Source organism: Taurulus bubalis, assembly GCF_910589615.1.
Source record: "Taurulus bubalis genome assembly, chromosome: 3".
In the NCBI taxonomy this organism is placed as follows: Eukaryota; Metazoa; Chordata; class Actinopteri; order Perciformes; family Cottidae; genus Taurulus; species Taurulus bubalis.
The window spans coordinates 30,191,942-30,336,120 of NC_136591.1; the positions used below are offsets into that span (position 1 = coordinate 30,191,942).

The 144,179-nt window shown below is 39.8% G+C and overlaps 11 protein-coding genes across 12 annotated transcripts; 6 read left to right on the plus strand and 5 right to left on the minus strand.

Moving 5' to 3' along the window:
- The first annotated feature begins 5,225 nt into the window (after positions 1-5,225).
- Positions 5,226-8,202, plus strand: cnr1 (cannabinoid receptor 1). The gene has a single exon (XM_079214933.1). The coding sequence runs from the start codon at positions 5,232-5,234 to the stop codon at positions 6,639-6,641; it is 1,410 nt and encodes a 469-aa protein (XP_079071059.1). The 5' UTR covers positions 5,226-5,231; the 3' UTR covers positions 6,642-8,202.
- A 1,900-nt stretch (positions 8,203-10,102) lies between these two features.
- Positions 10,103-12,936, plus strand: akirin2 (akirin 2; the record flags this gene model as incomplete). Its single annotated transcript, XM_079214677.1, has 5 exons — positions 10,103-10,274; positions 10,723-10,857; positions 11,173-11,322; positions 11,412-11,483; positions 12,336-12,936. 5 exons carry the CDS (start codon positions 10,103-10,105, stop codon positions 12,344-12,346), a joined length of 540 nt encoding a protein of 179 aa, XP_079070803.1. The 3' UTR covers positions 12,347-12,936.
- An 891-nt stretch (positions 12,937-13,827) lies between these two features.
- On the plus strand, positions 13,828-21,687 carry rars2 (arginyl-tRNA synthetase 2, mitochondrial; the record flags this gene model as incomplete). Its single annotated transcript, XM_079215981.1, has 20 exons — positions 13,828-13,863; positions 14,055-14,141; positions 14,280-14,378; positions 15,450-15,533; positions 15,624-15,724; positions 15,819-15,874; positions 16,050-16,133; positions 16,215-16,291; positions 16,420-16,578; positions 16,726-16,832; positions 17,844-17,939; positions 18,084-18,144; positions 18,742-18,818; positions 19,190-19,314; positions 19,599-19,666; positions 19,775-19,884; positions 20,368-20,463; positions 20,572-20,646; positions 20,806-20,869; positions 21,557-21,687. 20 exons carry the CDS (start codon positions 13,828-13,830, stop codon positions 21,641-21,643), a joined length of 1,749 nt encoding a protein of 582 aa, XP_079072107.1. The 3' UTR covers positions 21,644-21,687.
- A 328-nt stretch (positions 21,688-22,015) lies between these two features.
- Positions 22,016-26,233, minus strand: slc35a1 (solute carrier family 35 member A1; the record flags this gene model as incomplete). Its single annotated transcript, XM_079215769.1, has 8 exons — positions 22,016-22,771; positions 22,908-23,042; positions 23,132-23,308; positions 23,620-23,686; positions 23,856-24,008; positions 24,928-25,087; positions 25,841-26,018; positions 26,224-26,233. 8 exons carry the CDS (start codon positions 26,231-26,233, stop codon positions 22,638-22,640), a joined length of 1,014 nt encoding a protein of 337 aa, XP_079071895.1. The 3' UTR covers positions 22,016-22,637.
- Positions 26,234-27,089: 856 nt separating this feature from the next.
- LOC306734582 (protein yippee-like 5) lies at positions 27,090-29,724 on the minus strand. Its single transcript, XM_079215942.1, has 3 exons — positions 29,601-29,724; positions 28,488-28,633; positions 27,090-28,029 (listed from the first exon to the last, which is right to left on the minus strand). Exons 2-3 carry the CDS (start codon positions 28,626-28,628, stop codon positions 27,808-27,810), a joined length of 363 nt encoding a protein of 120 aa, XP_079072068.1. The 5' UTR covers positions 28,629-28,633; positions 29,601-29,724; the 3' UTR covers positions 27,090-27,807.
- Positions 29,725-33,927: 4,203 nt separating this feature from the next.
- LOC306734413 (phospholipase B1, membrane-associated-like) lies at positions 33,928-47,087 on the plus strand (the record flags this gene model as incomplete). The annotated part of the gene is made up of 42 exons (XM_079215770.1): positions 33,928-33,979; positions 34,501-34,554; positions 34,715-34,775; positions 34,877-34,911; positions 35,171-35,255; positions 35,338-35,389; positions 35,492-35,572; positions 35,971-36,030; positions 36,116-36,177; positions 36,326-36,401; positions 36,505-36,612; positions 37,134-37,208; positions 37,944-38,015; positions 38,170-38,244; positions 38,338-38,398; positions 38,951-39,009; positions 39,211-39,284; positions 39,447-39,490; positions 39,580-39,688; positions 40,003-40,054; positions 40,168-40,248; positions 40,333-40,398; positions 40,566-40,666; positions 40,772-40,853; positions 41,115-41,219; positions 41,654-41,749; positions 41,941-42,012; positions 42,209-42,286; positions 42,646-42,706; positions 43,246-43,304; positions 43,576-43,643; positions 43,732-43,775; positions 44,124-44,223; positions 44,329-44,380; positions 44,467-44,547; positions 44,657-44,722; positions 44,835-44,929; positions 45,689-45,770; positions 45,860-45,964; positions 46,057-46,152; positions 46,247-46,321; positions 46,827-47,087. The coding sequence occupies 42 exons, from the start codon at positions 33,928-33,930 to the stop codon at positions 47,085-47,087; spliced, it is 3,273 nt and encodes a 1,090-aa protein (XP_079071896.1).
- Positions 47,088-49,379: 2,292 nt separating this feature from the next.
- LOC306733621 (serine/threonine-protein phosphatase PP1-beta catalytic subunit-like) lies at positions 49,380-55,726 on the plus strand. The gene is made up of 8 exons (XM_079214895.1): positions 49,380-49,437; positions 50,747-50,878; positions 51,122-51,352; positions 51,543-51,647; positions 52,142-52,213; positions 52,374-52,525; positions 53,526-53,660; positions 53,749-55,726. The coding sequence occupies exons 1-8, from the start codon at positions 49,386-49,388 to the stop codon at positions 53,851-53,853; spliced, it is 984 nt and encodes a 327-aa protein (XP_079071021.1). The 5' UTR covers positions 49,380-49,385; the 3' UTR covers positions 53,854-55,726.
- A 33,858-nt stretch (positions 55,727-89,584) lies between these two features.
- bpnt1 (bisphosphate nucleotidase 1) lies at positions 89,585-101,005 on the minus strand (the record flags this gene model as incomplete). The annotated part of the gene is made up of 8 exons (XM_079216071.1): positions 89,585-90,413; positions 91,108-91,213; positions 92,306-92,503; positions 92,589-92,680; positions 98,764-98,812; positions 99,527-99,634; positions 99,756-99,860; positions 100,886-101,005. The coding sequence occupies 8 exons, from the start codon at positions 101,003-101,005 to the stop codon at positions 90,262-90,264; spliced, it is 930 nt and encodes a 309-aa protein (XP_079072197.1). The 3' UTR covers positions 89,585-90,261.
- Positions 101,006-103,072: 2,067 nt separating this feature from the next.
- LOC306734414 (SAYSvFN domain-containing protein 1-like) lies at positions 103,073-104,447 on the minus strand (the record flags this gene model as incomplete). Its single annotated transcript, XM_079215771.1, has 2 exons — positions 103,073-103,402; positions 104,235-104,447. 2 exons carry the CDS (start codon positions 104,445-104,447, stop codon positions 103,073-103,075), a joined length of 543 nt encoding a protein of 180 aa, XP_079071897.1.
- Positions 104,448-104,771: 324 nt separating this feature from the next.
- On the plus strand, positions 104,772-109,977 carry grcc10 (gene rich cluster, C10 gene). 2 transcript variants are annotated; one of them, XM_079216161.1, is made up of 4 exons: positions 104,772-104,815; positions 108,545-108,598; positions 108,913-109,089; positions 109,452-109,977. In XM_079216161.1, exons 2-4 carry the CDS (start codon positions 108,547-108,549, stop codon positions 109,589-109,591), a joined length of 369 nt encoding a protein of 122 aa, XP_079072287.1. In that variant the 5' UTR covers positions 104,772-104,815; positions 108,545-108,546; the 3' UTR covers positions 109,592-109,977. The 2 variants fall into 2 exon arrangements, with proteins under 2 accessions (XP_079072287.1, XP_079072286.1); XM_079216160.1 differs by lacking the exon at positions 104,772-104,815 and adding an exon at positions 107,663-107,720.
- LOC306734076 (SAYSvFN domain-containing protein 1-like) lies at positions 105,833-107,548 on the minus strand. The gene is made up of 2 exons (XM_079215406.1): positions 107,143-107,548; positions 105,833-106,539 (listed from the first exon to the last, which is right to left on the minus strand). Exons 1-2 carry the CDS (start codon positions 107,347-107,349, stop codon positions 106,216-106,218), a joined length of 531 nt encoding a protein of 176 aa, XP_079071532.1. The 5' UTR covers positions 107,350-107,548; the 3' UTR covers positions 105,833-106,215.
- Positions 109,978-144,179: the final 34,202 nt, after the last annotated feature.

Here is a 144,179-nt window from a genome sequence, read left to right on the forward strand (position 1 = left end):
TAACTTCCAATTTGTTTGACTTTGCTTTTATAAGTGTAAATGGAGAAATATTTCTGTTTCAAAAGGGAATTGGTTTGAGTTTGTTTTAGCCTATTCAAGCAGTTTGGAATGAGGAGGAAATATACAATTGCACTAACAACTGACCCACATAATTTGATCATTGCATCTGACAGTACTATGAGGTATATTTTGTTTTTGTTTTTTAACAAATGTAATTTATTCTCGGTTCACATCAAGTGTCAGTGTCACCTTATTCCCAACTAATGTGTCAATCTGTCGTTTCATACAGCAAGCTAATGCTCATTTGCCAATTAGCTACTTCAGTTAGCTATGCAGCTGTTACTACAATGCAGCAGGTAGTTACTGGAGGTAAATAATTAGTAACAAGTAACTTTTAAAACAAACTTTTAAAAACTTTTATAGTAGGCTGGGTTTGAGCTTACAAACAGCTGGCGTTAATGACATATTCAGCAATATATGGTTTGTTTATGGAGGTATTTTTCTCTCTATGCATAATAATATGCTCAAATGGCAATGAAGTGGACCAAACAGACCTAAACTAGGAGTCTGACATTTAGCACTGAATAGATAGTCAAATTACAACTGGAATAGAGACGTCCTTCCTCTGACTGAGTTTTTATTTCCCTCCCTCTGATTCACGGACTCAAAATGAGTAACTGGAGGACACAATGTTATGCACCACAACTACAACGCAGATGGCCGTGAGCTTTGCGTGAGCCATCGCTCATTGCTCACTCACAGGTTAGCATGCCAACAAAGTCAGAGAAAACTGTCACAGTACACCAGTCAGTTTGGCAAACCCTGCTGCCTAAAGTCTAACTGCTCCATGTGGTGGATATGACAAAGTCTCAGTAACTGGGATCAGAATAATAAGCTGATGAAATGCAAACGATGCTCAAACATTTTGGCTGCAACATTTTATGTTTGCTATAGCAGGTGTCGTCATGTTGTGTTTGGCGTAAGACTGCATCGTGCTTGATTCTACACCATTCTTGCGCTTGTTTTATGGCACACAATGTGAATATTTATGTGCTGCATGTCTAAACAGACATAAAAGGCAATCACTCACTTTCCACACGGGCGAGCGACAGTGAGGATTGTAGGTTGCAGGCCCCAGAGATAGTCTCACAGAGACACATTTAGCTGTTGCCGGTCGTCAATCAAATGGGTGCAAATACTTAATTGAGCATTCTGAAGAAATGACATGTAGATGTGAGAATAACCTGCACATTTCAGCATGCTGTCAAATAATACAAAACGAGCTTAATTAAGACAAGCTTAAGATGTATAAGTACTGTTGCTGTTGATGCTACTTTGGTCCAGACTGAAATATCTCACTTCTGGATGGATTGCCATTCATTGTTTCCCCCAGATATTCAAGTTCCCAAGATGATGATTCCCAATAGCTGCAGTGATCCCTGACTTTTCTTTTAGCGCCCCCAACAGGTCAAAATCTTCACCTGTTCAGCAGAATATATCAATGTCTACTTGATGAATTGGCAAACGAATGTCATCCAGACACTCATGTACCTCTCAGGAGGAATTGTGACATCTTTGGTGATCCCCTGTTCATCCAGGGCCATCATCAGGTCAACATTTCAGCATGTCCAATATTTTGATTCATGACCAAATACTTGCCAAACTAGTTGCATTCCTATTAGCCTAAGCTGCACTTTGTATTTAGTGCTAAATAGTTAATTTTAGCGTGCTAAAAAGCTAAACTTTGATATGGTGAACATCATACCTGCTGAACACCAACATTTTGCATTGTCACTGTGAGCATATTAGCATTGTGTTGAGGCAGAATGGTATGATATAATATTGTTATAACAAGCCAAATGTCATAGATAAATTACAACATAGTTTATTTTTCAGTGAACTATAACTGCCATGATAAACAACACATGTTTCAGTCATTGTATACCATTTTTGGTTTTGTTGTAATTCTACAGTTTTGCAAGGATACTGAAACATAATACACAAATAAATCAATCATGGAGGCGGCAGTAATATGGATTTCTTCATAAAAGATCCCCTCAATAAACGTAGCAATCACACGGTTATTTTGCTTACTGGTGAGACGACACGTACGTGCCTATGAAGTTAATTGCATGAAATGACTTCATCACCCTCCTGCTGACATTTCCAGAAATAGGAAACAGAAGTTCACACAAAACCTTCAAGGTACAAACGATGAAAAGGTGAACTACAACACATGATCAAAACATTTCTCCGAGAATGCACTGAAGCATCAGAGACGGGGGGCTCTCTAATAGTGAAAGGGCGTCCGAGGGTGATGTTTTCCCTCCAGGGCTGAGAAGGAAAACTGGAGACTGGAACGTCATTACTTCAGGCTTCTGTACAATCAGAGAAGCCATGAAGAGAGGAGGTGAACCAGTGTTTCTCTCTTCCCAGTCCTTTGATGCTTTCTTATTGGAACAAAGCATTTTTCTGCCTGTTACTCTGCTCGAGATAATCAGTCACCAGCGAGGAAGATGGCTTTTATTTTGGGCCGCTCTCAGGTTTGAATCAGTATTGGAGCTCGGCTTGTAGAGAGGCAGATCATGACTCTAAATGATGTGTTCTTTCTCAGTTTGCCTAAAGATTTATGAGAATCTGCTTGGGGGAGATTTACAAGTAGCCTAACTCAGCTGCTTACATTGTCAGCAGACAATTTTGCCAAAAATGGGAAATTAATTCACAGAACTATGGGTATAACTCCCCAAGATGTTTTTTTTTACATTTTTCTCATTTCCCGACCGCAAATGTCTTCTCATTTTGTGAAGTAGAACATTCTGTTCTTTTCAGACAGACATGGCAATCACAGCTGAGCAATATTAAAAATTACACCTGTGGTGGTGATGATGACGATGGTGGTGATGAAAAAGCCATAACCTCATTTCAGTCCTGACACAAGGTTTTCATGTTCTGTTCGGCCGAGGCAATCTGTGGCCGTGAAATGTCCCATTAATGCATCTATTCTGATTTCATCTACGACAATAAAACCACTCAACTCCTGCATGCCTCCTTGGCCTGGACCATTTATTCTGCCATTATGAGGAAATAATAAACATTGCTAACATTTTCACATGAATATTGCCAAATGAAAATGTAAATTGGACCATTCATAATCAGTGAATTGAAACTGTTTTGATAAAAACCAAGCAAAGGCCATCTCTTTGTTAATGTGATTCATAGCAGGATCTGACGTGTTCATTTGGTGGTGTGTAATCTGATTACAAATCCTGATAACAAACTGCAAAAGAATAAATAAATAATCATCTTGTGTTGTCACTGCTCAGCTCCCCTGCGTTTATTTTCTAAGTGTATAAATTACATATTGGGCTCCTAAAATCCCACTTTCCTTTAGCTTTGTCATCCAAACACAAACAGAGACTCACTTGTACTCCAAATAATTGGTTTGTGTCCGAAAATATCAAGAAAGTGAGCAACTCAATAGGTATGAAGTTAAAAAAGAAAGAAAGAAAAAGCTATTTAAGGGGGAAACAGACATGGAAGGATGATTTCTGTTCAGCAAACATCAAAATGGTGAAGTCTGCTTTCTGTTCTTTGAGATTCTAAATTTTAGTCAATTATTCACACAATAAACCGACATGCACTGACTAGCAATGAAGTCTGCAACCTACAACTGCCTTTTGAATGCAGGCACAGAGGAAATGGAAAGCCTATAACAAAGTTACCTTCATGTGGAGATTTTAAGGGACCAATGCAGCTTTTTGTTCCTGCAAAATGTAGAAATGGAGTTCACAAATATGAACGAGGAAGCTAAAACGACTATTTAAAGCTATTCGTAATCTAGTTTGTTGGTGCTTTGTGCTGTGGTGATGTCGGTTCTTTGTCCGAGGCGCACATCGTCTGATAGGAGGAGCTTTGGAAATTCAAATCAGATCCTTTTTTAAGCCTCCACCACCAGCACTGTCGTCTCCCTTGTTTCTATATGCACCGCACTTGACAGCTTCAGGGGTTGGGCAGATAAAGCTATATGGGAACACGTGACAGGGCTTATAGCAGCGACGCTTCATAAGTGTGAAGACACAGAGAAGAGGACTGGAGAGACGATGGAGCCCGCAGCAGCAGCAGCAGCAGCAGCAGCAGCAGCAACCTGTATCCACAAAGCAGGAGCGCACTCCAGCAGCGACAAGACATACTTAGACGTCTGATAAACTTATGTGAAAGATAGCTCTTGTTTTGTTGTTGAAGAAACTCCTAATTATGATCATTGTAGTGCTTTCACATTTAAACACAAGCACGCTGGTTGAAGCTCCTTTTATGTAAGATCTGTGTTGGTTTGAGGATGCGCGTCTGACTTGGATTAACGCGCGGCGGTTCAGGGCGATTCTGCCCACTTGGGAAATGATGTAAGGTAAATAATCACTTTTCCTCTTTAAAATGTTTAGTTTCGGCTTTTGATATTGTTTTCTTTCCTATGATTTTACTTTATGTGATTTGTGTTGTTTGTCCAAGCCCAAACGTATGTTTTCTTCTTTTTTTTGTAATATTCCTGAACTCATTTTTTGCTTTTGAAACCAACACAATAACAATAAATCTACTCTCTTATTGATAACTATATATATTTTAAAGCCTCATATTAAGATAACTTTTTAAAATCTAAATTATGTAATAGCAATTATCCCGCTGTTATATGCCTCTTATAGTAAATTAGACTGCCAAAATATTAGCATGCATATTGTGCATTGTTTTACACAGAGTCAATTAGCTTGTTTTCCAGTCAGGTACAAAGGATTGCTTCGTCTGATTCTGCACCTCAGAAAAATAATTCGACGTTTTTATCTTCAGCCTCATGTTTAGCTTTGAATGGTTTCTAGCCTTGAAAAGAAAGCACTCAGTGATTTATTATTTTATGTGTATTGATAGGTAGAGTGCATGATACAGTATTTATAACTACACCAGCTATGATTTATGCCCAATTCGGAAATTCTTTAAAATTATTAAAAACAAATATACAGTTGTACAAAAGTATATATAATACATATCCAAATACTTGCATAATGTGAAGATTATTTTTTCATCATTTTTATATCAAAGGTGTGCACTGCTGCAAATTTAATTTCCTGTCATAATATGCATGGGATTCTTTTTTAGCTTTTTCAAACATGTCTGAAATGTTTGTCATCAATTTGTAGGTTGTCCCGGCGTCTTAGACTGCAGTATTTCCCTCAGACACAGCCATGAAATCTGTGCTGGATGGTGTGGCGGACACCACCTTCCGGACTATTACATCTGGTTTACAGTATTTGGGCTCCAATGACGCTAACTATGAGGACCCCCTCAATGATGTAGACTTCAAGACGGGTTTCGCTCTGCAGAAGCCCTTGTCTGCTTTCCGCAGCAACTCCTTCCCGAACAAAGTACCTGCAGACGAGGAGCTCATCCTCAAGGGCATCCCTTTCTTCCCCACCAATGCCACAGACTTGTTTGGTAACCGGAGCACATTCAGAGATGAGACTAACACTATACAATGTGGGGAGAACTTCATGGACATGGAGTGTTTCATGATCCTGACCCCCAGCCAGCAGCTGGCTGTGGCAGTGATGTCTCTGACTCTGGGTACCTTCACGGTGCTGGAGAACCTGGTGGTGCTCTGCGTCATCTTCCAGTCCCGCACCCTCCGCTGCCGGCCCTCCTACCACTTCATCGGCAGTCTGGCTGTGGCTGATCTGCTGGGAAGTGTCATATTTGTCTACAGCTTTCTGGACTTCCATGTTTTCCACAGGAAGGACAGCCCCAATGTTTTTCTCTTCAAGCTGGGTGGAGTCACGGCGTCGTTCACTGCATCTGTGGGGAGCCTTTTCCTCACTGCGATTGACCGCTACATCTCTATACACCGGCCTCTCTCCTATAGGCGCATCGTGACACGGACCAAGGCTGTCATTGCCTTTTGTGTGATGTGGACCATCTCCATTGTCATTGCAGTGTTACCTCTACTGGGCTGGAACTGTAAACGCCTCAATTCGGTTTGCTCAGACATATTCCCTTTAATAGATGAGAACTACCTGTTGTTCTGGATCGGTGTGACCAGCGTGCTTGTTCTTTTCATCATCTACGCCTACATATACATCCTGTGGAAAGCACACCATCACGCTGTGCGCATGCTCAGCCGCACCTCCCAGAAGAGCCTTGTTGTTTACTCAGCAGATGGGACTAAAGTGCAGTCCACACGCCCTGAGCAGACACGCATGGACATCCGTCTGGCCAAGACCCTCGTGCTCATCCTGGCAGTGCTGGTCCTGTGCTGGGGCCCAGTGCTGGCCATCATGGTCTATGACCTCTTTTGGAGGATGGACGATGACATCAAGACAATATTTGCATTCTGCAGCATGCTCTGTCTCCTCAACTCCACTGTCAATCCAATCATCTACGCCTTGAGGAGCAAGGACATGCGGCACGCCTTCCTCATCTCCTGCCATGCCTGCAGGGGCAGTGGCCAGCAGTTGGACAATAGTCTCGAGTCAGACTGCCAGAACAGAAATGCCAACATTTCTGCCAACAGGGCTGCAGAGAGCTGCGTGAAGACCACTGTGAAAATAGCCAAAGTAACAATATCTGTGTCAACTGAAACGTCTGCAGAGGCTGTCTAATTGGCCGTCACACAGATGTAAATGTCATCCTCCCCAAACAATGCCATTCAACACAATAAAGCAGAGGTTAGATATCCCAGAGAAATACATCCTCGACTTACATCCTCACATAGACGCGCTAGTGGTTGCATTACTTTACGCTGGTCTGTGAGTACATGGTGTGCCAAAGTGCCAAACCGTATTGCAAGTTAAGAAGGACTCGCAATTTGAAAGGATTATCAAGGACAATAATTAGTCTGCTGTTCACCATAGACTTCATTATGTCCAGTTAGTTAAGGCATATTATATTTTTGTACTGTGAATTTAGGTTTTGAAAACAATATATCTTCATTTATGGGATAAGGGGCTACTGAGATTTTTAATTTGAGATGTTTTACTGTATTGTTTAGACTTGAAAATGTATCTTGCATCATAAATATAACAAATCTTCTTGTCTTGACTTTCTACGGGATTCATGTATATGTTGCATATAGACATTGTTTGAGGAAATGATAAAAAGAAATTTCAAATAACTTTGATCGTCTATTTCCAAAATTAACATTAAATGTTTCATTTTAGTATTTCTTCTGACAATACTCAGTGAGTGGCAAACTGCGTGAAGACATTTTGAGAAATGGCACATGAATTCATGCTCAAGAGAAGAACAAACAAGAAAAAACTAACTCTATCCAAATGAGATGGAGGTAAACGGATTCACATCTTTTAAGTATGTCAAATATGGAATGGCATTTTCTTTGGCAGAGTGACGATCGTCCCTGTTGTCCATTTCTTTAACCACTTGCTGTTAGACCTATAGAGTAACGTGTCTTTGTTCAAATGTGTACCTAACAACTGTACAGTCTTTTCTTGCAAAATAAAGTGTTCAAATCAACTCCTTCAGCTACACAGCCAACACAACGATAACAACAACAACAACAACAACAACAAGCTTTTGGCCAAAGCTTGAACCCATCAAAACTGAATTTGGATGCAGAGTGCTGGTCACTACTGTAACAAACTGGAATAGTTTCTGAGATGCTTTCATCAAATGTACGGTTTTATTGCCTTGTATGTGTGTGATACCTTGTGACTTGATGATATATTTCCAACCCTAAGCCGTTTGATCGTTGCAGTGAGTTGTTTTAGTGCTACTGTTGCAGGAGGCCATCATTTGGGAAAATAAAAGCAACCCGTACACAGGCCTAGTGAAGTACCTTTAGCGTAACACTTAATAAAAATATGTCTGCTGTTAATTTTACTTATCTAAACAAAGAAACAAGGGTCTGTTCATTAGCTGGTAACTTGGATGGAAGTCTGTGTGTATGCTCTGTGGGGAGACTCGACAACTGACCTTACAAAATAATCTGATACGATGTGATTTTTCTAATAGATGATGTAGATCTATCTCACAGCACAATTGTTCTGTAGACATTTATCTTGGTGTAAAGTTATTCAAACCGCTGTTTATCAGTATGCTTTGCTGCCTCTTGTATTATTCAGTATTGAAGATCAAAATGTCAACTGTCAAGTGGCTTCTGTACAGTGGTGGCATAATGAGGAACCTATGACTTAAAAACCACAATCAGCCATGTGTCTTTAGTATTGCTGTTTTCAAACGTTTGAATAAAGTTGCAGCTGGTTGTCATTTCGCCTGCAGTTATTTGATTGATTATTTGATGGTGGGAAATATGAGGTTGCAACACAAGTCGCTTAATTCATCCGACAGTAGCTGATTCAAGAGGAACTGAGACTGAAAGGAAGCCATGAACTGACAAAAAAGCTAGAGCCATCAGTAATGTTTCAGTGCCCCCTTGTGGAACATTTGTCATGCAGAGGCAGCCTTTCTGAGAAAAGCCAATCAAATTCCTGTTGTTACTTCTTGTATCCCCAGTAGTGACAAATTGCAGGAGAAGAGCTTCGACAGCATCCTCTGACACCAACATCTGCTCTGCCCTTTTCATCGCTTGGTTTAGAGGGACAGGGGAAATTACAACATATGTTCACACAGATGTCAACAGGATTTTGTTAATTTATTCACCAAATACTCCAATCTGCAAAAAGCTATGAGGCGGGTTTACTCTACCGTGTGAAAGTCTCAACAAGACATTTTCTTGACGCTTTATATGCCAAACAAATAACTGAGAGAACAAATGGCAGATTAATTGATAATGAAAGTGATCTTTTGTTGCAGTCCTATGGGACCACGCTTCAGGAATCTTCAAAGGCGTAGCACTTACAAACCAAATTATAACACAATTATTTAACTTATTTATATTGTTCATATTGTCTAACACATCTGGTCAACTTCACAGTCCTATATTATAATAGACATATATATATATGTGTTACACCACGCATCCTCCTCCATTTTGTACAGTTCAAATATGTTTGTGTATCAGGGTGTTTGAAGAAGTGGTAATGGTGGAAGGGAAATGTCTCAGACTTTTGGTTGAGTGTATAAAGGGTGGGGTGTTGTTTCAAATAAGTTATTTTGATCAATACTTATTCATCATACTAAATCCTACCCTGATAACCCACTGCAGAATAATTTGTTTTGTAAAACTGAATTAATTAATTCATGATCCACAGACAATTAGTTGGCTAGTTTTACAGGTGTACCTTCATTTTCATTTTGAATTTCAAATGTTTTCATTCTCAGGCAGCAATAGTATTATTTCTTCTGAATCAGAAGTTTGCTCTTAATTCACAACCATGGGTTCACATACAATGTTTGATCTGTACTATAAATCAACTAGAGGAATAACAATAAATATCTACACATAATTATTTTTTGTAGGTGAATTTGAGTCAAATCCTCATATGAAGGAATTTCGTGTACATTGTAATGCTCATTTAGTGTGTGAGATTTTTTTTTTAAACAAGTAACAGTAAGTATTAAATAAAGTTATAACGTTTAAAAAAAAGGCTTTTATTGCTTTCATTTAAACGTTTTACGTCAAACTGAAACTCTACCGTGGTTTGGGGGGGGGGTTGTGAGAAAACGACACATTTGAAAAGGAGAACCATTTCAACGTCTTTGGGAAATGTAGTACTTAAATTCATAAAACGATGAACGCGATAGGGAACAAAAACTACAAGTACCAGTGTCAGCCATTTCTCTGCGCATGCTCAGACGGAACAAGGTAAACTATTCTGAGCCGTTTATGGATGAAACTCGGAACAAGTCCTGCTACATCTGCAATCATCCGATTGTATAGAAAGTTTACTGTAGAATATTCTCTCCAGATCATCTCAGGATATATCTGGTAACGTAATATAGATGAGATTTATCAGCAGAAGGCAACAAGAGACAAAAGTCGTGTGAATTTGTCTGCTGAGCGGAATCGCCGCTGCCGTTTGACTGAGCTAACGCTAGCTGGAAGTAGCGACACAGATCGGGGCCCAGGTTCGTAACTTTCCCGCATAAAAGGGAATTTTAGCCTTTCTGTCTTCGTGTTTAAAAAAAAACACATTTTGTTGCGATGGCTTGCGGGGCTACACTGAAAAGGACCATGGATTTTGATCCACTGATGAGCCAGGCTTCACCTAAAAGGAGGAGGTGCGCCCCGTTCACGTCTCCGGTCTCTTCGCCACAGAAATATTTGAGAATGGAGCCCTCGCCGTTCGGCGAAGTGTCGACCAGACTGACTACAGGTAAACATTTACACCTGCATTTTAATGCTCTTTAAAGTCAGTGTGGTCCAACCACTATTCATTGTAAACCAGACAAAGTTAGCGTTGTAAGGTTTCTGATGTGGTTAAAACAAAACAAAAACTGAACGTTGCCTGTCGCTGGACGCACATTGTATACGACGTGACTCCTTGTCGCTCAGGTGTACATCCGGCATACATTTTGGAGCAGTTTTTAATAAATGAGTGTGTGAAGATTTTTAATAATTATTAGATTGTGATGATGACGTTATAATTGAAGCTCAATGATTTACATCGTCTCCTCAAATGACAATCGTCATGCTGTATCTCAATACATGTACATATACCACGTGACAGTGTCAAAATTGTGCATTCTGCAACGCCTTTTGTGTTCACACAATTGAAGCACCCCTCTTCTATAATGGAGCAAATATTTTTCTTCTTGTTTCAGAGGAAATTTTGCACAACATCAAACAGGAGTACAAACGGCTGCAGAAACGACGACACCTGGACAGTGCTTTCCAGCAGGCGGACAGCTGCTGTCCTCTGGATCTGCAGAATGTTCCCAGTGGGCCCGCCCTGCCAGGTAGCTACCAGCATGTTGAATAGTTTATTTCACAAATCCGTCAACTTAATACATCTATTGTACACCAATACTTTTACTGATCAACTCAAACATCAGTTTATCATGATCTGGTTGGTTTAGTTCCTGGTTATGACAACATGGAGGCCTTTAGCTGACCATAGTACATGCTTACAAGAAATTGGCATGCTTGGTATTAAAGCTGCACACTTTCTGTGTACTGTCTATTGTAACATTAGCCTGACCAGTTGCAGTGTTGTTACTGTGTTTAATGTCATGTGTCTAGTGTACATTGTATGATATTATCTCTTCTAACAGGAATGTCCTCCGGTGCCTCATCTCCCACTAGAAAAGAGCAGCCTTTATTTTCCCTGCGACAGGTTGGGATGATTTGTGAAAGGCTGCTTAAAGAACGAGAGGACAAAATCCGTGAGGAGTACGATGAGATATTGACTACAAAGCTTGCAGGTATGGTTGTTGTTCTAAAAAAAAAAGCTGTACAATTTGTAGAGATTAATCCATACCGTGTGCCAATGAATGTGTTATTCTTCCAACAGAGCAATATGATGCATTCGTCAAGTTTACGCATGATCAACTGATGCGACGGTTCGGAGAGCAACCTGCCAGCTGTGAGTATTTATTATTTGAATATCACACGTAGCTCATTAATGGGACTCTATAAAATTTGCCTCTGTGGTTTTGTATTTTCAGTCATCCCCAGTTCATGAAACATTGTTATTAATGATTTGTAAAATTTGAAGTTAACCACATTTTCATAGTATCTGCTGATTAGGAATACACTTGGAAACTGGATATCATCTTAGCTTTTGGATATCGTAATATGTCAGTAAATTAGTACAGTAAAGTGATTACATTTTTGGAATTCACCAGACTGTTTCCAGCTGTTCTTTTATTTGCCTTTACCCACATAGTCATTCTAGCTACATTACTGATGATTGTTAGTTAACAAATCTCATTGGGAAGATACTTTGTGACAAAGTATTGATTCCTGGAAAGCAAAGTTTGCTCCTGCTGTTCTTCTGTCTGCATTGGCTGTTACACAAGACTCGTGAGCCGGTCCCTGCATGTGTTAAATGTTTACGTTTTGCACAGCAGACGGTATCTTGCTTTCCAAGGCGTGGCTTAGCTTCACAATAAACAGTAGTGGTCCAGCCGACTGTAATAGTGCAGCGTAGAGGCGACTTGTCTGTCTTAATGAAACGGTCATTTTGGCTGTGTGCTGTAACGAATCCTGCGTTTTCAAGGTCTCCAGTTATTGTCATAATGCCTCACAATCAGCTGTAGTAAAGCCAAACAGTCTGGTCAGTTTGAATGAAAACCTTTGTTCTATGCTCAGCATTTCACTTTTTGTTTAAAGTTGGTCATAAGCAAGTATTTGTCCCTCTCGACTGTTGTGAATCTTGGTGGTCCAACTTTTACCTTTTTTATTTAAATCCCATTGTCCCATTTGTCCTCCACAGATGTGTCCTGAGTGTCAGCGTCTGGCATTGAGGAAGGTTCTCTGCTGCAGGCTACTCCAGGGACTCGGTCTGGTTGGACTTCTCTCCTAGCTGTGCCATATCGCCTCCATGTGGACTCAGTTTGTGGTATCCACATTTGCTGTGTCTGCCAGAGCTAGGAGGGCTTCCTGCTGCCAACTTGTTTAAGGACTCCCTGTGACTCCAGTGGCCTCTTAACAATATTTATTTGGCTTTGTTCTGATGCCTTCGTAAAAGGCTGACTGCCACCACACACACATGGCCTTTTGATTTTATTTCTTTTGTTAAATTTTGTTATTTCACAGAGAGGATGTTAGTTGTGAAACTTCTCTAAATGTACATTTTGAAAAAGGGATTGAACATTGACGAGTGGATAAACCAAGACCGCCTTTAGACTAGGCTCCAGGAACAGACATCTTGGCTTTTTCAGCATTGTTTTTAAACTGTACTGGCAATTACTGTTATTACATTTGTATACACTGTATTTTTTTGCGTGACTTTTGTTTATTGTACCAAATGTCATGATTTTATTCGCTGTAGGTATAAAGGGGCTCTGATTCAAGAAAAGCGGGAAAAAAATAAAGTGTTTACTCAAGTATTTGGGTTTGTTTTAGTGTTTCTCTTTATGACTAAGAAGGATCACACAAACCGTATAAGCTTTGCGGTTTCCTACATGCTTCCACCATACTGTTATGAATTGTGTTTGTCATTATCTTTAATTTCCAAACACAAAGGGATATGTTCCAGACACTCCTGTAAATTATCACCTGGACCAATAATTTAAAGTAACAGGTGGGCCTTTAGAGTACTGTATAAACTGATAGTAAACCAGTGTTACTTCAATAACGGGGCAGGATTGGTCGTTGTTGCAGTTTCAAGCATTTGGTTTTATTTGAAAATCAGGACCCACTGATCCAAGAGCTAAACTTTTGACAAACTTTCCTAAACAGGAGGTAGAACCGAATGAACAGGATACAATTTAATATTTATTTATAACAATAACTTTATATTTTCATTTTTATTAGTTTTTTTCTGCTAAGACATACTCCATAATCGCTCTGGAGGGTGTGATGTCCCTTTTACAGTAAAATTAATGTAACTAGGGTTTATTTGTTTACTGTTTTATATCCTCTAGTAACTATTACTACTAAAATCCTTAAACACTTTTGGGACTTTAACTTTGACGGTAACTTATTTAGTCATGAATTGTAACGTTAGGACAACATTTTAGGTATGAATCCGAAAGTAAGTGCCCGCGAGGCGATACACACCACCGGGAGCAACGGAGAACATAATCAAACGAACCCTTTCTGTTAGCGAACGAAGCCTGTGATTGGAAGAGCTTAAAGGAAGTAGCGTGGCTAAGGCGGAAGTACAGTAGCCATGTCTATGTGGATGGATTATACAGCAGTGATTGTTGTACATTTTGCCACAAGTTTCTGATTATTATATAATTGTTGCACGTTTAACAAACATGGCTTGTTTCTTCAGAAGAAAAATAGCAGCAAAGGTAACAAAGCCGGAAGTCTTTATGGATTGCACTGCATGCTAATGCTAACTTGACAGCATGCAATGACCCTGAAGCAAGTCAAAATAAGAGGGTTGCAGAACCATTGCACATCACCGTTAGCATTGGCTATACACACTTATCACATACTATTTAATACAATGTTATACCTCTTCGTGTGTCTCGATGTGTAGCTGGGTCGCACGTTGCAGCAGTCTGAGGATGCCTTCATACCAGCTCTGTCAGCAGTTCCAGTTTTTAAGAAACAGTTAAGTTCTCTGGTGTGCAAGAGTGAGACTGAAGTCAGATGTGTGTGTGTGTGTGTGTGTGTGTGTGTGTGTGTGTGTGTGTGTGTGTGTGTGTGTGTGTGTGTTTGTGTTTGTTTGTTAAAGCTCCCTGAACTTGTGCTTCTCAGGCAGGGTGCTGACTTCAAACTATCAATCAGCACATTACGGATCAATGGGATTTTACCATCCAGTGGTGACATCCAGCTGCAGACCGAAGGCTTGGCCGCTCGGGTAAGGTTCATGTTGGAGAAAGGATGAGTTTAGGATAACACTTGTTTTGACACCACACTGTTTTAAGCTCACCAATGGACTGAATTTCATTATGCTCCACACAAGTGGATGAGGATGAACGGTTTCTTGGTGCCAAAGCAAAGAAGCAACGAATTAAGTCTCATCTTTTGCAACATTTATTTGTTCGACAGCTTTTGTCTGAATCAATTAACATGTTTGCTTGTCAATGCATTGGTTACACTTTGGGGTTCAATGTTTATGTCTGTGACGCATTAACATGTAAACTGGAGGAGCTCAAGGTTTTAACCACCAACTTGCTCTACAACTTGAGTTGTAAGTCTACAACAGCCAGCCACCTTCATTCATTGTACCTCAAATTTAAAGATGTTAGAAATCTCTGAAACCTTTTGATCAGTTTCCACAAACATATCAATGTTGCTTAGCCTAACCTTTTTAAAATATCAGAAACGTATTTGGATATATACAAAAACAGACATAGAGAAACTTGTTCATGCTTTATTAAACTTATAAAATATACTTTTATGTTGGCCATCTTTCCGGTATTTCAATTACGGTTTTGTGGTTATTGCAGATCAGTCACAAAGCTGCAGCCAAACTTTTAACAGGAGATACGAAAGAGAGCTCCTCTCTGCACATCTATCCTCTAATTACTGCATTGGCTTCCATGTAAAGCTGCCTTTTTTCCTTTGCTTGAAAATAACCTTACTTGAGATATTATTTATGTGTGCACCTTCCTTTGTACTTGCTGTGAATGGGTATTATTCTTATTTTCTTACTTTATTTTGTTTGTTTGCAGAGTTTTCCTGTGTGTTTGAAATATGTAATATAAAGTTGTTCTTGCTCTTTCACCTGGTACCAAAATCAATGTTTTCGATTGAAATGGAGCTCTCAACCTGTATTAAAGTTAAAATCACCTGGAGCCAAAATCACAAAGTCAAGTGAATATTCTTCATGTTTGTAGATGCACTCTAAATCTTTTCTGCTTCATATAATCCTGAACAAAAAAATAACAAAAGGCCTTTTGTCTTCCCTAAAATCCATATTTTTCAGTTGAAGCAGGACAGTGTGGTGGAGGACATATCTGCTGGATGTGGAATGATCAACTTTAAAGTGAACCGCAAACTTCTTGTCCAGGTTTGTAAATGTTCTTTTCCACGGCGGTGAAAACAATCGTCTTGACTGCTTCTATTGTGATAATAATCTATTGGACGACCTCTGTTTTAGAAAATGTTGGAGCCATTTGGAAAGGAGGAGGATGATAAATTTGGGTTAAATAGTGAGCTTCTTAATACTCTTAAGAGAGGAACAACATTAGTCGAGTACAGGTACATTAGTGTTTGTATATGTTCTTTAAGTACATGCAATGTCTTCCACTTGTAGATTGTTGACAGTCAGAGTTAATGTGTTTTTCTGTTGCAGCTCTCCAAATATAGCCAAAAAATTCCATGCTGGACACTTACGATCTACAATTATTGGTGAGTTTTGGATAACATTTTGATTTGTTCAGTAACTGAAACCAGAATAGTGATAAAGATGAATATGAAAGTGAGTTGCACTGTCGTATTAGCTCATTGCAGGTATCTCTAGTATATGAATGTCAAGAAATCAAAGTAAAGAATGGCCAAAAATAAATAAAGTCTCGATCTCCAGGTAACTTTATTGCTAACTTAAAGCAGTGTCTTGGACACAAAGTTATTCGAATGAACTACCTTGGAGACTGGGGTATGCAGTTTGGTGAGTAAATACATATTCAACATGTTCCTCTGGTGTCATAAATGCTTCTCTTTGAGTGAATGTTATTGTCTTTGCTTTCAGGTTTGCTGGGAGCTGGGTTTGCTCAATTTGGATGTCAAGAGAAACTGAAAGAGAATCCCTTACAGCATTTGTTTGAGGTGACTTTGCATGTTCGGATAAAGACACACAGATTCATCAGAGACGTGTTAAAGGAGTGTATGTCTCATAACAAGTATTACACAGGAACCACACAGTCAAAAAGATGTTTGTTGTTTTTGTCTTGCAGGTTTATGTTCAAGTAAACAAGGAGGCCGAGCAGAATGAGGATATGAAGCAGGCTGCCAGAGACTTCTTTAGACAGCTGGAACAGCATGAGATCGAGGCTGTGTCGTTATGGCAACAGTTCAGGGAGATCACAGTGGACGAGTATCAACATGTTTACAAGGTACAAGCAGCTGGACTGAATAACAAGCGTGACCAAATGAAACCACAGTCAAATAACCTACATTTTGAAATATAAAAAAAAGAAAATATCAGAAAATGAATATAATCAACTGTAAAAGATTTGGCGTTCATTTTTTATTCTTTCCAGCGGTTAGGGGTCCATTTTGATATTTACTCCGGGGAGTCGTTTCACCAGCATCAAGCCCAGGAGGTGGTGCAGCAGCTTCAGAGTCGAGACCTGTTGAAAACCTCTGAGTATGTGATGGCATCTAGTCAGTAGCCGGCATGACGCACTAAGTAAAATAATCAAATGATTGGGTGACTCAGCCGGGTTCATTACAATCCCTACGACAGCCACAGACACCGGATTTTAGTTCTCTTCTTTTATCAGAGCATTTGTTTTATTGGTTGCTGGCAGAATGTAAAGAAAGTGTCAACACATATAATAAAGGTGTTTCTCAAATGCATTACCTATCCTAACTTTAATGAGTAATGTTTAGTTGGCTGTCACTGATTTTGTGTCGGGTGTTTTGGCAGACCGTCAATGTATTTATTATTTATTTATTTTGAAACTGGGACTAAAGATTGTTGCTGTTCCCGATGCTTTTAGATTGTGAAATTATATTTTTAGTTATCTCAGAAATATCCTTATTGAAATGTGTGTTGCAGGACAGAAAACCCAAAGATGTGTTAAGAAACATTCTTCATTATTCAGTCTGTCCACCAGAGAGCACTGACTGCTTCATTTCTATCCTGTAACTGCTCAGTACATATCTGTAGATGAGATTTAACTCTGTTGTCATTGCACATACTGAGACAACAAAATGCAGCATCTAACCAAGAGTGCAAAAACAGAAAAGTGCAGAGTAATCTTCATTTGTAGAGTATAAATAGTATTAAACAGTAAGGGCTGTATGAATATGCATGTATATGAACAGTTTGCAGTTTATCAAATGTATCGTCAATATATTATTACAATATATCTTTAAACACTCAAATCATCATGCTCTTATTAAGCTTGCTAGTTCTAAAGAATATGGATACATATTTGAAGAACTGGTAGTTTCCTGTTTGAAAATGCCTGTGTATTTCACTTCCTTTTGTGGAGATAGATTTCAGTATTGTTTTATATGTGTGATTTCCTTTGTATAATTTGACATGTGTAACAATAATTATATGAATGCTCTTTAATTGCTGTAGATACTGATGCATAATTAAATGAATGGCCGCAAACCCTGAGCTTACGAGGACTTGTTGTATTTACAGGAAAGGAACCGGTGTAGTGGATCTCTCCACTGCTGGAGACATGAGCAGCGTCTGTACGGTGCTCCGCAGTGACGGCACAACTCTCTACATCACCAGGTCAGCACTAGGATAAGGAGTCAGTCAAAATTAGCAGGAAAATCTTTAATTTTGTTAAAAATTACAGATCAAAGCTGAGTTAACAGATGAACAATGCATAAGAAATTGGCAATAATGGCTTATTTTCCACTTTCTGCATTTTAGAGATCTTGCTGCAGCGATTGACCGAAAAGAAAAGTACCATTTTAATGAGATGATTTATGTGGTAAGGAAACTGATGCACTGTCTCTCTCTACCTCTACTTTTTAAATTGTAACATTGCTGTATTTTAAAGACCTGATGGAACAGTTGGGGTTAACTTTACATATACAAGGCACATGTATCTCCAACATGAAGTACAGTAGTAAAATACATTTAATTGCAGTCATAAGTCATGTGCACACAATGAATATCTTTGGGTTTTTTGGACCGGAAAATACAACACGTATGAAGATGACACTGTGACGGTCATTTTTTTTTTTTTTTTTTACCATTTTCTGGTTCTTTTATAAGTAAAACAACTAATCGATTTTAATAAAATAATTGGCAAATTATTAGGTGATTGTTAGTTTCAGCCTTTTTCCCTAATATTATCATTCTTTGTTGGCAACAGAAAAACAAATATGAAAAACATGCCAAACACAACAATGCAAAATGGATGTGGATATTTGTTAACCCAAGGTCTGAAAATAATCCTGTACGCCTGGTTCACCATTTCATTCTGTGCTCTGTACTCCTCTTGTTTCCTTGATCTCTTTACTCGTGCTCTTTATGGATGCATATTTATCAGTTTGCTGCATCTGTGTTTGTTTTTATTTTTAAGACCGATAAAAGTCAAGCGAATCACTTCCACCAATTGTTCCACATCCTGCTCTCTATGGGACATTCTTGGGCTGACAGGTAGCAACAAAACGCCTGAACACAACTACACACAAACCATCAGCCGAGTGGTGGATGTTGTATAATGCTAGCTAATGCTATGTGTTAGTTAGCTCTGAGAGATCAAACAATGAATAAAGTTGAACATTTTCCCTCAGAATCTTCTTAAATTATATAATATGATAAATTGGGATATGCCCAAACACCCAGTAATTTGTCATAATGAAAAATGCCCATTCTGCATCATGACTACCTTTTACTTTTGATACTTTAAGTACAGTTTTGCTGATAAAACTTCTGCATTTTTAAAAGTTTTAATGCAGGCCTTTTTTTGAACTGCTTGCATATATTTAAGCAAAGGATATAAATGCATATTACACCACTGGTTGCAGGTGTCATCATGTGCCCTTTGGCCTGGTGCGGGGTATGAAGACCCGGCGGGGTGAGGTGGTGTTTCTGGAGGACGTGCTGGACGAAGCTCGGGCCCGGATGCTCCAGAACATGAGCCAGTCAAAAAGTAAGACCTGCCACACCTTATTTAGGCATTAGTTTATATGACGTATAGAGTTCGGTACAGCTCAATGTGGATGCTCCCAGTTGTCTCAACCAGTGTAATTTCAAGATATTTTTTTTCCATTATATTAGGAAATTTTTTATCCTTCAGCCAGACTATTGATTGACAAGACTAAACTTCTGCGGCTGTCATAAGCAAATGTGTCTCTCAATCTCTTTTTAAAATTGCAAAAACTAAGAAAACCTGCCAATGTGAGAATAATGAGCATGATATTGCTCTTTCCACAGCAACAAAGGAAATGGATAACCCAGAAGACACAGCAGAGAAAGTGGGAATCAGTGCACTAATAGTGCAGGCGAGTTGTTAGTTTTAAACCTTACATTCTACTATAAAGTGAAATATTTCCTGATTTGTCTGCACCATGCGAGTAGAGAGATTCTATTTTCCATTGACTTTGTTTCAGGACTTCAGAGGTCCGCTGCAGTCGGACTATACGTTTGACTGGGACAGGATGCTGCAGGCTCAGGGAGACACAGGAGTTTTCCTCCAGTACACACACGCTCGAATCCGCAGGTCTGTATTCACCACCGGCTGAAAATAACGAAACTCTGTTGAGGTATTCTATTAGTGCTGGAGTCATTCTGTCATTTTGGCGATTTCGTTTAGAGAATCTTGTAGTGTTATTTCATTACAGTAGGTTTGCAAAAAATCTATGTTTTTATGATTGATTTATCTATAGTCTTTAAATATCATAGATATTTACAAAAAAAGGCACTATAAACCAAAATAGAATAATATAAAATTAACTAACAAAGCAAACAAAACAATAGTGCAAAGATGTAGCCAAACAAAGAGTATGAGACAATAATTAATTAATTCATAATTTACAGTCGCTCTTGGGCTTTAGTCTGTTAAGGAATATTAAAGCATTAAAACAACATTGATATTCATTTGTATATTATTGGATACAAATACTCTTCAAATATACCCCAACAACATTAGCGCTGAGTTATAAAGTTGCTCATTCACATTTGTATCTTGGTGTCCTTACTGCAGTTTAATGCGGAGGATTGAAGGCATGGAGGCAGTTGCATTTGATCCATCCCTCCTCCTCGAGCCGACGAGTATCACCATCTTGCAGCACCTCCTCCGGTAAGCAAACTTTGTATCCCTTCTGCATATCCTCAAACAATGATAGTACGTCAGTGTTTTATCAATATTTGCTCCATTTGGGTAGATAACCCAATATACTCTCTCTAGCTATGATGAAGTGTTGTACCAGTCGGCCCAGGATCTGCAGCCCAAACACCTCGTCAACTTCCTGTTGAAGCTTTGGTAAGAAGGATGTTAGTCTTGCGGGTTGGCCCGGGCTTTTGGTGCTCGACGTTTAACCAGCTGCTCACTGTCCGTGTAACAACAATGTTTTTTTTAGTACATGGCGATAAAACGGTGTACTCGGGTGTATTGATGTTATTCCTCTCCAACCTTTTGCAGCCACCTGATCGCCTCGGCACACAGAGAGCTGCCGGTGAAAGGAAGCGCTCTGGATGTTGCACAGGTAGGAAGAGAATCACTCATGTACATAGTACTGGGGTTTTTCTTCTTAAATGTATCATGCCATATTATTTAGTCAGTAAATCCTTTTCACCTTAAAGACATAATGAATATTTAAAAAAACAAAACAAGCACATTGGTTGAATTAAACATGTCAAGTCACAGATTAGGATTGTTTTGACAAATTTTAGGATAATATAACACAAATATTTCCGATTATTATTGCGTTAAATAAACTAATTCTGTATTGATGGTCTGCGTAGTATTATAAAAACAAGACATAACTTTGAATAGTCAACTAAACTAATTTACTATGTTCATTTCTGCACCTGAATAAACTAGCTGGAAACGTTTCTATTTACAGATGGTCACAGGTTATGTTTTTACAGTATAAAACATTGCTAATATTGTTATTACAAGTGCTTGCCTTGCAATTTGAAAATTGCCTTTTTCAGATCCTGATAGAACTGTAAAATGATAATCATTCATTCAGCCCAACATCTGCATCAGGTCACAGAATAATCAGCCCCTAATGCGTAAGAAAAGGCCTGAACACAGATCCTGATTCAGCGAACATCAGTGATTGCATGTTCATGAACATAACAAATTAAAATGCTCTTAATTGCAAAAATGAAACCTATATATTTTTTTTAACTATAGCATTCTTTTCTCATTTTCTGAATATCAACAGGCAAGGTTACGACTGTTCAGTGCGGCCTGCTCAGTCCTGGCCACTGGGATGAGGATCTTGGGCATCACACCAGTTGATAAAATGTGAAACTCTCATGTATTGTTTTAACTGCTGTCGCTACCAACTGCTTTAGTTTATTTTTTTCTATAAATAAATTTCCAAAATAAAATACCATCTTTCTCAATTGAACTCACAGGAGCATTTGCTTTCCATTATATTGTCTCAGGTATTTTCCACTCCCAGATTGTGATCAAAACCAGTTTAGTTGTCAGGGAGTCACTTGGTTTTCAGATTGTCTGTTGACCGCTGGAGTCGTGGCAGGTGCAGGTACGTAACTTGATCAAGATAGCAAACTGGTTTGAATGGTTACACTAGTGACTAGTACAACTGGAATCTGAGTTGTTTATAGGGGGGAAGAATCATGAAACGTGTTAAAAAATAGTTGCCGTTGCTTTTACCATGTTTCCATTCGGTTTTAATGAAAGCTTTAAGTGACTTTTAAAAACAGAAAGTGACACAGACGTGATCCAAAAGATTCATGACACTGGAGAGATGATGTTATAAACTTATCACATTCATCCTTCTCAGTATGTTTAGCATACTATATGATATGAACATAGGACATTAACATTGCACAGTGTAAAACAGACTAATAACTGAAAAAACAAACTACATGATAAGAAGTTGTGATATTTATACGCCCCTTAGAGAAGATATATGGAGGCATCGAAATAAGAGAAACAAACTCCTGTTACTGCTTATTGCTCCAGCATGGCTGAAAATTAATTACAAGACTTTACTGATTGCGTCATAAGATTTACAAACTTTAAACAGCTAGCTATAAAGGTCAGTTTAAAATCAAATGTTTTTCTTCTTCTAATCAACCAAAAGATTGCTTGTAACTCCATTGAAGTGGATCAAAAGCTGTTGTCGATGTGGTGAACCGAACACAAAGACAACTCAGCTGAGTGTTCATTTGGCTCCTAAGGGCAGGAGCTCTTTTAGGTCGCTAGAAAAAGGGACCCACCCATAACGCAGACCAAGTCCACCAGCAAGAGAGACTTTGCTGCCGGTCGGCGTTTCACACAGTGATCAGCTTCTGTTTGGATTCCTTGTCTGCATCTTGCCGGCTCAGCTTTGACGTGTCTTGCTTTGGGAGTCCATACAGGTAGATGGAAACACACACCAGGAGTGCTCCAGAGGCAAATGAGATTGCTGCACAATAAAAGGGAAAGAAAAGCAAAATGAAACATTCCTGTAATTAAAATCATAAGCCATAACACCACGCCTCACCCGGTGAGCCAGAGGGACTCTGCATACCAACAATGTGGTCGTGTGAAAACTAACTTACTTATCTGTAGTCCAAACATGACGACAGACGCCACTGTTGAGAGAATGATGGCGGCTGCAGCAGAGAAGCCTTTCATGATGTTGTCTGTGTACTTCACGACCACCGACGTGTAAAGACCGCCCACGCTGGCCAAGACTGGAAGCACAGAGAGCAGTGTCAGTGAAAATACTGTGAAGAAAAGTGCAATTAAAAAGAAAAACATCCTCCGGTTTAGTCATACTCACGTACTACGAAGCACACCCAGGGCGTGTAACCGAAGAAGAAACCTTTCTCCAGGACCTTCTCGCCGTCGGTTATGTAAACGCCAATCAGTGTGACCACAATACCGGACAGGTACATCTGGATGTTTCTCACCCACAGAGACGTGTCTGAGCTCTTCAACACCTTCTCAAAGTACACACCTTAATCAGAAAGTAGACACAAAACTGTTAGTGCAAAGTAAATACTCTAAAATAGCGTACTATAATAAAATACAGATCCGCAATGCAAATAAAATAATCAATTCACTTTAAACAACTGCTAATGAGAAAAACCATCAGATGGTATCAGTTTCATGTTCGAGCAATCATCACGTGTTTACTTGTCTGGTAAATACAGTGTTGTTTGGCTCGTCAAATATTTGCATTGTGTAAGGAAGCTAAAATCAATATTGTCCGACAAGGTGAATCCACCATCCATCAGTGATTTTCATCGACTCCTTTGCCAAGTTTACCTGCAAACCCGGAACAAAGGACAGCAATAGCGATAGCGACGAACCCAAGGAAAGGATTTTGCTCAATCTGGAAAAAAAATTAAAAAAAATAAGACATAGCATGACCTACAAGAGACACGGTAAATACCACTTGCATGTTTTGATCCACGATAGTGTGAGTGACAGGACATATATTATAGTTGAGTGTCTAGCCAGGATGTTTATAACATTTAAGTTGTAATATATGCCACCCCCACCTGAAGCTTCGTGGCCTCTGCAGGCCTCCATTGGACGAGTGTGACGCCCCCACAGAGCATGAAGACAGAGAACCACTGCAGCCGGCCGAGAGAGCGGTTCAGCATGAGGACTGTACACAAGGCCGTGCACGGGATTTTCAGCTGATAGGTCACCTACACAAACGCACAAGTTGGGTCTAAAAACTATTGAGATTGAAAAACCTATTTATAAAAGTTAGGTGGACTGAGCATTGCTGTTCAGCAACACACTGATAAAGCTCTACACATGCTGTGGGTATTATGAGACCTGCTGAGAACAACGACTGCTACACTCCTTTCACCATGAACTTCACAGGGAGGATCAACATTTATATATTGGAGGTTTAGTTTATGTAAATGTTTTCTATATTGTTGCATTCTACCTTAAAAACAAAGTCTAAAGAGGGCTCTTCAACTTTTGTGCCCCAAGTAGTTTAGTCATACTGAAATAATTAGTGGAATGACAGTTAATTAACAGTAATTCTGCTAACTAATCAATTGGTGGAGCAAAAACGGCAAACGTTTATGGTTTCAGTTTTGCAAATGTCAGAATTTCCTTAGAATATCTTGAGTTTTGGACTATTGGTTGGACAAGTCAAGACATTTAAGTTACCATATGATCTGGGAATGTGTAATACACATTATTTTCTTCTTTTTTTACATTTGGGAAACCTAAAAGATTAAGCTATTAATAAAATAAATAATTAACAAATTAGTCAATAATGAATATATAATAAAATTGTATTTGATTAGACTAACTGCAAACCAAGCTACACTTTGTCAAATATGTATCCGCCCTCATCAATGTAGCCAGTTCTCAAAGAAGATAGCAATAAACCTTTATTACATATTTTCCTTCACCCATCTACATAAGCATGATAGTGAGTCACACAATTATTATTTCTACGTGTACTTGTGAATCACATTACATTCTACACTGGTTTGTTAACATTGTTAAGTTATTGGATGCAGCACAGGCACTTGATTAGGTTCACCAACCATCAACACATCAGCAATTCATTTGAACAACATAGAAATCAGATTCAGCTCATACCTGATAAACTGCTGCATCAAGGTTGCTCAAGGCCAGAAAGGCCATGTTATTCTGAACGGCATACACTACGGAGGGCACGCTCAGCTTCAGCAGTTCTTTTGGGCTGCATAATACATGTTCCACTAAAGCATTCTTCAGTCTGACGGGACTTCCTGTTTCTCTATGAGAAGAGACACAAAACAGACTCATGAAGATTGTAAATACTTTAGATGATTCATTTGAATACACATTAATTCCACTTGTGGGAGTCTTTTTTCCTTCAATAATCGCAGATGATTGACAAAAGTGTTTGACAAAACCAGGAAGGCAGCTAAGATCCTCCGACAATTTAGTTGTTGGTCCAAAGTTCATGATAAACACATGTAGTGAGGCTGTTTTTCATGTGCATTAAACTACAATTATCTTACTAATCATGTCAGCCACCTGTAAAGCACTTTAGAGTAGGCTGAATATGAATGAATTAATGAATGAATGAATGTGCATGAACGGCACTGCACGAACAAAGTTTGCTTGGTTTAAAAATTGGATTAAGTCTAAGCACATTTTTCCTTCAAGAGATTATGAACGGAAATCACCACAGACGCACACATGCAACATACGAAGAGCTGTTCTGAAACAAGTAATACAAAACCAGTAAGGTCTAAGAGTAGGGGAATCAATATGTTCTTATATGATCCTGGTCCCTGTCGTTACATCTCAACAATAATAATAAATAATATAATAATGCTCCAATTGAGAACAAATGTGAAAATACACAGATACTGCTGTGCTTCAAATCATCCTGCCATGTGGTTCCTCTCCAACGTGTTGATACATCTCGAGACATCTTATTCATCATTATTGTATCCACTTTTTATTATTATAAAAACAAGTCACCCCCCCGGGGTGAAAGGTTACAGCTACTACCACTTACTTTGTCAGCATCCCCAGACTCAGTATTAACTTCATGACCTCGGTGATGCACACTGCGGTCGTGGAGAAGTACAGCTCGGAGGAGATGGTCCTGGTGTAACGCAGGACCACCGTGTACGTCGCCGCCACCAGAGTCATCACCGTCAGGCAGTACAGCTTGAAGCCCACGCTCACGTGCTCTGTTGGGGTGAAACATGTCGCGGCAGTTAGTCCCAAAACAGCGAAGTCACGACGAGTGTCATCACTTTGCTCACTGGAAACAGAAGTATCCGCGGCACACAACTGACAGCATTTAGCTCGGCGTCTTTCTCCGTGACCGTTGCTCCACTAACGGCTAGCATGAGGAGGAGGACATGCTAGCTCGTATTATCTTGTTAAACTCACCGACAGCCATCGGTGCTCCGGTTCGCGTCCGTCCGAGAGGAACAATGAGTTGGTCTTCCTGCGCTCTTCACATTGCATCAACACGAACACATGTCCGGTCAGGATTGGAGATCGTTGTTCGACCGGCTACACATCAGTAGTGTTTATGTGCCTGCAAGGGTCGGGTTTTCCTACATAGTGGCCGGAGACTACATTACCCAGAAAGCAGCGCGAGCCGACTTTACGAAGAGTGCCTTCGTTTTCTGTACCCCGAGGTTTATGAAAGTAGATTTGTGTCCTGTGGTCACTCTGTAGCATTTACTTTACGTAAGTTACTTAAAAAGAAAAACAAACAATTAGGAAACATCCAACGTAATTAAGAGGAAACGCTATGCGACCCATTCACGTAGGAATGTACAAACATTTAATTAAGGTTGAACGTTGCACAGGTACGTCATGTGACGTTCTCCAGCATGTCAAACGTTAGCCATTTAATAAATGTCATGTCTGCCAAACATTCACGTGCTGTTTTTTTATTGGACGGTTTTTAATAATCAGTCCAGGGTTCATACATATTTCAGGGCTCTCAAGTTTTTAAGACAGGTAAGAGTGACATATCCTATATATCTACCTACCATATCTTATATTTTGAGCATCTTTCTTTTTAAAGCATATTCATTATTTCAAACTCAGCGTAAATGAACGCCATGAACATAACAAATTTTAAACAATGATTCTATTTTTTTTTCAAGGACTTCTCCAGGCCTGGAAATAACCATTTTAAAATGACCAAAAGTACTCTTTTGTTTTAGTTCAGGCAGGACACAATATTCAAGTCAGAATATTGACAGGCATGTAAATAAACAAAATGAATGAAGACATTTTTGACAATGAAAAAACAGTTTTATTCAAGCAATATGCCAATCGCTACCAGATATTTGAATGACATGCAATACATCACTAACATACAGTTTGCAGCAAGAGTGTATTGAAATGCAATTTTCCATCACTGTAAAAAAAACTGGTTTGACTTTATCACCATAACATAAAATAAAGTGGGGATGTCTGACCTCTACAGGTCATAAATGAAAACAATGATGGATTATTTTGAGGGAATACTCTAATACAGCTAATATTAAAAGAAAAGTTACTTAATATTCATATAAAATAAAGAATGCCTGACATTGTCACATTGAACACTTGTCGGTAAAGAACTATATTGCAGCATATTGCTTTGTGACAAAATCTTCTGTGAAGAACATAGTTCATGTTCAACATCACCATCTCTCTGACCTAGCAGGGCAGCGTGAGCGAATCATCTCCCTCTGACAGTAGCCAAAACTCCACAACATTGAACACATTGAAACAACAGGCAATTTTAAATGCTAGAGAAGGAATGGCTTTACCCATCATAGAAGATATTCCTAGATGTTAAAAGTGGGAAAATATACACCACTTTTTTTTAACGATTAAACACCCTGGGATATTGTTTCGGTGAAGCTATACAACCAAATGGCACAGTGTCCATCACATCCATGCACTGCTGCAGGAGGGAAAAGCTGGAACGTGCACAGCTTGAGCATTGCAACTGCAACAAAAGTGAACTCAGGAGTTGTCGGGGGCATTGCGTTCGAAGCCTTCGCTCTCCCTCACCAGCGTCCTCTCCAGAATGACGCGGCCCTCCTTGTAGCGCTGGCTTTCCTCGTTGGCGAACTCGTACACCCAGCCTAGCTTGCTGTTGCAGTTCTTGCAGCTGACGTCCCTCACCATGTGTCTTCCGGTCAGCATGACTCGGTCTTGCACCTCGCTGTGCTGCAGATTCACAACCTGGAGGGCAGCAGCCAAAAATCACAGATATGACAGTCAATTGCTATCCTGTGGCTGACCAACACCCAAACATAATCAATTTAGAATGATAAAACAGTTGAATCCTCACATTTGAGAAGCTGGAACCATCACGTTTGGCATTTTGCTTGGGATATTTCTTAAACAATCGACTATTGGACTAAATGTATCAGTTCCAATAATTTCCACAATCATACTATCTTACTCCTATCTGTTAATGAGGAACTGACATTATATGGATAACAGAATTTGTTAATATGACCCGAGCTATTAACTTGTATCACCGTCCTAACACACAAGTTAAACTACAGTAGAACTGACTATCTGACTCTGGGAGGTCCGTTATCATCCTGAGATAAATGTTATGCTATGTATTTTCATCATTAAGTGAAACACTACTGATATCCACGATCCAAGGGAAGGAGGTGACGTGCAGGTACCTTGTTGAACAGGAAAGCTCTTCCGGTGGCCCCAGTGAAGCGCGTGGAGATGAGTTCAGCTCGGTTGGTCAGAATGGTGTCACAGTTTGCACAAGCGAAGAGGCGAGTCCCGCCAATGTGATCCAAGAAAATCCGCCCCATTTTGTCTACCAACACAATGCATATACAAAAACATATAAAAGTTGTATGTATCATACTTTGTTTTCTGCATTATCTTAGGGGAAATTGGAAAATTAACAAGAGCACATTGTATTTTATTTTAATGTATTAGCAATATGATCATGTATACTTTGAGAAATCAGACATTTTGCTACATTGTTAACACCGTGGTAGGGCTTCCAGTAATATCTCTTGAATTAGGCCATTTAGGCCAATTACCAGTTTTTCCTCATGGTAAAGTACATATATGAGGTATTGTATTAGCAGGATTTGATAAAGAGATTCCAGTCTGATAATTTTTGCCATTAACAAAATCTCAATTGGGTTTCCAGCAAATGTATTACATCCCAATGGATGACATACATTGACATATACTGTGACAAAGGACTTTACACATTCCTTTGGCTAAGACACCCGTTGTAATAGACGTGACATATGAAGGGAGAGTCCTGATCTAAGAATGGGAGAGAACAGTTCCGCCTGTAGATTATATATTGCAAGTAATGTATTTTTTTTTATTGTGATTTTTTTAATAATTGCTAGTTAGGGTACCGTTTTATTTGCATTCATCGTTTCACTAATGATAGGCGTTTACATGCTCTGTTGAGGAATGTATGCATGATATGAATTATAACTTGTATCGTCTCTGCAACACAAGCTGACCATTAACTTTGGTTTATTAACTAACTAGATTAATGTTGTGGAATACAAATAGTACCATTGGGGGTTATGGGGTTCACTTGAAGGCAACATGGGGCCTGGTGTGTCCACAAGAACGGAAAAAAAGACAAGACTAACATTTCACCGTGCATTCAGTTCCTATCATAAATTATAAATGCTGTCAATTAGCTAAATAAAGTCACTATACGGTCTGTCAGAGGAAACACGCCCAAGGCCTCCAGATAACATGAATGGGCCTCACGAATGACGGTTAGTCGAAGACACAAGTCTCACCTCGCAACGGCAGCTAGCTGGAAAGCAGTTGGCAAGAAACGGAGATTATTGTCGTCGAGGTGTCTCTAAACCACCGCTAATCGCTGGTGTGTCTTCATTCTTATCCCGGTGCCCGGCTCCTCTGTTATTGTTGTCAATGCCGACGCAGAGAGAGCTGACGCAGCTGGCCGTGCGAATGGCGTTAATCACGTCAATGAGAACGACGTCTTCCGCCCAGGACTTTAGAAGTAAATCCTCCATAAAAACATGTATTGAGTCAAGGCCATTTTAAACTGTAGAAATTGAATAATAATGTTCACAATTGCCATTACGAACTTGTATGTCCTCTATACTAAATACTAGAGTCCGTAACGCCATACGTGTTAGAAGATTCTTTTTAAGCATATGCTTTTATTTTGAAAGCAGAGTCTTCCCAGTATTTCAGTGTTTCTCTGGTAGATTAATGCAGTTTCATTTAGTGACCACAAGAGGGCACTAGAAAACGCCTCTACCCAGGACTGTTGTTGACCCATAGGATGCGATGTTGCAGTATTTGTGCAACTTAAAACATTAATTAGTGGATTGTTAATTCTCAGGATCTCATACAATTTTATGTTGTTTCAAAGGTTGATATAGTTGCACTCTCCCAATACTGCAATACTGATACTGAGTATATGTTTTCCTGATAAAATAGTACATTGAATTGTGTTGAATTCCCCTGTTGACAGAGAGCTATGGAGCCAACATAAGAGAATGTTTTGGATCTTGGAAGAGTTTATACTCTTCAGTGGGTCATAATCACAAACATTAAAGCAGGTTAAAAGCCGATATTATATGTTTTTCTTATTGTCAACAAATACCATGAATAGATGAAAACCTAAGAATGCATTGATAATAAGAACAAGTATCATCTGTGTAGCTGAAGACTAATGAAGCGTATTCCACTGTGCTTCATTATTGTCCCAAACTTTTAAAGTTCAGTTTTCTGCTTTTTTCATAGAGTATTAAGAAACGGACTACCACATTTAAGATTTGTTGACAGGAAAATATAAAACCAAGTCTGCCTTATCTTTTAAGATCAGTCAATGGTCTCCTAGGTGTTGAAAATTAGTTTGTTTTCATTTAATTGTTCTTATACAAGTTAAAACACTGCAGTCGTGGTGACTCCAGAGTTATCCTGTTGGGAAAAAGAGACGGTAAGCAGGGGAAAGTGCACGTAGATATAAAATGTTATTGACCAATTTAGCATTGATCAAGGTTACCACAGGCCACACCCTCCAGTGTGCCACACAGGCATCAATATACAGCCAAATACTTATCGCTGTGTTCTATAAAAAAAATCCTGCAATTAAGTAACAGATTAACTTTACAGTTTAGATAAAGACAATCAGGATACATTGATTTAACTAATGATACATGGCATACATTCAAATCAAAAGATAGGTGTAATATAAACTCCAACAGGCTTAACTGTAAATCTTTTAAATTACATACTGTCTTCTTCACCTCTACCAGCTCAGTAGGCTTTTTGCTTCCATTCTCTCCGTGTGCTTTACCCTCCATCTCATATTCTGTATGTTCACCACATTGTTCAAGAACTCCAACGTCTCCCATCTGAAGTTACATGACAGTGAGTCAAAGCCATTAGCGATGTCCCAAAATACCACAGAGAGATCTCTCTCCTCCTGGACAAATCACTGCATCTGGTGACAAATCCTGTTTGAGCCAGAGACGCAGCAATCGATGAGATATGAAAGCAGAACTGTCTTCCTGCACCCTTTCTTGATGTTTCTATTCCCTACTTTTATGCTTGATTTTAATAAACTAAAAAATCTCACTGAGGAAAGCATAGTCAGTTGTCTCTGAAGTTGGATTCTCATCTCTGTTTTTGTGCTGTAGTTGTCGAGGACCAACTCAAGAAACATAATGCAGCTTTCTTCAATGTATGACCATTTTTAAGTTGTTAAAAATGTGATAAATTGCTTTGATTCTTAAGTTTAGGAGAAGACACAAAGGTGAAATATTTTTATCTTTCACTTAAATCCGGAAGAGTCATCTCTTTTTCCTCAGCTACAGCGCTAACGTCCAACATCTTTTTCTTTGTCTACCAGCCTTGTTTGTGATCAGATCTCTTTGATATAATCCTATCTGTTGCACCTTTTATTGAGACAAATGAGAAAGTTATTTTAGCTCAGGTCCAATTGGGCTAATGACTTTGTAGCTGTTAGCACAGACAGGACAAACTGTTCAGTCCATCTAAACCTGTTCAAAGATTAGTGTAGATCGGGGAGATAAAAGCCATGCTTCAGTAGGCGGTTCATGCATAGTAAATGTCCTTGAGGGAAGATAAAAGACTTTACAGTGCAACCTCTTATCTGTATTACAGTAATCGTGATTGGAGTCGACTCTTCGGTGAAAGACTGCATTCATATTTCCGCAGCAGGTAAGATGTGATGGAGCAACAAGGACATGAAGAAATCCTAACACATGTTTCAGTACAAACTGACCTTCAGCTTGTAAACCTGTACATTATGTGAATGTGTTCAGCTGTCCAACACATTTAATACAGTACTAATGCTGACAGGCCATATTAATGTCTGTACTTCAAGACACAAAACAGTAGTGGTTAAAACACGTGTTAGTTGTTTTCTTAACTTCGTTGGCCTTCTTTCTGGCCACCTCTCTAATCAGACAAGAGATAAGAAGAGTCGAACTTTCTGACACTAAAACATTGCTGTTATGTAAAAAAAAGTAGGATTTTTCTAACCCTGTCACTGGTCCCATCAACCTGTTTACTTTAATAATCTTAGTGTGTGTTGACTTTCTAGTCCATTTATTCCAAATGTATGTAACTCATTTTGACATGAAGCCAGCAAGGAGCATGTGTGGGGCGAAATATTTGGTTTTCTGCCACTGAATTCATAAAAAAGAGATAGTTACAACTATTTTTGCAAAGGATAATCTTTTTGCCCTGTCACAACATGAATCTGTTGTTACAGTCAGCCTACAAAGTACAGTAATTCCAGACCTTATATTATTGTAGTGAGGTCAAGTCAACATTCCAAGGACTCTAATATGAGGTGTTTAAGGAAAAGTACACAAAACCACATGGGCTTTGTTGTGGTGGGGATGAGTCCACCTACAGGTGGGAGATCGACCATCTGGTGACCTGGTGCAGACTGAACAACTTGGAGCTCACCGCTCTGAAGACAGTGGAGATGGTTGTGGATTTCCAGAAGAACGCAGCCCCACCCGCCACCATCACCCTGTGTGACTCCCCCATCAACGCTGTGGAGTCCTTCAGCTTCCTGGGCTCCACCCTCAAGCTTCATCACCAAGAAGGCTCAGCAGAGGATGTTCTTCCTGAGGCAGCTGAAGAAGTTCAACCTGCCAAAGACCATGATGGTGCACTTCTACACTGCCATCATTGAGTGCATCCTCTGATCCTCCATCAGCGGCTGGTACGCTGCAGCCACTGCCGAGGACAAGGGCAGGCTGCAGCGCATCATCCGCTCCGCTGAGACGGTGATTGCTGCTATCTGCCTTCCCTCCATGACTTGTTCGCCTCCAGGGCAATGAGGCGGGCAAGAAAGATTGTAGCCGACCGCTCTCACCGTTGACACAAACTGTTCGAGTCCCTTTCCTCTAGCAGGAGGCTGCGGTCCATCAGGACCAAGACCTAACGTCACAAAAACAGTTTCTTTCCAGCAGTATTTAGGCTCATCAATAAACACTTACTATTTCTTACTGTTACACACAACTCTTTTCTCCTTTAATATACATGTGACACTTAAATAACATGCTTGTTTTAATGTACTCTTATTTGTTTAACATATTTGATTGTACATTTTCATATTATTAATTAATAATGTATGTATTTATACTATTTCACTGTGCTTATTGTTATGCACCAATCACCTCGCCAACTTCCTTGTGTAACATACTCGTGGCTGCAGATTTACTACCAATGGCAAAGTAATTTAGTAACCTGTTATGATAACTAAGAGTCATGATTCAGTAATGTTGTTATGTTGTAAAGTATATCAATAGATTTAGCAAAAACCCTCAGATAGTCTAGACATAGAATGTCATTAACACCCTGAAGATCACTCACTCACATTATTACAATAAAGGTTTCACTATCAGTGACATTGTTTCACTGTACAACCTTATCACTGTGTTCTTTGGACAAGGAAGCAGTCCCTCCCCTCTGTGCATATTTATGATGCGTCAATATGCTGACCAGGTATAACCACATAGATACTAATAATGATCACATAGAAGGACGACTGACCAGAGAGAGAGCAGAGGAGAAGGAACAGCTGCAGCAGAAAAGATCAGAGAGATGATGCTTCCACAGCTGGTTGTGCTCACAGCCCTGGGGCTCACGTGGACGAAAGGTTTCTACTGTTCGCCTAATTAGTTTTTTCATGACAGCCTGCTGCAGTTTTAAAATCTGACCGGAGAAACGGATCATCACTATTTTAAACTACTATCCAGGATGTAAACATTATAATTCATATAGTAAACAAATTAAGGATAATTTGAGAAGTTGGCTGGATTTGATGGTTCTTTAGTTCATTACTTTTTTTGAAATGATAATAAATTCAAATTAAAAATAAAGAGTGATCGAAGTAATATTTGATCCGCTATTTTATCTTGGTGTAATATATTTAAGCATCTCTAAAGAGAAGTGGGTTTGAGCACTTTTGAGCTGAGCTCATGGAGACACGTTTTGATGTGTTTGACATGTTTGTGGTGCAAAAACATGCGACGGTCAAGTTGGAAGAAGAATATTTATTCAGAATATTAGTACGTGTACCTTGCTCAGCACGCACATTTAAATACTCGGCATGCTTTTCCGCTGTTAATTAATCTACCATATATAAATATATGTTTACAATGGTGTTTCTCATTGCAGTAAGTGGGCTGCCGTGCACTCAGATGTTTCACTCTCAGCCGCCCCCTTCAAATGGTAAATGAGATAATTAGAGCCTGGCTAATATTAATTGTAACTTAAATATATTAATTCTGGATTAAATACGCATTTGAACGACTTGTACTTTAATTGAATGTTTCCATTCCCATGGGCCTCAAAGCTGTGATTCAATTTAAAACAATGTATTTCTCTTAAGTTAACAGTGTTACGCCCTCAAATGTGGCCGTGCTTTCCTCCATTGGACTTCCCATGCAAAGGTGAGCACAGGTCCCCAGTCATTTTGAGTGGTATTTGCACCAGGATGTTTATTCAACAGTGTAGACACATAATTAGCCCGTGGTCTTTTCTTTTCCTGCAGTACTGAGCTGACTACGGTGGTATCAAGACTCAGAGGTATGATTCAAAGTTGTATTTTGTTGTTTGTCGTGTTCACAGCCAAATATGTATTGGATAGTTTCCTTACTATTTTAAAAAGTTAATTCATTCATTCATAATCTCCTTAGCATTTTTCACATTTTCGTGTTGGTTTCAGTTGGTTGCAATCTGCAAATTTACCACTAAATGCCAACAAATCCTATACTGTGGCTCTTTAAAATGATTGATACATTTTTCTGTCATTTTGACTACTTTTATGTTAATGTCTCTCCATCAGAGCTGATGACACTGTTCAATCCTGCACTCATCAGTCTTCTTCCAGATGAAACAAACTTGTATGCCCCTCAGTTTCTTCAACACAGGTACAGGCACACATGGAACATGAGAAATATCGTACCAATGACTGGCTGCATCCAATGATTTGTTGTTTTCTCCTTGTTGTAGCTCGCTGGTGGAGCAGGCAAAGGAAGTGTCCCTCTCCATCCAAAACAGTCAGGTAAGTGCCTCAGTGTCTGCACTCCCATTCTAAGGGGTAAAATAACAATTAGATAATAAAAAAGGAAAATAATTCCTGATGTTTTTTTTTTTACTCCTACAGGTCATTGATTTGGATAGAGATTGGAAGCTGGTCCTTCTCTTTGCTCAAGTAGATCCGCTCTGTGCCTGTGAGCAGCAGCAGGTAAACAGCAAAATACTTTAATTGATGTTACAAAACTCATATCACAGAAAGCTACAATAGAACAAATGGCATTTTAAGACTTACTTAACATCAGGACCCAGACACCTATGCAAATGAGTTTCAACCAGCCTTCATTTTATTATTTAAACCACTTTCTTGATGTGACATGTCAACATAAAGTTTGTGAAAAAGGCCTATTAAAAGGCTCAAATAAAAAACAGATGGCATCTTAGGAGTCTATGTGCAGTAAAGTTAAGGGCAGTCTGGAAGATGGTTATCACATCAGCACTTATAATATAGATTAGGTGTGATGCTGTGTGTGAATAATAATCAATGTGTGATAAATTGATATAAAGGTTACTGAAGTTGCAAACGGTTGTGTTTGTGTGACGTTTCAGTCTGTTTTCAAAGCCGTGGTTAAAGAGGTGGATGATGCTCTGCAGCTGCTGCACTCTCAGGTAAATTTCAGATTATATACAGTATTGCTCATTCAGTATAACTGCATTGCTTATATTTACACAATTGCCATTTTGTTTCATGCAGCTGACGCGAGCCATCGTCAGTGTTGCATTGTGGGATGGAGAGCATGACAATTTCCACAACAAGTGAGTTCATTTGTAAAATGACTAATTTCTGGCTTGAAATTAAATGAGTGTTTTGTCTGGAGACTTAATCAAACACTATAAAAGATACTTTTCTATAAACAGTAATATACATAGTGAGTTTTAACGAGCAAATCTGTTATACTGACAGGATGTGTCGATGCATGGAGACAAATAATGAAGGAGAGGCCAGACTTCAGAGGGCCATGCTGAGTCATGCTCTGCTGGTTTGTCGATTATTCATCAGAATATCCGAAAGCTTCATTCAGTCCTTTACTTTTTTTTCCGCTGCTGTGAAATGTTCTTTCTCAACTCCTTTTCCCTGAGCAGGAGTCTTTGGATGAGCTCATGATAAAGAGGCGTTGGTACGGTGTCAGAGAGGACTTCACTGTCATTGTGCAGAACACACCTTTCACCACATGGCTTTCTTCTGTCTCTGTGAGTTCACTTGCACCATTTTGCATCCCTTGTACTGTTCCTACTCGTTAATCACAGAAAACCTAGGTTAAGGGGAGCAAAACAACACTGCAATCAGGCTGTCTTAACATTATTTATTGTTTAGAAGCAGATGAGTGGGTTTCAAAAACGTCAATAAATAGATACAAATGACACAATTTAGAAAATTGCATCTGCATTGAAGTTATACATATAATCCAATTAACTTCCAATCAATGCAGGCTGACAGCCATGCCACAACTACCATGCTGACTGATCAAAACTAAGATGAAACAAAACCCACTAACTTTACCTGTTAAAACAGAAGGAAGTGACCACCTCTATAGTTAACGTGCTAGCAATTTACAGTTCCTTCATGTACTGGTGCTCTGTATGTTTGTAAAATGAAAATAATCGTAGAATCCTGCATGCAGTGTGTGACAGAGTCCTAGTTATCTTACTGAAAATGTCATTTCTGTATCTAATGCACAGCACAATGTTGTTGATTTTCTTGTTTTTACCAGAGTGGGAAACCTCTTTCTGAGCCACAAGCAGCACAACAAGCTGATAAACTGATGGTGCAGATGTGGACAAACCTGGTGAGGTCTTAAGCAATCTATTCAACCTCCCGTACGCTTTCTCATACAGACACACAAACACAAAAGAAGTGTTCAGATCCTTTAATCACGGAAAGGTACTGATACTACACTGAAAATACTCTACAACAAGCAAAAGTTCTGAAACCTTTGTATATTAAAAAATATGTGAGTACAACGACTTTTAATCAAAGTATCAAAAGTAAAAGTACTAATTCGCAGAAAGGTTTCCCCCGTCAGTGTTTAAAGTAATACATGTGATTTTTCTTTAAATAATATTACTGCTGCATTAATGTGTATGTTGCATTTTACTGATGCAGATATTTATGGATGGGTGAACTACTTTATATACTGTTAGGTAGTTTAATCTACAACAATGCACTATATTCTATACAATCATTATATATTTGTAGCACCACTTTCTGAATAGTTTAGTAAGCTAGAGAAGTAGGAGAATGTTCTCAAGCCATAAAGGCAGACTTAATCATTCAGGTTATCATGAAAAACGCGAATTCATAATCACCAATGTAGGAGATACATGGTTTTCACTGGGCAGCAAGTATGCAAAAAGTATTATATTTGTAGTATAAATTAGAAGTATGAAGTTGTATAAAATTAGAATACTCAAGTAACTCAGTATCTTAGTTACATTCCACCACTACACACACATACACAAACATTCAGAGTCCTTGTCCTCTCGGTTGTAAACAAGAAGACAATGAGTTTTCTGTCTTTCAGCTGCAACCCATAAGTGGACAACATAACACAGAAGACAATGGAAATATCATCGCATTGCCATGTCCAACTGAGGTGAGGAACTATGCCATAACCTCACACATTATATCAGCATTTTAAAATACGCCATTAGATGTACTTCCAAGCTACTCTTCTACCCTTTCTCAACCATTCCTTTGTTTCCTTTTATCCCTCCTCCTCTCTCCGGCTATCTTCCTCCCTCCCATAGGACAGACCCTTCCTGAGGACAGAGGGAAACTCTCCTTCACATCACCATAGTGTTGTCTCTCCTCTCCTTCACCCAGTGAGTATAGTATGGTATTCAGCCCAGATGGAGGTGGTGGCAGCGTTGTACGCTTTAGTTCTGACTGTGGATCTGCTTTTTGTGCGCGGTCAGATTACAGGCACAGTGATGCCCTGTGAAGACCTCGGGCCCTCACCCTCCACACCCACCTCAGGTACAGTAAGATGGCTCACACTGACATGTTAGGCTCTTATCAGGCACCAGGGTGACCCTCACTTTTTGTGGGTGGTTTATTCATAATGTGTATTCATGTGCCATTTTTCCTGGCTTTTCATGTGGCAAGACACACATATTGAAGTTGATTGATAAGATTTTGTCTTTCCTTTTTTACTTAAATATGTATGTACATGGCACATGAACAGATGAACATACAAAACAAAGGCATCACATTGACATCAAAAATATATAACACCCTATATTGTTTTCAATATTCTGTATATTTCTCTTTTTTTAATCATTCTGGTCTTTTGCCGATCTTCGTTTAAATGACCTTTTATGTCATTTTTATATTATGTGATATTGCTCCTGATAATATATAATATACTGTATTTGTGTCCTACTATAGTACTAGTGTAACTAGTGCTACTGCTATATTATTATATGCACATATTATATTAGTATTATATTACATTACAGTCTCTCTGAAAGTCGTGTGTTGTGTAACCTGTTAATCTTAGAGCCTGTACTGTCTACTTTATTTTCCCAGTCCATGAACTCAGGCCTGGAGATATTAAAGTGGTGGCTGCTGTGGGAGACTCTCTGACAGTGAGTCATTTCTGAAGTAGATAGAAAGATTTTACAGTCCAAAGATCTCAAGGTCTTGGTAGATATTTACAAGATAATCATACTAGAGAAATGGAAAGATTAATTTAGTACAATGGTAAAACAAGAACCTGATATACTGGTTTACTGTACACTATGGAGAACTTCTGTGTTATTTCATCACTGTCCTGTTCTATCCATCAGGCGGGTAACGGTATCGCATCCAGCCCCAATAACGTCCTGGATGTCCTGAGTCAGTACAGAGGTTTATCCTGGAGGTAACTTCAGACTCCCCAATTATCACACAGCATTGCAACATAATGCTTATGTTATATGTTTTTGCAGTGTTGGTATGCATGTGGTTCTACGGCCATCCATTGGTTTAGTTGTAAAGTCCTTTTAAGTCGTATTTTCAACATCATATTATATGTTTTTTGCAGTATTGGTGGAGATGAAAACCTCACAACTGTCACCACACTGCCTAGTGAGTCTTCTTAAAGATGTGTGTCAAATAACATAAAGTCAGGCTTTGTTGTTGTGGGATTTTTATTGTTATTTACTTTGTTATAACAGACATCTTAAAGCATTTTAGCCACAACCTGACGGGCTATTCTGTTGGCATGGGCAAGCAGCAAACTCCTCAGGCTTTCCTAAACCAGGCTGTAGCAGGAGCTAAGAGCGGGTGAGGATCAAAGCACAAGTCCATTTGATATATCATTTATTGTCAATTGAGGTTATTACAAGTAATAAATAAAGTTCATTCTTGAATTCAGAAAAAGCAGTTTGACTGTATAAATCCGGCCTTAAGGTCCTCTTACTGGCTTTTTCTAGACCTTGAATCAACATTATTTTATCAATATAAAATTGATTTTATAAAAAGTTGGAAGAAAGTAGAATTTATATGAATATACAGTATAATAGTTAAAATAACTTTTAACTGTCTGATGGAAATATTTGCCATTTCATTGTGATATTTTGTTTTGTTTGTGTTTTAAGGAGCATACCAACACAGGTGCGAGCCCTGGTGGCAAGGATGAAGAATGACTCTGTAAGTTTACAAGTTGATATTTATTCTTTACCATATTGTAAATTTGCCAACCTCACTATAAAAACTATACTACATACGACTCACATTCTCTCACACTCTTGTTTGTTGTACAGAGAATCAATTTTGAATCAGATTGGAAGGTGATCTCCCTTTTTATTGGTGGAAATGACGTCTGTGACCACTGCTTGAACTCTGTAAGTACTACAGTGATAATTCATCAGTCGTTTCATGGATGGGCCAAAAGACACAACGTGAAAATGTTTTCCTTTCATTTACAGCTTCTTTACTCTGAAGAGAATTTTATTAGTCATATTCGAGACAGCCTGGATTATCTACACAAAGAGGTAAAGATTAAAAGACATGCAGCTACATTCGATATATGTATAGATAAAGATATATATATATATATATATATATATATATATATATATATATATATATATATATGTATATATATATATATAGATATGTTGGTTGGTTCATCAGCATTAACTGAGCTTGTTTCTGTCAGGTGCCTCGAGCTCTGGTGAATTTAATTGAACCTCTTCATATAACCCCTCTGAGAGAAATGCACATTGACGCTTCACTTAAATGTCCTACTTGGCTGGTAAAGTAAGTATTGCTTTAATCTGCTTTTTCAAAATCTCATTGATATTGAACATCTAATAAATGATCATAAACAGTGGTATAAACGACTTGTTGTTCCTCCTTTGCCAGTATTCTGTGTTCTTGTGTTGTCTTGCCAATGCCTGGCTCTAAAGCTCTGCAAATTGTGGAGGACATCAATAGAAGCTATCAGGTAGGAAATTTACTGGCAGCTATTACATTCTTATTTTTATTTTTATTTGTATGGGTTGCTTTATCTATGTTTTAAATCGTTTTTATTTGTTTTTACTATTACTATATGTGTGGCACTTTGGGATTCTTTGAAGGAAGAGTGCGATAAAAATGAAATGCATTATTATTATTATTATTAAAAGCCCCCCTAAAAAACATACTAAGAATGTCACACAGTCCAGCTGGTCTTTAGCCATTGAGACCTTCTCTTTCTTTCTTTAAGCGTGTACTGCATGGACTTGTGGAGTCAAGCCGGTACGACACTCGCTCAGACTTCACAGTGGTCGTCCAGCCTTTCTTCAGAGAAATCATCGTTCCCAAACTGCCGGTGAGTAACAAAGCTCTGTCTTTCATATGTGGACTGCACAGACTTTATGGGAGTCTGGTCCCATCACTTTATCCAATAACCACAGGCTTAGCACCAGAATCATCTGCTATAGTATACAGTGTTTAGCAGTGTTTTAGCATACAAGCGTACAATTATTGTTAAAACTAACCAAAGGTGGAATTTGTTGGTTGGGATTTTTTCATTAGTCCAATCTAAGGTCAACAGTACAAAAACTATGCCGTCTGATTACAGACATTTTGGGAAATACACACTTTTTGGAGGTCAGCTATTATATCTATTATGAAGAACTGAATTTGAGGAATAAAGTTGCAGTCATAAAGGCTTCAGTCAACTACTTTTTTTTTCCTTTTACCACTTTGAAATAATATTCAGAAATCCTTAAGGCTCATACATGTAGTGTACCTTTTCCACAGGATGGCCGTGCTGATCGCTCCTTCTTCAGCGCTGACTGCTTCCATCTCAGCCAGAAGGCCCAGACGCTGATGGCTCGCTCCCTCTGGAACAACATGGTATGTATATATATATATATATATATATATATATATATATATATATATATATATATATATATATATATATATATATATATATATATATATCATAATCCCCATTCATTACATGCTTTAAATTGAAAGGAAAAGCGCATTTTGAAGAAATGCTGAATGATACTCAGCGGTCACTCTAACTCATGTTTTCCCAGCTGGAACCTCTGGGCAATAAGACTACCTTACAAGATTTTTCTGCAGACACTGTCCTGAAATGTCCAACCAAGGTGGGGAATTGTGATTAACTAAAAGACAGTGCTTTATATGATGGCAAATGTGTTTTTTGTAAAACCCTGTGAGGAAAATGCTATAAATGCATTTCCAACGCTTCTGTTATTACAAGTATAACATATTGCTGAATGTACTTCATTTCACTATATTTTGAGGCCATCATGTAATGCAAGTCCTCTCCTTTGTCTGCAGACTTCCCCATACATCCGAACCTATAACAACAGCGATTACATATATGCTGGTCCTTCTCCAACACCAGGACCTATCACAGTAAGCATTTCCACTCTATCTGAGGGGCTGAGAAAGAACTTCTAGTACAAATAGAATATAGATTGATTAACTAAAGGCCTGAATGAAGCTAACATCTAACAGAAACTCATATAGCATTGAAACTGTTTATTGATTAATAGAAAATAAATCAATAGCAAATTTTATAATCGATAAATCATTTTTATTTATTTTTTTCATCAAGAAAAAAGTCCAAACATTCTCCGGTTCCAGTTTCTTAAATGTCTTAAATGTATCATCTGTTGTATATGATTATAAATGTAATAGTTTAAAAAAAAAAAGTAGTATAAAACGTGGCTTTGTCTCTGGGGACTTCCAATGAGCATTTTTCTCTATTTTAGAACTGGGGGAGTGATTTCTCCTGTGTGGACATTGCTCCATCTGAAACTGTGCCAACTTCAGGTAAGACAGACTCTGAATTATCAGTAGACGGTCAATATGAGATTAAATGTCCTCTTTCAGCTGAAATATATCACCAGCACCAACTGTCACCTGGATAGTAAATAGACCCGTACCTGTATAGTATCAATGGCCCATTCCCAATGTCCCCCCGAAGGCCTTCAACCCTGAACTCTCTGCGACTTACTTCGGTCACGAGGTAAATGGTTGAGTGTGAGAGACAATAACAGCTTGAAATGGTGTAAATACGAATGGGACAGCACTTTGCTGTTGTTACCATTAACGTCAACGTTTGGACTTTGCCCAAAGGGCTTTTTATGAACCCTTAATAAAAGGGTTCATAAAGGGCTCAAAATGTCCAAAACCGTGAGTGTGGAGATTGGGACTGGGACAATGTCTCATCAAGATGATTTAACAGCTGCTCTATAATTTAAAATGTATACACATAATGTTCTTAATATGAGGGGGAACATGGATACTTTGATCTTTGTGGTTTATCGTTGTGTCAGTAAGCTGAAACTCTTCTGTGTCTTTAACTCTAGTTCACAATCTAAGACCAGCAGACATCAAGGTGGTGGCAGCACTGGGAGACTCTGCAACGGTGAGTGTAATTCATAAGTACAGTAGACTTAATGTAAGAAAATTGCATAATATAGAATATGTTTCTGTGTGTTTAACAACCACTGTCAACCTGTCAACCTAAATCAGCTATTCAGTGTCATTAAACTATGAACTTTCTAATCAATTTGTTATCAGCCACAAAGCTTGCCCCGGTGATGATCATCCCTTTTATGTGTTTAGCTTTTGATGTAAGACATGTCATCTGCAGCATGATATTTTTGTTAAATTTTCCCATTGTTTGGCTTTCACAGGCAGGCACTGGCGCTAAGGCAAAAAACCTGTTTGACCTCAATAAAGACTATAAAGGAGTATCATGGAGGTTCGACATGCATGTTGTGTGAATGAGGTTTACATTAACCATCATATTTATTACGAGCCATGCTGATGTTTGTTGGCTTTTCTTGCAGCATTGGAGGGGATAAAACTCTGGAGACGGTCACAACACTCCCAAGTGAGTTTACGCCATTTGTTTAGGGAAAAGATGATGTGTCTGTGAGACTCTATGTGGCAGGAATAACAATCTATCCAACATTATGTTGCAGAGGAGCATTTTTTTGTAATATTGGAAATGTATCACACATTTTTAACCTTAATAGTTTTAGTTTCTCAACACTTTTCTTTCAGGTCCAGATCAGTCCCATAAGTCATACAAAGATAGTCTTCTGTTCTTACATGAGGCCCAATGTCTGCTGTTTGGGAGCCACCATAACCACAAGCTTCACTTAAATAGAGCGACAGGAACCAGCTGTGTACTACCTCTCAGCTGGTACTCAATCCTTTTCCCTTGTCATCCTCTCAGACATCTTAAAGAAGTTCAACCCTTCCTTAAAGGGGTTCTCCAAAGGCCAAGGCTCGAGACAGAAGGCCTTCAATGTAGCTGTACCTGGAGCTAAGACCTCGTATGTGCATATTCTTTTATTTCCTCCACGTGGGTTAAATACTTTTGAACGACCCATCGCCACCTCTCCAACGCCTACTTACTTTTACTTTTTGTTGGGTTACAGAGAGATCCCAGTACAAGTCAAAGCTCTCATCAAGGCCATGAGAGAACATACGGTAAGACTTTCCCCAAATTAAATAATGATATCAGATTGCTTCAAAAGTTTCTGCCTCTTCTCATGTTCTATGCACATGATACACAGGAGGTGGATTTTGAAAAGGACTGGAAACTTGTGACAATATTTGTTGGAGTAAATGATCTTTGCAATTATTGCATAGACCAAGTAAGTGATCTTTAAAATATGTGTATTGTACATACATTACTAAACATACCACTCTTGTGTATGTTTTTAAGCTGCAGTACAAAACAATATTTCAATATTTTTTCTGCAGAATAATCTGTCGCCCATGAACTACAGCCACAATATTATGCTCAGTTTGGACATGTTTTACAAAGAGGTGAGATATTAAACACAATAAGTTATTGTCATATATTGTCCTCGTGAGTACAAGTGTCATGTTTGTTGTTCTTCTTCTCTCTCTTTCTCTCTCCCTCTCATTGTATCTTTAGGTACCGAGGCTGTTAGTTAATCTTGTGGCAATCTTGCAGATAGATCCATTGAAATCTGTTACGAGGAACACGCTAGGCTGTTCACTCCTGCAGAGGTTTGTTGAGCCCGTTTTCACTCTGTTTCAGCTCGACATTTGGCCATCTTGGTCCTAGTGGAGAGCAAAGCAGAGCTAAAGGAGAGTGAATGTTGGATATACATTTGTCGGTGGATCCACCACAACTCCAAATGAATGATACTGTTGCTTTGTGTCTGCTGGATGTGTGATGTTTGCAATATCAATGTAAAGGCGACATGTCATCGCTGTGTTTAAAGCATGTTTCTGTTGCCCCCAAGTGGTAACAAACAACAAATCCGGTTTAACCATCAAAAGATTGGTCCTTCCAGTGGTGTAGTTTCCACCAAATATATTTAAATCTCATCAAGATAGAGTTTATTCATTAAGCATCTTGTGAAAATCCAGAAGTTCTCAAGCAGATGTGAGAATTAAAAGACAGGCTTTCCAAATTGGAAAAGCAGGAGTTAGTTATGTGGATTAGATTATTCAACAATGTTTGTGTTGATCTTTTGATATTTTCACGTCTCTCACTCAATTGTTTTGGCATTTCAACTTGCGGACATGAAACCAATATTACGAGTAACATTTCAGTTGTTGCAAATACCTCTGGTTCAGTTGGTTTGCATAAACAGTCCTTACTGTTAACTTCTCGAACCACCTATTTCCAACTGATCAGTCAAGAATTTAAATTTGGATTTTAAGAATCATGCAAAGGTCTTTATTCTGATTCCTGGATTTGGGATCAGCTCTCTCCTCATATCAGCAAAAAAAGAATAAACATTAATATATTTTTCACAGGACCAGATGTCCCTGTGTTATCAACCCAGTTGAAAACTCTCCAGAGTTTCAAGAGATAAAACGAATAAATCGCGAGTATCAGGTAAAAACAGAGAGCTCTTTTAATTATTTACATTTATTTTCAAAATGTGGTTCTCTCAGTCATTCCACCAATTCTCTTTTTTCCCCCAGGCTGAGATCCAACATCTTATTTCTGGAAATCGCTATAATGGAAAAGAAGATTTTGCTGTTGTCCTGCAACCCTTTTTTCACAATTCCTTCATTCCTCATATTGGAGTGAGTTACAGAGACAAACAAATGTATCCAAACAAGCTTTCGGACATAAATAATGAAATATGCCTATTCTAAAAATCCACTCCTTTCACCAGGAGGGTGAGGTTGACTCAAGTTTCTTCTCTCTGGACTGTTTCCACATCAGTGAGCGAGCTCATGCTGAGATGGCCGTTGCCTTGTGGAATAACATGGTGAGCGTGCAGTAATGTACCAAACTGCAGCAGGATGACCAGTGTTTCCAAGTGTTTTGTGATGGTTTTAGCGAGTTGTTCTTATTGTCTTTAGTTGGAGCCCATCGGCAGAAAGCAGACGTACAACAACTTCACATACGACCGCTCTAAGATTCATTGTCCCTCTGAGGTATGTTTGGAGAATTACGAAGTCTGGAGAGAAATCCCACTGCTAACCACTCAAATTGTTATTGTATCACCAAACTATATTTACTTATTTATTCATTTGAGTTAAGTTTTAAGTATCGTTTAGTCTCACTTTTATGGAAACCAAGTGTGTTGAATATGAAATAAATGAGACTGTTTGTCTATCATATAGAATACAGAACATAGCAGTTAACTTAAGACAATACATTTTAAAAACACAGCTCAAATATAATGAAATATGTAAGAGGTAACAATTATGGAAATAACTTATTTGAATGATTTCCTCATGGTTCATCTATTTAATATAGAACACTTTGTGTCTCCATATTACTTAACTCATCAAGCTATAATCCTTGAACTGAAGTGTAGGTCTGTGGAGTTGACTTTTCAATATATTTGGACACAATTTCTAAAAGATTCTCCCATATATATTTTAAAGTTCTTAATTTCTGATATTTCTGCTCTGAACTCTGGTATGTTTCCTATAGAACAATCCCTTCATCTTCACTGAGATCAACAGCCTACCAAGTCCACCAGTAACTCCCACCACCACCACAGCAGCATCCACAGACACCACTATCATCCCTTTGTACAAGTGCCCTTCATCTTTGCCCGTGTGGGTGCCAGTGATTGTGGGAATTGTCAGTTTACTTGCTGGCATTGTTATTGCTTCGCTAATTCTCGCCAGCTGTAAGCCTCATAAAAGTAAAGTGGAAAAAGCAGTAGAAATGAAAGGAACTTTATTTTGATAGTTGTTGTTGTTTTTTTACCGCTAGTGGGCAGATAGTAGACTCCGACACTTGCCGTGAGTATTTCTTGACTAGAACCCGGAGGGAACCCACGCTGCCACCGGGGGGAAATGCAAACTCCTCACAGAAGGGCCGTCCAGACCGGTAACGAACCCTGACCCATCTTGCTAGGCGACAGTGCCACCAACCCAGCATTCAGCAGAAATTGTGAAATATCCCATATGTAATAGAGTGACCTTGTTAATTCCTAATGTTTTGTACATTTCTCTTCTCATTTTATTTATTGATATAATAAAATCTCTCCAATATTGGAGATATGGTTGATTGACTTTTTTTTTTTTTTAAACAGCATCGCACTGAAGTCTCCTGATTTATATTTTTTTTACGGGATATGAAAATTATTCAACAAGTGTTTAATGAAAGTTTGTCGGGACAGCCAGTTGTTTTGATGATCCAACCATAAGTTTGGCATCTGTTGTTTTGGGGTGAAATGTCTGGATTGGATAGATAGCCACTAACTTATCGGTTTGGACATTCATCATTCATCTCAGGATACATTTTCGAGTGTAAAGTATTACATTTATTAAATTCAGGGCCAACCAAAGGCCTTGATGCTCCAGGCAGGGTGGAAAGTGAGGAACAGACAAACATATTGTCGGCAACAAGAAAAATACAAATTGCATTTTCCCCACACTGAATGACTTAATGTGATGGAGCAGTAGTACTGTTGATCGCCAAGGTAAAGCTCTGAGGCTTCATCCGCTCTTTCAACGCCAAAATACTCATTCTGGGTCAATGAGAAGAAATACGTCACCTGCCACACCTGTCGCAAATAAAAACACGGAGACTTAATTAAAGCATGATCTAATGAAAACATAAAGGTTCAAAACATAGAGAGAAAGCGTTTAATCTACCATCAGAACGTTGTACTATACTTGTTGTACTTGTTGTACTATACTTACTTTCTTGGATTTCACATATTTTTGTTATGCTCTTCTTATTATATATTACTTAGAAACGCTCTTATTCCTTGGATTTAGTATTTTGTGTCTTAACTTTGTATATTGTTTGTTATCGTTGTTCGCTGCTGCTGGCTGGCTGAGGGCTACAAAACGGAATTTCGTTGCATCACTACAATGACAATAAAAACCTCTTTATCTTATCTTTACTTGAACTCACACACTGAGTCAGCATTCTCTCACTATACTTCCTGTCACCTATGTTGGGAACAAAGCTGCACAGATTTATGCTTTAAATTAATAGTTTATTCCTCTTGTTCAGGCATTTCTCTTTTTCAACCATTTCTTGTGGAAGCTGATCGCATTTGAATTGATTATTCTTTAAGAAATGCCTGTTCTTCACTTTCAGACTTGCCTAGAAGATAATTTCGATAAAAATTGTGCCTTGAAAAGAGACAATAAAAGAGAATAAACAATTTATTGGGAGCTTAAAAGTTTGCAGACCTTCTTTGTGCCCTGAAGTTAAGTATTTGTTTGTCTTGCACCTGAGTATCTTGTGTACACACAGGTTTCCCAGCTCTCCATTGATGTTAACAAATAAAAGCAAATATACTTGGAAAAACTATTGGAAAGATACATCTTCTATATATTAATACTACTATTACAAGTTCTTGTTTGTTGTGCATATCCATTCTCATGATCTTTGAGTGTACTTAAATAAAAAACTGACTATGATTCAATATTTCAACACAAAGTGGGGTCTGTTTATAAGCACTGTATATTGTAGTGTCGTTTTATTTGTTTGTTTTTATAAAAAGTACAAAATACTTCAAGATCGTACTTAAGTGCAGTCTCCCTGACCACCTAAGGGCAACTCAGACACTGAACTCTTTTAACACTGGCCTAAAAACCTTTTTATTCAGGAAGGCATTTTTTACATTGTGTTGATTCATGTCAGCTATTTTTATTTTATTTTATTTTATTATTATTATGGGTTGCTTAAACTATGTTTTAACTATTTTTATTTGTTTTACTATATATTGGCTCTGTGGTACTCTGAGTTTCTTTTGAAAGAAAAGTGCGTTTAAAAATTAAATGTATTATTATTATTATTATTATTATTATTATTATTATTATTAGTAGTAGTAGTAGTAGTAGTAGTAGCAGTAGTAGTAGTAGTAGTAGTAATAGTACTTGAGTAAGTCTACTTAGTTATCCCACCACAGTGGAAACGTGTGTGTCACTGTGCCTGCCTGGTTAGTCTGAAGCTCATTTGAGCCTACAAGTCAGCGTTCAGGGCTATTTTGCCTGTCGTCCTGCCTCTGTGAGTATCAGAAACATGGCGGAAAGCGAATTGAACATTGACAGTCTCATATCTCGACTACTGGAAGGTACTGTAGCAACGTGATAACCTTTCTTCCCACATCAAAAATGACTGAATTGTACATTTTTGTTTGTAACTACTAACTTCACGATACGTCAAAAACATGTTAGCATCTCCGCTGTCGTTCCGCAGCAACCCGTGAGCTAACGTTAACCGTGAAGCTCTCTGCTGAAGGAGAAACGCAAACGGTCGTGAACATGATGTCACAGTCCCGTGTTGCTAACCGTTGGCTAAGGTTGGATTGTTAATCAATGTTAGTCGTGGCGCTGTGCGTAATAAAGAAGGGAGTGTGAATAATGAAGGGAGAGTGGCGTAACTGATCCAGCTAGAGAGCTAACTAGCTAGCTAATTAGCTAGCTGTCTCTGTCGACCAGTGCCATAACTTCACGGTGTGAAGGCAAACCAACCGACTAACGTGAGCAGAGACCGGCAGGTTCACGTTTTATCGTCAAGGATGGGATATAGTGGGGAGAGAAATCACCGTGGAAGTATGTGGTCGCAAAGTAACATTACTACCTTTTCTCCTTGGCTAGGCTAGCACGTCGGCTAGCACCCAGGACACGCCCCCTTACGAAGGAATACCTGCATAACTAGCTACTGTTTTAGAGTCATCGTTTGTTTCAAAAGTTTTTTCCTAACCCACATTAAAACGACAAAACTTGTATTTGTGTCCCTCCTCAACATAATAGAGGCAAATGAAACAACGTATCATTCTGCATGTTCAAAATGGAAATAAAGGATGAATCAAAATTTGATGATTGACACAATTCTGATCATGGGAAATGTATAATGTATCAACCAAATTTAGGAAAACGCCTCTTTTTTTTCTCCCTGGCTTGGACCGCACTGCACTCACTTCCCGCTTCATTGTGTTGACTGGAATATGATATCACTCTCAAAGTAATTGGTAGTCATTTTAACACAAGGACTATCGGTAGATGAGAACTAAATCTGAGTCATTTTTTTTGTGTGTGTTTTTTTTTTTTAACATCAGTAATGTATGTGAAACAGGCAGGTCATTTATGATCAGTTCAGGCTGATTTAACGCCGTCTTAAATTACATAAAATACATCTACAATTTCCCCACTGCGGGACTAATAAGGGATTATCTTATCTCATATATTTTAATGCACTGACTTTTTTGTGGTGAGAATACTGATTTAGCCTACAAATGTAGTTACCTTTCCCGTTGTCATGATGCAGAGTGTGATGTATATTAGTTCTGATGGCTGTGACAGGTTACGTAATGCTTAATTTTTCTAATGTCTACTGTCAATTACTTGAGACTCAGCCGATATTGAACTCTTGTCTTTTAGTGCGAGGATGTCGTCCAGGGAAGGTTGTACAGATGACAGAGGCTGAGGTGAGGGGGCTCTGCATCAAGTCCAGAGAGATTTTCCTCAGTCAGCCGATCCTGCTGGAACTGGAGGCTCCACTCAAAATCTGTGGTGAGTACAGTGCCTATCACTTATATATATTTTTTTAAATGTACATATATCCCAGTACAGGGTGGTAAAACAATTTCGATAGTTAGAGGCAACCTTAGCAACTGCCACCAGGATATGTTAAAAACAAACACAGTCACTCAAAACTTTATCTATTCTGTTCATTAATTCCACATTATTAATTGAGATTGGAATGTTGCTTGTAATTAGACGCAATTGAACAATTTGATGGACATATCCTTCCAGGTGATATCCATGGACAGTACACAGACTTGCTGAGGCTTTTTGAGTATGGAGGTTTCCCACCTGAGGCCAACTATCTGTTCTTGGGAGATTACGTGGACAGGGGGAAGCAGTCGCTGGAGACCATCTGCCTACTGCTCGCCTACAAGATCAAATACCCAGAGAACTTTTTCTTGCTCAGGGGGAACCACGAGTGTGCCTCCATCAATCGCATCTATGGCTTCTATGATGAGTGTAAGTTGGGAAGCGCACCTGTTTGTTATGCTGCATGTGCATACTGTTCACAGTCCTAATTGTTAGTTGGACTATTGCAAAACCTCAGAAGAAGAAATATCAAATCTTAATGTGGTAGCTCATTAATATTAGTTAAAAGCCATTTTTTAAGTTGCTTGTTGTCTGTTTTTTGTGTTGTTTTTTTCCTCAGGCAAGCGCAGGTTCAACATAAAGCTCTGGAAGACCTTCACAGACTGTTTTAACTGTCTGCCCATTGCTGCGATTATTGATGAGAAGATCTTCTGCTGCCATGGAGGTTTGTGAAGCGTCTCTGTTAAGTACCAGCCCCTGAATAATGTGACTATACACTCCTCCCTGAAATTGAAGTTGACCTGTACAGTAGAGGATTATGTCATTATTTAATTAATGTGTTATCATTGTTCAGTATTCAATGAGGGGTGTATTGTTTTTTTGTAATAACAATATTAAATTGTATGTTATCATATTTTGGGGCATAATTTTTCTATATTTCTATTACATACTTTCTTACTATATATATATATATATATATATATATATATATATATATATATATATATATATATATATATATAACCACATGTTTTAAATTGTGATAAATCATGTATGACATTATGGTGCTATTGTGAATGCCATTCTTTTTTTTTAAATCCTGTTTTTGTCTCATTAGTACAATACCTGTAACTCATCATATTTCCATTTTGCTTAAGAATGAATACAAGGGATCCTTTCACTGATTCACATACATTTACAATTATCTGTTCTCCTCAGGACTCTCACCTGATCTACAGTCCATGGAACAAATTCGGCGCATTATGAGACCCACTGATGTCCCAGACACAGGTGTGTTTGTGTTGCTTAATATACAATAATTTGACAATATGAACATTCAATAGTATAGTGTGTCATACAAAAAAAGTGAATGTCCAGATATAGTTAATAAAATGAAATTGTAACATTATGTGAGTGATTGACTGCTTGACTTTACTGTTGTTTGTGTCAGGGTTGCTGTGTGACCTGCTGTGGTCGGATCCAGACAAAGACGTCCAGGGCTGGGGGGAGAACGATCGGGGAGTTTCCTTCACCTTTGGGGCCGATGTGGTCAGCAAGTTTCTCAACCGTCACGACCTGGACCTTATCTGCCGAGCACATCAAGTAACTATTGTGCCGTTTTGTGATTTAAGATTAAGAGAATTTTGCCAACCATTAATTGGCTGTGTATTGTTGCAATGTGGGTGGTATGCACAAATGAACGATGTGAGAATAGGGTGGGTGGACCATGGCCCCTCGGCTCTTATTTTAGCAGTATTGGAATGTAACTAAGTACATTTAGGCTACTTAAATACTGTACTTGTGTACCATTTTGAGGTACTTGTACTTTGATTTCATTTATTTAACTTTTTACTTCTCGTAATATCAATTACTAGCTACTTTGCAGCTTCAGATGTAGCATATAGCCTAATTATTAAGTAGTTTCAATTAGCTCCACCGTTACCAGCTGCAACATTAAAATCATCAACACATTAATGTTACCATGTAGAATGCAACTTTACTTTATTGACGGTATATTATGTAGTCATACTGTCGGTTTTTCATACTCGGCATTTAAAATCTGCTGCTCCTCTCCTAGAGAATGAATGAAGAGAGGGATGTGTATCAGTGAAAGCAAAGCTTTGAATTAGAATATGAAAATGTTGTTTTTGTATTGTTTCACAGTGGTTCTAAAGCAGAAAATGAGGACAGGGTCTCTGTAGATACATACACACTGCCACACACTTATGACGAGTGGTTCATAGGTGATGACTGATAGGGATACATGCAGCTTTACTTCCCTGTAGGTTGACTGTACTAACTAGACTTTCAGTGTGGTTTTTGGTAAATTAAAATAAACCACGAGAATTATAATGACTTATTACCCTGTTAAGGGCTGGTACTTATTTTTAAGTCCTTCGATTACGTGCTAATTATTTTCTTAATTTATCAGTTGAATTGTTTGCTTTGCACAATGTCAGAAAATATTGACGCCCAAGATTACATCATTTTGTTCTGAGCTAGAACCAGTGAATTTTTGGCCATTTTGCTGAAAACATATCTTCAGCGATGTATCATTTCCCTTTGATCAATTTGTTTATGCTTTAATCCTGCTATCTTCCAGGTTGTTGAAGACGGTTATGAGTTCTTTGCCAAGCGACAGCTGGTAACGCTGTTCTCTGCCCCCAACTACTGCGGGGAGTTTGACAATGCAGGTGGCATGATGAGTGTTGACGAGTCCCTTATGTGCTCCTTTCAGGTAGAGAACTCTCTGTTTGTTGTACCGTAACATTACGCTGATTTGTGGGCTTTAAATGTATTCATCAGGACCACATCCTCTCTTTCAGATCCTGAAGCCGTCAGAAAAAAAAGCAAAATACCAGTACGGCGGGGTGAATTCAGCGATCCCTGTCACCCCGCCTCGCACCGCTCAGGCACCAAAAAAGAGGTGAGCGGCTGAGCCCTGACTCTTCTGCTCCTCCCCGGTTGATCACTGGCCCACGTCCCTGCAGGCTGCCTCAAACACTCCAGCCTTCTCTCAGTCAGCTTGTTCATGTGGGGGAAAAAAAGAAGGAAAAAAAAAAAACTCCAGGAGTGTCTTTTGCTTGTTCTGTGGGTATTTTTATGAACATGTGTTTTTCAATTTCTTATTTGATGCCATGGTCTGCATTCACTTCCTGCTACTCACTTCATTCAGCAATATTTAAACCAAACTCTTGTGGAATTGGCAAGATGTTAAGAAAAGACGCTTCTCTTCCTTCACATTAACAATTTCCATAGTGATTTTGTGAATGCATGCACACTTGTGAGATTGATTTGGGTTCTTTGTTCTAGCCAATGTAAAGTCCATACATTCTCACAGACAACAGGGCTAATTGTTTCTCGTCCTACTGCCATTGCACACTTCTATGCTGGATGAAGTGCTACACTTCTTAATGGAATAGTTTTACATTTTGGGAAATATGCTTGTATGCTTTCTTATAAAGGAATAGATAAGGAAGTCTACACCACTCTCCTTTCTGTCCAAAATGAAACTGACATCAGCAGCTGGCTAACTTAGCACAAAGACTGGAAATGGTTATTCTGACTTCGTTAACTGCAACAACATCCACCTACCAGCAACACAGTGTTTGTTTAATCCATTTCTTTTGTATGGAGTAAACAAACTTGAAGAACAAATGTGAAGCATTGATCTTCTTATCCACATTAACTCTCGCCAAGAATGCAATTAAACATATTTTCCAAAGTGTACATTTTTCTTGAAGAATTGTAAGTTAGAATTTTCCTTCGACTTAAGAATGTTTTATCCATAGAGAGATATCAATAATATCCTGATATGTTGACGATGCAAGAAACATTTTTTGCAAACATCTTGCAATTTGCAAACATAATTGTGTAAAAGCCTTTAAAGCCTATTTTAACGTGTTTAAAAAGTTCACAGCCATCTACGCTGTACCTTTTACTAGGCCATTCAGTAGATGCTCTAAATTAGATCAGTTTTTGATGACTGACGTAAACTGATTGTATGTGGGAACCAAGAAAAGTAAAGACGGATGAAAATGATGGCAGAAACTGAGGTGAAGTATAGGATTTAAAAGGTGTCAGTACATTCATCTTAACAGCAGCAGATGTTGACCTCTCATACACTGAACATTGTTGCGCTTCCAGTCAGGCCTGTAACGATAACCACTTATGTTGGACGATTTATTTTTCCAGAAATAATTCAGATTGCTTATATCAATGTATTGTTTCAAGATTCTTTGATACCATTTATATAATAACTTTAATAGCATAATAATGTGAGCACACCCATTCGAAGAGCAATTAACTAAATTCACACAATGTACAAGTCTTGTAATGGGAAAACCCTGTGTTTATTATAGCACCATGTTGGCTAAAACATTCTTATGTAAACAAACATGCATGTAAACATAACAGGGAGTATTGAGATCAGAACAAATGATTGAGGTCATGTCAATTTATCATATGATAAGTTGACAATGTAAAACGTGTTGAGGTTATGTCCATATATTGTATAAGTCGTCAAAGTAATTATCGCAACAGGCCTACTTCATTGCATGACATTGTAAAGAGGTCAAGAATATTCAAGGCAAGACGATGTTTTTTGATTATTGTTGGCTAGTTATATTGGTTATATATTTCCAACTCCTTAATGAACACTGCACCAATGTATTTTTTATTTATTTAAATCTCGCCTTTTGCTTTGTAAATTTATTGGTCTTCAAGTTAGAAACAGTATGTTCAGACGTTTTGAGATTTGTACGAGTTTGTTTGAAATGAGTGAAATAAAAGGTGTTGAGCCTGCTCTGTTTCTCTTTAGTTAAGTTCTGAGTAAGAGAAATACATGATCGTTAACTATGTCCAATGAAGGCAGATGCATATCACAATAGTGTAGGATGTCACTGAATAAACCATTAACAATCAATAAAAAAATGTTTATTTACAAAGTGAAATCTGCTGCTTTTGCATTTAATTCCCCACAAATAAAAGATAGACAAGAATAGAGATTAAATACATAATTGTTGCATTTTTTAAACACATAATTAAAATAGCATCAACATTGAAACAGAATTGAAATAGCATTAACATTGAAACAGAATTACAATAGCATTAACATTGTAACACTTAAAATAACATTTACACACAAGCAAGGCAACTCCAAAGAGAAGCACTTATGAACTAAATAATCATCGGTGTCTCAGTTTGAGGTTATCTAAATGCGATTTCATTGAGATCTGTCTTAGTAGAGCATATGTTACTAGAGTTTTCAAATGAAATGCAGCTTACATACCCAGAAGATGCAAAGATCCGCAAAACTACCCCAACAAAAAGCACTTACTGCATTGAAAAACAAAGTTAGTGTTTTTGTAAGGGTAATCAAAATGACCGGCGCGGCCGGGATTACATTTCACCCAGATACAACAGATACGTTTTTCTGATTGGCTATTCGTGTAGTCCAGGCTAGCCTGGATTGTACTGGGGGTCACAGGCTAGAGTAATGTAGTGATGTCATGTAAAATAAAAAGAGACTGTGTGGGCATTAACTCATATGAAGCCAGTCAAACAAGGACAGTATAGGTTGGATGTGCGTTGCTGTTTTTTTTTACAATTTGTGATCTTGTGGTGACAGACAAATATAATGTCTTTTTTCACAAAACATCTATGTAATGCACTCTGTTTTAACAGGTGTTATAATACGGGTAGATCAAATCAAGCATTCTGATTGGTTGAGAGTGAGTCACGAAGTGTAGTTTATTCAGCCATAAAGTACTGTATAGAGCCTGTTTACATTTAGATCGTTCCATATCAGTGCGCACTTAAAATAACAGGTAGATTTAAATTGCGCAACCGTTAGTTGTCATTTCAACAGTGACAGTTACTGTCGTTGTCCTCTAACGACCAAACGTGCAGGAAAAGACCACTGGAAGTTGAACTTCAATCAGGTTTATTCAACAGAGTATCACACAAGCAGATAATACGTGCTCACGGGTCTGTAGGAAGGGCGGCTCGCTCTATTCCTCGACAGACTGACTCTTTAGGAGAGTTCAAAGTGTTATATAGTCTTTAAGAGCATTTGTGATTGGACAGAACTAAGATGGGAGAGTCTCCTGGTTTAGACTTTGAGATCTCCTTGGTGGAGCACAGGGTTGGATATGCCCCTCTTGGCTCACGAATCCTCCAAGGCCACAAGTATCAGTGTGTGTGCATGTTGTCAGCCAAGCGTGAATGTGTGTGCGTAAAATATAACGATGTCAAATAACCCGTCCTCCTAGCTTGACTGGGTACAATAGATGCTTCTAACAATGTTGTACAAAATGAATGCTTTAATAAGATGGATATCCTCAACACCCCCTTTTCACACCTTAATGGTGTGAATCAAATGTTTTTAACAATTATCATTATCTAATTACGGGAAAAAAACTCAGTTTCCCCCTTTTCACACTTACTAAAGTGTGAATCAATTCTATGGTCACACAAGATCAGATTGTAAAATCGTCGGGGATGTCTGGGTCGGCAGTGTATTCCAACAAAGGGAACTGCTGACTGTAAGGGGGCGGAATGGGGTCTTTCTTGGTCAGTGCAGTATTAATCAGACGTTCCATCAGGGACCTGAGACAGGGAATGCAACAACATCCGCAACTGACCAGAATGGCTAGAAATATACCTCTTGACATTAGCACTGAGAGGACAAGAGCTTTATACTTTCCGAAGATGTTTTCCATCCAACTGGTAAATGCATTGTCTTCCACGCCCGAATTTTCCGCCAATTCGTTAGCTAAACTGGTCAAACCTCCTAAGGCACGTGTTATACTTCCATCAGGGGCCGTGTTGTTGGGGATGTATGTACAGCAGGATTCCCTGAACATTTGACACACGCCCCCTTTTTCGGCCAACAACATGTCTAGAGCCATTCTATTTTGCCAAGCCGTTAGAGAAGTAGCCCTAAGTTGTTCAGAGATGCCTCTTACGGTGTCTCTGGTGTGGTTCAGGAATCTTTGCTGGTTGTAATAGAGGTAATTAATCCAATCTACATTTTTGTTGGGGGTAATCCATATGAAGATTGACTCCCATCCTGCACCTACTTGACATCTAGCCTTAAATTCATTGGGAACTCCCCTGGGAACAGATACACCAGAGAATCCATGCCTCCAAGAGGAGTGTCAGGGTCCCAGTTACCAAACCCTGCAGATAAGTCTCCTATGGCTCTTTTAGTCAACCAAGGCTTGGAAAGTTTGGGGCGCATTTTGGTCAAATCATCGATGTCTGCCTCAGATAGAGTGATCAAAGTTATGAGCATCAAAAGTCTAATCAAGGCGCAGGAGTCTGTCCAATTAGGGGGTAGGATTGGTCTTAATTTCTGTTTCGGTCCACACATCCACCAAACATCAGCCAAAGCTTCCGTCTGATTTTTAAACAACCTATCCGTGAGGCTTGAACAATTGGGACATGAGAGAGAGCCTTTGCCATTGCTTATCGTAAACACATTGTGACATTCAGTCAGGGGCAACTCACCCAGGGATTTGGCGTTGGATGAAGACACATTCCTTCGGATACAAGTGTAATTACCCCTATAGAACTGGACTCCAGCAGAAGCTCGAACCGGTGAGACTGCAAGGAAAAGTAAGCGCAGTGAGGTGCAGTTTTTTTTTATATTTGTTAGAGGGTGAGAACAGAGCCATCATGCATTCAAATCCTACCACATCGTTAATAGGATTTATGGGGAACGGTGAGGTTCCTAAACTAGGTCTGGGTGCGGCGCAGGCAACACAACTGGATAGGTTTTGGGTCTTAGCGGTGTACCTAAGCTGCTGTAGCCAAACATTAGCGCTTGCCAGGAATCCGGTTTCCATTTCTAATCTGGCATCCGCGGTGAAATTATTCAAGTCTACATATGCCACCGGGTTGTGTGGGGTTTCTACTGTTGCGGCGGAGGGGGTGGTCCCTATTGCTTCTGGAGAGGCAGCAGGTTTAGATCTATTTACAGCGTCAGCCCTTTTCTTTGCTTCTTCTTGCGTGATTACCTTGATTATTATTTGTCGTAAGGGGTCCTTACCACCCTCTATGGCCCCTACCACATATACTCCGGCATCTGTTAGTTTGGGGTCGGTAAGAGCAACTGCTCCTGGGGTGCATTGAAATTGTGAACAAATTTTTCCTGGGGTTATGTGTCGGTCGGGGGAGAAGATATGTATTCTCTGGGCTCTGTCTTTTCCACCTTCTATAGAGGGAATATAACCCCAGTCATGGACTCCCGTATTGCCCACCACTAATTCCCATTGGTCACACCACATGTGGTGGGTTTTGGTCAAACAGAGGTAATAGATTGGATGGGGAGGCATTCTATAAATCAGATTGAATTTTAGCTAATGTCCTTGTTGGACATGGGGCTGGGGCACAATGTGTCAGGTGATGGGCTCCTGATTTGCCCTTGACCTGGACCGAGTGTGAAGTAACCTCCTTCACTTCGTACGGACCAGTCCACCTGGGATCAGTCCACTTTCTTTTGTGAACTTTGACCCTGACCCAGTCACCGATGTTTACCTTCGGATGCTCTGCTGCCTCCGGATCATCGTCTGGGCCCGAACAACCTGGTTTGAGAGAGCTGCAGTGAGAGAAATTAATGCACGCAGATATTCAGTCATCTCAATATTACACACATCCAGAGGTGGCACGTGACCTCCATCTCTGTGGTGACAGATGCGTCTTACCTCCTGGTGATGACCTCATAGACATCAATGCCAGAGGAAGCGCATTCACCCACGTGAGCTTTGTGCCTTCGCACATCTTTGCAATTTTTCTCTTCAACGTTTGATTACATCTTTCTACCAAACCCTGAGATTGAGGATGATACACGGACCCAAACTTGTGGGTTATACCCAGTATTCCCTCTAAGCTGCGCGCGTGCGCGGCCGCGCAGGCCAGTCGAAGTGGCGGCGCAATAGATTTTTCAGACCGCGCACATTTTTCAGACCGCACAAACGTGGATACAATGCGCAGACAACCCTCTAGTGGTGAGATGGCGACACCTGCTGGCCGTTTTAGATATTACCCACATTACCGTATAAAATCAGTTACTTAACAATATGAGACAATCAAAGCATTGTGTAAGAGTGAGCATTGTGATGATTGTTTTAGAGTAAGTTAACATTCCCTCTGTTGTTGTGATGCATCACATCCATTGTGTTAATAGGCACCAAGAATTAGAGAAAGACTTGCAAATACTTAACAAGCAATGTTTCTGAAGAGCCGCATTATTTTGATGAAGAAATGCAAAAGAAATGTATATGGTCGTAGTCCTTCACTATTTACTGTTATCTTGGGAAAATAATAAAGAAGAAGAAGACAAACTCCTATTTTCCATTGTCATCAATTAATGTGTGAATCTATTACGGTAGGCATGAATTAAAATGAACATTGTGTTTTTCCGAATGTTTTATTCCAAAAGGCGTGGCATAACATGCAGATTAACTGTACTAAGGCCATCAGAGTAAAAGTACCTCGACATGTAGAGTAAATGTACAGTTACTTGAACTATTGATGAAGGGTCAACAGAGCAACCGTTAACCTTTAAAAGCTCTCACCAAACACCAACAGTGAAATCAACACGTGTTCATCGTTTTGAGTTTCTTCATCGTCCCTCCGAGGACACAGAGCAGGTGTTACCAGACTTTGATGAAGAGTAAACTACTACAACAGTAGCCTTTGTAAAGATTACCCGAGAATGTACTGCAGTCCAGCCTCCACTTCAAAAAACAGTCAAGCAGCCCATAAGGTTTTCTTTAGGTCCCCATATACAGGCATTACGGTAAGAGCGTAGAACTGACTTCTTCCCGTAATGCCGAGTACATACGGGTACTTGAAAAACACAAGCGCTGAGAGAAGCAGCGATATTACACTCCCTTTATTCTCTCACATGTACAGGCAGCGTGCAGCACTGCGCACATGCGCAGTCCTGGTTTAGGGCTCAGCACAATAACATAATCAAGTAAACAAACACTATTTATACCAAGAGGGAAACACTGTTCCCCGAGGGAACACACTTCCACATTACACAGGGGAGATGATTTGATTTGTAAAATGAGACAAAAGGAGAAAACATTTGACAACAATATCCTATTTCTGCTATTCAGTTGTGTCTTCTTTCCCCCAGGTATCCAGAAGAAGTCGGTCCTGCACAATAGAAAAAGATCCTGCCGTAAATATTGGATTACACAGTAATCATTTTATCTTCCCCTAACAGTTTAAAGAAGTTGAGAGGGGAAATGTATCTTAATCTGCAAAGTAACTATTTATCTGTCAAGTAAATATAGTTCAGTAAAAAGTGCAATAAATACTCAAAATAAACGTGCAATAACAATCCAATTTCCCCTCAAATTAAATACTCAGAGTGAACAGAGATATTATTCATAACAATAACTATATACTATATAATATAACTGTATTCATAGAAAATAGTTTGATATAAGCTACTAAAAAGGCTCATCACCAAGGTCATTGGTCATTTATTATTTGTATTATTAAAAAATTATGTTAGAATAACAAACATTAAATCATGTTCAGTTAGCTGTAGTCTGTCTGTTAATCTGGGCTGAAATAAAAATGGAAGAGTGGTCGTTATGAAAGTGTTTGAACTCAATAATCTTAATCATGTTGCTGTCTTTGTCACGTTGGAGACAAACAGGGCAACTGCAACATGCAACTTCAGTTACGTACGCACGCACACACGCACGCAAGCACGTTAGTAAATGCCATGGAAACCGGACCAAGGCTATATAAGGGCCGCGGCGGTTCTGATTCTTCCCTTTGCACTTTGGACTTGGACATGGACTGAAAACCTCCTGTGAACCCAAACCGTGTAAAGTTAACTCTTTGAGTTTTGAACTGCTTGAGATAATTTGCTGGAAAGAAACTTGTTGGCGAACAGAACTACTACACCTGAGCGACATAGACCCTGAAAGAGGACCAGAGACCCTGTTTGCTGCAGGATTGTAAAACCTTTATGTCTGGCAGGACTGATAAAGCACCAGACAGCCTTCCCTCGCGTCTGGCGCGGTTGGCAATAGGTAGCATCCTGCAGCAGAGGTTTTGGTGCGGATCATCCTGAAGGAGGAAGAAAAAGATGAAGATGACCCTCTCACCCAGCGGTTCCCAACTCTGAGTTTCTGACAGGACCTGCAGCATCCAAGTCCCTTTCCCCCTGGCTATCTTTTCACCCTCCCTTTTGGCATGGCGCCCCTAGCCCCACAGAGGTCAGAAGAGTCTGCACCCTCCAAGTCAGGCCTCAGATCCTCTACAACCAGAAGACACTGGCAGTGGGATGAGGACAGCGACCCGGATTGAGACCGACCGCCTGTTTGCTGCAGTATTGTAAAACCTTTATGTCTGGCAGGACTGATAAAGCGCCAGACAGCCTTCCCCCGCGTCTGGCGGGGAAGTTAACCTCCCTCGCGTCTGGCGGGGTTGGCAATAGGTAGCATCCTGCAGCAGAGGTTTGGTCCTCTTGGCGGAGGATCCGAGTCTGCCACTAGCCATGCAGCAGACAGCGACGGCCAGAGGAGCCGCTGAGGGAGCTCGCTAATGACATTGAGGGGCTTGTTCACCGCACCTACGCCCACATGCCCCCGTCCATCCAGAGCGAGCTAGCTAGGGACCATTTCTTCCAGGCCCTGCTGCCAGTTGACCTGCGCATTCAGACACTACTCGCTCACCCTGGGTCGCTTCAGGAGGCTTTGGAGTCAGCAACGGAAAGAGAGATGCTGTATGCTGGCGCCATGGGTAAAGTGGTTGAAAAAGCACCAAAGGGGAGCGCTGCTTGTGAGACGGAAAGGGAGTTGGCGCAGCCTGCCTGGGTGGGGGAGCTAACCCAGCTGGTGAGGGCTCCCACTTTGAGAGATGAGAGGCAAAACAAGCCACGACCAAGAGTCTGCTGTGGGTGTGGCCAGCCTGGCCATCTGGTCCGACACTGCCCCCGTTCCACCGCGAAAAAGGGAAACGAGCCGGGGACCGCATAATCGGGACGATGCGGACCCCTGGTACCCTGTCCCAGCCCCCTCTAATTAACGAAGCTACGCAACCGTCCGACCAAATAGGGGCAACCAGACCACCGGAGGATTTTGATGGTCAGCGACTAGTGGTGCTGGGTCAAACCTGGATTGGAGACTGTTGGTATGCACCGCTCACCATTGGAGGGACATGCTTCTCTGCACTGGTAGACACAGGTTCGTCAGCAACCCTGGTGAGGCCCGATGTGGTGAAAAATGGAACTGATATTTTTCTCACTGTAGTGAAACTGCAGTCAGTCACCGGGGAGCGAACTCCCATGGTTGGGGAAGCAATAGTGACTCTGGGGCTGGGGGAAAAGTCTATCTGCTGCCCGGTGTGGGTTGCTAACCTGGAGGACTGTATACTGGGACTGGATATTCTCGGGGCTTTGGACTGTGTCATCAACACAAAGAGAGGAACTCACACTGCCCTCCACCCTGCCAGCTGCTGAGTTGCATCCACCCCCAGCCTCTGTCCGGCCAGCTGCAAGTCCAGGTGACACAGGTAACAAACGTCTCTCCACCTGACGACCGTGAAAGAGTCTTGGCAGTGAGGGAGGTCTGGCAGAAAAACTGTGGTGGTCTGACTCCTAGCGAACAAGATCTGTTGTGGCAGCTGCTTCTTGAGTTCAAGGACTGTTTTTCAATGTTGGAGGACGATGTGGGCCGCACAGATCTCATCCAGCATTACATCGAAACAGGAGATGCACGGCCGCAGGAGATACTGACATACTGGTGCATGGTGACTCCTTCCAGGCGGCTCTCGAGGCCCTGAGGCGGGTGCTGGAGAGAGTGGCAGCAGCAGGTCTAAAGCTGCACCCACAGAAATGCTCCTTCATGCAACGGGAGGTCACATTTCTGGGGCACAAGCTTGGGGGCGGCGGTGTCGGCACCATGGATGATAAAGCGCAGACGGTGAAGGATTGGCCTACCCCCAGCACTGTGCAGGACCTGAAAAGCTTCCTGGGCCTGGCCTCCTACTATAGAAAGTTTGTAAGGGTTTTTTCCTGCATAGCTCTACCACTGTTCCGCCTGCTGCAAAAAGGGGTGGTGTTTGATTGGACAGAGGAGTGCCATGCAGCTTTCACTTCACTGCAGAGAGCCCTTGTGGAGGCCCCAGTTCTCTCGCCGCCTGACCCCACCCTGCTTTTTATCCTCGACACGGACGCCAGTAATGCAGGCGCAGGTGCTGTGCTGGCCCAAATGACTCCTGAAGGAGAGAGAGTGGTGGCGTATCACAGCAGACAGTTTAACAAGGCTGAACGCCGCTACTGTGTCACGAGACGGGAGCTGCTTGCTATGTTCTGTGCCATCCGACATTTTAGATATTACCTTGGGGGCCTCCACTTCACAGTCCGGACCGACCGCTCTGACTTACAGTGGCTCATATCTTTTAAGGAGCCAGAAGGCCAGCTGGAACACTTGTACCTTATTGCTTAATTAATTTCCAGACAAGGCCCAAATCAGACCAGTCACAACCACAAAAACATATATTGATGATAATGTCACCACCGCTCTGAGCAGTACAGATCAGCAACAGGGATTGTATATATCTTTCATCCCTGTTGCTTCTTTATATATTGATCTTGTATCTTGTGTGTTGTATCTTCACTTGTCAATTATAAGGCGCTAATAAAGGCGATTAATAAAGTATATATTCATTCATCTTGATGCAGACAGGGTAACTTATCTCAACATAACTACATACAAACTGAGACTCTAAACCAGAGGTATTAATCCGGCCCGCCGAGTATTATAATTATTATAACATTTAAAAAAAAAAAAGTTATAGTAAAGACCGCTGTAGCGCTTTTCCGTTCCCAAGTTCAGTTTCCCGAAGCACGATGACCACAACAGACCAGCGTTGATGTTTCTTCATGCTTATTTATTGCACAGCGCTCGTTTAGGCTTCTCGTGTGTGTGTTCTGCTGCAGCAGAAAGACCGCTGTAATGCCTTCTGCTGCGCACACGGCTCTGCTGCAGAAGAACACACATACGAAAAGCCTAAAAGAGCGCTGTGCATAAATAAGCATGAAGAAACATCAACGCTGGTCTGTTGTGGTCATCGTGCTTTGGGAAAATCAAGTCGGGAACAGAGAGGCGTTACAGCAGTTTGTACGCGCCGTGCGGACCGCTGCCTGCCGTGTTCTGCTGGACTAGAGCGACACGCAACACTTGCTGTGCTGCGCTGGTCAATTCCCCCCCCCTCCCCCACTGATCCCACAGACAAGGGCGACACTTTTTTATTTTTTTTATTACCGTATTATACTTCAAAACACTGAAAAGCTCCACTTCTTAGCGGTCAGAATCCTTTTTAATGATGTCGTAAAGCGTTAACTTTAGAAGAATTACGGTAATATGAATCACTTTCTGTCGCCGGAGACAGGGTTTGTACTACAACAGTTTTAGAGTTGTAAAATGAACTGAAAGCTGCATGCAGAGTATTTGTCCTCAGTATAACTAACATAACTAACCACACTCGACCCACGGAACTGCGCCACCCTGCGCGCTCATGTCACGTGACATATAGGGTTCTGTCTGCCAGCCTCCTGCCATCCTCCTGCAGTGATCCCTTCTGTCACAATGAGTGGACCCAAGAAAAGACAAGTCGACAGTGAGTGCAGAGTCTTTAATGAGTGGACTGCTAAGTATTTTTTCACGAAGTACGATCAAAGGCAGTATGTCTTATTTGCCAAGGAACCATTGCAGTATTCAAAGAATACAATATTAGCCGCCACTTTTCCGCCAAGCATGCTAACTATGCTAGCCAACAGTCACTGACAGAACGGGCGGCTACTGCTAAGAGGTTGGCAGCCAATTTAAAGAGTCAGCAAAATATTTTTCTCTGCCAAACTGCTATACAAGAATCAAGCACCAAGGCAAGTTTTTTGCTAGTATTCAAATTAACAAAAGCCAGCAAGCCTTTCTCTGAAGGAGAGTTTTTGAAAGAATGTATGGTAGAAACAGCAGGTCTCTTATGTCCAGAGAGCAAAAACAAATTTGAAAAATTGAGTTTATCACGCAGAACAGTGTAGAACAAATTGATGAAGATTTAACCAGCGAGTTGAACAAAAAAGCTGAGTCATTTACGTTATATTCTCACACCGCCCCCTCCCGGCCTCGCCGTCGTCAAGTGTAGAGCCACGGGTCTCACACCGCCCAGCACCCCCTGTGGCGGACCACAGGCTCCCCACCTTCCCTTTGGCTCCAATAATCTGTTTTACCAGATACTCATACTCTCATGTGGTCTGCATTTGGGGCCGCAACATTGTCCTCCCGTGACAGGTTCACACAAACACTCTCCATCCATCTGATACTGGCCCGGCCCGTCTGTCAATTTTTTTTTATTCAATGTGGCCCCTGAGCCAAAAATTTTGCCCACCCCTGCTCTAAACACTACCGAGTTCACTTGTCCTACAACGATTCTCCTCCCCTGAACTGCCAAGTAACAAAAGTTGTGCCACGCTGCATTATTTGTGCCACCTTTCCAGTGTAATGTCCAGCACCGCCCTATTTCTCACCCTATGCTGCAAACTACCCTTGTTTCACTAGATACTTCTTTGAAGGAACTCTGGTGGGGACCCTGAATGGGTTAATGCGACAACATCATACAGAATCAAATTGTAGCAGGGTTTGAGTCAATATTTCTCTGGTGGTGACAATAAATAGAAGGGTTGATTGGATAAATTATGTGGAATCGAATGGCATTTAGACATGTTGCTGGTTGTGGGGGGTCTGTCAAATGTTTGGCTCATCTTGTATTTATATGTGACGGAGTGATGACTGCAGTGCCTGTCTGCAGCTAATAAAGACAGTGGGCCTCATATCTGTGAAGGAACATTCTTTGTTTTCAGGAGGGTAAACTGAGATTTTGTCCTAAAATAAGGTTTTCATCCGAGTATAAACATATTTACCCGACTATGAGGTTTTATCCAGATATAGAACACTTTCTACCCTAAAATAAGGTTTTTATTTACCCCTAAATATAGGGTTCTTAGATGTGATGATTTGTTTTCAAACGTTTTTCTTTAAATCAATGTTGATACTTAGTATCAAGATGAGGGAAATGTTGGAAGAAAAAACGTATTTATTCTTAATCAATTACTGTTTCACGGTTATATTAATAATCATATGTTCTGTTTATTAATCATTTGAACTACTGTAAATGCCAGTGACTTCTCATTGACCTCTTTCTTGTTAAAACATACGCATGCTTTTCAAGTGACCTTCTGGTGGTCATGAGACTGGGGATGCCTACATGTCTATGTTTTGGGAATATACGGTTCCTTGGTATCATATGGCCATGCCAATGCAAGCCAATCTAAGGGCGTCATGAGAGCTTCTGTGATTGTGTGATTAATGTATTTAAGAGGTAACTCTTTGCTCGTTCAGAGAGCAGTGCAGGGTACGCAATTCACATATCATGTTGTGTAATTCTTATCTGCTCCTTCCTTGCAACGAATAAATGTCCTGATCAATGATTTTACCACCAGGTGTCGAGTTAATATTTTCGTAACACCCTGAAGTCAACAACCTGTCTTCATAGCCGTAATGTAGGTCTGGAGGTTATATAGTACGCGACCTAGTTTACTTTACTTTCACAAACATGTTTGACTCTAATGTGTGTTGGGGGGACACACTGTGCTCGAGTCCGAGTTGGCCACCACGATGAGGCTCCTCGAGCTGGAGGTGGCTCACACTCCCCTGATGAAAGTTCTCGAGCTCAGGATTTCCTGATAATATAAGTCAATATAAGTCAAAAACCTGGACTTCATAGCCGTAATGTAGGTGTAGTGTCTGAGGGGGGAGGGGGGGGGGGGGGGGGGGGGGTCCTGGAACTCTAACTAAAGACTCTGACTGATTTTCAGATGTTTTATTTTCCGACTTTTTTCTAAGTTTTTTTCTGTAGATCCTGGAACTCTAACTAAACACTCTGTTTGATTTTCAAATTCTTTTTGTTTGTCTCAGAAATTATTTCTATGTTTTCTTTTTGTCCGGGTACTTTTTTATTCATCCAATGGTCTGTCCGGAGAGGGCCTGTGGGTTCGTTTCATGCCCAGAATAGCTCACAAGATGTCCACAATTCTCAGCGGAGGCCTCCAATGCCATTTTCAAATGGTCCAAAAACACATAATAATGGGGAAAGCCTTTTCTAAAAGTGGATTTAATTGATCCCAGGGTCGATCTGGAGAGGGCCTAGTGCCTATTTTCATTCCCAGAATAGGGACCGGGAAATGCGCCTTGCGCAGCGGAGGCCAAAGCTGCTTCATTTAATGGTCATAAAACCCAAAATAATGGATTTAAAGTTTTCCATGGTCCATAATTCGGGGTCAGATTTTCGGATATTTTCTTTTCTGACAAAGTTTTTTCTGGAGATCCGGGTAACTAAACACTCTGTCTGATTTTCGGCTTCTTTTTTTGTCTCAGAAATTATTTCTATGTTTTATCTCGTGGTACTTGAACTCTAACTAAACACTCTGTTTGATTTTCATATACACTCATACACGGGTCATTTTGACCCCGAGGACAATGGGAGGGATGCCAAGAAAGGGCAGAGATAGTGCAAGCATGAGCGAAACACCCAAAGTACACAAGGTTTTAAGCAGCAGATGGTGGAAACGTTTTCTCCCCTCATGTAATGTTATTTACGTTTATAACTGTGCTTTTTAATGCATGGGTGTGCTGATAAGAAATTCAGATTCACGGACTGTTTTTCTTACATCTGACGTTACTGTTGAACTCCAGCACCTCCTACTGTCTGTATATCATATCTGCTCAAATCATCTGTCGTAAACACACCAAATCATAACTTTCTTATAATTCTTAATCAGATGGAAAACGTTGTTGTAAGTCAAACTTAAAGACAAAAGGGATTCGCTGGTTATTGGCAGTTTTATTGATTTCTTACAATACAAGATACTTATTTCATAATCAAAAGAAGAAAAAAAAGGGAAAAGATAGACTGATAAAGCACATAATGGGCTTTATTCCAAAAGACGGAATGGTTTGGTTAAAGCAGAAGCTTAAATCATTTAATGAACTATGGCTAAGCTCCATTTAGCTTCAGGGCCCTGGTTGTAGAGTCATCGTTGATTAGTCTTTGCTTTTCTTACGTCAAAATGTCTGCTGAAAAAAAAGGTGAATTATACTTCCTCCACCTGGCACAATAATAAATCAAATATAACATGAAAGAAAAATCTGACAGAAATTCAAGTATTAAAAATGTGAACGTTGTCTCTTCTTATCCGCCGCAGTGTTTGCTGTGGAGTCGGGGCTTTTTTTCTAGCATCTGCACCCAAATTTGACTTTGTAGTTACGGCACCTACGACGACCTTTCTGGTCCTTGTTGCGGCAAACAAATCCCTTCGATGGATCAGAGCTGAAAAAAGGATTACAAACAGTAAGTGAATCAGTATAATATTTAAAGCAAGGAAACCATATAGAAACAAAACAATAACTTATTTTTCGTGGTGCACAATGTTGAAGACGTAAATGATTGTTTGTCTATGATAAAAACATGTACAATGTCAAAGTATTTCCTGATGAGGCAACTTACATGTAGATGACATCCCCTGCGTACATGGCTGGGGTATTTGTGTCAGTGGTATCAGCCTTCACGAACAGAGGATTTTGACAGATTTGTCCAGGGTAATTTTTGCGAAGACTGGAGAGAGTTTCCCAGTCCCCTGATCCACTGGGATTGTCTCGGTCATACCACTTGGTCCAGCACACTGCAAGGAGACATTAAAGAGAGGATGACAGGGGGGAAACTGCAGAGGAAAAGCAACATTCTAAATGAACGCTTATGCACACAAACGATGAAGAGAAGAGGAAATAATCTTTTCAATGAACATGAATGTGCTCACACAGTACCTTTTCCTCCACAGAAAGAGGGAGGGCAGCTGAAACGAACGCGATAATCTTTACACATCTTCTTATTGCGTTGGTCTATGTTTCTGCAGATGAATCCAGTAGTTGCGTCACTTCTAAGAAAAAGAAACACCGAGTGGCACGTAATTAAAACATTCTTGGTCCCCAGAGGATGAACCCTCCCGACTTTGGTGATCCCCTCACCACCTTCCACCAGTGCAACCAGCAAGTAAACATGGCTTTGAGTGCAATGTTTATAGCTATTGAATGGATAATGATTACAGTTGGTAAACACATTAAACTAAGGATGTTCCTATCAGCCTCAGCTGTACCATGGTGCTCAATAATAATTAACCAATGTTAGCATGCGAACAAACATGCTAAACTAAGAGGATGAACGTTGTAAACATTATACCTGCTTAATATCAGCACGTTCTCTTTGTCATTGTGTTAGAATTCAGCTCAAACCACCACAGTTCCTACAACCTCACAGAGCCTAATGGTTCTTTTTATGAGTGTGTATTATAACACACAATGATTTAAAACATTTTTTATTACAATTATTTTAAAATATATTCAATATCATAATACAAACTTACTGTTCCATTGTGACTAATAAATGTCCCTATTTTAAGATAATACATTTTTATATTGTACTACCACACAAATAGTTTACTAGTTTTTCTACGTAAGCTGCTATTTCCTGATGCTCAGTGGTTAGCAAGTACAGGGCTGATCAATACAACAGAATAGAATGTGGAAATATGTTTAGTCTCACAAACAGATCGAGTAGCAACATTAATGCATCACATTCAGTATAATAAGACTCATTGAAATGATTTATACTCAGTCAGAACTTACTTATAAATCACATCCCCTGCTGCAGCCACACTTTCCCCAGTTCGAGTTTGGGCCTCAATAGCTGCTGGTTTTGGGCAGATTTTTCCTGGGTTCTCTCTGCGATGCCAAGAGAGAAGTTCCCAGTCCCCTGATCCACTGGGATTGTCTCGGTCAAACCACTTGGTCCAGCACGCTGCAAGATGCAATAAAAGAGAGAGGATGACAGGTTGGAAACTGCAGAGCAAAATCAGCATTCTAAATGAACGCTTATGCACATAAACGATGAAGAGAAGAGGAAATCATCTTTGCATTAGTAGCTTTGCACTGAACATGAATGTGCTCAAACAGTACCTTGTATATCACAGTAAGAGGGAGGGCAGCTGAAACGAATGCGATAATCTTTACAAGTCTTTTTATAGCGTTGGTCTTGGTTTCTGCAGACGAATCCAGTAGTTGTGTCACTTCTGATAAAAAGAAACACAGAGTGGCACGTAATTAAAATATTCTTGGTCCTCAGAGGATGACTTTGGTGATCCCCTCACCACCTTCCACCAGCGCAACCAGCAAGTAGACATTTGTGGCTTTGAGTGTAATGTTTATAGCTATTGAATGGATAATGATTACAATTGTTAAACACATTGATTAATTGAAATTACTTTGGTGATCACTGGACTTTTGATCCATCTTCAGGTCAAAATGTTAATTTAAATGCCAAAACTAATGACGTTCCTATCAGCCTCAGCTGTTCCTGGTGTCCAGTGATAATTATTCAATGTTAGCATGGGAACAAACATGCTAAACTAAGATGATGAATGTTGTTATCATTATACCAGCTTAATATCACCACGTTCTCTTTGTCATTGTGTTAGAATTCAGCTCAAACCACCACAGTTCCTACAACCTCACATAGCATAATGTTTTGTTTTATTAGTGTGTCGTATAACACACAATGAATATATAGTTTGGAATAAAAATTATTTTAAAACATATTCAATATCAAACTAAAACGTACTGTTCTGGACCGATCAATAGAACAGAATAGAATGTGGAAATATGTTTAGTCTCACAAACACATTGAGTAGTGTACTTGGGAACGCATCCCAGAGAAGGGGTTTTGAACGCAGCCTTAGGGCTGGCTCCTCCCCCAATCAGTGCCAATATAAAAGGCACCTGTTGGCCCGGCCTCATCAAACAAACTATATATTAGGGTTGTTAATCTTATATTTCTTGGGGTGCAAGTCCCTAGGTGGCGTTGTCGGTTTCCTTTTATTCCCCCTTCCCCTAAGACCCCATCACAGTAGTAACATTAATGCATCACATTCAGTAGGCTACATTAGGCTCGTTCGAGATGAGCCAGTTCTGCGCAGAATCGATCGGCGGCGATCGGTGCGCAATGCATGCCGGTTAGATTTGTGTCCGACTTGGTCCCGACTTGCTCTGACGTCATGCACACGTGGTCAACGATACTCTCACGAGACCAAGCCGGCTGTCGATTTCAGAGTCAGTCGCCGCAGTTTCTCTCAAACGACTGCTTGGCCCAGTGCATGATGGGAAACGCCTGGGTCTCGCCACATCAGAGAGCTGATTGGCTTTAGATCTGACAGCAAACACCACGTGTTGTAGAAAATCCTTATTTTATGTGTAGTTGTAATACTTAACCCTCGATTATTGACTATTCGTCTCATGTTTAATCTAAAAACACATCTTGTGTGGTTGATAATACAAAATCGTATTTCCATAACACATATCTAAACCAGTAGTAATGTATTTCACAGGCAGACTAAAGCCAAAGTATAAAAATACCAAAGGATGCAGCTACACAGTCATTTCTACATAAATATATATATATATTTATAAACACATATAATAAATCCAAACGTGATCTGCGCGATCTAACGAACGAGCCTTATCAGACTCATTGAAATGATTTATACTCTGTCAGAACTTACTTATAAATCACATCCCCTGCTGCAGCCACACTTTCCCCAGTTAGAGTTTGGGCCTCAATAGCTGATGGTCTTGGGCAGATTTGTCCTGGGTTCTCTCTGTGAAGCCAAGAGAGAATTTCCCAGTCCCCTGATCCACTGGGATTGTCTCGATCATACCACTGGGTCCAGCACCCTGCAAGAAGCAATACAAGAGGATGACGGGTGGGAAACGGTAGAACAAAAGCAACATTCTAAATGAACACTTATGCACACAAACGATGAAGAGAAGAGGAAATCATCTTTGCATTAGTAGCTTTGCGCTGAACATGAATGTGCTCACACAGTACCTTGTATTTCACAGTAAGAAGGAGGGCAGCTGAAACGAACGTGATAATCTTTACACATCAATAGCTGCTGGTTTTGGGCAGATTTGTCCTGGGTTCTCTCTACGAAAGCTACAGAGTTTCCCAGTCCCCAGGGGGGTATTCTTCGTACCTGGCTAAACAAAGTCAAGCAAATGTCCTAATCTGCACCTTAAATTAGCGAGATGATTGACATCAGGCTATCTGGGTTTCTTCACGGCTGATCCGCGCTGAAACATCTCGTTAATTCTAGCCAGACGTCAGTCATCTGGATAAATGCGCGCGCCCGCTCCTCTTCAGAAGGGATAATAATCGAGCACTGACACCACGATGTTCTAACAGTACAATGGCAAATAAACTCAGAGGAACCTCTTTTTATTTCTCTAATGAGAAGCAGGAGATGATCATGAAGGCATATGAGGAAGTCAATACCGTAGTCATTCACAGCAAACGCATTGCGAATATTACAACGTTTTTGCAACATTGTTGCCGTGAACGCAACTTTAACAGCGACCCCGCTGAGAGACATAAGCGTCGCAAATATATCAGACAAGTTAAATGCGTCAGTGTTGAGAAAATGTATCGGCTAATTTGAAGTGCTTCATCACCCAAATCAATCAGATTATATTTACGAATAAATATATACTTATGAGGATATATGTATTGTATGCACGTATGAATCATGTACTATATATGTGTATATGAGTTTGAATATGTGTATGGGCGGATCAGTATGTATGTATTATTCATAATCAGAAATTCAATCAATTGAAGCAGTGAAAATAAATTATGTGTGATTCTCTGTATTCTCATCACGATCACCTTAATCATGTTCTACAATAATGATATGTATGGTGTACTAATAGCACTGTCATATAATTATGAGTGCTTTCAACACATCCATAAGTTTCTTAAGAGCTAAATAAACTTAAGAACAGCGGCATGCAGCGGCTGATCGTCTGTGTCTGAGACGGGCGATCAGCTGCGCCTGTGGTGATCAATGTCCGCGGCTCGAGAAGCTCTAGTAAATAAATGATTTCTTGCCGGCAAAATCTATAGCGCCGCGTACAGGAAGTCATGATGATGTAAAGGATGGATCCTGGCGATCTGAAAGAACTCTCTCCCTATAAAACTAATATAACTAATATCGCTTCTTCATCAATGAGGAAGGGAGCTGCCTTTTTTGTCCGGTGGGAGTGGCCATCTTATCCAGTGAATTTCAGTAAACCTGCACAGGAGCAGGTTTAAATTTTTGGATGTGTTGCATTGGTGATTTATCTAAGCTTGCTTCGAGAAACCGAGAAAGCCTGACCTACGTCATCTTATCCTGACAATTAGCCCGCTAACTCAGTAAGCCAGGTACGAGAAACAGGGCCCTGATCTACTGTGATTGTCTGTCAAACCACTTGGTCCAGCATTCTCGAACAATGTTGTCTAATTTAGGCAAATTACCAATAAGACATTTGACATCTTTTAGTAATTGCACAGGTTGTTATTGGTCAAATGTGAAAAAGATACCAAGATAAATGTGGAGAGAAAAACACAACGTGGAATCTTATTTGATATTAGCAAGGCCATGCTGAAAGTAGTGAAGAAACAAAATCCAAACAAACAATGATCGGTTTGGTCTGTACTTTTATTATCAGGATTGCCATGAACATAATATCTTACCTTTGACCTCTAGACGGATGGTGGTGGGTTCACTGGTTGCTTGTGACGCTAATTTGGGAAAAAATAGTTAAAAATACAAACAATGATCGGTTTGGTCTGTAAATTTATTATCAGGATGCCCATAAACATATCTTACCTTCGACCTCTGGAAGGGTTGTGGTGGGTTCACTGGTTGTTTGTGAAGCTAGTTTTGGAAAAAAATAAAGTTAAAAAAAAAAAATCCTAACAATTATCTATTTGAAGAGGAAATCATCTTTGCATTAGTAGCTTTGCACTGCACATGAATGTGCTCAAACAGTACCTTGTGTATCACAGTAAGAGGGAGGGCAGCTGAAACGAACGCGATAATCTTTACACATCTTCTTATTGGGTTGGTCTTGGCTTCTGCAGACAAATCCTGTAGTTGTGTCACTTCTGATAAAAAGAAACACAGAGTGGCACGTAATTAAAATATTCTTGGTCCCCAGAGGATGAATACCCCCGACTTTGGTGATCCCCTCACCACCTTCCACCAGCGCAACTGTTGAGGATTGGGTTATGTAAAATACAGGTTATTTTCATTTTCTCTTTATTGAATATAACTACATATGTTTTGAGCGAAATTGTCTTCTATCATGCTGCATTATGCTAATTGTTTTTAGCTAAATTGTCTTCTATCACACATTTAGTACACTGTAGTACATTCATGAGAGATGGTATCATGTTTCTTTACAGCTGACCTTTTTGTGTCTTTCTCATCTGTATTCTTGTAGCTGTGGCCACAAACCCTGTTGGGTGTGTGTCCAGGGTCAGAGCATGTTGAACCACAGACACCGATTACTCACAATAATGTCTCAAGTACACGTAATCTGTCTGATACTTGTTCAGTTAAACATCACCCCATCACCCCCAGGCAGCATCGGCAGGTTTCACCTGCTAACTCTGCTTACAAGGCGCCAGATACTCCCACTAAATGTCTCAAGGATACATACATCTGTCTGACACTTGTTCAGCTGCCCTTTTGAAGTTTTTTGAAGCTGTAACTACAAACACGATATTGAGCGTGTGACCAAGGTCAAAGCATATTGTAATGGCAGGCACCTGCTACTCAGTTACTCCCACTATGTCTCGATAGGAGATCTTCCCACGCACTTGCCTATAAATAAAATAACTGTGCACTTCTTCAGTTCCTCTCGGACCCTGTCCCTGAGAAGGAACCACTCAGTTTGGGAAATCAAACAGCGACTTTCTTTCAATGTGATATGTGTAACTGTCTCTTAGTACTGAGGGGATAACCTTCAAGTAAAGAAAAGACACGGTTATCGTCTTACACTTGATACTTGCGACTGTTTCTTAGTACTGAGGGGAAAAACCCCAAGTAAAGAAAGACTCGGTTATGGTACTGTGTGTATAATAACTCTTGTTGAAATAAAATATATATATATACTCTAAAATAAGAGTGTAGAAAACTACTCAATGGGGACTCCCGTTTAATGGATGAAGACGACTTCCAGGTTGTCGAGACACCAAGGTAAACACCGGGCCGAGGCCATTGGCCAGGGAACACAATCCAGCAAAAATCCTGCCTCTTTTCCAGATCCAGACAAATGTAAGTAATCGTTTGGGTTGCACTGTGTGTAAAACGGTTCATCTTCCTTTCCTATTAGAGAACAGTTCGGTGGATCACGTGGCTCAATAGTACAGGTAGGCCACGGGGAAATACCGAACAAATGGGGTTTTTAACATCCGTTATTGTCTCTATAAACTGTAATCGAAAGCAAACAGAGGAATGACTTACGGTCCAAAAAGGGCCGTTCTTACACGGCTGGCGGAAGGAGTAGGCGCTCCCCCTAAGCCCTGTCCAGGTCAGGGCCGAGCCCGTTACACAACCAGCAAGTAGACATTTGTGGCTTTGTGTGTAATGTTTATAGCTTTTGAGTGGATAACGATTACAGTTGGGAAACACATTCATTAAATGAAATTACTTTTATGATCACTGGACTTTTGATCCATCTTCAGGTCAAAATGTTAATTTAAATGCGAAAACTAATGGCATTCCTATCAGCCTTAGCTGGTATTCAGTAATAATGATCCAATGTTACCATGCGAACAAACATGCTAAACTAAGAGGATGAACGTTTTAAACATTATACCAGCTTAATATCACCATGTTCTCTTTGTCATTGTGTTAGAATTCAGCTCAAACCACCACAGTTCCTACAACCTCACAGAGCCTAATGTTTTGTTTTATTAGTGTCGTATAAGACACAATGAATATATAGTTTTTAATTTAAATTAGTTTAAAACATATTCAATATCATAATACAAACTTACCGTTCCGTTGTGACTAATAAATGTTACTATTTTAAGAGAATACATCTTTATATTGTACTACCACACAAATAGTTTACTAGTTTTTCTACGTAAGCTGCTATTTCCTGATGCTCAGTGGTTAGCAAGTACAGGGCTGATCAATACAACAGAATAGAATGTGGAAATATGTTTAGTCTCACAAACACATCGAGTACCAACATTAACGAATCACATTCAGTATAATAAGACTCATTGAAATGATTTATACTCAGTCATAACTTACTTATAAATCACATCCCCTGCTGCAGCCACACTTTCCCCAGTTAGAGTTTGGGCCTCAATAGCTGCTGGTTTTGGGCAGATTGTTCCTGGGTTCTCTCTGCGAAGCCTAAAGAGAGTTTCCCAGTCCCCTGATCCACTGGGATTGTCTCTGTCAAACCACTTGGTCCAGCACTCTGCAAGAAGCAATACAAGAGAGAGGATGACAGGTTGGAAACTGCAGAACAAAAGCAATATTCTAAATGAACGCTTCTGCACACAAACGATGAAGAGAAGAGGAAATTTTCTTTGCATTAGTAGCTTTGCACTGAACATGAATGTGCTCAAACAGTACCTTGTATATCACAGTAAGAGGGAGGGCAGCTGAAACGAACGCGATAATCTTTACAAGTCTTTTTATAGCGTTGGTCTTGGTTTCTGCAGACGAATCCAGTAGTTGTGTCACTTCTGATAAAAAGAAACACAGAGTTGCACGTAATTAAAACATTATTGGTCCCCAGTGGATGAATCCTCCCGACTTTGGTGATCCCCTCACCACCTTCCACCAGTGCAACCAGCAAGTAGACATGTGTGGCTTTGAGTGTAATGTTTATAGCTATTGAATGGATAACGATTACAGTTGGTAAACACATTGATTAATTAAAATTACTTTGGTGATCACTGGACTTTTGATCCATCTTCAGGTCAAAATGTTAATTTAAATGCCAAAACTAATGACGTTCCTATCAGCCTCAGCTGTTCCTGGTGACCAGTGATAATTATTCAATATTAGCATGGGAACAAACATGCTAAACTAAGATGATGAATGTTGTTATCATTATACCAGCTTAATATCACCACGTTCTCTTTGTCATTGTGTTAGAATTCAGCTCAAACCACCACAGTTCCTACAACCTCACATAGCATAATGTTTCTTTTTATTAGTGTGTATTATAACACACAATGATTTTTTTATTTGTTTTTATTAAAATTATTTTAAAACATATTCAATATCATAATACAAACTTACTGTTCCATTGTGACTAATAAATGTCCCTATTTTAAGATAATACATTTTTATATTGTACTACCACACAAATAGTTTACTAGTTTTTCTACGTAAGCTGCTATTTCCTGATGCTCAGTGGTTAGCAAGTACAGGGCTGATTAATACAACAGAAAAGAATGTGGAAATATGTTTCGTCTCACAAACAGATTGAGTAGCAACATGAATGCGTCACATTCAGTATAATAAGACTCATTGAAATGATTTATACTCAGTCATAACTTACTTATAAATCACATCCCCTGCTGCAGCCACACTTTCCCCATTTAGAGTTTGGGCCTCAATAGCTGTTTGATTTGGGCAGATTTTTCCTGGGTTCTCTCTGCGAAGCCTAAAGAGAGTTTCCCAGTCCCCTGATCCACTGGGATTGTCTCTGTCAAACCACTTGGTCCAGCACTCTGCAAGAAGCAATACAAGAGAGAGGATGACGGGTTGGAAACTGCAGAGCAAAAGCAACATTCTAAATGAATGCTTATGCACACAAACGATGAAGAGAAGAGGAAATCATCTTTGCATTAGTAGCTTTGCAATGAACATGAATGAGCTCAAACAGTACCTTGTGTATCACAGTAAGAGGGAGGGCAGCTGAAATGAACGCGATAATCTTTACAAGTCTTTTTATAGTGTGAAGCTAGTTTTTGAAAAAATAAAGTTAAAGAAGCAAAAATCCAAACAAAAAATTATCTGTTTGGTCTGTTCTTTAAATATCAGGATTGCCATGAACATAATATCTTACCTTCAACCTCTGGAAGGGTGGTGGTGGGTTCACTGGTTGCTTGTGAAGCTAGTTTAGGAACAAATATAGTTAAAAAATAAATGAAAAAAACTAACAAACAATGATCGGTTTGGTCTGTACATTTATTATCAGGATTGCCATGAACATAATACCATACCTTCGACCTCTGGAAGGGTGGTGGTGGGTTCACTGGTTGCTTGTGAAGCTAGTTTGGGTAAAAATAGTTAAAAAAAACAAAAATCCAAACAAACAATGATTGGTTTGGTCTGTACATTTATTATCAGGATAGCCATGAACATAATATATTACCTTCCACCTCTGGAAGGACGGTGGTGGGTTCACTGGTTGCTTGTGAAGCTAGTTTTGGAAAAAATAAAGTTAAAGAAGCAAAAATCAAAACAAAAAATGATCTGTTTGGTCTGTTCTTTAAATATCAGGATTGCCATGAACATAATATCTTACCTTCGACCTCTGGAAGGGTGGTGGTGGGTTCACTGGTTGCTTGTGAAGCTAGTTTAGGAACAAATATAGTAAAAAAATAAATTAAAAAAAACTAACAAACAATGATCGGTTTGGTCTGTACATTTATTATCAGGATTGCCATGAACATAATATCTTACCTTCCACCTCTGGAAGGGTGGTAGTGGGTTCACTGGTTGCTTGTGAAGCTAGTTTGGGTAAACATATAGTTAAAAAAACAAAAATCCAAACAAACAATGATCGGTTTGGTCTGTACTTTAAATATCAGGATTGCCATAAACATAATATCTTACCTTCGACCTCTGGAAGGGTGGTAGTGGGTTCACTGGTTGCTTGTGAATCTAGTTTAGGGGAAAAAAATGTTAAAAAAACAAAAATCCAAACAAATAATGATCGGTTTGGTCCGTACATTTATTATCAGGATTGCCATGAACATAATATCTTACCTTCGACCTCTGGAAGGGTGGTGGTGGGTTCACTGGTTGCTTGTGAAGCTAGTTTAGGGGAAAGGGGAAAAAAATGTTAAAAAAACAAAAATCTAAACAAACAAGGATCGGTTTGGTCTGTACATTAAATTTTAGGATTGCCATGAACATAATACCATACCTTCGACCTTTGGAAGGGTGGTGGTGGGTTCACTGGTTGCTTGTGAAGCTAGTTTAGGAACAAATATAGTAAAAAAATAAATTACAAAAAACTAACAAACAATGATCGGTTTGGTCTGTACTTTAAATATCAGGATTGCCATGAACATAATATCTTACCTTCGACCTCTGGAAGGGTGGTAGTGGGTTCACTGGTTGCTTGTGAAGCTAGTTTAGGGGAAAGGGAAAAAAAAAGTAAAAAAAACAAAAATCAAAACAAACAAGGATCGGTTTGGTCTGTACATTAAATATCAGGATTGCCATGAACATAATACCATACCTTCGACTACTGGAAGGGTGGTAGTGGGTTCACCGGTTGCTTGTAAAGCTAATTTTGGAAAAAATAAAATTAAAAAAAACAGAAATCGAAATAAACAATGATCGGTTTGGTCTGTATATTTATTATCAGGATTGCCATGAACATAATATCTTACCTTCGACCTCTGGAAGGGTGGTAGTGGGTTCACTGGTTGCTTGTGAATCTAGTTTAGGGGAAAAAAATGTTAAAAAAACAAAAATCCAAACAAATAATGATCGGTTTGGTCCGTACATTTATTATCAGGATTGCCATGAACATAATATCTTACCTTCGACCTCTGGAAGGGTGGTGGTGGGTTCACTGGTTGCTTGTGAAGCTAGTTTAGGGGAAAGGGGAAAAAAATGTTAAAAAAACAAAAATCTAAACAAACAAGGATCGGTTTGGTCTGTACATTAAATTTTAGGATTGCCATGAACATAATACCATACCTTCGACCTTTGGAAGGGTGGTGGTGGGTTCACTGGTTGCTTGTGAAGCTAGTTTAGGAACAAATATAGTAAAAAAATAAATTACAAAAAACTAACAAACAATGATCGGTTTGGTCTGTACTTTAAATATCAGGATTGCCATGAACATAATATCTTACCTTCGACCTCTGGAAGGGTGGTAGTGGGTTCACTGGTTGCTTGTGAAGCTAGTTTAGGGGAAAGGGAAAAAAAAAGTAAAAAAAACAAAAATCAAAACAAACAAGGATCGGTTTGGTCTGTACATTAAATATCAGGATTGCCATGAACATAATACCATACCTTCGACTACTGGAAGGGTGGTAGTGGGTTCACCGGTTGCTTGTAAAGCTAATTTTGGAAAAAATAAAATTAAAAAAAACAGAAATCGAAATAAACAATGATCGGTTTGGTCTGTATATTTATTATCAGGATTGCCATGAACATAATATCTTACCTTCGACCTCTGGAAGGGTGGTGGTGGGTTCACTGGTTGCTTGTGAAGCTAGTTTAGGAATGTATATATATATATATATATATATATATATATATATATATTAAACAAAAATCAAAACAAACAATGATCGGTTTGGTCTGTACTTTAAATATCAGGATTGCCATGAACATAATATCTTACCTTCGACCTCTGGAAGGGTGGTAGTGGGTTCACTGGTTGCTTGTGAAGCTAGTTTAGGAACAAATATAGTTAAAAAAAAAACAAAAAAAACAACAAACAATGATCAGTTTGGTCCGTACATTTATTATCAGGATTGCCATGAACATAATATCTTACCTTTGACCTCTGGAAGGGTGGTGGTGGGTTCACTGGTTGCTTGTGAAGCTAGTTTAGGGGAAAGGGGAAAAAAATGTTAAAAAAACAAAAATCTAAACAAACAAGGATCGGTTTGGTCTGTAAATTAAATTTTAGGATTGCCATGAACATAATACCATACCTTCGACCTCTGGAAGGGTGGTGGTGGGTTCACTGGTTGCTTGTGAAGCTAGTTTAGGAACAAATATAGTTAAAAAAAAACTAAAAAAACAAACAAACAATGATCAGTTTGGTCCGTACATTTATTATCAGGATTGCCATGAACATAATATCTTACCTTTGACCTCTGGAAGGGTGGTGGTGGGTTCACTGGTTGCTTGTGAAGCTAGTTTAGGAACAAATATAGTAAAAAAATAAATTAAAAAAAACTAACAAACAATGATCGGTTTGGTCTGTACTTTAAATATCAGGATTGCCATGAACATAATATCTTACCTTCGACCTCTGGAAGGGTGGTAGTGGGTTCACTGGTTGCTTGTGAAGCTAGTTTAGGGGAAAGGGAAAAAAAAAGTAAAAAAAACAAAAATCAAAACAAACAAGGATCGGTTTGGTCTGTACATTAAATATCAGGATTGCCATGAACATAATACCATACCTTCGACTACTAGAAGGGTGGTAGTGTGTTCACCGGTTGCTTGTAAAGCTAATTTTGGAAAAAATTAAATTAAAAAAAACAGAAATCGAAACAAACAATGATCGGTTTGGTCTGTATATTTATTATCAGGATTGCCATGAACATAATATCTTACCTTCGACCTCTGGAAGGGTGGTGGTGGGTTCACTGGTTGCTTGTGAAGCTAGTTTGGGTAAACATATAGTTAAAAAAACAAAAATCCAAACAAACAATGATCGGTTTGGTCTGTATATTTATTATCAGAATTGCCATGAACATAATATCTTACCTTCGACCTCTGGAAGGGTGGTGGTGGGTTCACTGGTTGCTTGTGAAGCTAGTTTAGGAACAAATATAGTAAAAAAATAAATTACAAAAAACTAACAAACAATGATCGGTTTGGTCTGTACTTTAAATATCAGGATTGCCATGAACATAATATCTTACCTTCGACCTCTGGAAGGGTGGTAGTGGGTTCACTGGTTGCTTGTGAAGCTAGTTTAGGGGAAAGGGAAAAAAAAGTTAAAAAAACAAAAATCTAAACAAACAAGGATCGGTTTGGTCTGTACATTAAATATCAGGATTGCCATGAACATAATAGCATACCTTCGACTACTGGAAGGGTGGTAGTGGGTTCACCGGTTGCTTGTAAAGCTAATTTTGGAAAAAATAAAGTTAAAAAAAACAGAAATCGAAACAAACAATGATCGGTTTGGTCTGTATATTTATTATCAGGATTGCCATGAACATAATATCTTACCTTCCACCTCTGGAAGGGTGGTAGTGGGTTCACTGGTTGCTTGTGAAGCTAGTTTGGGTAAACATATAGTTAAAAAAACAAAAATCCAAACAAACAATGATCGGTTTGGTCTGTATATTTATTATCAGGATTGCCATGAACATAATATCTTACCTTCGACCTCTGGAAGGGTGGTGGTGGGTTCGCTGGTTGCTTGTGAAGCTAGTTTAGGAATATATATATATATATATATATATATATATATATATATATATATATATATATATATATATATATATTAAACAAAAATCCAAACAAACAATGATCGGTTTGGTCTGTACTTTAAATATCAGGATTGCCATGAACATAATGTCTTACCTTCGACCTCTGGAACGGTGGTAGTGGGTTCACTGGTTGCTTGTGAAGCTAGTTTAGGGGAAAGGGGAAAAATTAAAAAAAAAAAAAAAAATCTAAACAAACAAGGATCGGTTTGGTCTGTACATTAAATATCAGGATTGCCATGAACATAATACCATACCTTCGACCTCTGGAAGGGTGGTGGTGGGTTCACTGGTTGCTTGTGAAGCTAGTTTGGGTAAAAATATAGTTAAAAAAACAAAAATCCAAACAAACAATAATCGGTTTGGTCTGTACTTTAAATATCAGGATTGCCATGAACATAATATCTTACCTTCAACCTCTGGAAGGACGGTGGTGGGTTCACTGGTTGCTTGTGAAGCTAGTTTTGGAAAAAATACAGTTAAAAAAACAAAAAATCCAAACAATGATCGGTTTATTATCAGGATTGTGTTTATTTCTGATCATAGAGTCTTCAAAATGTGTTAATATAATCTTGACCATTTTAGTTATTGATGTGAACCTACCAAAGAACAATCCGGCAAAAATGGCACTTAACTATTAAAGAAAACAAAAGGGTTACAATCACAGAATATGGCATACTGCATACATAATGTGTAAATCTGCATTGATTACGTTTGTAATATATAATACATTACCAATTTGATCATGATTGTAGATACTGAACTCTTAAAAACTGTAATAAAAATTGTTTGCATTTAGGAATATAAATACAATTGTGCATTTTCAAAATAAGTGGATAAGAGGTGGAAGAAATAATATGAACATTCGTTGACATTTACAATGTTTCAAATTAGTACTGTATCTCAATACACTGTTTTTTTAATTTTTTTTTACAGTTGATAAAGACTGTTTATCACAAAGATCATTGTTTGTTTGGATAAAATAAGAGTATCTATGAAATTGTAAAATCTTAAATTCAGAAGAGACAATATGTTACCTTTCTCTGCAAAAACAAAAGAGTCTTCACCACAGGACCTCTCAGCTGAACAGCTTGGTTGTGAACCTCAGTGTGGCTAATCAAGCCTCTACACTTAGACATCGGTTTGGAAGCTATTTAAATACTGTGACTGGTAAATTATCAGGATTACTGGAAATACCAGCTGCAGACCACACCCACAGAAAGAAACAGACAATGTAACGTTCATAAAACTATGCGAGATATGTTGCAAAATAATTCTCAGGGTTGAGAAGCTGCATTTGTGTGTGTGTGTGTGTGTGTGTGTGTGTGTGTGTGTGTGTGTGTGTGTGTGGCCACGTTGTTTTTAGAAACTAATGTCAATAAAGTCACATTGAAGTGAAATTCATTGAATTGAAGTGATATTAATTGAATTGAGAGAGAGATGGATAGATTCATATCCTATTTCAAAATTATTCAAACGCAGCATTTCAGCGTTTGTTCTGTTTTTGTTGTGTTCATTTTCATGCAAAAACATATTGTGTTTATTTTTGTGTTTTGATGCAGTGGCCACAACTTTAAAGTCAATAAAGTCACATTGAATTGAAGTGAATTAAGAGTGAGATGGATAGATTAATATTCTCTAAAAATTCTCTGATTGCAGCATTTCAGTTTTGTTGTCGTTAAAAGAGCTGGGATGCTCAGTAGGACACAGAACCTGTGTTGGGAGGTCAACAGATCATATCCCCAAACTGGTAAAACATGTTGTGGAGGCACATGCTCACAAAAAAATGTTAGGTACCTGGATGTGTGTGTGTGTGTGTGTGTGTGTGTGTGTGTGTGTGTGTGTGTGTGTGTGTGTGTGTGTAATCTGTAATCCCAGATTTCAAAGAGTTTGAAAATCCCTCAAAATAAATGATTATATTACAGTCACAATGTTCTGTTTTTGTTGTGTTCCTTTTCATATATATATTTTTCAGCTTTTAAGTAGCTGTGTGTGTGTGTGTGTGTGTGTGTGTGTGTGTGTGTGTGTGTGTGTGTGTGTGTGTGTGTGTGTGTGTGTGTGCGTGTGTGTGTGTGTGTGTGTGTGTGTGTGTGTGTGCGTGTGACTGCGTGTATGTGCCTGCGTTTTTGTGTGTGTGAGAGAGAGATCATGAAATGTAAAACATTCAATGAAATAAAGAACATTTATTTTGACGAATTCAACTCTGTAATCCCAGATTTCAAAGAGTTTTGACCTCTCAAAAAATGTATTGTTGAGAGAGAGAGATGAATGGATATATTCATATCCTATTTAAAAATTCTCTGATTGCAGCATTTCAGCTTTGTTGTCGTTAAAAGAGCTGGGATACTCAATAGGACACAGAACCTGTGTTGGGAGGTCAACAGATCATATCCCCAAACTGGTAAAACATGTTGTGTAGGTCCACATGCTCACAAACAGCTTTTAAGTACCTTCGTGTGTGTGTGTGTGTGTGTGTGTGTGTGTGTGTGTGTGTGTGTGTGTGTGTGTGTGTGTGTGTGTGTGTGTGTGTGTGTATGTGTGTGTGTGTGTGTGTGTGTGTGTGTGTGTGTGTGTGTGTGTCTATGTGTGTGTGATAGAGATTCTAAAATGTAAAACATTCAATAAAATAAGGAACATTTATTTTGGCTATTCAACTCTGTAATCCCAGAGTTTAACGACCTCTCAAAATAAATGATTATGCTGTATTACAGTCAAATTGTTCTGTTTTTGTTGTGTACATTTTCATATTGATATGTTTTTGTACTTTTGCGTTTTTATGCATTATCCACATTATTTTTTTAGAAACTTTCATGTCAATAAAGTCACATTGAAGTGAAATTAACTGAAATTAACTTCTGACACCAAGTCATTAAAAAGTCATAGTATAGTATGTCAAAAGAGTCATAGTATAGTGTGTTGAAAAACAAAAGTTATTGTTTTGTAAGTCAAAAAAGTACAAAAATAAGTCATGGTATAGTAGGTAAGTATTAAAAAGTTAAAGTATGGTCTGTCAAAAAAAGTCATAATGAAGTCATAATAAAAAGTCATAGTATAGTACAGGGGTATTCAAATCGAATTCAGCGCGGTCCAGTTAGAGAGAATTTTCGAATGCAAAGGATTTAGTTCCATATTTAGAGTCAAAATTGCCAAAGTACTACAGGACTACATTCAAAATATTAGTGGAGCACGTAACTATTTATTAACAAATTAATTCAAACAACTTTATTTTACAAATTCCCATGACTGTGTTGCGGTAAATATGTAAACAAAACAAAATATATTGTTAATCAGTTCAGTTTAACACTTGTGATGTCATAAGAGGAAGGGTCATTAATGGGAGATACATCCCCTCCCAGTGGTTGCAGCAGGGACTACAATCCAGCATGACATCTCATGTATAAACTACAATTCCCAGTCAGCAGTGCAGCCAGGCCCAAGGCTGCTGCCCAGCTGAAAGGGATGAGGCTGATTACCCTGAGGGAGCTGGTGTGAGGCACAATCAAGATCAGGGCCCTATTTCTCGTACCTGGCTTACTGAGTTAGCGGGCTAATTGTCAGGATAAGATGACGTAGGTCAGGCTTTCTCGGTTTCTCGAAGCAAGCTTAGATAAATCACCATAGCAACACATCCAAAAATTTAAACCTGCTCCCGGGCAGGCTTACTGAAATTCACTGGATAAGGTGGACACTCCCACCGGACAAAAAAGGCAGCTCCCTTCCTCATTGATGAAGGAGCGATATTAGTTATATTAGTTTTATAGGGAGAGAGTTCTTCCAGATCGCCAGGAACCATCCTTTACATCATCATGACTTCCTGTACGCGGCGATATAGATTTTGTCGGCAAGAAATAATTTATTTACTAGAGCTTCTCGAGCCGCGGACATTGATCACCACAGGCGCAGCTGATCGCCCGTCTCAGACACAGACGATCAGCCGCTGCATGCCGCTGTTCTTAAGTTTATTTAGCTCTTAAGAAACTTATGGATGTGTTGAAAGCACTCATAATTATATGACAGTGCTATTAGTACACCATACATATCATTATTGTAGAACATGATTAAGGTGATCGTGATGAGAATACAGAGAATCACACATAATTTATTTTCACTGCTTCAATTGATTTAATTTCTGATTATGAATAATACATACATACTGATCCGCCCATACACATATTCAAACTCATATACACATATAGTACATGATTCATAGGTGCATACAGTACATATATCCTCATAAGTATATATTTATTCGTAAATATAATCTGATTGATTTGGGTGATGAAGCACTTCAAATTAGCCGATACATTTTCTCAACACTGACGCATTTAACTTGTCTGATATATTTGCGACGCTTATGTCTGGCAGCGGGGTCGCTGTTAAAGTTGCGTTCACGGCAACAAAAGATGGAGATTAGGACATTTGCTTGACTTTGTTTAGCTAGGTACGAGAAATAGGGCCCAGGAGTAGAGGAGATGGAGAGTTGGAGATCACGTAAAAGAAACAAGGAACCAGGGCCCTATTTCTCGTACCTGGCTAAACAAAGTCAAGCAAATGTCCTAATCTCCATCTTAAATTAGCGAGATGATTGACATCAGGCTATCTGGGTTTCTTCACGGCTGATCCGCGCTGAAACATCTCGTTCATTCTAACCAGACGTCAGTCATCTGGATAAATGCGCGCGCCCGCTCCTCTTCAGAAGGGATAATAATCGAGCACTGACACCACGATGTTCTAACAGTACAATGGCAAATAAATTCAGAGGAACCTCTTTTTATTTCTCTAATGAGAAGCAGGAGATGATCATGAAGGCATATGAGGAAGTCAATACCGTAGTCATTCACAGCAAACGCATTGCGAATATTCCAACGTTTTTGCAACGTTGTTGCCGTGAACGCAACTTTAACAGCGACCCCGCTGAGACATAAGCGTTGCAAATATATCAGACAAGTTAAATGCGTCAGTGTTGGGAAAATGTATCGGCAAATTTTAAGTGTTTCATCACCCAAATCAATCAAATTATATTTACGAATAAATATATACTTATGATGATAGACGTACTGTATGCACGTATGAATCATGTACTATATGTATATACATGTATGTGTAGATTACCATAGAACAAGGAGTTTGAATATGTGTATGGGCGAATCAGTATGTATGTATTATTCATAATCAGAAATTCAATCAATTGAAGCAGTGAAAATAAATTATGTGTGATTCTCTGTATTCTCATCACGATCACCTTAATCATGTTCTACAATAATGATATGTATGGTGTACTAATAGCACTGTCATATAATTATGAGTGCTTTCAACACATCCATAAGTTTCTTAAGAGCTAAATAAACTTAAGAACAGCGGCATGCAGCGGCTGATCCTGGCGATCTGGAAGAACTCTCTCCCTATAAAACTAATATAACTATATCGCTCCTTCATCAATGAGGAAGGGAGCTGCCTTTTTTGTCCGTGGGAGTGGCCAGTTTATCCAGTGAATTTCAGTAAGCCTGCCCGGGAGCAGGTTTAACTTTTTGGATGTGTTGCTATGGTGATTTATCTAAGCTTGCTTCGAGAAACCGAGAAAGCCTGACCTACGTCATCTTATCCTGACAATTAGCCCGCTAACTCAGTAAGCCAGGTACGAGAAATAGGGCCCAGGAGTAAACTGGAGTATTTATGTTTTGTTTTGTGCAAAGTTGACCTTTTTCTAAATACAGACTTTTGAGTTAAGAAACCCACTGCTTGTTGCCTCGATCTGTACACCCACACCTCACCTCACGATTCCGACCTCTCAAGACATCACACACTCCAAGAAATCATACCGATTACATATCAAGAAAGACTCAATTATGTACAGCTTCATCGTCCCTTCTCAACTTACTTGCCCTTTCTTGAACCACACCAATTTTAAACTCTTCATTTTGATCTGAACTACACATCTGTAAAGTTTCATGACTGCATCTTGCACGATTGTGACGCTATAAAAGTGACAGAACGTTTTCAAGACCGCCTCTGTTGTTTATACATGTTAAGGCAATTAAAGCCCATTAGAACTTTAAAAAAGGACACTGCAAATCTAGGCTGTACCTTTACTAGCATTCAAATGCTCTATATTAGATCAGTGTTTCTGAGCTCTGAAACTTGTTTTCATCTCTCACATCACAGGAGGAGTATTTTTGTTTATAAAAGTGCAGAGTTTCCATTGTTGGGAAACAAATAGGAAAAATAAAGCAATGCAATAGCATAAAAGTAATTTAATTCAGTGTATGTGGAAAATATGGGAACGAAACATCAATGGGCACTTTGAGTTTGTGCCCTTTAGTTTGGTGAGAGCAGTAGCGTGTAGAGATGTCAGTGCACATGAAAGAAATGAGAAGACCATGGCAGGTACAGTACAGGATTAGAGCATGGTTGTCAGTATAGTCATTCTCACAGCAGTACGTCGACCTCTCACACACTGAACATTGATGCAACTCCAGTCTTCACACAACAATGTAAAAAGAGTCAAATTAATCAAGACAATGGCATTTTGTTTGTTGTTGTCGTCTAGTCATATTACAGTGTTCCCACTTCAATCAATTAAATCATTTCAAAGTCCTTTAATGAACATTTAACTTCTGACCATATTTTTTACATATATTTAAATGTAGTCGTTTGCATTGTAATCTATTGGTCAACAAATTGGAAACAGTCTGTTAACACGTTTTAGGATTTACACAAGTTTGTTTGAAAGTCCAATTAAGTGTTACTGGTTAATTAAACGCTGCAATGACACAAAAACATGGTTGTTCATAATTCATTTGATGACATTTTCACATATAGAAGATGGTTCTTGCATGTGTGGATGGATTTTAAGTGTAACATCTTTGAATGATTGTGTCATATGTGGATATATTCTGCTATTAGTGCGATTTCTGACGAAGACATCATTCTGACTTGAGGGCCGTCAGCACTGACTGTGGCACTCTGCTGACGTAGTACTCGTGGTTTCGTAGTGTTGCAAGAACGCCGGCCGAATTCATGTGCTTGACGTTAGCATCATAGCGGTATGCATTGCCATGCATGTCAGTCAGTTTACCTGCACAAGGATAGAGAAGGACAAATAAACATGTTAGGCAGTAATTTGTAATAACAAAGACTAGTAAACTATGCATTTTGTAAAATGTAATTCTTGAATTGTGACCTAAAGGTGCATGCCTATAAACAGGGTTCATACACATTTTGACCAATGGTTTTCCGTGACTCTTCCATGACTTTAAAATAAATTTCCATGACCAAACATTTAGTGAAATCTCAGTATATACATGAAAAAGTGAGAACATGTAGTATTTAAACTAACAATGAGAATTCCAAAGCATAGAGTATACCTTGAATGACACAAATGAATGAGCGACAATAGTTTGATTAAAATAATACACATTTATATAGATGCCTGTATGTATGCCTGCTTATATTTTAAGCGTCTTTCTTTTAAAAGCATATTCATTATTTCAAACTCAGCGTAAATGAACGTCATGAACATATGAATATAACACATTTCCATGACTTTTCCAAAACTTTGGGGACCTTTTTTTTTTTTTTTCCAAGGACTTTTCCAATACTGGAAATAACCATTTTAAAATTCCATGACTTTTTCAGATTTTCCGTGACCGTAAGAACCCTGTATAAACCATACTTATAATTTGGACTAAAACCTTTTTCTTTCTAGTTTGTACAGACATTTTTTTATATTAAAACAATCTCTGCCGCTAAAGAATTTTTTATTTTTTTACCTCCAACAGCATGCAGAATGGCTTCAGGAGCGCAGGTGTCCCACTTCTTGCATCCTGGACTGGCGAAGACATAAGCAGAAGCCTTGCCTTCAACAAGCTGGATTATCTGCAGAGGGATGATTTGATAAACAAACACTCTTTACACATCAACAGGCTCTTTTAAATATGTAAGTATTAAAGTGTCCTTTCACACCATCAGCAGATCAATGTTGAGGCATAAAGACGCCACGGTTACTAAAAGAAGCCTCAGCTTGAAACGTGACTTGTAGCTTTGCTATGAAATTGCATTTATGGAAACTATAGTGTGCAGAGTCAGACTTTTATCTCTATTTTCATTGCTGTCACAATGATATTTTCATTGCTATCTAGTTTTGGACAAGCGCCTGCCTACGGTTTCACATACCGTCATACCGGTGGCGCATTGCCGTGGCGACTGTTGTCACTCTTCAGCAGGCAGAAACATTTAACATTCACAGATAAAGCTCAGGGCGCAGCGGATGGAGCTACTTATATGTTAGGGGTGCAAAGTTCAGTCATGGTTTCACATTCATAAAAGTACACAGCCAAACTGCATGCTGGGAAACTCCGTCACACAAGAGATGCTCTCTCCTGTGCGACGGAGTATCACGATAAGTGGGCGGGCTTTACCCAGCATGCAGTTCGCTGGTGTAATTTTACGTAAGTCGCGCCCGCTGCGCTCTCAGCTGTATTCTGTGAAGATTAAACGATGCTTCCTGTTGAGAGTGACAATGCACCATGTGTATGACAAATTCATACCTGCATTCCCCTTGGTCCTAAGTCCCTCCATGTTAGCTTCCTAACACACTACCAACGTCCAGTTGTGAGCTTGTCAGCCAGTGAGTGTTGAACAACTATGGCGGCCGTTCTTTTCGGCATAAATGGGTTTACTTGAAAATAAATACCGTGAAACTGCCCGAATCCTACTAAATACCGTGATTTTTTTTTTGTCATACCGCCCAGTCCTGCGCATCCACATTTTAGTTTCTGTGGGTCACATTTGGGATTAATTTTGCTGCACTGATTTATGTCACAAGAAGATGACGGTTAATGTCACAAAACACAGAACTTTTACTGCCACAGACTGATCCTAAAATTCTCACAAGATATTCCTGTAATGGCAGATGTAAGGAATAGTAAAGGCTCAAAACAATTTCAGATCAGGCTCAATCCCCCTCACCTTGTTCCCAGCACCACCAACTCTGACGACCTCATGAGGCTCCATGGCGTCCACACAGTCTGTTACCAGCTTGTTGCTGTGGGAACGTGTGGTGGTGACAATGCGTCTGTCACCTTGAACTTCCTGCAGCTGAAACCCAAAGGCACCCAGTCCCGGCATTCCCCACATGGTTCTTCCTAAAGGTGCTCCTCCTCCAAGCTGACAAGGAAACTTTGAATTAACCTTTAACTTTGAGTTACAACGGTTAGGACGCAGCTACACGGTCGTTTGGTTTGGTCTGTACCTCGTAGTTGTAGAAAGGCTGGTTGATGACACCTGCAATTGCTCGACCTCCATACGCAATACCAATAAGCACAGTCACATTATCCAGGAGCCCTTCAATCAGAAAGTAGCAGGATGTTAACAAGAAGCCACTTGAAGCCATCAATTATAATGTATTTTCAGACATAAGCATACATTTGTGATGTGGTCAGTTACACATAGCTGCCATTATGGAAAGTGCGTGCTAAACAGAAAGTAAAGGACAGTAAGTTACAGTAAAGCGTCCTTCTTTGTGCAGAACAATGTATATTAAACACTGCCACTTCTATCAGTTTTCCATACACAGAGCTGTGCTGTAAGGCTGAGAGGTGTCCGACCCTTTGTTTGGTATCTGGGCCTCAGTGTGGCGATGGAGACACCTTGACGCTGAGAGAAAGAGAGAGAGAGAAGAAGAGAGCGAGAGAGGAAGAAAGCGAGACGGGTAGACAGCAGAAGCAGGGATACACAAAGAATAGAAAGAACAAAGTAAAATGTGACAGTGACGCTGTGAGAGCCAAGAGCCAGAAAGCAACCCAACACATTGTGGTGCACGGAAAGCATTTTACAGAAAAATTAACAAATGTCTCAACTGAACACCATTAAGCAACAGTGGTTATGTTCACTGGAAGGTGGTGAACTAACGTGTCAATATTTAGAAAAAGAAAAACCTTGAAATGAGGACATTCTATACTGGCCACAGAAAATACTTGTTTCTGATTGTTCAGCAGTGGCCTGTGAAATTGTATTTCAGAAACAAACATTGTGAAAGTAAAACGTTTAACCACTGTTGTTATTGAGCGCTGATTATTGATATTTAGGCAGATATTTAGGGATGGACCAACTAGAATTCTTTCCGTCCAGATTCCAAAACCTCAACTCAGGTTACCTGCTGAAACAGACTGCTGGCAAAATACCAGTGATCTTTGTTTTCTTTATATTAATGTAAGGGATTATAGTGATTAGCTGCATTGACCTACCTAACCTTGATTTCATTCTGTAGGTGGATAAGTCCGAATCACGTGAACCATCACAGGACATAGTCATGTTGGTTTTGTTGTTAATTCAGATTGTGCCACCTTTGTATACGATTCTCTCCCTCACCATTTCTCTGCACAGGCAGCCAAATTGGTCGTTTTAGATTTCTCAAATCTGGTGGTAAACCTTGTCTCCCTAAATGTTTTTTCTCTCACTGTGCTGGGTTGTCGCATGGGTAGAATACCTTGCGACAAAGGGGTGGAATGGTTGTCTAATGGATAACAAATTGATTCACAAAAGATTTTCTCAACAGGTTCCACAGTTTGAACATATGCTGAAGGTAAAAGTACTGTTAAGTATAGCAGACATATGGTCTGAATGAGTTGAAGTTCCTCTTGCCTGTATCAAACAGCTACAGGTTGTCCGGTCAAGTAAGATAACTGAATGTAACACGGCAGCAGTGCGATGGTTTTTACTCTCAAACTTTACTGCTTAGATTTTCAGGAGACCTGCAAAGTAGCAATAGATGATTTAAGTCTTTTTAAGATTCTGTTTGCAACACCACCTCATGTGGGATGGACGCACCCAGGGCTCCTCTCCCATCCACCGCCTTATGAGAGAATTAAATGTTAACGTAGTGTGTGCAACTATCCTCTGCTTTGTCTAAACATAAGAAAGCAGGTGTCTGCAGCCCTTCTGAAGGAGGCCACAGGTCCCCTGCACAAGCTACAGCCTGGTGACTAGGTGGTCGTGAAGGATTTTAGGAGGAAAAAATCTGGAAGGCAAAACGGTGGCAAGGCCCATTCCAGATCCTACTCATCACCCACACCACACTCAAAGTTGCTGAGAGAGCCACCTGGATACCAGCATCCCACTGCAAAAAAGTGCCGACCCCACCAGACGACAACGACGACAACTACCAACGAGGAAGCGACTCACCGGACGCCACATACGGATGAGATAATCAGTGTTGGGGTAGTTACTCCGAAAAAGTAACTAGTTACAAGTTACTTCTGAAAATTGTAACTAGATTACTTTACTAGTTACTGCATTTGAAAAGTAACTACACTACTAGTTACTTTACTTTCCATTTTTTTAAGCAAATGTACACATGAACCGTAAAGATACATAGACAAACATCATGGCCCTTTCATCACTTTATTTTCAATGTTCAATAAAGGGCATCTCTTAGCCTTTCCACATAGTGTATTGTAAACATGTAAAACAAAATGGCATATAAAACTCAGCCATTAACTTGAACGAACATTAACCCTGTTCACACTGTCTGACCAAAGACATATGCCTCACTTCAAAATCCACAAACAACAGGATACAAGAGGCTGTGTATGGTGGGGACATTCAGGTCAAACAGCATAACACATTGAAAACAGGCTTTTGGAAACATGAGACCCCACTAAACCAAATGGGGGCCGACTCCTAAGAACAAAACCAACTTGTTATAGGAATCATTGTAGTGGTTTAAGAAAAATAGAAAAATAAATGGTACTTTTGGTGATTGGACGCTGCAGCTGAGCGGACTGATCGCTGGAGTTTCATACTAGAGTGAAGACGATCACAGATTAAACTCAAGTTATATATTAAATCTGTTAAAATATTCACCATCTGGTTAAAATATGTTCATTCTAGGTCTGAACCACAAAAGGACCATTACCAAGGATAATGATGTCACAATCAGACTCATTCCGCCAGTAGAAATGGATCCTGCGCGTATAAGCAGGACACATCACAGTATATAAATACTCAATGCAGATTATTAAACGGTAACAGACGACAGAGAAAACATCTCCACTCTGACACTCATGATAACTGTGTCTTTATTAATGTAAGTAGTAGTTTAACACCATTAAATCAACTATTTTAAGTGCATTTTTATTGGAATGTTCGCTAAAAACTCTCCGGACAAAACTCCGACAGCTGTTAAAGCGACTAACAGCTGATCAGATGTGATCCGCTGTCAGTCGGTTGCAGACATCAGAAACCTACGTCGCTTCACTTGACGCTTCAGAGGAAAGGACGTCTCATATCTATTAAAACATATTTCCTCGCGTCTTCTCTCGCGCTTGGTTGAGGGAAACGGGGATGCAATTTAGAGACTTGGGACGTACCTTGTGATAGGTTGTTCATGCAGGAAGTGTCGTGTGACTCCCGCGCCACTAAAAGAAAACTTTTCGGACTGGTAAAAATGTCCTGAGCAACGTAGGAACGCGCGTTACTGAGGTCTAGTAAAGTAGTGTAGTTACCAATATTTTGAGTGTAATGCGTTACTTTACTTCGTTACCTATAATAGTAATTACGTTACTGTAATCCGTTACTTTGTAACTCGTTACCCCAACACTGGAGATAATATAATCACACGCACACATCTTGAAAAGAAGAGTCGTGGACAGTGACTGTCAGCAGGTGCTAACACAAGCAACATCGTTCACACAAGATCAGTTGCTCAGTCGAGGAACTATGTCTTTATTGTTAAGCGTTGGAAAAAGAGGACACACCTCCACCTGATGTTCTCACCAGCCTATGGCTCACTTCGCGAAGCACTGTTATTTCAATCTTTCTTGTGTTAGTGGCTTTACTCATTTTTCATGACTTGCGTGATTCCCATGCTTAGAAAAATGGTAGCTAACATGATGACTAAACAGATGGTTCTGTATCAACCATTAACTGCCATGACTAGATAGATAGAAAGATGACTTGTATCCTGTACCCCAACACGACGAACATGAAGTTGATTTTGACACAAACACTGACGATACTCATGAATGGTATGAGTAAGAGTGATGCCAACATAAAACATATTTTTGTAATGATAAATGATTACTATATAATCAAAAGAGTGGAATGTGATGGGAAAATATGAATATGCTGTATTTTTAAGATACATTTCTTGATTGAACATGAGGTTTGGATCAATGTGTGCTCAGATCAATGATTAACGTGCAAGTAGGCGTGGAGAGACTGATAAACACGGGTATTCAGGTTCTTGGTTCATAAGGTGCGCTAATGACCTGAGAACAGAATGTTCAAAGTGCAAATCACGCAGAAGGAACTGAAATTATTTGTGTAGAAACCTAGACAGGCACTGATAATTCATGACTGTTGAGATTTCTTCCTGCTTGCGCAAGCATTATTATAATACGGGTAGATTAAATCAAGCATTCTGATTGGTTGAGAGTGAGTCACAGGGGGTATTTTATTCAGCCATAAAGTACTGTACAGCCTGTTAACATTTAGAGCGTTCCATATCAGTGCGCACTTAACCTTTTTGTCGAAAATTAGTTTTAAAACTGACTGAGCGATTATAACGTTTCACTATTTAACTAATTTAGTACCTCTAATGCCGTGTTCACACCGGACGCGGCGCGAATTTGCGGCGCGACCAGATTACATGTAAAGTCAATCCACAGACGTGCTGCGATGCGAATTGGCGATTTATTCGCGCCGCGGCGAGATAGACGCGTTTGAGGCGGCGCGAACAGAACGTTTGACCTGGGGCGAACAAAGCGAAGGACGCGGCGTGAATTCGCGTGAGTTGAATTCTCCCAACTCTGGCGGAGAAATCGCGTGACGCAAAGTTGCGGCAGCCAATCAGCGTTGAGAATCAGCGTTGACAAGCTCCGCCCGTCACCACCGCCGTCTCCCCGTTTCTGAATGAAACTGCTGCTGCTCCGCCTGAACCAGCGCTGGTAGCGGCTTCATTGAGACGCTGTTGTGGGACTACTGATAATATTATGAACCCAGACACCATGGAGTTTGATGTTCCGACATATGTGGAGTTTACACAAAAAGTATAAAGCAGAACTGGTGGTGATTTCCATGGTGGATGGCATAATCGGTATCGTTTTACGGAGATACGCGAGACGCAGTTCCTGGAGGAGTCGGTGAAATTCACCGAGCTGTGTGCGGCTACGGATGAGGTTATGAACCCAAATACGAGGGTGTTTCATGTTCCGACATGTTTGGGACTTCCACAACAAGTATAAAGCAGAACTAGTGGTTATTTATTCCATGGTCGATAGCGGAAATGAAAGCTTCGTCGCTTGTCTACAGAGACAAGCGACGAAGCTAAGCCACGCCCCCTTCGCGCCGCGATTTTTCGCGTTTGGTGCACCCTCGTTTCACTCACGCGAGTAAACTGCCGCGGTGGACGAGGCGCGATAATTCGCGCCGCGTCCGGTGTGAACACGGCATAAGAAGTACCACGTCTGTAACCGTAGAGACTGAACGAATATTCCAGTAGTAGGACTTTACTGTTTGTAAAGTATTGACGTCGCGAGCTGCGAAAAGGCGACGGGACCTTTTTTTTTTATTTTGGCATGTTTCGAGGTCCTGTAATCAGGAGAGCAGAGCAGATAACGCTCTGAGAGCAGACTAGTTAGCGGGGAGCGAGTGCATAAAACCGGAAACTAAGTGAGAGATAATTACGTCTGTAATTTCCCGACGCGAGGCAAGTTCTCTAAACATCATGGAGGAGAAAAATGACGGTGAAAAAACAGACAGAAGCAGCGAGAGCACTTCTTTACATCGGTGGCTGAGTGTCATCCTCCACCCTGCTTTCAACCGGCCTGGTCAGGCAGTCAGTTGTATAGTCCCGTATGTGCGTCCCGTATGTGTATGGCGGCAACCGGGACTATTTTCTCGCTGAAATGCGATACACAATGTTTGGTGGCTACAACTATTTTGTGCTGAAAGGGAGCTTACTATTACTATTTATAAAGTCGCAGGTACCCGTATTATAAAAGCAATAAGGTACTCGATGCAGTACTGTGTCTACAATGTACTGTTCAAGGGTTTGCCTGAAGGGTTTGCCTGAAGGGTTTAACAACACCCTTGAAAAGTACATTGTTGCACGACACAGTACTGCCTCTCGTACCTTTGCTTAAATAAACGAACGGAGGCATTTTGTCTTGTCCAGAGAAAATCTGCTTGCTTGTTATATTTGATTGACACCTTTGAACTCTCCTCCCGAACATAGACTTATTTCCTGCATGTGCCCTTAAGCTTTCAATACAAGCCAGTGCAGTCATTTTACTGCTAAATGTATTTGTTCAGTGAGCTTCTCGACCAAGAACCGAATAACTACAGAATGTCTCAGCCCACGATGTAGAATTTGCATTTCACACAGACACACACATCATTCAAAGAAACATATTTGACGAGCTTACCTTCAGTATATTCCTTTGTGCCATCAAGGGGATCAACCCACACAACCAGCTGAGATTAAGAAAGAAACACTCAGAAGAAGTTCATTTATGTATTGATACAACTGTACTCTGCACCTCTTTTGAACCATTATGATACATAGAAAATACAATTTTATTCTATTTCTTGACCTAATAACTTTCAGTGAAAATATTATTTGTATTACTGATTTAACCCTAGAACACTAACGTCGGGTGATTTTCACCTGAGCGATTGTCTTCCTGCTCCGGTTTTTTTCTACAGGCACGTGTTCGGGGGATTTTCACCTGAGGTTAGTGATAGTGAGACTATTTTTTCCGGATGGGTTTTACATTGACTTTTAACATATATTATCTTTTCCTTCACAGAACAAGACTCACATGTCACAGGAACCTGTGGACCAAATAACAAGTGCATAGCTCCTTTATTTATATTTTTAATCATGTTTTATTGACGATTCCCTAATTTTTCACTGGATTTTGAGTCTTTTTTCAGGGTCTCCCTGTTGTACCCGTTAATCGTTTTATGAGAAGTTCTATAGGGTAAAATAAAAGAAGAGTACTTCAACTTGCCTTGTATTGTTGTATTTGAATATATTTTGATGAGAAGTATATTTTATCAGGTACATTATATCGGGTGATATAATGATATAATATATGATATAATATAATAATAATAATTCACCCAACGTTAGTGACAGTGTAACTATTTTTAACGTTAGTGTTCGAGGGTTAATAAGACGGTTACCTCCTCCTCTTTGAGATTGCTATATTCTTCTGGACATGTCTTCTGAAGGATTTCCTCTGAGTGCCCACTCTCAATGAGATCTTCTTTTATCTCCTCATCTGGAAGCTCCTAATAAACAAGTCATACACGATAATCAGTCTTTCACTTTCCTATAGTGCTTAATACTAAAATATCCATACCTCATTTTACAAACACACTCAACAAAGAGTTTAATATGCGGCCTCCTTACCTCCTCTCCAATGATGGTGATTTTAGGGAAACATCTGGACAGTGATGCACAAATGCTCTGCTGTGCGAGTCTGTCTGCCAGTGTCTGCAGATCATTCACTCCCGTCTGTGCACGGATACAGAAATCAATACAATTCATCTCAGTCTGTACCCTGCATTATAAATGGCCCAAGACTTCCACAGCAAAATGTGTGCATCTAGGACAGGGGTCGGCAACCCGCGACTCCGAAGCCGCATGCGGCCTGAGGAGTTTTTATTTTATTCTTTTTTTTTTGCCCAATGGAAAATCTTTCAAAGGGAACTCCCCTTATCTTGGAGTTGTAGGTGATATTGGGTCACTGAAAATAAAAACAAAATGTTTAAATATTTCTTTAACTAAAATGTGCATCACATCCTGTTACGTTGCCGTCAAGACTCTTTCCCTGCAGGTGGCTACTGGTGATTCAGAGCCTCGCCCTCGCTAAATTATCAACGGATAAATAAATAAAAAGGAAAGTAGAGCGTTTAATTCTGCGTGGACGTATTCATTTGCTTTCACTGCCAACGATTGCTGACCTGTCTGCTTGATATGTGGCGAGAAACTAGCAAACAACAAAACATTTAATATTGAAAGACTCTCCCAGAACAAACACTGCTGAAAAGTATCAAGCTGCAGAAGAGCGATTCCTCAACTGCTGCAGCAAACTGAGCAAAGTAAATATACTTTCAGGAAGTGGATCACGTCTCCAAACTCCACTACTGCTGCTGGTTCTGTGGCAGCTCATGAGACACTGAGGCGTCCGCAAACGTGGCAAAAGATATGTGTTTAAAATGTAAAACTCACTCATGACTTCTTTGTTTGATAGTTATAAATAGAATAGCAATACAATGTCAAAATGTGTCTTTATTCCTGTTCTATAATTTTAGAAATACAACAAACTATAGTTCTTTGTATATATAATATGACTATATATAAAACTTCAGAAGCTGTGATATCAAATAGCTTTTGCAGCTCCAGACAAATTTTTTTGGGTGGAAAAAAGGGCAAAATGGCTCTTTGGATAGGAAAGGTTGCTGACCCCTAATCCAGGACAAGCATTATTAGAATTTTAACTGAATCTGATATAAATACCAAAAAAATATTGATCCCACCTTTTCCACAATGCCAAGTTCTCCACTGTGAAGGACCTTCCTCACAATGGCCCCAGCCTTTTCGGCTGCAGTGTAGGCAGAGGCCACCAGCCGCATGATCACAGCAGAACTTCGAGACATTGCTGATAGAAAGAGCAGACCGTGGACACATTCAAAATCATAACCAACAACACGTCCAAAAAGGACAGTCTAAAAAAAAAAGCCATCGTTAGCCCCTCTTGCAATTTGTCATAAAACGTAAAAATCTTCCTTTTCAGTGAATCTCTTGCAGAGAGTGAATAATTAACCGCAAATGGCAACGAGTGGATTCATCTGGTGACGCAACAACATGACATTTGTTATGAGCAAGTATGTTCTGCTTTTATTAGCAACGTCTGTGTTTGATTTATATATATTTAGCTAGCCAGTTAACTGAAATGAGCTCGTAAACCAGTCAGAATAAGCAGCAAACCTCTGCACTTCGGTCGATTTAGCGAACATGCTGCTGTTGATAGCTAGTATATGAATCCAACAATATTAGCACATATCCAGTAGAAAGGTGGTGGTGGTGGTAATGTTGGGTGAATACTTACTGATGAGAACACCGAGAAGGAGCCACTAACGAGTTTCCACTGTTTCGATAAGTTCAATTGTGGAGCTACAGGAAGAGCAAGACATTTGACTCAAAGAGCCATGAATTGTCAAGACAGTTACCAGACCACAACAGACAAATAGTGAGCTGTCGCAGCTATGAAGTTTGTCATGCTCTTCAGTAACACAACGCGCTAACTCAATATAATGAGAACATCAGATTAAGTTGAACTATATAACCTTACAAAAAACTGAATGTCTCGGTCTTTTTGGTGCTCGCTAAACAGAGAAACGATCAAATCTACTTTGGAATGGTATAACGGCTTGTAAGCAAATGCGGAAGTACATAGTAGCGAAGCCTCTCGCTTCATCGGTGAAAGTTGTTCTCTGTGTGCAAAAAGTAATATGCTGCGTTCCAAAACATCGGAACTCGAACACCTCCAACAACTAGAAATAAGAACAATACTTACATACCCTTAGATGTTTTTTTATGTAATGGTATTTTGGAAGGATGGATTTCCCCGAAGGAACTCAAGTTCCTTGAGTATATTCAAGGTCCTTGGGGCAAATCCATCTTCTCCGACTTCACACAATTGTTACATTGTTCCAACATTGTAAATTGTAAACACAGCCATTGTGGTAAACCATCAACTAAAGGGCAAGGGAAAGTAGAATTGCCAGCATTTAAATTAAAAATATTAGCTGCTATTAGTAAAACATGTTCTGCATGTAAATCAAATATTGACGCAATCCGCCATTTTATTAGTAGCTGGTCGTATGCAATAATAATAACAACACTTGTGCCGATAAGATAACATTCAGAGATCATTATTGTTATTATTTGTGAACATGCCACAAACGTGGATGCTGCACTGCTAATAGTTACATCTTTATTGTGTACAATAGCCAAAGAAAAATCTGTTTGTGATGAACAGCCATAGTTTTGTTTACGTTTTGCGTCATGCACACTCGTCTATGTGTGCACCAGATGTTTGGAATGGAAAATTCCAAGCCCCGAGTTGTCTGTAATGCAGCAATAACATGACTCAAGTGTCCACCAAGTTTGATTTAAAGGGACAAAGAGGACAGATATATTTGCTTTAGATTTTATATCGTCGGATTTCCATTTAAGGTCAACACTCAAACTTCATTGCAAGTTTTAAATGAACATTATTTGAATATTTTATCAAACATTACTTTTTTCTTAATCACAGATTTTGTTTAAAATAATAACACTGCCAAAACAGAATGTGCAATCGGTGTGTTTGTAATTTGTAATTTCAAGGCCTAGAGACAACATGGAATACTGCTTAATACATCAGAATTATTTATTAAAGTTGAAAAGCCATTCATTTGAAGTAAGGAACACCCTTTTAGCACACATGACACATGATGAGTCACTGTTTCTCCCCAGTTCACTCACTACCATTCCCACACAAGTGTAAGTTATTTGATGTGGCATAGCCCACTTTCACGACCTGATGTGAAAGGGGTCTACTTAATATTAAACTGTAAGTAGACCAATCTCCATTTAATTAGTAATACAAAAAATATTGAAATTCCCTATACATTCCTGAATAAAATTATCACTTTTGTAAGGACAAAAAATGTGATTATTTAATATAAATGTGCAATTGATCTGGTAGCCAAAGGTCTGTAACCCATCTCTCCTTCCAGCTGCTCTGGAGTGAGAGTACCCAGCAGAGGCTGACAGTCTGGATTGAAGACAGAATAAGCACTCAGTTCTCCAGGCTTGCGTTCAGCCGGGCTACGGAGTCCCTCATAGAGCCAGTAGAAGAGGGAGATGACGAAGAATGGCAGGCCAAACTCTATTTCAACAAACAGGCCGATCAGCACCAGCCACAGCAGCACTTTGAGTAAAGTAAGGTTTGAGAAGAAAAATTGTCTTGAAGTCAGCCATCTTCCAAGAGTGCCGTCTCTACATTCCTGTAGAGAAGAAGCAACAGGAGGTTCAATATGTTCAATGCATTTCAACATCACAGGTATACTGCTTACAGAGGGTCTGGGCACTAAACAGGCCTCTCTGCTGGGTGCCCACATGTTAGGAGACTGTAGGCATTTTCAGTTAAGAAGGGAGGACTAGGTACTTGCTGGTGTACTGTAGTTTGATAACCTTCAAACTTGTTCACCGCACTCATTATAGATAGATAAGGCATGACAAGACGGATGGTCGGGCCAGGAGTATTATGGAGTATTGATTATAATTTACCATAATAATATATTTAGTTGTACAATCTTTATAATTTAGCGTTTAAAAAGGTTATTGTGAAATCTTTTGTTACAAGTAGGGCTGAAACAGTTAATACCTAAATTGATTTTAAATTCACAGATTCTTAAATGTGAGGTTCATCTGATTTTCTATGTGTTTATATTACTTTTACGTTTGGGTTTTAGTGTGTTGGTCAGACAAAACAAGCACAATTTGGGTTTGAGCAATTGTAAGGGTAATTTTTCAAAATGTTCTTACATTTTAAAGAAAAAAATGATATATCACGTAAAATATATAGTAATGGACAGATTAATCAATGCTGTCATAATTGGTAAATTAGTTGTAGCCTTAAGTTCCATGTTTCGTGTCAGTGTTTAACATTGCAAGAATATGTTTCACTATAGTAGATCCACACATACAATATAGATTTCAATTTGTAAAACCCAGCTGCAGTAAATACTAGCACGTGGTGAAAAAGCATTTAAACAGAAAGCTAATGAGGTTGTGATCTGATTTCATCCGTCACATCGTAAACAAGTTATGTCTCACCTTTATTGGGGAGGTCTGACTCAAAGCTTTGATGTTTTCTGTCTCTTTAGTCTGTTGACTGTCAATTGTTATTGTTGTCGTTGTCGTTGTATCCGTCTGAGCAGCTGTGTCCGCTATAGTCTGTGCTATGCATTGCGGACGAGCACTGACGTCCTTTTCCCCAGTATGTTCCGCCTGTCGTCTGGCTCTGAACTCTGCCAACCTCTGCTCCATCGACTCTGACGTTAAGGTGTAGCGTTACGTGGCAAAAGAGAGGCGTGCGTCACTCACTCAAAACATGTTGATTTCCCCTTTTAACCAAGTTTAATGTCAAATACTATCACGTCCCCTGTCATTCGCTTTTACTTCGACTTTAACAAGATTTTGGTGAGATGTCATCATGCTTCTAGTTCAGCGAAGCATTTGTTTACAATTCTACTTCCGCGTCTACCTGAAAGAAGGACGTGATGTCGCAAAGAGCTGCCAATTGTCGTAAAAGGCTTCATTTTCTAGCTACTTTTCACAGGGCTACAACAAGCTAGTTTTTTTCTTCTTCATTTGTGCTGAGATCCCATAATCCTACACGTTATTGATCAGTTCAGGTATGTGTTTTAGCTTCCGGTAACCTTAGCTATGCTAACGTTATCTTGTATTACATTAAAATATATCGATATGGAGAAAGGAAACGGTCAAAGAGCCAATGTCCAGCTCATCACAACCAAACAGCTTCCTGTGCTCATTGTGTCAGTTAGCTCTCCTAACTTTAGTGCGACTGAAACTTTGTGAAGATATTCATCTTACAGCAGGTTCGCTTCTTGCATTGTCAGGTTTGTGACCGTGAAGCAAACACCTAACGTTGCTTCAGACAACACTGTCACAGCAGTGTTTATAGATCTGATTTTAGATGGAGTCAGCCTGCTAGATAATTAGTGGTACATGCTCAAATATTATTAAATCAGGATGATTTGTCTCATCTCGTTTATAAAACAACTAAGTAGAGCTGCTAACAGTCATTATCATTATTAATAGTTCATCAGCACATTGTGCAAAATGTGTATTAATAGTTATCACTGCCTGCACTACTCTGACTACTGTTGTCTTTTCGTCTCATGTATGTGTAAACGCACATGGCCAATAAAGCTGATTCTGTTTCTGATTATTATTCGTGAAACGTGAAAACGCCCAAAACGTGGATGCTGCACTGCTGAGTTACATATTGTGTACACTAGCCAAATAATAATCTGTTCATCTTGAAAAGCCATGGTTTTGTTTACGTTTTGCGTTGTGCATTTCAAATAGGAACATTCCGACCCCCGAGTTGTCTGTAATGCAGCAATAACATGACTCAAGTGTCCGCCCAGTTTGATTTAAAGGGGAAAAGAGGACAGAGATATTTGCTTTTATATTGTCGGATTTCCATTTAAGCTCAAAACTCATTACTTTCATTGCACATTTTAAATGAAGATTACTTGAATCTTTGATCAAACATTACTTTTTGTTCATAATCACAGATTTTGTTTAATATAGTAACACTGCCAAAACAGAATGTGCAACCGGTGTGTTTGCAATTTGTGATATCAAGGCCTAGAGACAACATGCAATACTGCTTGCTACGTCAGAATTCTTTATTAAAGTTGAAAAGCCATTTATTTGAAGTAAGGAACATTTGTTCTCATATAAATGCCATGCTGCTTGCCCTTTACCCTTTTAGCGCACAACTCGCGACGAGTCACTGTTTCTCCCCAGTTCACTCACTACCATTCCTACACCAGTGTAAGTTATTTGATGTGGCATAGCCCACTTTCACGTCCTGATGTGAAAGGGTCTACTTACTATTAAACTGTTTTTAGGAACAGAAACAGGAATACAACTGTAAGTAGACCAATCTCCATTTAATTAGTAATACAGGGAAAACATTTTTTAAATTCCCTGTATATTCCTGAATATAATTATCACCTTTTGTAAGGACAAAACATGTGATTATTTAATATAAATGTGCAATTCATCTGTTAGCCAGAGGTCTGTAACCCATCTCTCCTTCCAGCTGCTCTGCAGTGAGAGCTCCCAGCAGAGGCTGACAGTCTGGATTGAAGACAGAATAAGCACTCATTTCTCCAGGCTCGCGATCAGCTGGGCTACTGAGTCCCTCATAGAGCCAGTAGAAGAGGGAGATGACAAAGAATGGCAGGCCAAACTCTATTTCAGCAAACAGGCCGAGCAGCACCAGCCACAGCAGCACTTTGAGTAAAGTAATGTTTGAGAAGACCAATTGTCTTGAAGTCAGCCATCTTCCCAGAGCACTGTCCAGCAGCCAGTCACTACGGTCCTGTAGAGAAGAAGCAACAGGAGGTTCAATATGTTCAATGCATTTCAACATCACAGTTATACTGTTTACAGAGGGTCTGGGCACTAAACAGGCCTCTCTGCTGGGTGCCCACATTTTAGGAGACTGTAGGCATTTTCAGTTAAGAGGAGAGGACTAGTTGCTTGCTGGTGTACTGTAGTTAGATAACCTTCAAACTTGTCCACCACACTCATTATAGACAGATAAGACATGACGGATGGTCAGGCCAGGAGTATTATGGAGTATTGATTTTATTTTACAGAGTCCTGTTGGTCAGACAATACAAGCAATTTTCTTACACTTTAAAGAAATAAAAAGATATATCATATAACAAATATAGTAATGGACAGATTAATCAACGATGAAATTATTGGTAAATTAGTTGTAGTCTTACATTTCATGTTTCGTGTCAGTGTTTAACATTGTAGATCGACACATGCAATACATATTTCAATTTGTAAAACCCAGCTGCAGTAAACACTAGCAATACGTGATACGTACTAATTCAGAAAACATTTAATCAGAAAAGCTAATGCGGTTGTGATCTAATTTAATCCGTCACATCATAAACAAGTGATGTCTCACCTTTATTGGGGAGGTCTGACTCAAAGCTCTGATGTTTTCTGTCTTTTGAGCCTGTTGACTGTCAGTTGCTTTTGTTGTTGTAGTATCAGTCTGAGCAGCTGTGTCCGCTATAGTCTGTGCTATGCACTGCGGACGAGCACTGACGTCCTTTTTCCCAGTATGTTCCGCCTGTCGTCTGGCTCTGAACTCTGCCAACCTCTGCTCCATCGACTCTGACGTTAAGGTGTAGCGTTACGTGGCAAAAGAGAGGCGAGCGTCACTCACTCAAAACGCGTTGATTTCACCTTTCAACCAAATTTAATGTCAAATACTATCACGGCCACTGTCATTCACTTTTACTTCGACTTCAACAATATTTTGGTGAGACGTCATCATGCTACAAGCTCAGCGAGGCACTTGTTTACAATTCTACTTCCGCGTCTACCTGAAAGAAGGACGTGATGTCGCAAAGCGCTGGCAATTGTCGTAAAAGGCTTCATTTTCCAGCTACTTTTCACAGGGCTGTAACAAGCTAGTTTCCCCCCATTTGTGCTGATATCCGAGAATTCTACACTTTATTTATCAGTGGATCAGTTCAGGTATGTGTTTTAGCTTCTGGTAACCTTAGCTAACGTTGTATTTTATCACATTAAAATATATCGATATGGAGAAAGGAAACGGTCGAAGAGCCAATGTCCAGCTCATCACAGCCAAACTGCTTCATGTTGTCATTGTGTCAGTTAGCTCGTATCTCTTATAACTTTAGTGAGACTGAAACTGTGTGAAGATATTCATTTTACAGCAGGTTCGCGTCTTGCATTGTCAGGTTTGTGACCATGAAGCAAACACCTAACGTTGCTTCAGACAACACTGTCACAGCAGTGTTTATAGATCTGATTTTAGATGGAGTTAGCCTGCTAGATAATTAGTGGTACATACTCAAATATGATTATATCTGGATGACTTGTGTCATATCGTTTTCAATCTCGTTTGCAAAACAACTAAGTAGAGCTGCTAACAGTCATTTATTATTATTAATTGTTCATTAGAACACTGTGCACACTGTTTATTAATAGTTATCAGAGCCTATGAGGGGATCTTCAGGTGGCATATTTTGTATGTCCCAACCCTAAAATATATTCAGTTCACGATGTAGTAGAAAAAACAGTAGGAGAGCAGGTTTTACTTTATTATTTATTAACACTTTTTAATCCAATTCAACATAGTTCCAGATTATTTTTTCTGTTGATTCATTATTGAAGTACTCACTTAGTTTCTATGACTACGGTTATTTCATTTTCTTTAACCGACACAGGAGGTATTACTGTGTCTCAAGCAGTAAAGCTGTCCTCTTTTAGACCATCTACTGTCTTTCTTCCCTGTTCATACACATCTATCTTTCTCTCATCTCGTTTCTCTTCAGACATGGCCTCAGCTCCAGCCCAGCAGCCTACCCTCACTGTTGAGCAGACCAGAGGTGAGAACAACTGAATCTAGTCTTAAAGTTAACATTGGCTAGCTCTCATGGTCTTCCTTATGTACATCACGTCATTATCGCAGACACTTTCAGCGTTTCAAACTGCCTGACGACCCGAGATCTGTGTACTCTACATTCAAACAGAAGCTAAAATCTTTTCTCGGCCTTATCATTAGTTATTGTATGTGTGTCTGTGTGGTTCCCTCCTGTCTTTGGATGGGTGGGATGTTCGCACTTGTCATTTTTTTTAATGAAAAGCACATTCAGTATACATGTATTTCCAAGATCAGCAACTGTTTGTTTTTCTTCCACAGTGGTACTGAGTGAGGTGATCCAGGCCTTTTCTGCCCCAGAAAATACGGCGAGGATGGAGGAGGCTCGAGAAAGTGCCTGCAATGACATGGGCAAGATGTTGCAGCTTGTGCTCCCTGTGGCCACCCAGATTCAACAAGAGGTTATCAAAGCGTATGGCTTCAACAATGAGGGAGAGGGTAAGCATAAGGCAGCATTTTCCTTTCAGATACACAAACCATACAGATGTACTCCAAGCAACAGAGTAATATTTTAACACAAAGATAATTCAGAGCCAAAGCATCCTTCTGTAAAATTAAATATTGTACAACCGGATTGAATTTCTAGAAACTTTACAGAGCAGAATGTATTATGTGGCTTTATTTTAAACTTGATAATGTTGTGAGTTTGGTCATTAATAAATAGTAATTTACAAACTCCAGAATATTTTCTCATATGAATATATATGCAGATATTTCAGAACTGTACTCATAGACCTTATGTACCACAGGGTAGATGACACTTTCTCATTCATCTGCTTCATCATCTGCTCCACTTTCAGGTGTCCTAAAATTTGCCAGATTGGTGAAGATGTATGAAACGCAGGACCCTGAAATTGCAGCCATGTCAGTGAAACTTAAGTCTCTGCTCCTTCCACCACTGTCAACACCACCTATAGGAGGTGCCATTACAGCTTCATAGGACTTCTTTACGTTTATTGGTCAACTGCAAGGTTTCTTTCGTCTAATTCTTTGGTTCAACATACTGTAATTCCAAGATCCTGTCTATCATATACTTTTCCTGAGAAATAATGGAAACTTATAGTTTCAAACTCAATACACTAATACGTTCCAACAAAGATGAAACTTAGCTGCATTAAGGTCTAATTTAAAACATTCTTGAAAAAATTGTTAAATTATTGCCTTTTAAAATGTTTCAGTATTTATTTGTTACATTATGACAATTTTCATTGAACCTTTAACATTTCCTTCATTGCTAGCTTTTTATTTTATTTCTAATTATACCATTTTTATATGCGGTCAAATGTATCAAATGTCATTTTGTTATATTAAAAGGTTTTCTGTGAATCTCTGTGGTATTTATAGAGAGAATGTGTGGAGGCAACAACTTCCTTGTACATAACTTTATTACTGCAATAAGGCATTTGGCAACAACATAGTCATGATTACCATGTTTTGTTAAATACTGAAGCGCTTACAGACATTTACTGACAGATACTGTAGTGTTTGAGGTTAAAACATCATTCAAAAAAATAAAATCTCAGTTCATGTCTGCCCCCTTTCTTCGTTTTGGGGTATTTAGGTCTGGGTGCATGCAGACATGACACGGCATAACAGCAGGAGAGGTTCATGATAAAATTACTATTAGTTAAGAAATAAAACTTAAGTGCACCAGATTCTGAAATCATTCACAGAAAAATACAGTGCAAATTTACATTAACCATAAAGTGCTTATTAATTTTCAAAAGGCAAACCAGTGCACCCAGCAACTAACGTGTAATACGTGTTTATAATTTGACAATTCTTGTTAAGTGTCTTGTGCATCATCACCCAGCAGCTATTTGGATCTGAATAGATGGTATGTAGAAAAATATAAATACTCCAAGGTTTAGTTTCTGTGTGAAGGACGTTGTCTTGATACATAGAAACACGTCATGAAGCTTAATATTGCTGACACATTTAAAATCCTGCTTGCTAAGATTAGAGCTCCCTCTTATGGGGAACAGGGTTTCAGTCCTTGAGCCACAAGGATGAAGGAAAAGAACCGGGTGGAAGAGCAACATGAGAGAAAAGGACTTCACATCTCAAAGTGACGGAAAATGCTTTCGACATAACCCAGGACCTGCTGCCAGTCCGGTCCGCCTGCCTTCAGCATCTCCCCCGATGTCTGTCACACAGATAACATGTAAAGATAAGATTATAAAACCAGTGGACACAGCTGGTTTAAATTGCAAAATTTGTAATTTTACAAATGTCTTCAGTATTGACTAATACATCTCACCAGTGTAGCAATGATTCCCACTCTCTCTCCTGTCTTAAAAGCAAGGTCCAGATTTTCCTTCTGTAAAAAAATTGGAGTCAGAAGCAGCTTTTACATTATCATATTTTTCAGTCATGATTCTTTTAAAAGAACACCCTCCAAAAAACAACAACAACACTTGTATTCGTTTTGTTAATGATGTTCTGGTCCATAGAACTTTGTTGTCATTGATAGAGTGAGTACAAGTGATTTTTTTTTTTTTTCCACACCTGGAATGACTTTCTAGAGTACAATCATTTTGACTTGATCAATAATATCAATATGTCTGGTTTTATGAGTCGAGTCATCAGGGTTGGTTAGTGGATACTCAATATGTTTTTCTTTTTTTCCTGTCTCTGTAAAGACTTTTAAGACTTGTGCTCGAGTCAAAACGTTTTTGTAAATGAAATAACTAAAACATAATATGCTCTTTGTATGCATTTCTTTTGTTTTGAGAATCAACAGCAACAGTTTTACCTTGTCTGCTGGGTTGAGGTTGTCGTACGGGATGTGAGTTGGCAAATACGTGTGATAAACGGCGCAGAACGCCAAACCGTCATCCCAGCTGCTGCTGAAGTTTGTGATCTCAATATTCTGCCAAAAAACATACTTAATGAAACCATTATATAACTGGTAAAAAAATATTTTACAGATTGTGACGAATTTCAAAATAGTTCTATCCTCCTTTCTAACCTTATAACCTTGGGTACGACTCTGGCACCAGCGCAGCAGAGAGTTTCTTCTGGAGCCGCCATGACGCCTCAGCAGAGCACTGAAACCATCCTGAGGTCTGGGAGGAAAAAAAAAGCATTCAACAAAGTTTTAAGAATAACTTAATGTGTTACTTAAAAAGTTAATTCAACATAATGAAAGAAAACAAGCTTTTTCTGCAGATTAAAATGTGGAAAGGGTTAAAACGGCGATTGTATGTGACTTCATGTTTGATTTGACTCATTCATGCAAACATTTATCATACTTTACACGGAGTCACTCAAGGGCCCTAATTGTTAGTTACTTGATGTAATCGGAGCTTTGGTCCTCATCCTGTTTTCCTGCAAGACAAAAAGGCAGTCAGTCATACAACTGTACGCCGCCTAAAAGAGCATAAAGGCGGTTTGGTGGGTTGAAAGCTCACCTGTGTAAAAGCTAGACCAGCTGTCCTGCCGCTGTAAAATACGGTCCAACCGCCTCTGTTTTGGTGGCTCTTCTTTCTGGAAAGTTTAGAAACATTATTTATATACCTAGTGTGCTGCAACAGCATTATAAGTGTTTCCCATCTCCCTAAAATCCCTCAGATATCCATCCATATAATTACGATAGGTTAAAGAACATTTAATATCAGTTCAACGAGTGTGGTACCTTGCATAGCGGCAGTGTCGTGCTTGTGTTTTTTGAGGTCCCATTTTCACTGGAAGAGTCGGTTGGGAGCGGGAGACGAGAGAGACTCCTAAAAGACAGTTTTTGCATGTTTTAGAGCACCGTCTTCTGTTAACAGATGTGAATGTGTTGTGAGAGTTCATGTAGACTCACCAAGATCGTTCAGATAACATCACAATCCTCCTTGGATCTCTCCCATCTTTTTTCTTCTCCAGTATAGCCAAACTACGAATGTATCCCTCTGCCACGCCTTTCCCTCTCAGCTGCATGCTCCCTGATCCATTTGCCTCCTCAGGATCATGAGCATCCACCTCTTGATTGGCTTCATTCTCCTTCTTTTCGCCATTTTTAACTTCCGTGTCGGTTTCAACTTGCCCAGATTTTTCCTCCACAACTCCCTGTACTTCCTCCCCATGCCCGTCCTCAGAGTCTCGTCGCTCTGCCTGTTCGTCACATTCTGTTGTATCTTTTACCTTGCAAGAATCCCTCAGAGCGTCCAGCTCGGCTCGCTCCAGCTGGCGCTGCAGGGTGAGTTCAGAAAGTTTGCAGCAGACGTCTCTTTGCTCGGCCCTAAGACTCTCCAGCTCTCCCTCCTTCTCCTTCTCTCTGCTGAGAGCGTGAACCAGCCGTTCCTCCGCGGCCCTGTGGCTCTCCTGGAACAAACCCAGAGCCTGTTCCGACTCGACCCGCAGCCGGTCGGCCACAGACACCGCGACCTGCAGGTCACACTGGAATTGATGCCACTCCAACCTCTCAGTCTGTCATGTAGGACAAAAGAAAGAAAAACAAATGGAAAAGAAACCATGTAATCTGAAATTTAAACGCTACTTGTTCTTGTTGTTAAGTGTCCTGCTAGAGAATAAAACTAGTGAGTTTTAGGGCCTACGGTTGTCATGGGACTTGCAGCTCCAACTCACCCTCAGTGTCTCCCTAAGTGTGTCCACCTCCTCAACCAGCTCATCTCTCTCTGTTATCAAGCGCCTGAGCAGCTCTGAAAAACAAGTTAGACAAAGAGAAGAGCATCAAGAGCATCACAGGACAGGACTAAATTATAAGTTCGAAATGAATAGGCTTTTTTAAAATTGCTTTAAAAAAGGGCACTCCATCGATTTTGCACAGGGAGTTTAGTTTACTTCTCATGGCGAGTACTACTCTCACCTTGTAAAATCAGTGGCATGCTTTCTTCGGTAGCTCTGGAAGAGCTTTCGAAAGTAAGCCTGATGATGTCATTGGATGTCATCAGGGTTAGCTTGGTTTGGACTAAAACATTTTTTACAAAATCTTGGATTTCCAAAGGAGGCATAGGGTTGAAAAGACGGTAATGCAAAAGATGCTATTGTTGAGTTGCATTATGGGAAATGTAAGATACAGTGTTTTTGGAGCTTGACCCTCACTAGTGACTAAAAGTCAGGATATCTCGACATTAGCCATTTCCAAGTTGAAATTTTCTCTTGCAAACAAATTCTACGTCGCAGAAAAACCTCTTTATATTTTCTCCTCCTACCATTTCTGTTAACTTAATGCATATGTCGAGTTAATCCAGTAATGCAAAACTACCTGATAAAGCATCCTTTTTGCATTACTAAATCACAATCAGATGCATTTGAATAAAGCAAAAGAAGCACTAAAAGGTTTTTCTAGGGCCACCTACACATATTCTACCTGTGTACTCATTGCTCGTCAACAGAGTTTGCCACAAGCTCCCAGCTTGACAGCTGTGAGTTCGAACAATGGGCATGTTTGTTGTTTACATTCATTATGATCATTTTGGGGGCAGTGGCTTTGAAGAAAGACCTGAAGGGACGGCCTGTCAGTGTTGCTGACTTGGCAACTTTCTTGCTAGATTTAGCAACATTTGGAGCTAGTGCTGCTCACTAATATTATTAGAAAAGACAACACTGAGCTGGGTTCATCAGTTTGATACTTTTTTTAAAATCTAGCTTACTCTAGTTCCTCAACATTATCAACCATAGCTTTAAAGTATCTTTAAGAAAAAGAAGCTGGAGGACCTACCTACTGCGCCGGTGGTGACATCAGTGCTGGGGGTCAGGCCTAGCGAGGTCCTGTAGTGCTCCATCAGACTGAATAAAACCAGGGTCATCTCCTCTCCGACTCGCTCTGCGGCAGCCTGCGGCTCCAGTCCACTATCCCTCTCTTGCCAGCTCTGCTCTGACGGTGATCCACTGGATGGAGGCAGGGACATTAGGCTGACCGGGCTGCCCGCTGCCTTTCCATGCCTCACTGCTGCGTCGCTCACATTTGTCTCTGAGGTGACACTGTCTACGCTTATCACAGCCCATTCTGAGGGAGCAGGCAGCTTCTGTGTCCAGTCTGCAGGTGGAGAGGTGATGGAGAGGGTGCTGGCGCCGGTTGGTGATGGCGTCTGTGCCTTACTGGAGGAAGCTGCAGAGGATAAGGCCATGGCAGTCAGCTCTGCCTCTGAGGGCGTGGTGGGAGGCGTGTGGTAGAAATCTAAAGGAGAACCTAAGAGGGGGAAATGTAAAACTGATGGGGAGCTAAAAATAAAGAGGAAAAACAGCATCGGAGAGATAAAAGAGGATAATATGATGTCCTGAGCCTTAAAATCATCTAATAGAAGAATAATGTGCTGAATGCAAAGCCCCCTCTTCTTTGACTCGATGAAGATGTAAGCACTGCTCCCTTATTTACTGTCCTGGGCTGACTGATGCAGCAAAAAGCCTCTGCTGCCAATGTCTTGGCAGGCAAACACTCACACACTGTTCCCCCATGTGGCAAGATCCAGGAAGAGAGCAGATTTTACCCTGCTCTACAATCTAACACTGCAGCTGCTCTCACTGCCACCACAAGGTGATTACATCCATCATCAGTGCTGCCAGTATTCTGCATAAACACTGAACAACATTTTTCAAGGGGAGCAGTGCAGCTTTTTTGGGGTCATTAAACATCTAAAGTGTCACCTGTCACTGAAAAATAATGTTGTTCTCCATGATGTCGATAGCATGCCGTTAATGGTGTGCATTGCTTTCAAAGGATTACGGCAGGCTACAGGGATCTCTTGTAACCTGCAAATATGGGCATGCAAATATCTTTGACTCAGATATTTGCATGCCCTCCTTGCCCTTCTGTTATGCTGCAGAATTCTGCACGCTCATCATTTTCTTGGCAGCAGCATGATGTAGTCTGCACAGCTACAGCAGGGGAGCTATTCTCATCCTAGCCTGAGCCTACTTCCTGCATACCGACAGCCAAGAGAGGGAAACAAGGAGCAGCATTTTAAACAGCTGTAAGTGAGAATTAAAGCGAGCTGCAGACTCAATGTCTTCAGGTAGTAAACAGTGCAGGACAATTGCAAATGAAAGCTGGTCTGTGGTGCTTTGACATGAGGCTTAAAAAGGTCTGATATCACTAGATCCAACTTTCACTGAATCCTTTGGGACACAGTTTGTATTTCACTGCATTGTTCTTATTCATTACGTCTTGCCATCTCTGCCAAAATGTATTTCTGCATTTCTTGCAGTACTCAAAATTTAATTTAGACATATAGGGCACATCTCCAGTGTTAATCAGTTGAATTGTGATGCACATCTCCACGTTGTAATTTAGCCTTAAAAACATTTACTCAAAGATTTTACATTTTGGCTTTCTCATATCATATTGTGCTATTAGTTCAGGTTCAATGCGTGAGTGTGCTTTGGGTACACACACATAAGGATATGATGCTCTTGTAATGAAACATCACCATGCTGCTCACCCTTGCTTACTAAACCAGTAAGATGTACTGTTCCAACTAAAATAAACTGTTTCATGCAATAGTGTTTTGAACTTTTCATTAGTACGAAACAGCAGTATTTTCAAGCCCCCATAATCTGAAAAGATTTTTTTTTTTTTAGTAAACAATTAAAAATCAGCCACGGTTTGTGTTGATTGCCTCCGTCCAAGTACCTGTAGTGTCATGGCTGTCTCTGCCAGTCTGGTTACCCATGATCAAGCAGAGGTGGTAACTGGACAGTCTCAGTGTCCTTCACTGCGTCCTTTGCTTTGTGAGGCCCACCGCTGTCTGGACAGGAGAGAAAAAAAATGTAAATATTTCATGATTTACGTACGGTAGAACGAAATGAGAGCAACCTGTCAAGAAAAGAGCCTTACAAGGACTTTGCTATAGGGAAATGGTTAGTGCAGAATCTGCTTGACCATCTCCCAATAGCTAAGAATTAAAACCTGCAAGTTATACAAATGTTACATACATTTGGCACAAAAGCAATTAGAATGCGTGTTGCTGTTCAACAGAGCCACAGATGTGTTAAAAATAATAAACACCACATCTAACAACCAACGTACACACAGGCTCCTCTGCAGTGTTGTGGAGTTCACCTGGTCAATACATTACGAAAAATGTATCAAACTCCATTTGATAATCTAGCAATTTCAGGTTACTGGTAATTGATAAAAGAAGGCTAACTAACCTCAGACTGATGTTGTTGTTGTTGTTATCCCCGGGAGAGTTTGGCATGCACATGATTTACTGTGAGGCACAAACGAGTCACTCTGCTAACTGGAGTATGAAGCTAGAACTCTAAAACCAGGGAGTTTGTTCTCGAATCAAGGTGTTGCCAAATTAATTGCATGCCGAATTAACGAGTAATTTCTATCAATTTGTAAAATGTCTTTAAAATGTGCTGTGGTACATACGCCCGCTGCTGAGGAGCCACGCAGCATTAAACTGCCCGGTTGGTGAATGAAGTTTGGAGGGACGCTTCTTCCCCGCCAAAGCAAACACAATAAAAAATAAAAAAAAGCAGTAACAAAATCCGTATCTGGCAGATGATTTCATTTAATTATCTTTTTGCTGAGACACACGTTGCATCCAGCCAGGGACACTACACACCCCGTTACCCTGCAGGTTCATCCATACCTGCTCAGCCTGCCAGCTGGACGACGTCCAGATCGGGTCCCCGGCCGTCCGGCGGGTTTCTTCTTCTCCTCGGGGAGTCTCGGCGTTTTCTGCGTCCCGTTTCCTAAAATCTACCGGAGGACACGTTTCGAGTTACTTACAATCATGTTTTCCCGATATCCCATGACCACCACCACACAGCTACAGAAAGGCAGCCACCATCTATAACTTGGGGCCAAATCCCAATAATATCCAACTCCGCTTCGCCTTTAAATCCAATGCGACAAAAAGAGAAGGAGGCAGAAACAAACTGGTTGCGCAGCAGCTGCACGTTGGATCGACGACATGAAGGCAGTCGATGGGGTCATTTAAAGCGACGTTTGAAGATGTGTTAACACGAAGTAGCGATTCAAAATACGAAACAATGTGAAGTAGACCGAGCCTATATTTAATACAATTTTGTGCTGCTGTGAAAACAAGCGGCGGGGAAGCAGTTACACCTGCTGGCGGCTAATTACCTTTTTGCGCAGGTGTGCTGGCACAGGTAACAGGCTACAGCTTCGCCTGTGTGTTCTGCCTCATAGCGGCGTGCATAGCTCACAAGATGTGACAGGAAAACAGCTTAAGCAATATTCATGCATTATAGAAATACAGAAATATATAAACACATATATACAATTTAAATAAAAAGAACATAAACAATATAATACAATATATTACTAATTGAAATGATGCATGAAATGAATGATGGGAAAACTTTGTCAAAGACTATAATGTGATTGCTTGAAGAAACAAGGAGAGAGCTAAAGCTAGTCCTGCACATTTCAGCACAACGGAGAGGCTCTCGACTATTTGTGTATTTTATCATTATAATGTGGATTACGTTTGAAAGTTTAAGGACCATGGACAGAGCACAGTGAAGAGGGTTGTCTCTGGCGCCCTCCAGCGACGGAACTCAGTACTGACAGGAATAATGAATAAAGCACTAACATCTGGATTTATTATTAAATCTGCCTGTTTCATAAAAAATATATACAAGAAACGATAAGTAATTAACAAAATCATAATTTTATGTTCAATTTCAATTGTTTAGCAAACCGTTGGTTTAATACATACCATTTAGTGCAGTAACTTGTTTGAATGAAGTTACTTTGTTTAGTTAAGTACGCATTGTGAGGTTTCAAAATGTTTTGTTTTTCCTAACTCTTTGGCAGTATTCCCTATGGGTCTATGGGAGCAGTGTCACATGGGTTTGTGTGGATAAGAAATAAAACTTGTTCAGAGTTTTTTTTCATCATGTATAATAACAGTGCTTTTCTAAATATGTACCATAATTATTGCCGTTTTTAGCTGTAGTGTCTCAGACTTTTGATTTTGTTTATATTGCATTCCAGACATCAATCATTTTCTTTCAATATCATTCACTTGCAGAGATTTTTGACTGAGCAGTGATTTTATATGTGGTGTCTTGTTGCCAATGTATTACTTGTATTACTTAATGTGCAACTTGATTTGCACTGTGCACAATGTATTTGTCTCAGCTGTGTGACCAAAGGTTAAGAGATGCAGGCAGTTTTTTGTGTTGCTTGTGGCTGTTTTCTGGACTTTTCACAATATTTATCAGGGACCTCTTGCTCATGTACACCACACTGCAGTTTCTTAGCATCAGAAATCAATCTCACACTCATCCCACTCACTTGAATTACCATAAACATGGTATCTAAGCTTAAGGCACTTTGACACAAAATGATCATGCAAAGTCTGTTGACTTATTATTCCTTGTTTTGCTGAAAATGTCTAACTTTCTAAAAAGTACAACGGAAATAAAGTTGGTATGTAATAAAGAACAATAATAGGGACATTTATTTGCCTGTTTATTAAGTTTAGCTCATATGCAGGTCTGAAAAACTAATAGGCTATACGTGCAATCATGTAATATTTACTAAATTTGAGCAGTCACAAAGTAGATAGAAAGATACTGGTTGTACTCCCATTCACCAGCAATTTAACCACTTTTTACCTTTAATTACATCATGGTTAACCTGTCTACTGTAAACCTGCATCTAATAAATGGAATATTTTTTACATTATACTTTTTTTCTGTTCAATTGTTAAATGTTAAATTGCTGAAAAATAGCGTGTTACATTATGTGTATTATATTAACAATGCATCATATTAAAAACAATAATAACATCCCTATTCATTATTATGAATATAATAATAATGACCATCATCATATTGTCAATACAAGTAGGAGCACCGTATGAGCAGACTTTGTAAAAATGGCGTCTGGTATCGGCTGCCTTCACAATCGGAGCTGTGCTTTCAGTGACCACAATAACCTCAGAGCATTATAATTCATCTCCAGAGAATGAAGTCTGCAGCTGCATCAGGACTCGCGTCGGACCAGAAAACACACACCAGCCGCCGTCATCATGGGAAACTACGGCCGCTCTGTCGCAGATGTTTCTAACGAACAAGACGATGAACATGTTCACGGATACCAGGAGACATGACCGTCTCTCACTTATTTACCGCCCGTTTACTATCGAAGAAGAAGTGACCTTCTCAGAGGAGGAAGATGTCAGCGCTGAAAAAGGTAGGAAGGCAAGATGCACCGTGTTTTGTGCATGAAGCGAACCTGTTGTTGTTATTGACGGTTTTCTAAGAAGCGCACCTACATTAAGGTCTGATGGAGGTTTTTGGGTGCTTTGGATTAGGTGAAGCCAGCGTGTCGCACTTTGTCACATTGAAAGTGTAAATGTCAGAAAGTTGAATGAGTCACTCACTGAATGATTCTTTGCACTTTGTAAGGGTTTTTTCTGAACTGATTAATCAATACCACTGACTGATGCATGCTGTGTGGGTGAAGTGTCATGGGAATTAGAGTCGGGCCTACATGTGTTTGGAGGTGGAGGCGGGGTGTTTAGGTGCCATTGAAGCCATTGTGAATGGAGGGGACCCACAGCTTCTCCCTCAAGTTTCTTCTGTCTGTAAATGCCCACACATTCCCATTGTGCTGCTCCCCTCCATTCAGTCAATGTGTGTGTACGTGTGTTTTGTGTGTGTGTGTGTGTGTGTGTGTGTGTGTGTGTGTGTGTGTGTGTGTGTGTGTGTGTGTGTGTGTGTGTGTGTCTAGAGTGACTCAGCTGTATTGTACTATATCTGTCATCCATCTTTTCATCTGTCACAGGTGTTACCATGGCTACTACAGACTCACTGCTGTCTTTTCTTTGAGAAGGACTCAGGTAAGAGGTGGGAGGGGCGATTAAGTCAAACACAATGAGGAGACGCCATTCACTTTAATAAGAAGCTACATTTCTACATGTTGCATAATGGCTTTGTTGGAGCAGGGATCTGAAGGAATAAGTGTCATGATGTCTTTGCGATGAGTTTTCACGATCAGAATGAGCATAACCATTGTTATAGTTGGTGTTTGGTAGCAGTAAATTAATCCCACAAAAAAGACCAAATTGATCATGCTAAGTTTTGCCTGATATATCTCATTGCTAAGGGGTATAGACCACCAAAGAGCCACACTGTTGCACTGAATGAAATGTTCCTTTAATACAATAAACTCAGGCTCTGTAATAGTAGACGCTGTTCCATATTTCAGGTTCTAAACGCACTTAATCTGCTGGATAAACCAGTGTACTCATAAGCGAGAGAATGCTGAATGAGGATTTGTTCATCACAACATCAGTGCAGGTGAATCCATCCAAACATGTAGTTGTATCTTAATCTGGTCCTTGACATTTTATTGTTTATTACAAGTTATTAAAGCGAAATGCAGACTTCTCTACATCCTATGTCTTTCCGATATTGTCCAGAAGTCAGAGAGTATAAAGAAACAGACTGACACATTTTTGGCTTTGGCCCCTTCTTCATTTCACGTCACAAAATGATACATCAGGGGTTTAAAACTGACACTCAAACATGCATTTAGTATTTTTGGGAGGCTGCTTGTGGGTAGTACATTTAACTGTCAACACAAAATGTACAAAATATTATCAAGCTATAAAGTTGATAAGGCAAACATGTTCGTAGACAGTTGCCTATTTTCATGGAGAAACGTCAGCATTCCTTTGGAGTTGTGCTTGAGTCCACCTGATGAATGTCATATTTACTCTACTTTTAGTTCTCCCCACCAGCTACTGAGAGTTTTCTTCACTTTAAACAGCAGCCGATTAAAGGCTGTGTAAACTACGCTGATAAGAAGCAGCAGGTCGGAACCAAAACAGTAAAGTTGCGGGCTGTAAACAATGAGGTGCAAGATGTTAAAATGCTCCACTCATAGATTTGAGGAAAACTGCAAAGTCGGATGATTGGGTTCGTCACTATGAGCCAACAACGTTCACATAAACATAGTCATTCCATTGATATAAACATTAAGATTGGTACAGCTTTATACTACAATGCAATCCAACAATCCTTTGGGTGAGCCTGATTTTCATCACCGCGCTTTAAAAATGACAAAGATCAATTCCTGCTTTCCTTTTTGTGTGCTGCGTCAGTTACATGTGATCTGACAAAGGAGATGTTTCTCTACCATCCAGCCTGGTGCATGATGGGAAAGGCTAGAACCTATACAGACAGCTTAAGGTAGGCAATCAATCAACTGTACATGGTGAGGTTTGAGGTGTTGGCTGTTGTGATGTGTGGAGAATTTGGGCATCAAGCATAAAGGAGATATTGGTTAATTAGGTAAATTCTGCACGACTTCTTTTCTCAGCAGAGGTCAGAGCTCTGAGAACCATCCAAGGAAAAAGCACTGCAGGGGTCCGCCGCCTTTCTCTTGGCATTTTTTGGGCATCGTAGATGATCAAATGCTGGCTCACATCAGTACAAACATCAAATACTATCACTTTCACTGTGATGCTTTTGAAGCCAAAGGCCAAGACGAAATCATGAAAGAGTAATCTTACATTTTGTAATTTTTTTATTTACTTGGTTATAAAACCACAAACGGACACAAAATATTCTCAAGATTCTCGGGATGAGTGAATATAACTTGGTTGTTGTTTGGAGCATGTTGGTGTGTATAATTCACCAAAGAATAAACATTTTGAGGTCACGTTTGGCTATTTTTACACCAAAGTTTTACCTTTTTGTTCTGCTCATTAATATCTCGGGGACATTTTGCACATTTAGCTCCGACACTAATCGTTGTCTTGTGCCTTTAGTGCAGCAGTGTCATCCTAAATCAATAACACCAACTTGACAGCATTTGCTCAAACAATGATCACACAGTATATGTGTTAATTACATTCTGAAAATGTCTTTTTAAGCATTACAAATAGGCTGACGTTGGAGTTTCAGCACACATCAGAGATTATCTGCGAGTTAATCGTGTGTAGGGTCCTTCTCCGCTTTTACAGGCTTTGTCAGCACAAAGTTTCCAGATGAAGTGAACGTGGATGAGGGAACATCTCTGCTTGTTTGATGTGCGTAACCTAAAGAATTGTTCTGAGTTTTTTCTTTTTCTTTATCAGCCAGCCGGAGAACTTGCTCTTGATCATACCTTGCTCATCATTTTCTCAAGGTTGAGGCAGAATGTTAATGAGTGGGTGGACTGGAGGATTTTAAGGGATATAAAGCAAGCAGGAGCACTGATGCTGTTGAGGACTTTTTGTGCATTAGTTTTAAAAATGAGCACGATGAGCATTTATAATTTGTGTTGTTTGATTGTTTTTTTATTCTAGAACTGGATTATAGCACAAATGTGTACATCTTTTAAATTTCCGAAAGCACTTCAAGTGAGTTTTACACCACTAGGTGGGACTATTTACTTGATAACATTTCAAAACGCCGCTATGACATGCCTACTGGTAAACTGACCATTTCAGAATCCATGACAGACTGTGCGCTGTGTTATCTTGGAAACATATATTTACTTAATGGGTTCTCTTATGCTGCTCAATAGGTTGTGTCAGCAGTAGTGCAAAGGTAAATGTGTTGGGACTAAAAGCAAAAGAATCACCAGAGCACAAATACTGCATTTTAAATGTCCTCATTCAAATTAATAGCTTGAAATATCAAATCTTTTTATAGTCATAAGCAAAATACTGTAATCATTTTAGTACCGTAGCAGCTCTTGGGTTGTCATATGTAATTACACACATATATATTTTTATATATATATATATCGTTTTGGATATAATTTAGACTGTGCTGTTTAGAGAATGCGAGCAGAGGTCTATTTTAAAATTTAGCATGGTACCCATTAAGATCTGGAGAGGGTCGACAAAATAACAATGGGACATCTAACAATACATACTGTAATAATTTACCTAATGAAGACCACTATCTGTTGCATAGCCCACTGCATGTAGAATGATAGAAAAACACCAGTTCTTCAAGCTGTAGATCTGCTGGTTGGCGAGACTATGGTGGTGACCTGCCATACCAACTGTTAAAACATTTGTCAAGAGACGGTTGAAAACCTTTGTCTCTTTCCAAACATTCACCGGCACAGAAGAAGTGTAGAAAACAGTTCAAGAAAACGTCAAGGCATCTTGGTTTGAGCTCTGACATAGATGTGGTTTTTCATTGTTCTGTGTTAGCTTTGTGTCTTAGTCCCCTTCTTTTCCATCTGCATCAGCTATTGCTGAAGAGACTTTTCCATCTAGTGAAGGAGCGCTAATATTTCTCTTGAGTAGCACCTCTACTCCTTCAGAATACCAATAAGTCTTACATTGGGCCTAAAATCAATATGATCCTTTCCAAATCTGTATTTATTCCTGTCTCAGATTGTCTCTCAACCTTAGAAGCTCCACTTTGCTGTAGGACAGAGAAGAAGCTGGGAAAGGCGGGAGAACGTGAGGGGAATGTGAGGCCAAGTGTTGCTCTAGTTGTTCGGGAAATGTTCAGTTCTAGTTTGAATGAGAGGTTGTCTCAGGACTTTGAAAGACAGGAAAGTGTTCAAGTCTCGTACTGTAATTTGCTCGTATCTGGTGCGGATGAAGTGGAACCATTAGTTTGGGCTTGTCTACTGTTGTTCAGTTTTGTGTAACTTTCTGCATGGATTGTATGCCATTTAAACACCTGCACATGGCCTGAAAAACGTGTCTGATCTCGGTGACGTCAACAGAGTCCCGACAAGACCAGGAAACGACTGCCTCCCTTTCACTCAGGAGTGATGTCATCGCAGGGAGAGTGTGAGGTTGGCGGAGGCTTTATTGAGCTTGACGTTTTATCACCAAGAGCACCAGCCGTATGACCACATGCACCAGTCGGTACGAGGACACAGAGCAGCAAAAGTGAGAGCCGAATAAGATGGCAACACATTTGTGACTCGTTATAAATCCCCTTGAGAGGGAAAAGGAGTGTGAGGCAAAGGCACGTAGAGAGAGAGACGCTTAAAGCCAGAGGGGAAGAAGGACAGCATGAGTATGCATGCTGATGGGGATAGGAGCGTGTTGAGCTACAGATCTGCAGAATCCTGAATCCAGCAGATGGAGACTCCGTGTCCTTGTTTTGCGGTGATCTTGGGGAGCAACATGCAGCTCGCGCCGCTGCCTCGCACTGCTGCAGTGGAGGAGTAAATGCGGAGCCCAACACTGCTCCAGGTGATCCACAGAAACCCAGCCTGGCAGACTGCTCCCTCCTTAGCCTTCCCTCTCCTCCTCCTCCTCTTCCTCCTCCTCCTCCTCCTCCTCCTCCTCCTCCACCTCCTCTTCCTCCTCCTCTTCCTCCTCTGTCAGTGCTCTATTCTTTTGAGGGCTTTGAAAAAAAATAAGAAGAAAGGAACAGAAAAACAGAGGAAAATCCTGCTTTGCCCCTCCGTTCTCAGATGTGAAACACCTCTACATGACTGTCCGCCGCTTCCCTCTCATCGTGTGAAGACGCACCGCATATGTGCTCCAATGTCTCCGGAACATAGACTTGCTGCAAGGTAAGAAGACTTAGACTTATACAAAAACCTGCATCTAGTCTTTGCGCTTTTATTTTTACATTTGCTTTTCTCTTGAGACATTTTCGACAGAACTGTTACAGGCTTGTGTGTGTGTTAGAATTTAACAGGTAGATGAGAAGAGAAGTTGGCACAGCAGATAAGGTAATTGGTATTCCACGCAACGGATATAAATAAGCTCCCGGAGATAGATCTTTGTCAGATATGGCAAAATACATGTCTTCGGTTTTAGAGAAAAGGCACCTCTTCTCCCCTTCAATCACAGCGATCTGTGCAAGTGTGTGTTCATATGTATGTGTGCAGAATCCAGCAGGGTGGGAGGGATTGCTCCTCAAACAGGCTTCTCGATGGGCAACAAGGGGATTTTCATCTTGACAATGTGGCCAAACTGCTTTCCATCGATCTTCTTACGGCCACTAACGTCGGCACAATCTCTGGCTTTAACATGAATGACAAGACTGCCTTCTTTCATGGTACCAGTAGTGTTTCATTATATAATCATTTTTAGTGGTTCTGTTTGGTTGTAAAGTGAGGAGAAATGCTCTTCCTGTCTATTTGTTTCCATGCCTTTTTAGTCATAGATAGAGAGAATTGAAAGAAACGAAGATACAGAGAGAGATAAGGAACAGCAGCAGGTAGATGAGGACAGAGGTATGTGGGGTGTTTGAGGAGAACTTACTCCATCCCTGTGATTCCTGAAACCTGCTAGCCATCAGCTGAACAGTGTGATCTCTCCCAAATCCCTAAATCTCTTAATCACACGTTGGGTGTGAAGCCTCAAAGCCTGAACCTGTAAGTGACCTAATGAAGGTGTACCGCCTTCACCTTACACACGCAGACCCTTCCTAACGCCATAATAAGAAATGGAGACGAGCTGGTGCTGCAACGATATTCAAATAATGCATTCTGCTGTTTGAAAAGGCTTCTGGCTTTTTCTATGGGCTTTTGTCTGTGGGCTGAAACCTTTGACAGTGGCATGTACTCCGTTTAGCTGCTGGATGTGTTGCCCCCATCCCAAAAAAAGAAATGTGCTGGTTACATATGACCTTAAAAATAGGTGAAAAAACATCACAACCCTGTTTTTGCTGAAAATGTTATGTACATTCCCACTCATTCATGTCGGCATACATATCAGATAGCATGCCAAGCTATTTTATAACTGTACTGTGATATGCAGCAGAGGACCGACAGATGCTCTTTATCACTGCAAGCATCAATCCTTTGGTCTGACACATGCAGGCTTACATACAAACTGTACATATAGCATTTACCCTTGCAACATGCTCCATTTCCCAATATACAGTACAACAGTGAGCCAAAGGCACACCTATTTACATGCATACAGGCACACTCAGACAGCTGTGTGGACTGAATCAAGCTGCTTTCATGTGTAAGGTGTCTGAGGTGGTCATTTGTCATGTGTAACATTAGGATGCAGAGGAGGATCTCAGAGGTGCAGAGTCTCAGCTCCCAGGCGGCTTCTTCCTGCTCGGATTTTCCAGCAGATACACTGGCTTCCTGAAACGCCTCATTTAGTCAGTTCCCAGCAAAAAAGCTTGCAGCTCCCATCAAGAATAAAGTGGGGAAAGCCACTCCAGCAGCCCTTAGAGGCTGTAATGTGTATGACACAATGTTGGCCAATGAAATGTTGGTTGAAATGGACAACATACTGGTGAAATGAATAGCAAAAAATATCATGAAATACGCTCATTTGCTTTCTTGCGGAGAGTTAGATGAGAAGATACAAATATGTAGCTAGAACTGGCAGCTAGTTAGCTTAGCTTAGCATAAAGGCTAGAACCGAAATGTAGAAACGACAACGTGAGGTTTTACCGGGGTTTTGTGTCAGACTATTTCTTGGCTTGCCAGTAACTTCCAGGAGTGTTTGCTGTCTGGTGATAAAACAAACAATATAACGTGTGAATCAGTGAGCTTTAGAGGTGCTGATTGGCCAGCCTGGCTCTAGGATAAATGTAACAACTACTGTCCATTTTTAGATACTTTGCACTGCCTTATAACATTTTGAGTGAGTTGTCCTCTGAGGACCATGAATATCCAAACCAAACTTGGATATCTGGTCAGCAATTGTTGATATCTGGACCAAGTAGCTGACGGGGAGAAAAAAGGTGGTTGGACCAACAGAATAGACAGATTGAATCTTGTTAGAGCTCCTTTTTACAACCTCCTTCAATGGTTTTGATGATGGCTCACTTTGGTTAGCAAGAGCGATGAAACATTCTCTGCATGTCGGAGATTATTTTAACGGTCACAATCTCGGTTTGACACCACAGTTGACGTTTTGTGTCCTATTTTTGGGAGTGGGAGTTTAGTCATTTGACACAGATTACAAAATGAATAATTTGTTTATGTAGGCTGTGCGTTATGCTCACAGAGTGTGTGTTTGTTTTTAGGATTAAAGCTGCAGTACATCTGGCTGTTGATGGCATCTCTTCTCTCTGTTTTGCTGCAGGGGTTTTGAGGTCAGGATGGAATGATTAACCAGCTATTAACGGACAAGCTGATTCATTGCTGGTTGCAAAGCAGGACGATAAAAACTTGAAAGTCCTGAGAAATCTTAAGTGAAAAACCACATTTTCAGAATAAAAATCAAGCTTTTATGTCGTCTTATCGTGCTTAACATGATCAAACCATCACCTGGAAGTTAAACTGACACTGCTGTAATGACTTAATTTTCTATTGGTGATGGTGTTGATGACTGTGAATGTTAACCACAGAACCTAGTATTATTTCAAACTGAAAACATAAAACATTTCAAATTTGGCAGTATATTATGTCAGTCTGTCTACTGAGCTGCACAGCACTACTCCTTTTCCCTCAGAATTTACTTGATTTCAACAATGGAAATAAATGAAGGTAAAGTGTTGATGACAGCCACTTCAGGGAGTGACACTTTCCTGAGATCTAGCAATTAACTTACATTTTAATGATTCATGATTAGGTTTCTTTTAGCAGTTTAGCTATTTAGATCTCAAGCTGTTACAACTTCACAGGTGACACTCTGGTGTCTCTCCTGCCTCATGTCAATGCCTACAAATACTGTGGCTATTGTAACCAGATTGTTTAAAATACATATCTTCCCAGCTGTCTTCCTAGTTAGTGGTTCCAGTGTTTAAAAGCAGTACATTGCAATGCACACTTACACATGGTATCTATGTAGCCACACACACACACATTTCCCTCACTGTTAACTGCTGTATTAAATTAGTTTAGATTAGATATGTATGGGTTGAGTGGGGCAACAACTGATTATTGATGCTTATTTTCATTAGTTTTTCATTTTTCATTATGTTTGCCACTTAATTTTTCTCGATCCTTGACTAATCATTGGTTCCATAAAATGTCAGTATATTGTGAAAAATGTCTTCATGTCTAGTTTAGTCCAGCCGATGGTCCAAACCCCAAGAATATTCTATTTACAGAGCTACAAAGCAGATACAAGCAGCAGATTCACAGATTTGAGAAGCTGGAACCAAAGGAATATTTGGCATTTTTGCTTAAAGAGTGACTTCCTATATCCTATATCTTAACTCAGCAATATGCTCCTTCTGCTGTATTCATCTACAATTGTATTATTCCTTTGCTGCTGCAGTGACCCATCTTCATGTTTATTTGGCACCTGATGCTCAGTTTTTTGTCAAAAACCAAGAGAAGCTGGATGGAAATAACCAGAAGACTGGTTTCCAGTTTAATCCCTCCAAGAGGTGCTTGGTACAACACCATGTTAGGTAGTAAGAGAGGCTGTGTGGGTGTATGAGTGAGTGGATGAGTGAATATAAGTTTGAATATAGAGAGCATTCAGAGAAGATAGCTGGATATTGGCAGCAGAAAGCACGATTGATATTGTATTGTTTCGTACTAAGAACAGTGGAAACAGGTACTCTCCTCACATTTGAACCGAGTAGATAACTGTGAATTACATAAATGTCAGAAGATGTGGTTGAATATTTTGGAAGATTTAAGTAAATATGTGTATTGATCACATGAAGTTGGTAGTCAGAGAAGCAGTGATCGCATGAATGCCTCAAACCACAGACTGCTGGTGAGTGTCAACCCAGAATTTCTTTCTGCAACAATTATTTCATGGAAAATGCAAGTTAACTCACTTTGACTTAAACACCAGTTTGAGTAAAATGTTATTGTGTATGCTTCTCTGCACTACGAGGTAAAATGGTAACTGTAGGGCGTTTGAAGACAAATCGATGACGAGCAAAGATGTGACTGACTGAAATAATATAATTTGCATAGATAAGCCTCAGAAGAGAATCTCTCGTCAAAGTCCAATAATCTACTTTGAGCATGAGGAAACCCCTCATCCAGGTGTGTGTGTGTGTTGTTTTTTTTTAATTTGGGGGGAAAAAAAGCTGTTGCAATACATAATGGAATCAATCGCATGGTGTGTGGTGTGGTTTGGCTTTTCCTAATGAGGACTGGATTCATCCTCAGTCTCCGACAGTAGTGGGATATGCTGCTCTCCAGCCTGTTTCCATGGAGATACTCTGCTGAAGCGTTCACCCCCCCTCTTCTGTACATTTCTACCAAACAGTGCTTCTTTATGAGAGGGATCTGGGCCAGAGTATGCATGTGTGTGTGTGTGTGTGTGTGTGTATGTGTGTGTGTGTGTGTGTGTGTGTGTGTGTGTGTGTGTGTGTGTGTGTGTGTGTGTGTGTGTGTGTGTGTGTGTGTGTGTGTGTGATATACAATGGTGTGAAAAACAGGCACACAAACATTTATGGTGCCATTGACGGATATGCTTTTGCTATTGTGGTTGTATTAAGCTCTACTGCAGTTCATGTGTGTGTGTGTGTGTGTGTGTGTGTGTGTGTGTGTGTGTGTGTGTGTGTGTGTGTGTGTGTGTGTGTGTTGCAGCTCAGTAGATAGTGTGATTATAATATGTGTTAGTGTGTGTTGTACTCCTTCTCTCCTGGTGTGCCATGCTCGTAGTGGCTGCTAATCATGGAGTTTTGCTGTCCAAGTGTGACCATCCGTGTGTGTGTCGTGGTGTGTTACGACAGGACTGAATGACTAGTCGTCATGTGAGAGTGTGCATGTTGGGTACGTGAGATAGTGAGTCAGAGCGACAGAAAGACTGAGCTTATGAAAGTGTGAGGTTGAGAAGAGAAGGACGAGAAACAGAAGGTGAAAAGATAAGATGATCTAACGATGGTTGACTGTAAACCGTGAATGATGTTATCTCACTGAAAGAAAGTCTGCTGTATTATGTGAATCACATGTGTGACATTGCATGTGTGTAGTTTACTGTACATGTATCCCTCAGGGGATACATGTACAGTAACTGCTTACAATGTGACAAAGGTGACAAGTGATTCCTGGCCAGATATAGAGGCCACCACGGGGACGGAGCGTGTCGAAAATAGCTGCAAAAAGGATCTTTCTGTCTCGGTAGAATGATGCAGTGCAGACCTGAACCGAGAGTCCCTGCTGTATGAAGGCCAGGGAAATCCCTGTAGCAACACAATTTCTAATCCTGAAGCTCTGCCTTGTCAATATGCAGCCTGTGTCCGTTTGAAGGGTAGATCCTCCCTTTGATATCTGGTAGTTTTTTTGGGGTGTTGCTGCCTGTTTTTTTTTTTCAGACGCCCGTGGCAATTAGGTCTCTGGTCTCTGTGTAAACTTTTCACATACAAAGTTTACACAGAGACCTTAGCCCCTTTACCCCTTAAATGTATTCAAATAGTTGCGAAGAGCCAAATATATTAAGTTTACTATTACAGAGGAGTAAGAAAACCTCAAATATTCACACAGTGGAAACTGCAGCCAGTGAAGTTTGGGCATTTTTGCAAAAAAAAGAAAGAAAAAAAAAATCAAAATTGTTGCTGATTAATTTTCTGTCGCTTGACTAACTGATTCATGGACAGATTATTTCAGCTCTGCATCTGAGCAAACAGTTGCTTATTGACACATCCAGAAGTTAATTGAGCAACATTAGCATTCATGTGGAGTCGTGTTTGTGGACACCTGATGAATGTGAGTCCAATATTCACTCTTTTAGTTCCGTTGTTTGGTCTCCACCAGCTCCTGAGGGAAATATATGTCTCTTTAGCTGGTAATGTTCCACTATGTTCACCAGCTAGTCTTTAACTGTTCCTGTCGGCTGTTTGATGTGTGTTGAGAGCATTTCTTCTCAAAACAGCTTCCTGCTGTTAAAATAATGCGATGACATTAGTAAGAGTGAATCAAAACAGTAAAGTTGCGGGCCGGACAACAAAACAATGAGATGAAAGATGCTATGCATCTCTGTAAAACCTAGGGGAGCAGCAGATTCAAGTGAAAGTATTCTGTAAGTTTATCACGAAGAACGACACCTTTGACATTGTTATTTAAGACATTTTCCTTTTAAAATGATTGATTATAGCATTTTAAATGGATTTTAAATATGTTTTCTATTTAAATACTATCAAATCTAACTTAAAACAAGTTTTAGGTTACTGGGTATCTGTGTGAATTTATTTAAAATCCTGGCTACGGCCCTGCCTACACTACACAAACACCCCCAACCAAATAGTAAAGCAGATATTAAATAGAAACAGATAATGGCTACATAAAGCAAATCTGTTTTTTCAATCTGGTCTTTGATTTTACATTTGAAATTCATACCAGAAAAAAAAGAGATCAGAATCAGCTTTATGTAGTTTTAATCGCTATGCCATCAAGCGTGAAATTGATATGAGTGTGTGTGTGTGTGTGTGTTCTCTCTGGCCGCATTCATAGAGAACATCTCCATAGCTGATAATAGGATATACTGTGTGCAGGGTTAGCCTGTAGAGAAGCTTGGTGGTAGCAGTCATCTCAATCTATTGCACTCTGGGGAGCGCTTATAGGATCAGTAAGAGTCAGGCAAGAGAGAAGCTGTGTGTGTATTTTATGTGTGTGTATCCACACTAAGGTTAACATTGCCACATAGGCTTGATCCTTCGCCAGGGCCATGGTACCTGCCGTGCGTTAATGGCCAGAGTGTTCTGACTCATGCAGGGCGGCGATGCCTGCCAGGTGGTACACATGCACACAGGGAATTCAGACTGCTAATACTAATGTGCTAAACCAGCATCCAGTCAGGCAAAGGGGGGAAGCCAGAGCGCCACGAACAGGAGGAACCATCGGCAGGGCATGACATCGTGCACCGCTTAACTGGTTTACTCGCCGAAATCCCTTACGTTCTCCGTTTCTGTATCATGTACACTACCGTTCAAAAGTTTGGGGTCACTTAGAAATGTCCTTATTTTTCAAAGAAAAGCACTGTTTTTTTCAATGAAGATAACATTAAATTAATCAGAAATACACTATACATTGGTAATGTGGTAAATGACTATTCTATTTGGAAACGTCTGGTTTTTAATGAAATATCTACATGGGTGTATAGAGGCCCATTTCCAGCAACTATCACTCCAGTGTTCTAATGGTACATTGCCAGAAAAAGAGAACTTTCATGTGAAACTCACCAGTCTATTCTTGTTCTTAGAAATGAAGGCTATTCTATGCGAGAAATTGCGAAGAAACTGAAAATTTGTCTGGGTGACCCCAAACCTTTGAACGGTAGTGTATGTAAACGTGACCATATGCACAGTGAAAGACAGGAAGTTGTCTTCAGAAAAGCTCTTTGCAGGTGGTCAGTCCAAACACATGAAAAGCGGCTTGTTAAGAACAAACAACTGGTTTAACATTCGCTTTCATCAAAATGTCTATTTAGTTGTCCAAACTTCATCACTTCAGTTACAGTGGAGCTTTATTCAAGGTTTCTGTCCTGCATTCAGAGTCCGAAAAGAACAGCCTTGAAAAAACTGGTATATTTGATTTCAAATAAAAAGTCTTCACTCCAATCTTCAACCATTCTTTCAACTTTCAAATCACTTTGGCAAATCCCTAACGAGCCTGTAATTAGACCGATCTGCCCACTTGGAAAAGGCCGATGTAAGATGTTTTTACTTCCAGCAGGCTGCTGGCATGCAGCACCCTCAGCCTGGCCTGAACAGCAAACCCTTGGCTCATCAGCACCATTTCAAGTGGAATATCAATAATGTTGGATTATCCCCTCCTACCATCAAGACCCTCATGGAGGATCTTGAGTTCCCTTCGTGAACCGAGACAATTTAGCAGTTTGGTTTATTTTCAAATTGTGGTTATTAAGATGTTATTTATTTTAAGAGAAAACAATTTGAATATATGAAGACTGTTTTTCCTGGGTACTTTTGCTGCTCTGATGAGGTTTGGTCAAATTGACTTTACAGCAATGTATATCATACATGTATCTATATTTTCTGAAATGCCCAAACTAAGAGTACAGAGCCTCCCCAAATGTGGGCTGGCACACAAATGAAATCCAACCTTTCAGAGGACTTTTAGCAGCATCAGCATTCACGTATTCACTCATTTTAATTGCGTGATGCAACCCCAGAAACACAAGAGGCTTAAAGATTGTGTCCTGCACTCTGAAGTGTCACGAATCATGAAGGTGAGAACAGTGACAACACAGTCCGCCACCCTGCTGGTGGTGACAGTTTAATTCAAAACTAATTATGGAAAATTCTGGAGCTTGTGATGGTTTCCTCAGAGGAGTCCGTATGGGATGAAAAGTGTTGACGTATACCTTTCAGTGGCTGGGATCATACTGTAGAACGACCTTCAGTTGTATTGCCACCGACCAGAGTTCATAAATAGAAGCTACAGAGGCAGTAGAGATTGCTGCTCTAAAGTTGTAGACATAGTATTGAGAATTGTTTTTTTCTCTAAGGGTAAGAAAGCTACCACCAGAGGGCAACTCCATCACCTTCCATGTCAAATCTTACATGATAAATCCTAAAGAAACAGTACAGATTAAGTCATAGAGAGTATTTATCCATCTACAGGATTTTCCTGGGTTTTTAGATTGACCACTTTAGATAACATATGTGTGTGCTGAGAGGAAAGAGACGTTTAAAAGCACATACCTCCTCTCGAAGCCGTTATTACGTCAGCTCTTTAAAACCAAAAATCCAAGCTCTTTCTGCTCACTTGAATCAGCACACTATATGTGTTGTAGTGCTGAATAACAATATCCCACGATCCCATTCAGGATTCTCAAGTGTTACATGTCGAGTCAGTAAGTGTCACACACAGCCAGACAATTTAAGTGCATCAGGTTTATTAGCTTCTAACACTAGCTATGTTTGGTCTGTCTCTTTGTCAGAAGGATATCTCAAAAACTGCTCCATTTGATTGAAAGTTATGTCATGCACAAAGCCACCATGTGGCCTTTTATGATCCCTGATTTGATATGCCGGATTGATTATGCCGCTGGTACTGATGGATCGGGTATCGTCCATAAGGGGACCACTTTGCATATACTGGATTTGTTTAGCACCAAGGCAATCCCTGTTCTCATATTACCTTATTGTACTTAAAAGATGATTCAAGTGGGATATACACTTTTTTTTTATTTGGGAGAGAGAGAGTACTGGTGTACGATTGGAACTCAGTATATAGTAGTAGTATAGCAGTAACATGTTATGATGAACCTGAAAATAAAAATGTCTAACTGGTTGCAAAAATGAGGTGCTTCCACAATCCTTTATTGCACTGTACAACTGCAAACATTTAGACAAAGCACACATGTATAGACTCCAGATAATGATGCAAACTGTGTTTGCACCGGTTGTGAGTCTGACTCACTTACATCTTAAACAATACCTCCTTTAACAAAGTCCCAACATTAGTAGGCATAATCTGGGTATTTGTTAAAGCATCATGGCTATCAACCAATCAGCATGACATATGGAGTTTTGCTCCGCCATGGTAACGAATGGTGCTCTCTGAGGGCTTTCTCGTAATGTATTGCTCTCCTAGGAACACAATTACCGTACAGTATGTGGGAACATACTCTTACTGTCAAATAAAATCCCAATAAAACAGTATCTGGATCTGTTTTATGAGCTGCTGTTGAGCTGTGTTTGCATAAAAAAAAAGAAAAACCAGCCCTGTGGAATTACCTTGCGTGCCTTTACTGAATAACCTTTTACCAGATAATCTGTATCCTCTACTTACAAAACATGTTTTTTAAATGAATAACTTAATGCCCAGGAGGGTTCTGATTTCATTTGAGTTCTATTGTATTTGCCTCTGGACCTGCTATCCATTCAGGCTGTTATCCCGGCACAAAACCCTTCACAATAGCAAAGCTACCACCCAAGGCCCTCTGAAACCAGGACAAAGGCTTGCTATTGTGACTGCAGATGGGCATAATAAGAAATATTGCTGTGTGAAGTACTCAGTTAGCGCTTGTGTAATCTCCATCAGCAGCATCTTCAACAAAATAGTCTGTCACTGTAGTGTGCTCTTGGTGTCTTAAAAAGAAACAGCTTCTGTTAAATGTCAGACTGCTTTGACAAGTGCGAGAGCCACACTGCTACTGGAGCGGCAAAATACAGCTGAAGGAAACACCTCAGCAGAATATCAATATGGTCACAATCAAAGAACAAAGTGGAAGAAAAAGAGGTCAAGCCACTGAAATCTTTAAACTAAATGTAAAGAGGGAAATTAAATCCCAAATCAATAAATAATAATAAATACTATTGATATTACAGACAAACAAACAATCAGTGAAATACAATTTAATTTAAATGTATGTACTGACCAGTGAAGATTCCACAAGCAGATCATTTTGAAACTCAAAGCCCTGAATGACAAAACACGTAACATTTGAGTTACAGGTTCCTTCCTAGCACCCTACCAAGCAGAAAACAAAACTGGCAACAGTCTGTCAGTCCCCTGGCTGCACAAAGAAGTCTGTGAAGTCTTGAGTCGAAAAAATAATTCCTCATTTATACTTCTGCAGCTGGCCGCCTATGTGTTCTGGTGTAGGCACCTCTCGAATGAGCCAGGCAATAGTACTGTGGTGGAATGCACGTATAGCATGTCATTTATTTTTGATCTGGATCCTGCTTGACTCTGTGGCTTTCTGCGAGCTCCGCAAAAAATCTCTGCGGCTCTCCGGAAGCTCTGCACAAGCTTTTCTGCAGAAGTATAAATCAGGCATAGGCACGAGGGCCCTGTATTACAACAAGTGCAAATTGGCAAACAGTGCAGCAACTGTCCTTGCTAGTTTCAAATCAAATTAGTTGTCATATTCACGCCCAGCCACCAACATTTCAGCCTAAGTTAAAGAAAACACAGAATCCACTGTCACACAGAGAGGCTTCCTCCACCACCTCACGATGAGTCCACAAATGTTGTTTTCATGCCCTGTGTAATCGGTGCACACACGTCATAAGAGCTCAGTGTCTCCTCTTCTCCTACTCATAAGTAGCCAATGTCCATCTTCCCCAAAATGGTGGCGTTTGATGCAAATGTCTCCACGCAGCATCCTAATTCCGCACTTCAATCCATATTATTTGGTCAAAAAACACATTTCACTGCAGAAAACAATGCATGAAGGCGCACCTGGATTTGAAAGGGAATGGGAGAGGACACTAATTCATGTTTTGCCCTAAACACACCTATGGTTAATTAAAATACTAAATACGACCCCTTTGCCCCTTGTGCCTTAATACAGATTACGCACCGTTTAACTAGCAAAAGGACATGCCCTAAGTGCACTTGTGCTATGCACTTCAGACCATATACTTTATAGGTTGTTAAAAAAGGGCCCTGAGTGTCCATATAGCGTTTAATGTTACTGACCACCAATGTCTTTTTTCAATTGTTCCCAATAAGGAAAGAGAATATCTAAAAATAGAGCTGAACTCAGAATATTCACCTTTTTGAGAGCGCTCCAACTTCTTTGTGCGACTGTTCAGAGCACTCCGACATAGAACATCTCTGCCAGAAAAAAACACAATATGGAAACTCAACTTTCAACTCTAATAGTTTTTGTTTCCAACTAAGACATCAATATCAGCTCAGAAGCACTTTGTTAGGCATGATAATTATCACGATTATTGGTGCACAAATGGGCTACAGAATTAAGACATCTGGCTACGTCAAGAGGCCAAGGGTGGCTAAAAATGACATCTTGTGTACTCGATAAGACCCTTGTTTCTGGAAAATAATTAAGAAGTGAGTAAACAGAGCTAATTGCTGTTTGGTGCCATGACAAACTGTATTAGTTAATAGCCTGTTTGATGCATTAAATGTAATATTCATAGTGTGGTTTAGCAGCCGCAAGTAGGAGGAGGAGAGAGCATGGGATCCTATTTGTTTGTACACAATTTTGCCACTGAGCAGTCCCCAAAACACTTTTTCATATATTTGGAAGCATTTACATCTTGGGTTTCGAATAATATTGTTCATGAATGTGGGGGTAAAATAGACCTGTAGTTTATGTAATGTGTTTCTTGGTTAAACCCAAATGTGAAAATAGAGCTGATGAACTAGAAAATGTTTCCTCCTGATTCTTGTATAAATAGAGGCGGTTGGAAAATCAGCTAAAAGTTCCTCACGGTCAGGGTATGCAACACTACTACATTATCCACTTCTGACAAGGTGGATGGTTTCAAATTTTTTATTTAAAATATATGTCTACATTTGTGTTATTGTGAACAATTCCCTTGACTAAAACCAACTATATGTTTTTGCATCTTTCTGTACAACATTCTCACTTCCCACGCTGTCTGAGGCACTCAGCTGTGAGCCCATTCATTGTTACTGAAGACATTAATCTTTAAAAACAGAATACCAATATCAAATTTCATTTAAAAAAAGCTAAATTATTCCCTTCAGCGACGACTGTAATTTTAAGCTTATTTCGGGACTATTTTCATCTGCTGAACGTTTGGCTTTGTCGTGAGTATTTAAGGCTTCAGGACTGCAAAAGAAGAATTGAATTCAAATTAACAAATTTCAGGGTTATGAAGTAATATATCACCTTGTGCAAACGGTGTGTGGCTCATTGATGTGCTCTTAATTGTTTTGTGCAACGATAAAGTATTTTGTTGTGTATTATAATTGTGCTACAAAGGCAATACTTATTGTCACATTACAACATACTTAGGGGTTGGAAAATATACAATATCTCTGGTCTTACATTTTAAAAAGGGGCCGTGAGTAAGAGTTTAATTGCCACATAGCACAAAAATAACTGTATATCTGTTGGGAGTTGACAGGATATTGATCTGCAACACTAACTCAACTATAACACTCTGTACTGAGAGCTCAGGCCTTCAAAACTCACTCGAAGCAATGCTGTGTCCGTCACTATTAACGGTGAAGTATAATATACAAACTCCCTTGTGCTACATTGTGAAATGCTTCAGATGGCCCTGACACACACACACACACACACACACACACACACACACACACACACACACACACACACACACACGCGCACACGCTCACACACATAAACCGTACCCATGCCACAACCCTCTGCCCTGTTCTCCATCCTCCCCTCTCCACATGTGAAGCACCCTTTGCTCTCGCTCAACGCTCACTAAGCTCAGCTAAGTGTTGCTTTGAGATTAATACATGGGAGGCCCATTCTGCCAGATGATGTAATAATCGTAGCAGTTTGCTGTTGCCTAGATACAGGGAGACAGTAGAGAACACACTCCAGCCAGGTCTTGCTGTCTCTGTCGGCGAGACCCTCAGGACTGTTTGAGTCAACGAGGAAAAAAGTGTTTCGGGCAAGGAGCTGTTCACTTTTGGATCCAGTATAACCATAAAAATGAAATGGGAAAGAAAGAAATCTTAAAAAAAAAATCTCTGTAGGTGTCTGCCTTAAACACATTATATATAATAGCTTCAAACATAAAAAAACAAAATTACCATTCCCTGTCTAGTCTGTTTAAAAAACGAGATTTTCTCATTATATAATTTTTCTTGAACGCACCCTGAGGTGTTGTTGCCCAATCTCGTTATGCCTCGTCTTTGTTCATAACATTAGCGCTTTGAGGATGCACATTCTCCATTAGCAACAAACTCACTAATCCTTCACGCACACCTCCTCTTCTCCGTTCCTCTCCCTCTCTTTCAGCCCTTCACTTGCACAGACGTCCCACAGCTAGAAAGGGAACTCCCATATCCTGCTGAGACGCAGTCCACTATGCTTGTCTCAGTACTGTATGTGTGTGCTTTGGAGGGAGGTTGTGACTAAGCCTGTGCTTCAGTAACAGTGTTGCATTAAGTGCATCTCCATTCTGTTTTTAGCCCAAACACAGCCAAACATTCACGCCTCCGGTTGCTATAGCAATAAAGTCTCCAACACAGGAACTTTTAGCGCCTTTAAAACTGCATGAAGATGGTCTGATAGCCTTGGTTAGTAACATGAAGATGGAGTCTTGAAATATAAGATGGATGACAACCGGGACTTTGGTCTCAGAGGTTGGATATCTAATATTTGGTTTGCCATAAGATAAAATAAAAGTTGTAGTTTATACAATAGCAGTGTCTCTGTGCACCTTTGGCACTTATGGTACAGATCTTTCCATAATTGGATAAAAATTAATGAACCGATCAAACAACAAATTAATCAAAAACCAAATCCCCACATTTGATGTTTCTCTCCTTTGGTTTTGAACTTTAGACATTTGAAGACAGCACTTACAATGATGGACAATTTCCAATATTTTCTGATGTTTTAGAAAAGTTGTAGATTAATCATTCATGAAAATAAAAGTTACAGTCCTAGTTTTGACACCGAAGTTCAACTTGCCAAGTTTGAACAACAACGGACATGATTTAAACATGTCATACTCTCTCTTGTGAAAGGACGTGATTCTTGGACAGCCACACCAAAAGTCCCTCCTCACACTTCGAGAGAAGAAAATTATTTGGTCATGAAAACATTTTTACGATATAACTTAAGTGTAACAGAAAATGCCAGAATCCTCACAAGCCTTTTCTGACAAAGGAGAGCCATGTTCTTTGCTGGATGAGTAATGAAAGGCCATCATCTCGCCACCATCTGCTGCCCTGTTGCCAGTGCTTTTGCTGTGACCTTGCGGGGAGGCCGGGCTGGCTGGGCCGGTGTGCATGACATGGACTCTTACTGCCAGCTGTCCGTTAGTTCTGGTCAAACACTGTGTGATGAGTCAGTGATGCCTTGCCTGTGTTGCATCTACTGTAGATTTCATGTTGCATTTCCGTTGCTGAAAAAGCATTTGAAGTCGTTTCTGCCTCATTAAGCTGTGTGCGGCACAGAGAACCAGAGATGGAGCAGATTAGCTATGATGTTGAGAATGTATGGTTGATGACTCAGTCCGCCGATTCTCCTCAGAGTAGCAAAATGTAGCAATATGACTCAAGTAAAGTCTGACATTTTTGACACAATCATCTTCAAATGTTGTGCTGGTTTTTCAAATTATGAGTCAAGCCTGTCATAGATCCATTTTTCATTTTCCTCATACAGATGGATGGTATGAGGGGCTCCACGAAGCATGAACCCACCTGCTTCCACAATGGCTCTAAACATGCCACCTAATGTTGCACTGATTGATTGATTGATTCACGTCACATCATGTTCACACAAGGATTGCATTCCGCCTTGAGACAGTGGAGGTGTAAATTAAGTCTTGAACGTTTTTCAAAGATGGGAAGTCTGGAGGGACATTAACCAACCGAGCTATCCGGATTAGACCAATGGGAATTGTGACCAAACTGGCCGATCACTACTCCACCGGGGCGAGTATCTGTAAAAGCCTCTCTCTCCTACCCTACTCCCACTCCCGTCCTGTGCTTGACACATACAATAAAGTCAAGACACACTTACACAATAGAGGCGAGTAAAGTTGCTAATTACAGCAGAGATCCGACAGGAACAACCACTGAGAAGGTAATATATCACCAGGAATAATAAAACTGCTTTGACAGTCGCTTTTGCTTGAATTATTAGCCCCTGTAGCAGTGTTGCAATGGTGGTCACTTAGTCATGGTTGGGCAGTTAAAAGGCCAGTACAGACAGGGGAATTAAGGGGAAAGGGCTCAGATTTTGTTTTTGCTTCCCTCTCAAATGGTAGAAATGGTGTCATGAGATGGCTGAATGTCACCACAAAAGATTATATTTGATTATGATCACTACTATACGCGTGTGGTTTTGTATTCTCACATTTATGAGTGGGCGTACAGGCCTATGGCTGTCCGTACAGTCTGTATGTGTGACTATGCGTGTGGCTGTGTGTGTGTTTTGATTTATTTACTGCCTGGGGTAAAAGTCTCGATTACACAGTGCCCGAAGGCACATTTTACGCCGTCAAAGCAGAGACAAATCTGTTTTTTTAGGCAGCACACACATTGCTGTATTGATACTCCAGGCCCACACAAACAGTTACATGTCATCCCTTTCCACTTCTCCTCCTCTATCTTTGGTCTACTCACTGTACTGTCTCATATCGCAGAAACACCTTAAGAACAATTGGTGTCACCGTAGCAAACAGCTGCAGTACATCAACAGTCTTTTGATAGCGCAGTGTGTAATCCCAGTGTCAATGGCTGCTGTCTGTGAGCCTCCACTGTGTCTATTTTTCCCTTCTCGGGGGGAGAGGAACGCTGCTCAGCTGACAGCCGAGGTCATCACACTTGTTTTTATCTGGGCTGCTGCTGTGACAGGCTCGTACTTTCAAAAATCCTGAAGACAAGGTCTGGAAGAGTAACTTACAGCGAGAGAAGAAAAAAAGAGACATACCGCTGGGTTGGCCTTTGAAGTACCGGCAAATCCCCAAACTTTAAATCCAAAGGAGATGCTGTTTGATGTTTGGGGGAAAATATGTAATGCTTATTTCCTCTGACACATCCTAATAGAAGGAAGGAGAGCATGCATGAAATGTGGATGTCCAAAGTTAAAGGCAGTTGTAGGAATAAATGAGGATGTGATGTACAGTGAGGTGTGTTTGATCATAAAAGTCTGTGTCACCCTTTATGGTGCGGCGGCGTGTGGTTTAATTAACAGGAGGAACAGGATAATCTGTCAAGATGACTGATTTGGACGTGTGTGTTCTCTTGCTGGATGTACTGTATTTGGTATTTGCGAGCTGTAAAGTTTACAGTTTGCTCTAATACGCTTGGAGTTGTATTTATCTCTTTCACTCTCCTCTTAATTTATGGGCGCTTCATTCTCCTCTTCAGATAAGTGCAAAGTTGTAAGTGAGCCCTACCTTGCAAAAACCCTCTCTCCCACTGATAAATCTGGTGTTGCCTGGCAACCGCTGAGCATTTTTGTGAAGAATACCCGTAACTCGTATTTAAAAAAAAAGCACGGTGAGGGCTAAGTTCCTTGAACTCATACTGTGGGTGTTTGAATGCTGGATGTTTCTCACCAAACACCAGGAGGAGTATCGCAGTCCTCTTCTTGAGCCAACTTTTATGCCCCGACGTTCCCGAGAAGGCTGCAAACTTTTCCTCTCATTGGCTGCAGAGAAAATGCACAAGTACAGCCGGGCTTTACACACAGTTAGAGTTATAGACACACTTTTCAAGCTAGATGAATATGCTGCAATGCCTTAAGGGTGGTTTGAGAATGGAGTGTACTGTTTAGTTCAATGGAGTTAAATGGATGCTGTGTCACTAAAAAGCCTGTTGGAATCGATGCAGGTTAAAACATTCATGCATGTACAGTATGTAAACAGAAAGCAAATACCACAAATATACTTTACTCTATGCAATGTGTGCATCCAGACCAAACTAACCACATAGTATTTCTGAAATAACATTACATTTTAAATAATATTTCACGTGAATGCAAATGCAAGAGTCTACTTTTGCGTGGATCCGACTAATATCATGTTTTTGAGCCTGCTAATGACACTGATATTTCCGAGTTTAGAAAAAGTATTGGCAGATATATTATTATAGGGTATCTTATGATATGGTATACTTATAGATTCAATTATATTTTAAAAGACTTGTGACTAAGATATGTAGTACAATGACAATATATTTACAGAAGGGGGTAATCAGAGAAAAGAAGTTGGAATTTCTGAGATTAAAGTTGTACATTTACAAGAAAAAAACTTAGAAATGATCTGAGAATAAACTAAAAAGAAAATGTATGAAAAGAAATTTGAAATAAATGCTTTTATTTTCGTCAAGAAACTTTGCAAAGTTTGATCAACCTTATCACACCACAAATGCTGCTGTTCATTCATCCATTCATTCATTCTCATCAGTGTATTGGGGCCAGGTCCCTTTTCTGTGTTGTTTTCCCTTCACCCTGACATGGTGACAATTGGGCACGGTCCCTTAGTGTAAACTGTGCTAAAATTAAAGACATGCGTCGTCAAAGATTACATTTTTTGTCCCCTCTTTCCTGTGACTTACATAATATTTGTATTTATTAATGTTCAGATGAAGAGGAACTTTCCTATCCATAATACAGAACATCAGATTAGCAATCTTTAGGATTTATTTGTAACACATTGAACAGGCTGACCCATGGAAGACTGCCTTTATGAGTCTGATAGTTTAAATATTGAGGGAGGATACGAGCGGCGCCTTTCCAATTTGGACTGATTGTCGGAAATCTGATTGACATTTTCATAGTAAATGTGACAGACTGTGTTACTATTGTTCCAGCTCAAGGAGTCTTGTTTTGATTCAGTGTCGTGCTGACGTGTTTACAAGCCAACAAACTGAGGAGGCCGGTATCACCAAGACATCCCCATCATACTATTCTCTTTATACTTCCCAAAACATTAGTGTTCTGACAAAAATTTGAATATTACCCATTTCCCCAGGCTCTGTAATTATTACCGACAATGTCTCTAATACGCCATCCTACATGTAGAGAGTCAGACATTTTTCAGTGTTCTGGACAAACAGTATGGACCATTGTTTCTGAATTAATTCAAATATATCTGTGACATTTCGTAGTGCAATCCTCTGAAGTATATTTAAAATTAATATATCTGCAAAAAGCTTATATCAGCTGATATATTGCTGGGCTTTTAGTTAGGGGTGACACTTCAGTCCATCTTAGAAGACATTGCATGAATTGCTACATAACAAAGAGATGATCCATTATACAGTACGTTACATAACTTGTTAGTACGAACAATATTATCTTGCATTTTAAAAAGTGGGTTAAACAATTCATAACTGATTATTCGTTTAAACAAAGTAGCATATTGAGTTCTCCTGAATCTTT

What these genes read in the sequence shown, in the direction of transcription:
- LOC306734582 (XM_079215942.1), bottom strand. Translation starts at nt 28,628, where the DNA reads ATGGGGCGGATTTTCTTGGATCACATTGGCGGGACTCGCCTCTTCGCT. An exon ending in GAGCTTTCCTGTTCAACAAG is followed by an intron (nt 28,030 to 28,487) that starts GTACCTGCACGT and finishes GCTGCCCTCCAG; the next exon opens with GTTGTGAATCTGCAGCACAG.
- LOC306734076 (XM_079215406.1), bottom strand. Translation starts at nt 107,349, where the DNA reads ATGGAGCAGAGGTTGGCAGAGTTCAGAGCCAGACGACAGGCGGAACAT. An exon ending in GTCAGACCTCCCCAATAAAG is followed by an intron (nt 106,540 to 107,142) that starts GTGAGACATCAC and finishes TCTTCTCTACAG; the next exon opens with GACCGTAGTGACTGGCTGCT.
- grcc10 (XM_079216161.1), top strand. Translation starts at nt 108,547, where the DNA reads ATGGCCTCAGCTCCAGCCCAGCAGCCTACCCTCACTGTTGAGCAGACC. An exon ending in CACTGTTGAGCAGACCAGAG is followed by an intron (nt 108,599 to 108,912) that starts GTGAGAACAACT and finishes TTTCTTCCACAG; the next exon opens with TGGTACTGAGTGAGGTGATC. An exon ending in CTTCAACAATGAGGGAGAGG is followed by an intron (nt 109,090 to 109,451) that starts GTAAGCATAAGG and finishes CTCCACTTTCAG; the next exon opens with GTGTCCTAAAATTTGCCAGA.
- LOC306733621 (XM_079214895.1), top strand. Translation starts at nt 49,386, where the DNA reads ATGGCGGAAAGCGAATTGAACATTGACAGTCTCATATCTCGACTACTG. An exon ending in GGCTCCACTCAAAATCTGTG is followed by an intron (nt 50,879 to 51,121) that starts GTGAGTACAGTG and finishes ATATCCTTCCAG; the next exon opens with GTGATATCCATGGACAGTAC. An exon ending in CTATGGCTTCTATGATGAGT is followed by an intron (nt 51,353 to 51,542) that starts GTAAGTTGGGAA and finishes TTTTTTCCTCAG; the next exon opens with GCAAGCGCAGGTTCAACATA.
- cnr1 (XM_079214933.1), top strand. Translation starts at nt 5,232, where the DNA reads ATGAAATCTGTGCTGGATGGTGTGGCGGACACCACCTTCCGGACTATT.